General features: G+C 44.4%; 5 protein-coding genes across 13 annotated transcripts in view; 2 read left to right on the top strand and 3 right to left on the bottom strand.

Moving 5' to 3' along the window:
* adisspa (adipose secreted signaling protein a) overlaps positions 1 to 6,839 on the top strand; it is a 12,264-nt gene extending 5,425 nt beyond the window's left edge. For 2 of the 3 annotated variants that reach the window (XM_080879640.1, XM_080879639.1), the window contains exons 5-6: positions 751 to 876; positions 6,346 to 6,839. In XM_080879640.1, the coding sequence (XP_080735766.1) occupies positions 751 to 876; positions 6,346 to 6,446 (227 nt within the window). In that variant the 3' untranslated portion in view covers positions 6,447 to 6,839. The remainder of the gene's footprint in view (positions 1 to 750; positions 877 to 6,345) is intronic. The other variant, XM_080879641.1, reaches the window with a different exon arrangement.
* A 38,957-nt stretch (positions 6,840 to 45,796) lies between these two features.
* Positions 45,797 to 64,720, bottom strand: LOC308395847 (E3 ubiquitin-protein ligase TRIM39-like). 3 transcript variants are annotated; one of them, XM_080880862.1, is made up of 11 exons: positions 64,599 to 64,720; positions 61,233 to 61,749; positions 57,898 to 58,051; positions 51,241 to 51,336; positions 50,806 to 50,895; positions 50,557 to 50,700; positions 49,160 to 49,307; positions 48,871 to 48,915; positions 48,736 to 48,762; positions 48,350 to 48,525; positions 45,803 to 48,036 (listed from the first exon to the last, which is right to left on the bottom strand). In XM_080880862.1, exons 2-11 carry the CDS (start codon positions 61,736 to 61,738, stop codon positions 47,668 to 47,670), a joined length of 1,755 nt encoding a protein of 584 aa, XP_080736988.1. In that variant the 5' UTR covers positions 61,739 to 61,749; positions 64,599 to 64,720; the 3' UTR covers positions 45,803 to 47,667. The 3 variants fall into 3 exon arrangements, with proteins under 3 accessions (XP_080736987.1, XP_080736989.1, XP_080736988.1); XM_080880861.1 differs by having other exon boundaries at positions 45,797 to 48,036; positions 48,350 to 48,762; XM_080880863.1 differs by lacking the exons at positions 48,736 to 48,762; positions 48,871 to 48,915 and having other exon boundaries at positions 45,802 to 48,036.
* A 3,750-nt stretch (positions 64,721 to 68,470) lies between these two features.
* Positions 68,471 to 99,346, bottom strand: LOC308396266 (uncharacterized protein). 3 transcript variants are annotated; one of them, XM_080881450.1, is made up of 25 exons: positions 99,205 to 99,346; positions 88,717 to 90,406; positions 86,608 to 86,669; positions 85,634 to 85,663; positions 84,843 to 85,033; positions 82,346 to 82,453; positions 80,945 to 81,123; positions 79,366 to 79,581; positions 79,094 to 79,192; positions 78,806 to 78,840; positions 78,320 to 78,366; positions 77,257 to 77,294; positions 77,023 to 77,142; positions 76,159 to 76,290; positions 75,985 to 76,026; positions 75,067 to 75,201; positions 74,561 to 74,725; positions 73,921 to 74,313; positions 73,336 to 73,836; positions 73,107 to 73,247; positions 70,113 to 70,287; positions 69,802 to 70,032; positions 69,490 to 69,615; positions 69,207 to 69,328; positions 68,471 to 68,904 (listed from the first exon to the last, which is right to left on the bottom strand). In XM_080881450.1, the coding sequence occupies exons 2-25, from the start codon at positions 90,046 to 90,048 to the stop codon at positions 68,848 to 68,850; spliced, it is 4,677 nt and encodes a 1,558-aa protein (XP_080737576.1). In that variant the 5' UTR covers positions 90,049 to 90,406; positions 99,205 to 99,346; the 3' UTR covers positions 68,471 to 68,847. The 3 variants fall into 3 exon arrangements, with proteins under 3 accessions (XP_080737576.1, XP_080737578.1, XP_080737577.1); XM_080881452.1 differs by having other exon boundaries at positions 69,802 to 69,969; XM_080881451.1 differs by lacking the exon at positions 99,205 to 99,346 and having other exon boundaries at positions 88,717 to 90,424.
* Positions 99,347 to 104,681: 5,335 nt separating this feature from the next.
* On the top strand, positions 104,682 to 106,878 carry LOC308395050 (uncharacterized protein; the record flags this gene model as incomplete). Its single annotated transcript, XM_080879700.1, has 3 exons — positions 104,682 to 106,077; positions 106,132 to 106,485; positions 106,840 to 106,878. Exons 1-3 carry the CDS (start codon positions 105,760 to 105,762, stop codon positions 106,876 to 106,878), a joined length of 711 nt encoding a protein of 236 aa, XP_080735826.1. The 5' UTR covers positions 104,682 to 105,759.
* LOC308395743 (uncharacterized protein) lies at positions 106,847 to 120,841 on the bottom strand. 3 transcript variants are annotated; one of them, XM_080880732.1, is made up of 3 exons: positions 120,192 to 120,841; positions 119,179 to 119,256; positions 106,847 to 108,297 (listed from the first exon to the last, which is right to left on the bottom strand). In XM_080880732.1, exon 3 carries the CDS (start codon positions 108,189 to 108,191, stop codon positions 107,037 to 107,039), a length of 1,155 nt encoding a protein of 384 aa, XP_080736858.1. In that variant the 5' UTR covers positions 108,192 to 108,297; positions 119,179 to 119,256; positions 120,192 to 120,841; the 3' UTR covers positions 106,847 to 107,036. The 3 variants fall into 3 exon arrangements, with proteins under 3 accessions (XP_080736858.1, XP_080736857.1, XP_080736859.1); XM_080880731.1 differs by lacking the exon at positions 119,179 to 119,256; XM_080880733.1 differs by lacking the exon at positions 119,179 to 119,256 and having other exon boundaries at positions 106,847 to 108,218.
* Positions 120,842 to 144,179: the final 23,338 nt, after the last annotated feature.

Genomic DNA, 144,179 nt, shown 5'->3' with positions numbered 1-144,179 from the left:
GTAATTAGAGGGGAAGATACCAACACATGAGTTCACTGGAGTGTGGACGTTCAACCCACTGTCACAGCAAAGTGTGTAATAGACATGCCGGTCCACAGTGTCCAAAATGGCTACCCTGGATGAATAAAGACATTTTCAATCATAAAAGACAAGAGGGAGGGTAAGGAGAAGAGTGTTCAGCTACAATAACAAGAAATGAAAGCACTGATGGCTTTCAGTGAACAGACTGAGTCTCTGAGGACGAGCTTTAAAGATCTGTGGTGCAACGAAAACGTTCTTCAAGCTTTGGATGTCACTGTTTGTTTCTGCACTTACCAACTGTCTGTCCTCTGGCTGTGTCCCAGAATACTTCAGCTTTTGTGCAACCACACCTAAAAAAAACCAGACGGCCGTCGAGCCGAATACCAATCTCAAAGTTTCCTTTTATAGCAAAACGTTTGAAGAAGACTGTCTACAACTTATTTAAGCATTACATTAGAACATCGTCACTCAGGGTTAAGATGGCATCAGAGTTACTGAGTCTGTGCTTGTTAGAGTTAGGAGTGCTGAATGTTTTGTTCTTTGCTGCTTGAGGTAAATGCAGTCTTTGATACATTAGACATAGATATGCCGCAGCACAGGGTTGGTACACCTGGGGCTAAAGTATTCCTTTAACTGCATTGATGATGTTTCTAAAGTTCATTGGACTCAGCGTGGTGCAGACTGCGTATGAATAACTTGTCTCCTTCCTCACTCCCTCGTTCTCTTTAGGAGGTGTAAAGGTAACATGTGAATACAGAACTCACCAGGAGGGGGTGCAACAGGAGGAGATCACCATGGTAACCAGAGGGAGAAAAGACAGCAGTCTAAAGGTCAGACTCCAGGCCAGGGTCATTGGTAGGTGCTTGTGCACCGACAGATACACACACATACGCGCGCACAGACAGAGTAAACAGGTCCTAATCATACAGGACTGCATCTTTATTACCTTGTTGACTGTACACAGATCAAACACAGTTCAACAGGACACAGTGCAGCACAGTGAAACATTATAGTATGAGTATTATGCTTCAGTACATCTGGAACTGAGATTCTTGTTAAGGTGGAAGGAGTCCTGAAGAAAGGATATGTGGAGATTTTAACCCTTTAAAACCGGTCAGAGCAGCACGCTCCGTTTTGCGTAACTATTTTTAAATCCCGGTAGCACTGCAACCACGTGAGCTAGCGCAAAAAATTTTTTTGCATATGAAACCGGAGGAGTTGTACTTACATCTTATGCCATCAGCTTGTCCTCGGTCACAGTTTCCTTCCACATAAAGCTTTGCAAAAACTGCATAAAAAGCACTTGCAGCAACAAAAACATAATATTCCAGAAACACGCTTTGCCGATCCGATCAGCTGTTCATAACACTTCCTCCGTCCATCAGCACGAACTATCGCATGTCCGCCATGTTCTGCCCGAAATTGGAAGTGACGTCATTTTCGCGGAAATGTAGTTTTTTACCACCAGTGACCGCTGCGAATGGGCAGCTGAGAATCAGGGAAAGACCAGATGACAGCCTGGAAAGACTGCTGACAGGAGGGAATAGACCCTAATGGGGCTGGTGTGGGTTAGTGCCTCATACCAGCAGGGCCCAGCGTTTTTTAGCGTACCTGGGTACACCCATTATTGCTATAGAAGTCTCAAAAGAGAAGGGTCTGCGAGAGCAGGGGTGAAAGAAGACCCTTTCCGGACGGATTTAATGGCAACGAACCACGGAACGGTACCACCGATGAATAGATCAACCAGCATTGCAAATAATGGACCATCAATGATGGTAGGAAAGAAGCTGCAGGACTGCATTTGTGGCTGGCCAAAACTAACAACTGACATGGGCCTTGAAATATTAGATTCTAGCTCTAGCTTAATATCAGCCGCTAGCTTGGAGTTTAGCCACCAACAGCTAGCAACACATTTCCAAGCCAGCCACAATCAACACCATCAACCAGCCCAGAGCTCATTCAGAAACAGCTAACAGAGTCTTCCAACACTGAGTCTAGCCAACCACTACCAGCAAGGGAAAGGAAGATGGAAGGTAGGAAAGATCAGATTCTGTGGCCCAGATCCAGTGAGAAAAGAGAGTGGGTCTGGCTCTTATACTAGATCAACAAAAGGGTCCAGTTGAAAGGAAGCTGGAGAACCTGGGAACCATCATCTACAGCTATGGGGCTGAGCGATGTGGGGTAAAGAACAAGACTCAGAGCAGAAAGGCCATTTCAACCAGTTAAATTCCAGGAGACAGCAGGAAATTGATAGAGGCATGAACCAGTTATCATTCCGACTGATATGCCACCTATCCAGGCACCTGAACACCAAATGGACATAAGACCACCAACATGGAGTGAAGTGGAGAAGGTAGTGAAGCAGGCAAGAGCAGCATCGGCCCCAGGACCTAATGGCATCTCATATAGGCTCTACAAAAACACCCCACGAGTCCTCAAATACCTGTGGACGCTGATAAAGGTAGCGTGGCAGAAAGGAGTGATTCCAAAGGCTTGGAGAAGAGAAAGAGGTATTCTGATCCCTAAGGAGAAGAACTCCTCATCCATCAGACAGTTTCGCCAGATCAGCCTGCTGAACGTAGAGGGAAAAATCTCCTTCAGTGTCTTGGCCCAAAGACTATCTGCTTTCCTGCAAAGAAACAACTATATTGACACATCAGTGCAGAAGGCGGGGCTTCTCTGGATGTCTGGAGCATGCCAGCGTCGTCTGGCACCAGATTCAAACTGCTGAGAAAGAACAAAGAGACCATCACGTGGTCTTTTTAGACCTTGCCAACGCCTTTTGGTCAGTTCTGCATTAGATCTTGTGGATGGCCTTCAACTATTTCAGCGTACCAAACCACATCACAGGACTGGTCAAGACCCACTTTAAGGATTTACAGTTTTGTGTGACAGCTGAGAACACCACCACAGCCTGGCAACACCTGGGAATTGGAGTTATGGCAGGCTGCACGATTTCCCCTCTGGCATTTATCACGGCAATGGAGTTGGTCATGAGGGCATTCCAGTGGGTAGTGGGAGGTGAGAGACTCAAGAGTGGCCTTCGTCTTCCTCCCATTAGAGCCTACATGGATGGTCATCTAAATTACACCAGGGCCTGTGCTGCCGGCTTAGGCCATCCGCACCACACCAGTAACCCAAGAAACCCAAAGCAGGCTCGAGCACCAACAGAGAGGTCATTATTGGCTGCTTCTGTTTTTTTTTTAAGTTTATTATTGGTTGTTAATTTAAAAAGTGAGGTTAGAGGAACAGAAGACGCAGCCACACTATGACGAAAGAAGGAAAAACAGAAAGTAAGGCTGTAAACACGACTTCCTCCCGTCACCTAGCATTGGCTGATGGTTCGATTCCCCATCAAGTGTGGTGGCGTGGACCAAGAGAGAACACAGGATCACGAGGAGGTGGGGCTACCCGCATCAATGCTCCCAGTCGCCTGCTGCTACATCACCATCTCCCAGGAAACACAGGTGATCTGACTGTTCGTCACCACACCCAAGACCCCCGCCTTGTGCTGTGCCTCCTCAGTCAGTGGGGTCATCCCAGTGGGGCTGCTTATCAAAGAAGAAGCTGGACTACCAGGTGCTGCAGTCCTGGATGTGAGGGATGACTTCACCACATGAGCTGCTGCTGCACGTAGAGCTGATGCACCTTTGATAGTAGTTGGTGGCCGCCACGAGAGACCCTCCTGCTGGCAGCCCAACAATGGCAGCCATTGTTGGGCTGCTGGTCACTGCACACTGTGCTGATGGAACCCTTGTGTGGACCCAGACGTGCTTAATGTTCGGGAGTACTCACTTCGATCAGTTGGCGAGGCTGGGGGAGCGAACGTTAGGCAACGGGGCCCATTTGAAAAGAAGTTTTGGGTAAATGTGTGTCACAAAACAGCTGTGTGCAAGCAGGAGAAGGACCCAAACGCAAACTCACCAGAGCGGGAACTTAACTAAAAAATGCAGCTTTAATTGCTGAACAGAAATAAAGGTGATACAAAACCTTGCAAACTAAACTGGGAAAAACTAATACACGAGGAGACTCGGGGAGAATCACACACAGCTATGAGGGAGGACATGACACTAACAAAGAGAAACACAAGGCTTAAATACACTGAAGGATAACGAGGGTAATGAGACACAGAAGGAGAGCACAGCTGGGAGTAATTAGACTGAACTAGACAAGGGAAGCAAAACTAGAAACACTGACATGAGACATAGACCTTCAACGTGAAACAGGAAACACACTGACTGAACTCAAGACATGTAAACTTAACAGACTGGGGAGACAGAACATAGAGACCTGAAACATGGGGCAGAAAGGCACAGTAGACACAACACGGAACATAGGGAAGCCATCACACAAAACCTAAGAACTAAACCCAAATTTCCCATGTGTGGGACTAATAAAGCTTATCTTATCTTATCTTATCTTATCTTGACAACCATAACTGAAACCTAGGGAAATGACAATAATCAAAACTGTACAACCAAGGACTTAGAACATAAACCATAATATAAAAATACAAGAACTCAAACTGGACCGTGACAATGTGACCCTCCAACGTTCGAGTGAGTTTCAGTGACGCTGTGGTATCTTTCTTTTTTCAGGCTGCACTCAACTTTATTTTGTTTGCAGTGAAGTGAGAGAGGTTAAGAAAAGCCAGTGGCAGCGCCACCTTCAGGCTTAATGGTGCAAACACGCATTACAAATGTTAAAAACATTGCTTCCTGGCGTTCACCTGATGTCAGCGGAGAATCCAGTGCTATTAGTTACCTGTCTGGTAGTTTCGGAAGGAGGACGTTACCATGAAACTGATCAATTTTTTGATGGGTTTATCTGTGGAAAATACAAACTGTTTATTCTTTCAGGGTCATATATTATGTTCCCAGATAAATCTTTAACAGCACATATAGTTCTTTTTTCTTTCTTTCTTTTTTAACTGGTTAGCTAAGAATTGACCGGATTTGTTACCGTATTCAAAAGTTTGCAAGCCAAGTCTTTGTACTAAGATTTGAGTTTTTTTAATTAATAATTTCATTTAATTCTAGTTTTGTTTTGCGTATTTTGTTAATTATTTCCTGATCTTGCTGGGACACATAATCCTCTTATAAGGATTAGATTTTTTTTCCAAGTTCCTGAATATTTTTGTTTTCTTCTTCTACCCTCTGTGTCTATAACCATGTTGAGTACTATAAAATTAACATTTCTATGCGTTAAAATTGCTGCTCCCCTTTGTCTAGAGTTATAGCAGGCTGAGAACACGTGTGTGCAGCTGTGACCTTAGCGTGCCCATAGTCATGTGTGTATGGCTAATGTCGCTTACATGGGTGTGGAAATAGTTATGGCATCACCTTGAATCGACTAACTGATATTAATAAGTTAAACAGATGTTAACGCAAGAGGATGAGAAAGAAAAAAGGATTCTTATCTGGAGTGATGTTACAGTCCCGATCAAAAGTTTAAGACCACCTGAAAAATGACACAAAATCATATTTTTGCATGTTTGGATCTTAACAAGGTTCCCAGTAGCTTCAACATGGAACAAGGAGAAATGGGAGTGAGACAAAATCATTTTCTGATCATGCAGTTTAATGAAAACAACGTTTAAACTGAAACAGGCTGTTTTACAGCTGATCAAAAGTTTAAGACCACACCTCCAAAATAACCTGTAAACCCCAAAACAGAAATCAAAGTTCCAAACATGAACTCAGTGACGAACACCTCCACTGTTATTCTGCCTCTAAACATCATAATCCGTCCTTCATGCTGCTCAGTAACATTCAGTATTTATTATTTACTGTTACTGATGCTGATGTTGGCTGTTGCCGTGGTTTCCTGCTGTGTTGTTTTCTTTTGCTTGTTTTTTTTCAGCAGGTCTTTTCTCTCCGTCTCTCTTCTCATCTGTTTTTCTTTCCTTCTCCTTCTGTTGAGTCTCTTCACAACTTCTCTTGTCCTTGTCTTTCCCGTCCTGTGGTGCTGTCCGTTCTGATTGTAACAACTTAAAAATATAATAGATAAATAAGTAAAGATTGAATAAACCATCATAATCTATTGGACCCACATACCAAAAGCTCTAATGATCCATTTGGGAAAATAAATCTTTAGCATTGCTACAGCGCTGGACAGGACAGACAAAAACAGAAAAAAGAAAGAGCTCATTAAGTTGTCATAAAGAAAAGAAACCATTTTTCTGCTACTAAGAGCTAAAGTTATTTCAGTAACTACAGCCTGCTTGGCTACGCTGTCTAAGCATTTCATGGAATGTCACATAGTTTTTCCCTGCCGGCATCTCTCCATCTACTCTGACATCTTCCCCTTTTTTCCTCTGTCCAGACCCACATCACGGCACCCCCATGCTGCTGGAGGGGGTGAGGTGTCTCGGTGCCAGGAAAGATGCCCACACAAAGCACAGCAGTGATCGTAAGAAGATATGAAGTGTGTAACTCCTGATCATACTCAGTGACTGGGTCAGGGTGCAGTAGAGAGAGAAACATGGATCCATACATAATAAGTAGAATTCATCTGAAGGACAAACAAACTGCCCTGAAAATCACATCACAGTCACAGTCATGCAATTACATTTACACGAGGCTGCGATAGAGCCATAATGCCTCTGCTGCTGGGGCCAGTCAAACCAGTGTTACAGCACACGCACACAGACACACACACAGATACACACACAGATACACACACAGATACACACACGCGCACACGCAAATACACACACGCGTGCACACGCAAATACACACACACACACACAGATACACAGACACACAGATACACAGACACAGACACACACAGACACACACACAGACACAGACACACACAGACACACACACAGAAACACACAGACACACACACACAGACACACACACACACACACACACAGACACACAGAAACACACAGACACAGACACACACACACACACACAGAAACACACAGACACACACACACACAGACACACACACACACACACAGACACACACACACACACACACACACACACACACACACACACACACACAGACATACACACACACACACACACACACACACACACACACACACACACACACACACACACACACTCACAGACATACACAGAAATACACACACACACACACATACACATACACATACACACACACACACACACACACACACACACACACTCACAGACATACACACACACACAGACATACACACACACACACACATACACACACACACACACACACATACACACACACACACACACACACACACACACAGACATACACACACAGACACACACACACACACACACACACACACACACACACACACACACACACACACAGGGTGTGAGTTTCACACTTGTGTAACAGTAATGACCACAGTAACCTTGCATGAGGTGTTGTGAGCTGTCACAAACACAAAGCCAGCTGGCCTGGTGTCACGTTCCCTGTATCTACTCTGAACCACCTGGAGGTAGAAAACCTGAAATTAGAGTGAAATTCCAAAATAGACGTTAAGTCTCTGAACGTTAATGCCACTAACAGGGTTTATGAAAGATAAGACAGACATTTTACCTGGTGACGCTGAGGTTGGACTCACCTGTTCCACACCGTTTACACTTTTACACCACATGTAGTTGCACAGCAGCTTAATTAACCGACTCACCTGTATACTCTTCTTGTATCATGACCAATGTTCCCTCTAATGTTTCATGTGTCTGAGCGAGCACACAAACTCCCTGAGCGTCCCTTGGACCACTGTGAGCAGCAGCAGACGTGTGCACTGTGGTCACGCCAGCATCCAATCCATCCAAGTTACATGTTTATTAAAATAATCAAATTACAGCATTTATGTTAGACGACTTTTAATTAACTGCTTTAGCCCACTTACAATGAAAATTAAAAAAATCCTGTTCATGACCTGCAGCATGTTAACACTATTGGAAAGAAAAATAACTTCAACTCGTCAAAGGAGCTTGCAAAGAAAAGCGTCTGGACTTCTTTAAGTTGCTTGAAGACGTTTCACCTCTCATCCGAGAAGCTTCTTCAGTTCTAAGGTCAAATGGTGGAGAGTCCCAGATATAAACCTAGTGGGAGTTTCCCCCCACAGAGGGACAAAAGGACCCCCTGATGATCCTCTAATCGCCTGAGCCAAGGTGGGAAACTGGGTGTGAGTCCCAATCAGCCAGGGTTTCGGGTGAGCTCATTGTGAAACCTGGCCCCACCCTATCATGCGAATTCCTGAGGTCAGATGGCCCAGGATGTGAGTGGGTGTTAAGGCGTCTGGGGAGGATCTCCAAACTGGATTATAGATGGCAGAGAGTTGGTGTCGTAAACCCCCGCCTCTGTTCAAAGATGGTCGCTTACAGTGGACATAGATGGCTTCTTTCACTCCTCTTTCAAACCATCTGTCCTCTCTGTCCAAAATGTGAACATTGGCATCCTCGAAAGAGTGTCCTTTATCCTTAAGATGCAGATGGACTGCTGAGTCTTGTCCTGTGGAGGTGGCTCTTCTGTGTTGTGCCATGCGCTTGTGAAGTGGTCCACTGTGAGCGACCATCTTTGAACAGAGGCGGGGTTTACGACACCAACTCTCTGCCATCTATAATCCAGTTTTGAGATCCCTTCCCAGACGCCTTAACGCCCACTCACATCCTGGGCCATCTGACCTCAGGAATTCGCATGATAAGGTGGGGCCAGGTTTCACAATGAACACACCCGAAACTCTGGCTGATTGTGACTCACACCCAGTTTCACACCTTGGCTCAGGCGATTAGAGGATCATCAGGGGGTCCTTTTGTCCCTCTGTGGGGGGAAACTCCCACTAGGTTTATATCTGGGACTCTCCACCATTTGACCTTAGAACTGAAGAAGCTTCTCGGGTGAGAGGTGAAACGTCTTCAAGCAACTTAAAGAAGTCCAGACGCTTTTCTTTGCAAGCTCCTTTGACTACGATGACCTGGATGACTGAGAACCTTCACGGACATAACTTCAACTCCAATTTTGAAAACACAACTTTCTTTTTTTTTTATAAAGCTCTGACTTGTATTATGAGTCTGTGGTCTGGGAGAGAGTCTGTAACTCTGTCTGCAAAATACAGTAAATAATGACCAATGCTGGGCAGTTAATTATATACTTACTTCTTATATAAACAATAAACAATATAAACAACGACAGTATTCAGGAAGAAAACAAACACTGCAGATATTTTATCATAACTCTGGTTTTACGTGGCCGATCAACACAATTTAAAAACTGGTATAAAGTCCACACTTTTCTCGTCAGTTGTTCCGTCTGTCCTGCTCACATCTCCAATGGTTGTACACGTTGTCATTAACGTGGCTTCACTCCACATCAGCCGCTTTGCTAAAACACCGGCACATAAGGACGCTGTCATAGCCTGTCAGCGACGTTGATTAGCTGCGTATATACGAATGTGAATCGCATCATTGGCTGGACTATGGGATAAGGTGGCATCGTTCTGATCCCATACAGGAGCAGCCAGTCACTGACTAACACTGCAAAACAGAATCGTTAAAGTATTAATTTTAATTTCAATTCAGGTTCAATTTTTTTTTGTGCGCAGAGACGTGCCAGCAGTGCGCAATTGCGCACGTGCACAGTTTAGAGGGAACATTGGTCATGACAGACTCTGAAGTTATCATGTAACCATACAGCTGTGTGTACTGTAGACCTTTTAAACCCCCAACATTACTGGCACCAAGCCTGACTCTGACATGTGTAATAGAAGTAGAGCCTCACTGCCTTTTCCTTTGTGCTGACCTCTTTTTCTAATTGCTATAAACGTGTCTTGTGTAACCTTTTCCTGTGGCACTGTTGTGTTTTAATATGTTGAAAAAGTTCACTTGTGTGAAGCGATCCTGACCCCCAGTTTCAGTGTTTTTCTTTGTTGGATCAGTCAGCTTTCCTGCTGCGTTCCTGAAAAAGGGGAGACTGTGACTGCTGAGTGCCACAGACCACGCCCCTGCCACACTGTGAAATGTACTTTTTTCCCCAGTGGGCAGCGTGGGCACCCAAATTCCTGAACGCAGTAACTTGACAACAAGGCACCATAGAATTGTTAAAATGATGTAACGGAGTGGAAAGGCTGATTTTATTTCCAAGATGTTTTGTGTTTTTAAAAGGAAGGAAACCTTCCTAAAAACGGGCAGAGCAGTGGAGCCGCCAAGGGAAGCACACAATTTAAACTGTAAGATTAAAAATATAATTTATTATATTTAAATAGTTAAAAATGTAAAATGAATTAAAATAACCTTGGCCAAGGGATAACACAATAAAAATCAATAAAACACAACATTAAAAGTCCAGTGGGATCCACCACGGCATAAAAGTCACAAAAAAACTAAGAAATCCAGCGTAGTAGTAAAAGAGGGAAACCCAGCGGAGTCCTCACCTTCCTCCCCGCATTCCACGTCCCGGTGCACTGAAGGAAGGGAGGGAGCGGCAGTCACCATTCCTTTCGACAGTTTTACTTTAATAAAAGGGATAAGTCAAAGACTTACCCCGGGTGGGCAGAGCTCTCAACTCCGCCCGCCGCTTCTTTAAAACTGCAATCGGCACCAGCTGTCTCACTGCTTCTGCTCTCCCGCAGTGCACAAGCTGGCTCTTGTCATTATTGCCGTCTGACTGCCCGCTGCGCGTCCCTAGTCGCTGGTGGTGGCGCGTCCCCAGTCGCTGGTCACCTCCTGTCAAACGCCAACTCCAACCCTCTTATGTGTCATTGAGCTCTCTGTAAATTACCTTGCCTTTCCTCTCAGGTGTGTCCAATTAGTAAAAACGGGGGAAAGGGCGGAGTCTCTCCAGGACAATTTGACGGTAACTAAAACATGCAACCTAAATAAAACCCTGCACAAAATATAACCAATACATGCAATATAAAAAATAAATAAGTACACTTCACATTAAAATACAGCACAGCAAAACAACATCCGTCCTTCCCTGGATGACATCCCCCCACACTGAAATATTAGCAGTCCCTGCTAATGCTCTATCTCTCTATAACGCTCTGGTGGAATCCCACGCGTGGTCCTAATGGACCGTCTAAGGGACATACCTGAATCACTCTGGTGAGGTGACACACAGTCAGTAAGGGGTAAAAACCCATAAAACACTGGCGCTGGGAAATCCGAAGGGCCTGTGGTCGGCTCCTCCGTAGGAGGGGTAAAGTCTGTTTGAGGAGCAAGGCACACTTTTAAGGCATTCCTATGTAAAGTTTGTATATTACCCCCCTTTTCTGGTTTGACCTTATACACTAAGCCCGTATCTCCCACCTGTTCCAACACCACATACGGCTCAGGAGACCACCAGGAACACAGTTTTCCTTTGCCCTGTCTGTTTCGATCACGTACCCAGACTCTCTCCCCGGGCAACAATGGAAGGGTACAGCCCCTTTTCTCATACTGGCTTTTGTGTTGGGAGGCTGCACTACACATCTTCTGCCCAGCCAATCGATAAGCTAGGGAGAGCTTCTGATGATGGGAACACACCCACTCACTCAAACCCTGCCTCGCCTGTTGGGGGCCCACACCTAACACCACATCCACAGGCAGACGTAAATGCCGACCAAACATCAAGTAGGCAGGTGCGTAACCGGTGGAGCTATGGATAGTATTGTTATAAGCATGAACAAGTTCCGGCAGATTTCCTACCCACTGGCTCTGCCTAACTGATTCTAGTGAGCGAAGCATGTTCAATAGGGTCTGATTGAAACGTTCTACACTACCATTCCCCGCAGGGTGGTAAGGTGTCGTGCGGCTTTTAGTTATACCATAGGTATCACAGAGTTGTTTCATTAATGCAGATTCGAAATTAGACCCACGGTCGGAGTGGAGTCGGCCTGGGCAACCAAACGGCTGTATCACATACTTCCATAAAGCCTTTACTGTAGTCTCTGCTGTCTGGTTTATTGTAGGGATAGCCCAAGCGAACCGCGTAAACAGATCAGTCACCACAAGTATGTTTTGATAAGTGTCAGTTGGTCGGCCTAAGGACAGAAAATCCATGCCTACAACCTCCAAAGGGTATGAGACTGAAATAGGGTGCAGTGGAGCCCTAGGTTCTACTCTCTCCTTTTGTAGACTACAGGGGACACAACCCAGATGAAACTGACGTACCTGCGCTTCCATGTTAACCCAATAGAACCGCTGCCGTATCCGAGAGAGGGTTCGATCTACCCCCGCATGGGCAGCAGCCTCATGGACCTTCCGCCACACCTCATGGCACCTGGAACTAGGACACACAACTTGATAACGAGTCTCCTGGGTATATTCGTCCAACACCCTACGGCACAGTACTCCGTCTTCAAGAAAAAGTATTTTTTGCTGCTGCAGGAGTCGCCGCACACCATGTGACAATGCCTGACGCTCTGACTTTGTGGGTGCGACCTGGCCTTCCAGAAGTTGTTTTACCACTTGAATATCCGGATCGTGAACTTGTGCTTCTGCCCAGTCCCTCCCCTCTACCTCACAGGTCAATTCAATGGCTGCTGAAGTGACTCCACGCTCCGATCCAGCCCCCTCCAGGTGCTCTGCTGGGACAGTGGGGAATCGAGAAAGGGCATCAGCATTAATATTGCTCTTACCCGAACGATACTTGATCTCGTAGTCAAAAGAGGCCAGCTGGGCAACCCAACGTTGTTCCACTGCGCCCAAGCGAGCAGTCTGTAAATGGGCCACAGGGTTATTATCAGTATACACAACGAATCGTGCACCAGTCAGATAGTCTTTAAACTTTTCGGTAACTGCCCACTTAAGGGCTAACAGGTCCAACTTGAAAGAACTATAGTTTGCGTCATTCCGTTCCGTGTGGTGTAAGCTTCTGCTGGCGTACGCTATTACCCTTTCTTGGCCCTCTTGAACCTGCGCCAGAATGGCTCCCAGCCCGCGGCCACTGGCATCTGTATACACAATAAAAGGAAGAGAGTAATCTGCGTATGCCAAAACAGGTGCCTGCGTTAAAGCTGCTTTGAGGGCCTCAAATGCCGTTTGACATTCTGGGGACCACTGTACTTTACGACGGTCTGTTCTCTTGTTCACAGGGACCCCTGTCAATAATGCATTTAAAGGGCGTGCGATTTTAGCAAAGCCGGACACAAAACGTCTGTAGTAACCAGCCAGGCCCAAAAAGGATCTGACCTGTCTGATGGTATCAGGGACCGGCCAATCCATCACCGCAGAAATCTTATCAGGGTCTGGTCTTACACCATACTTATCCACTACATGCCCCAGAAATTTCACCTCTTGTTGCAGGAACTCGCACTTGTTCGGCTGTAACTTCAACCCATGACGCCACAGCCTCTGAAACACTTCATCTAGATGCTGTAAATGAGACGAAAAGTCAGGTGAATAAATGATAATGTCATCTAAGTACACCAATAAAGACTCGGCAATCTGTCCACTCAAACAGTGCTGCATCAGGCGTTGAAATGTAGCGGGTGCATTGCACAGACCAAACGGCATCCGCTCGAACTCAAACAACCCAACTGGGGTCGTAAAAGCAGTCTTTTCTCTGTCCGTCGGGTCCATTTGGACCTGCCAGTATCCACTGGCTAAGTCCAGGGTGGAAAACCACTTCGCTCGAGTAAGGCTTGTCAATGTCTCTTCTATTCGTGGCAAGGGGAAAGCATCTTTATGAGTCACCGCATTCAATTTTCTGTAGTCCACACAGAACCTCCAGGCGCCATCCTTTTTTCTCACCAAAACAATGGGTGCAGCCCACGGGCTACAGCTTTCCCGGATAACTCCCTTTGCCATCATATCTGCCAAGAGACTCCTCATTTCCTTATACATTGCGGGGGGCAAAGGACGATACCTCTCTCTAATGGGAGCTGCATCACCTGTGGGGATACAATGATGCACCAGGTCAGTCCTCCCGAAATCTTCGTCATCTTTAGAGAACACCTTCTCCCATTTAAGCAATAAAGCACGTAGCTCGCCCTGTTGCAGTTCAGACAGGTCAGGTCTTTCAATCAGTTTATTCATCTCCTCAGGTAATCTCTCCTCCTCCGTGGGGGCGCCACTATCGACCAGAGCCACCTCCACCACACCGTCCGTCCCAAGGGACAGGCTCAGGTCCTGTGAGCCATGTACGTCAGCTTCATCCACGCAGGATAGCTTTCCCAGTTTCTGGTAGCGACCTATAAAAAGAGGATAGGGGTGTGGGTTACAAATCCTCACTGGCACTCTCCCGGCCCTTACCATGACAAGGGTTCTCGCCACCCCCACATCAGGGGTTTCAGGCAGTGCCTCCACCAGGGCACAATAATCTGTTCCTTGCGGACCCGTCTGAGTCCGGCCCCACACCATTATTTCACTCCTCGGGGGAACTTTAATTTTGCGTCGGCCAGCTAGCCGTACATACCCCACCATTCCGTCCTCCACTGTACTTGCTTCTATCCGTCTGCATGTTGCGAAGGCAGTCCTCCAGGCCTGTTGATTCGTTAACTGCTGTGGGGCAGGAGTAGTCTTTTCCGGCCACTTAAATACATTCCAACAGGCAGTCACAACATTCATACCAATAATCAGTGGGTGAGTGCAATGGTCATCTTTTACCACCACAACCCCGCGTCCAGGAACCTTAACACCTTCTATTTCCATGTCCAGGACAGCATAGGTGGTATAGGGAATTTCCAGACCATTGGCGGCTCTCAGCCTAAAGGCGGTTGGAGTTTTCTCAAGCCTAGCCTGGGAAAAATACTCATTAAACAGACTCTCCTGTATCAAAGTCACCCGGTATCCAACAAGCCTTGAAGCTCCACCCCTTCGATCACTATCTTCACTGTTGGACACTGCCCAATAAATGTTTCTGTGGCCCTTAATTCCTTAGGTGAACCAAAAAACCCCGCCCCTCGGACCTCAGCAGCAGGGTCATCTAGTTTAAACTTGGCTGGGAAGACATGGAGGTCTGGCAAAACCTAGCTATATGTCCTGCTTGTTTACACCTCCGACAGATAGGCCGACCTTGTGCATCCCAGCTAGCATTTGATTGTCGCGGTCTTCTCCTAAACTGAGGTGCAGGCGGAAGAGTAGCTACAGCTGGCTGAGTGGAGCCTCTAATTTCCCTTACTAGCTCTTGTGCCAATCCTTTAATTTGTGCCTTAACATCCTCCAGTATCTCCTGTTTTAACACCTGCCTCCAATCTTCTTTCTGTTCAACCTTAAAAGGAGCATGAGACTTATTTACAGACAGGCAGGTTACCTCAGACTGGGGCTGTACATGTTCTGAGTCTAGGAGCAGTGCCTCCTGGCGTATGGCAGCAAAATCTTGGTCTGGATTACGCCGCACATAGACCTTCAGTGCCTGACTTACAGGGCCCTCCCGCAATCCTAGCAACAATTGATCTCGCAGGGCTGCATCAGAGGGGACATTATCTGGATCATGCTTTCGCAACCTACAGTATAATTCTCTTAACCGCAAAATAAATGAAGATACAGTTTCACTTGAGTTCTGAGTGCAACTAAAAAACTGTGACCTAAGAACTGGGGTGGGGACACTATCACCATATAAAGAGTCTAAAAAAGAAAAGATTTTTTGTACTTGGTCTCTTTCACTGGTTTCAAGAACACTGACCTGACGTTTAGCCTCACCTGCTAGCGCTCCCAACACAATAGCAACTTTCCTCACTTCAGGCAAGTCCTGAGATCCCAGCAGCCCCCGCATCTGCTCCTTCCACTCCTGATATTGCACATCCTGATCAGGCCCTTTAAACTTTGGCAGCCACGGGGCTCCGGGATATACAGGCATCATCATATTTGCTATTCCCCTGGCTAACCCAACTGCTCTTGGCTCCGTATCCTATGTCGACAACGCCAATTATGTAACGGAGCGGAAAGGCTGATTTTATTTCCAAGATGTTTTGTGTTTTTAAAAGGAAGGAAACCTTCCTAAAAACGGGCAGAGCAGTGGAGCCGCCAAGGGAAGCACACAATGTAAACTGTAAGATTAAAAATATAATTTATTATATTTAAATAGTTAAAAATGTAAAATGAATTAAAATAACCTTGGCCAAGGGATAACACAATAAAAATCAATAAAACACAACATTAAAAGTCCAGTGGGATCCACCCCGGCATAAAAGTCACAAAAAAACTAAGAAATCCAGCGTAGTAGTAAAAGAGGGAAACCCAGCGGAGTCCTCACCTTCCTCCCCGCATTCCACGTCCCGGTGCACTGAAGGAAGGGAGGGAGCGGCAGTCACTATTCCTTTCGACAGTTTTACTTTAATAAAAGGGATAAGTCAAAGACTTACCCCGGGTGGGCAGAGCTCTCAACTCCGCCCGCCGCTTCTTTAAAACTGCAATCGGCACCAGCTGTCTCACTGCTTCTGCTCTCCCGCAGTGCACAAGCTGGCTCTTGTCATTATTGCCGTCTGACTGCCCGCTGCGCGTCCCTAGTCGCTGGTGGTGGCGCGTCCCCAGTCGCTGGTCACCTCCTGTCAAACGCCAACTCCAACCCTCTTATGTGTCATTGAGCTCTCTGTAAATTACCTTGCCTTTCCTCTCAGGTGTGTCCAATTAGTAAAAACGGGGGAAAGGGCGGAGTCTCTCCAGGACAATTTGACGGTAACTAAAACATGCAACCTAAATAAAACCCTGCACAAAATATAACCAATACATGCAATATAAAAAATAAATAAGTACACTTCACATTAAAATACAGCACAGCAAAACAACATCCGTCCTTCCCTGGATGACAATGACACCACAGCTGCATCTACTAAACATACTGAACAAGTTTGAATCTCAAGTTTGACGTTTTCTTCTCTGAACTCAAACGATCACAGAAAGAAATGAACAGTCTCTTCATTTTCATGGTAGTTTTATTTTAATGAAGAGTATCAACCAAAAATCCTTACATAAATGTTATAAATTGATTTGCATGTCATTGAGTGAAATAGTTTGATCCTTTGTAACCAAAGCACTAAGGTCCTAAATGAATGTTGTGCATACCGGCGGTCAAATGGGTGAATGATGCTTGTAGTGCTCAGCACGTGCTGTATAAAAAAGGCCATTTACCGTTTCATGGATTTCTCTGCTGAAGAAGCCATGTTTTTTAACGTTTCCAGTGAACAGTAATGATTCAGAGGTTTTTAGTTCAGATGAAACCAAACAACCCCACAGACACGGAGGTGGAAAATTTATTCTTTGGGCTGGTTTTCTGCTAAAGCAACTTCACCTGGACATTAAACCATCACATCTTGGGCAGGAGCCTCCTTCCATCAGCCTGAACACAGTTTGTGTTTGTGGGTGGATACTGTGACACAAAACATACCACCAAGGCCACAATCAAGTGGTTACAGAAGAAGCACATTGATGTCTTCAGGCCTCAGTATTCATACAGAACATTTGTGGCGTGAACTGGAGCTTCTAGTTTCCAGGTGGCAGCCAAGAAACCTGAAAGATTAAGAGAGTTTCTTTAAAGAGGAGAGCGATCTGTGCAAACCTGGGGACCAGCTACAGATGTCTAACTGCTGCTGTGTCAACAAGGTTTCTCCAGATATGCACTACGACATAATTTGCTCAAATACTTAATTCACGCAGTGACAAGCACGTCTATTTATAACTTTGATGTGATCTGTTTGTTTTGTTTGGGTGATATTCTGTCTCTCCATTTAATCATACTGTAAACTGAAATGCTGTGTTGAATGCTGGAGCAATGATTTATTAATGTAGGCTAACACTTGCTATTCCAGCTCAGTAATAATATGCTAATAATTGTGTAATAAGGTAGAAACAAGGTAATCATATGGAAGTGTGAGTTATTCCTACTCACAGAGTAACATTTCAATAACAGCCAAGTAATAAGCCTGTATGAACAGTGAATGTAGCTGCGTAACATTACACTGAAATTCATATAACTGAGTTCTAACAGACCAGAGATTGAGTGTAATAATGTGGAAATACATGTGACTGTGACACCAAGTGATGATAATATTATAGCAATATATTGGTTATATATTATAATTCAGTTCAATTCAATTCAGTTTTATTTTTATAGCATCAAATCACAACAACAGTGACGTCAAGGAGCTAATATTGTAAGGTAGACTCTACAAGTGAGAGAGGGCAACGTTCAATGCATCATGGGAATCCCCCGGCAGCCTACACCTACTGCAGCATAACTAAGGGAGGATTCAGGGTCACCTGGTCCAGCCCTAACTATATGCTTTAGCAAAAAGGAAAGTTTGAAGCCTAATCTTGAAAGTAGAGATAGTGTCTGTCTCCTGAATCCAAACTGGAAGCTGGTTCCACAGAAGAGGGGCCTGAAAACTGAAGGCTCTGCCTCCCATTCTACTTTTAAATACTCTAGGAACAACAAGTAGGCCTGCAGAGCGAGAGCAAAGTGCTCTAATAGGGTGATATGGTACTACAAGGTCATTAAGATAAGATGGGGCCTGATTATTTAAGACCTTGTAGTGAGGAGCAGGATTTTGAATCCTGGATTTAACAGGAAGCCAAAACAGGAGAAATCTGCTCTCTCTTTCTAGTCCCTGTCAGGACTCTTGCTGCAGCATTGTGGATTAGCTGAAGGCTTTTCAGGGAGTTTTTGGACATCCTGATAATAATGAATTACAGTCGTCCAGCCTGGAAGTAATAAATGCATGAACTAGTTTTTCAGCGTCACTCTGAGACAGGATATTTCTAACTTTAGAGATGTTGCACAAATGGAAGAAAGCAGTCTTACATATTTGTAACCTGTTAGCAAAAAAAAAATCTGTGCTGTGGACTTTTTTGTTTATTGACTTGTGGTGGTAACCTCATCATTATAAGGTCAATGCATTAACATTACTGTATTACAGTTACTGTATTTCAGTGCTGGAGCCCTGATTTGTGTCCCCAGGATTCTTCTTTGTGTGAAGGTAATAATCTAACTATTATGTTTAATGCTGTGGCTTATTAATTCAATTCAATTTCAATTCAATTCAATTTTATTTATATAGCGCCAAATCACAACAAAAGTCGCCTCAAGGCGCTTCACACGGGGTTCAAGGGAGCAACGGGGAGTTATTGTGTTTACAGCTTTTCACTGTAAATAAAGAGCACTGTTTGCATCGCTCGTCCTGGTCGCGAAACACTGGACCAGTTCTTTATCCTCTCGAGGATACTTGAGGGTGCATGGGAGTTTGCCCAACCAGTCTACATGTGTTTTGTGGACTTGGAGAAGGCATTCGACCGTGTCCCTCGGGGTGTCCTGTGGGAGGTGTTGCGGGAGTATGGGGTGTCTGGCCCATTGCTACTGGCCATTCGATCCCTATACAACCGTTACAAGAGCTTGGTTCGCATTGCCGGCAATAAGTCGGACTCGTTCCCGGTGGGTGATGGGCTTCGCCAGGGCTGCCCTTTGTCTCCGGTTCTGTTCATCATTTTTATGGACAGGATTTCTAGTAGTGGCGGCCAAGTGGCGGAGGGTTTTCACTTTGGTGGCCTTAGAATCTCGTCTCTGATTTTTGCAGATGATGTGGTTCTGTTGGCTTCATCGGGTGAGGGCCTCCAGCTCGCACTGGAACGGTTCGCAGCCGAGTGTGAAGCAGCAGGAATGAGGATCAGCACCTCCAAATCTGAGGCCATGGTTCTCAGCCGGAAAAGGGTGGAGTGCCCACTCCGGGTCGGAGATGAGTTCCTGCCCCAAGTGGAGGAGTTCAAGTATCTCGGGGTCTTGTTCGCGAGTGATGGGAGAAGGGAGCCGGAGATCGACAGACGGATTGGGGCTGCAGCTGCAGTAATGCGGACGCTGCACCAGTCCGTCGTGGTGAAGAGGGAGCTGAGTGTAAAAGCGAAGCTCTCAATTTACCGGTCGATCTACGTCCCTACCCTCACCTATGGCCACGAGCTGTGGGTAGTGATCGAAAGAACGAGATCGCGGATACAAGCGGCAGAAATGAGCTTCCTCCGAAGGGTGGCTGGCCTCTCCCTTAGAGATAGGGTGAGTCAGCTCTTACTGGAACAGTGGCGCGGCTGCCCCTCTGTTGGTCTTCCATGGTCTTTTGTGTTCTGGGGGCCTCTGGATGTCTGGAGTTTTGATCTCCTCCATACCCGCTTCACACCCTGGAGGACGGGGCTGTGGCCCCCCCACACTCCCTAGCAGATCATTACATGGAGAAACCTTTGGAATGCAAGCATGCTGATCCACACAGGTATGCACACATGGGTATTCACAGACGCGGACTACAGCTTTCTTGGCTGCTGCCTCAAAGCACACTGTGCGCTGTCTATCTTGCGTGCTGCACAATATCGTTTATTATTTAGTAAATATTGATATCTATGACTAGCTAGTTTATTGTGATGGTGCTTTGTTTTCTCTATTATTATGTTACTCTTTGTTGTTTGCTGTCTCCTCTGTTTGTTTTTTTTGTTTGTTTTTTTTTTTTTTTCTCCATACAGGTGACCCAGGAGTTCTTTTTTTTTTCTCTCTCTTCCCCCCCCCTTCTCACCGTCTCTTCTCCCCTTTGGTTTTCTTTCTTTCTCTCCCCCTCTTTCTCTCATTCATTCCCCCTGTCCTATTTATTAAAAAAAAAAAAAAAAAAAAAAAAGACAAAGGATGAACTGAAGCTCTGCCATCACGTAATGTCACATACTGCTGTTTCTGATGTCATTTAAGAAAAAAAAGAAAAAAAAAAAAAAGAAAAAGAGATAGGGTGAGAAGTTCGGCCATCCGGGAGGGGCTCAGAGTAGAGCTGCTGCTGCTCCACATCGAAAGGAGCCAGCTGAGGTGGTTCGGGCATCTGACAAGGATGCCCCCTGGGCGCCTCCTGGGTGAGGTGTTCCAGGCATGTCCCACCGGGAGGAGACCCCGGGGCAGACCCAGGACACGGTGGAGAGATTACATCTCTCGGCTTGAGCTCCCCCTAACCCGCCCGTGCCGCCTGGCCCCCCACTCGGGTTACCCTATGTCCTCACATTGCAACAACTGAGAGGAAAAGAGGTCCCCAGTAAGGGGCATCGGCTGAACTGGACCTCTTTTCCTCTCAGTTGTTGCAATGTGAGGACATAGGGTAACCCGAGTGGGGGGCCAGGCGGCACGGGCGGGTTAGGGGGAGCTCAAGTTGGGAGGTTGGCCACCGAAGGTGGCCAAATTCCATGCACAGACCATACCTGTTCCCATCCCGGGCCCCCATGTCACCCACAGATTGCTCTCCAGGAGGGAAGTGTCCTCTCTTATCCCAAATAAAGGGGTTTGAAAGTGGGCTTAGGGAACCCAGAGGTTAGGTTTAGGGCCGGAAGATAGGGGTTGAAGTTAGGGCCCAATGTTCAATCAGGGCTCTAGGCGGTTAGGTTTAGGGCCGGAATGAAATCCCTGCATGGGGTTAAAAAAGGTTAAGGTTAGGGAAGGCTTCAGGGCCAGGAGTTTATAATGGGATGGCCATAAAAGGGCCTATACAAATAAAAAATGAAGAAACAAGGAGAAAAGTAAAGAGGAGGGGAAAATTCCCTTAAATGGAGTTACAGCACCCTCTAGTGGGTTATATTGGGGTTAAACTCTCACAAAATGGCATCTGAAGCCTCCCTCAAGCACAGAAGTACATAAAATCAGTCACTCAAATTGGTTTCATGGAGATGCTCCATTAACATGATCATTCCAATGATCCAACATGTGCTCTGCAGTCTTGTCCGTCCAGCGAAGATTGTCCGATTCTGTGCTGAACTTATCAGCAGGTAGAGCAGGTATGTGCTCCTTTAAACCTGCAATAAAATTGTTTATGTGTAATAATGTGTCTTGTTCTGTTTTGGGAAGGGCAGAAGAAAAGTTAATCACTGGAATATAAATGTCAGCTTGGGGGAATTTTTCTTGTGCCGACCTCAGCGTTCTTCTCAGCTCCCTTATTGGTACATTTTTATCCCTCTGACACCTGTTATTCAGGCTGAAGGAGAGAACCAGCTTCTCCACCGATGTGTCACTGTCTGCTTTATCCACAAGGATCTCTGCATGGCCACATTCTGTCAATTTGGACTCCCTCCGCAACATTAGGAGGAATCAAGCCCACATTGGTGTCTCCAATGATCACCGATGCTTCCTTTGTGTGCAGTCTCCACTCTCTGAGCTTTTTCTTTGAGCTTGGATGTCTCGTCGGGGTGCATACCTGTTGTCCAACTGAAGCTGTGTTGGTCTTCTTGGGGGTGGATTCCCCCTGTATGAGGTCCATCGCCTCCATGTTCTGTTGTAGCTGAATGGCGGGAGAAGATTTCCCCTCAGAAGAAACCCCATGAAGTGCTGTAGGGATTCTCCTCACCCTCTGGTCTCTCGGTGCCACTTGATTGGGCCCTGGTTCCTGTAGATGCACAGGAGGAGTGGCAGGTCTCAGATCGCCGTCTCTTCCCTCCTCCGTCTTACTGGAGAGTGACAGTTCACCTCCAATCGGGTCAGACGTCGTAGCAGTCGTAGTTTTGGGTGCGGTGTTAGCTGTGGGTGGAGCCTGAACTTGTGCTGTGACAGAAACGATCCGGCCAGTAGTGGCCTGCAGTGCTGCGGGTTGTGTGTGCAGAGAAGCTGATTGTGATGCTTCAATCAGGGGTGCAATCATGTCCACCTCTCCATTTACTTGTGGCTGATGATCTGGTTCATTGATGGCGTTGCTCCGCTCCGTCGATCCAATAGTTGCCTACACGTCTGCCAGCTTCGCCACAATTACAGCCTCAGTTTGCTCCAAAGATTCAGGCTGAAGACGGCGGCCCAGATTCCTTTTGGCCCAGGATGCTGCTATCTCAAACGGGCCTCTCCAGTCCTGTTCAGGAAACTCAAAAAGAGTCTTAACTGCCTCCTCCATGCATTCATTATAATGATCCCAAAGGATTATCATGGTTGTATGAGCCCAGTTCTTAGCATTGCCCTCAATTAGAGTCTGCACTTCTCTATTGGGGATAGCTGGCTTAATCACAGTCATTAGATTGTGAGCTATCTTGTTCAGAGAGGGAGGAGGAACGTCCCCCGAAACATTCTTTAAATGGTGCACTGTCTTAATGAGTTTATGAATGATGTGAACCTTTGCTGAGAAGTCAGGATCATCTGACTGTATTTTCTTCTGTTGTCACGGACCCGGCTCTGGAGGACTCGGGGGTCCGTGAGCAGTTTTGACTGTTGTTGTTGTTATTATTATTATTATCATTATTTGGTGATGTGTGTGTTTTTCTGCACAATGCTGTGTTAGTCTGTGTCCCACTCGTATGTATAGGCAGGGTGTGGGTGTGTACCTGTGTATGTCTGCGGGTGTGGCTGGAGGATGGAGTACAGCCACCTGCAGGCCTGATGGGTGTGGCCCTGCGGAAGGACTGGCCACACCTGAAGTTCCTGCCACACCTGTTGGTGATCTGGGCCCTATTTCAGGAAGCCGGTTTAGTGGAAAAACTGAGTAAGTATACCCTGAGTTAACGAAAACTCTGGTTTTTCGGTTACACAAAGCGAGTTCAGCTGAAGCCTGAGTGAGTCACTATGACGACACACTCCGTGAAGCTAACCTGCCCCCTAGCAGGTTTACTACAACTAACCCTGACTGTCCCCGCCTCTTTGTTGGAAACCTGACAGTAGGAAGTTTCAGACATGGCGTGCTCCTTCCTTGAAGAGCCAGTAGATCTTGAAGCCCAAATACTCCGCAGAGCTCTCCGCCGGGAGAGAGTGATCAGAGCGCGTATGGACATTTTATCATTACCTGATGATTTCCTGTGCGAACGTTACCGTTTCTCAGCACAATCAATAAGTTATTTGAATAACATCCTCAGGCCTAATATTGCGCATGTGACACATCGCGGACATGCGCTCAGTCCATTACATATTCTTTGTATTGCACTTCGGTTTTTTGCAAACGGGAGCTTTCTGTATAATATTGGTGACGCTGAGCACGTTTCCAAGGCTACCGTCTGTCGGGCAGTCAGGAATGTTACAGTTGCACTGAAACGTCTCCTGCACTCGTCTGTGGTGTTCCCCAGTCACAGACCCACAAGATTCATCAAAGAGGGATGCCACAAAATTGCAGGTATCAGGATGAAGAAAACTCAATGCATGATGTGGTGATACGTGAACTACCACTCAAATGGTACAAAAATTTCCAGGGTTCCCAGGCATGATTGGCTGTATAGATGGCACCCACATTCCAATCATTGCACCCTCAGCAAATGAAGGAGACTATGTGAACAGGAAGTCCGTCCACAGCATCAATGTACAGGTACATAGTTCCCTGTAGCATTTCACACCAACAAGTGATGGCATCATGGTAATGGATGCCAATATGTGTTCTCTGCACTGTGTAGATCATATATGATGCTGCCAACATCATCATAAATGTGGAAGCCAAGTGGCCAGGCTCTGTACATGACTCACGAATCTTCCGGGAATGTACACTGAGCACCAAATTTGGACATGGTGAGTCGAAGTAACTGTGAAATATACAGAGACCAATTGCCACAGGGACGTTTGCACTGACATGTATTCTTCTGTCCTAGGAGAGTTCACTGGCCACCTGCTTGGTGATAGGGGGTACCCATGTCTACCCTATTTGCTCACCCCTTACCCTGACCCTGAACCGGGCCCACAGCAGCGTTATAATCTGGCCCATTGCAGGACACGGGCCAGAGTTGAAATGACCATCGGAATGCTCAAGGCCCGGTTCCAGTGCCTTCGTAGACTCAGGGTCACCCCAGAAAGGGCATGTGACATCATTGTGGCATGTGTGATCCTACACAACATTGCCACGATTAGAGGTGAACACTGTCCAGCTGAACCAGACATCAGCAGTGATCCACACGATGAACATCCTGACCCACCCACGAACGTACAGGATGGAAGAGCAGTCAGAGAGACCATATGCCACAACCATTTCCTGTGACCCGTCAACCCAACATGTTACAAGACAAATACACAGATTCTGTGGTCAACTGGCTTTATTGGTCACCCTGTATGTCCTGTACACAAAGTATAAATGCGTATATTAGTATGTTGTACAAACACTGACATGATTCGTCCATCTATGATCACTCCACCCACCCTTAACTGTTGTTCCAGCAGTACAATCTCCAGCTTCGACTTTTGGATCTGCAGCTGGAGGTGCACCATTTCCATGTCGCACTTCTGTATCTTCCTGGCCAGATATGTCTTATACAGCTGCTTTACAGGGAGCTATTGCAACAAAGGACATAGCATTGGCATCCATAGTACATGCCTACTTAGGTTGGTTGTAAATCAGTGCTGGACAACCCACTGTGGTAAGGTTTGTTGTAGGAGTGGCTGGACCCTCTTCCTCTTCATTTCCAGCATCACTCTGCCAGGGACATAGTAAGTCCATGGTGTCATCATAGTACCACATTGTAGTCAGTTGTTATATTTTCCACTGTACGCTGTATACCTCATAGTGTGGCTCTGTTGCGGCCTCCTCTGTAGCAGCTGTCACTGTTTCGTCATCATGTACCTGTGGTGGAGACATTTAACAACATTGCTGTTCTACTGTTGACACATGTAGTCTGTGGAGTATTACGAGTACTCACAACTGCATGTCGGTCTGGCTCAACAGGGGGCTGCACCAGATGCAGTACACCATCACCATCAACTGGAAGTATATGGGGTTCATACAGGTCACTCATGACTTATGTGGGCGCAAATGGCAATTACCAGACATACCAATCACCATACACCTCATTGTCAGTATGCTCTCAGAGACAACCGACACTGAGGGAAGGCAAAATCAGTAGGTGTCAGGGTGGAAACGCTTTTATGAGCTTTATGTTGCATTGAGGTATATGTTCATATGTTACACTTATTGGGAAAAGTACGAAATGTACTACTCGCTCTGTCTCTGGGAACAGGGAGCTCACCCTGTGAGAGGTTAACACACACACACACATGTATGCAAAATTAAAGGACACTGCTATGCTCATAATAAAGACGTACCACTGCAGCTCGGTGTGTGTGAGTCTCTCCCTGGGCCCTCACCCGTGCAGCACGTTAACAGTTTCCAAGTGTCTCAGTGTTGTTTATTCACCTAACTGTTTGATGACTGTCATTCTCTGTCAGTAGGACAGTAACTTCACTACGACATAGTTCATTTTGGTCAAGGTGACTGTGCAGAATGGATGTATGCACGCCATGTATTGTTTTGGATTTACCCCTTATGTAGGCACTTGTGTCTTGTGGGGTTATTGCCACAGAGGATGTCCCCGCAGAGATGCCTTCAGCCACAGGGCGCCCACTGTTTTGGCTGAGGGCCAACTGCTCAGCCTCTGTGAGTGGTGGTGGTGGAGGACCCCCACCTGTTTGTCGGGCCTCCGCTTTTTTTCTGTTGGCTGTGACGGCACACATTTGGGCATACAGAGTAGGCAAATGTGTACTTGTGATGTGCTCAGATAATTTCAATATGTGCTTACAGGAGGTATATTACTGTAGCCTCTAACTGCAATTGATTTACATGGGACACACAGACCAAGCACTATGGCTCATAATACAATTACACCTTACCTGTTTGGACTATATTTTTATATTTCATTTTTACTTGCTGCCAGGAACGTTTGGGGCCTGTTGGGTTGCACCTGCGCTCACATCACATCACAACATAAAATGTATGACATAGGCAATGAAATGACATATACTGAGATGACGTGTTAAATGGGTGGTGATCCCTAGATCAATGTTTAAATTAACACTCTCGCATTGACTCTGTCGGTTATGTTTTGCCATGCATGCTCCCTTTCCTTTGCAGCTGCGGCTGTGTTACTTTTTTTCTGCATGATGTGCATGCTGTCGGCATATGCTGCCATCAGAATTTCCGCCTCAAGCGCTGTGAAATATGTCGACCGCGCCTTCTTTCCCTCCGTCTCCATGGTGACTCGCTTAATCTGTGCTCCACTAATCGGGGCTTTATGTATCCTCGTGCGCACGCTTGACTTGGGGTTGTAGCAACTCCGCGTTGATTGAACTAATTGTTATCAGCCTTTCTGAAACCGAATATTCCGAGTTGGACAGTTCGGGGTTACTCAACCCTGAGTATCGTTTTTCACTCGGGGTTTTCTAAACTGGCTTCCTGAAATAGGGCCCAGGGCTCGTTGGGGGAGCTACTTAGGAGAGAGCTGGAGCTCCCACCGGCGCGGGATCATTGAGTTATCGTACCAAGTCAGTGTGTGTCAGCATATGTCTGTGCTGTTCGTATATGCCCGCTGAGGGTATATATGCCCAGTTTCAGCCCGGTCAGCTGGCAACAGACCAACAGCATTCATTACCGCAGTGAGTAAACCCGACTCATTTGTGTCTATTAATCCTGTCATTGAAAATCAAAACACAGATGAACAGCAGAGGACGGTTTCCTTACACCCGGCCCCGCCTTCACGGAGGAGAAGGCGTCCTCGCAAGCAGCGTTCAGCCACATCTACACTCACTCCTGTGCTGGTCGAAGACTCAGGACCAGCGGCTCTGGACGCCACAGTGAGTAAAATGGACTCTGCCGGTGTCGTAAATTCCCTTCCTGTGAACATGGACATAGAGACTATAGCCACTACGGCAATTAACAATGGAGAAACTGTAAGAGGTGTAACTGAACTCCCAGTGGGGATTTTTGGACCACCGACGGACGAATGTGGCCTGAGTGCTAATGCTGGGGCAGAATTTTGCCTAGACAGCCCTGAGGTAGTTAGCTCAGAGTCGGTGGGGTCAGAAACTGTTTGCTTTACCTCCAAAAACTCAGAAGATGTTCACTCTGAGACTGTGAGCTGGGAGCTAGGGAGTTCACAGCATACAGACCCAGATGACTTTTTGGCTCAGTCTGGCCATATGGAGACAGAAGTTCTCCCCAGGGCTTCCCCAGAGGCCGAACTGGAGGCCTCAGTTGCCTCTGGACCCCTGGAATTTGTTGAGCCAGCTGTAACATTCTCATCCTCTCCACCCTCCATCATAGCAATATCACCCTCAACTCAGTCCGCTGCCCAGCTGGTAACTGAGTCTTCAGTCCAGTCAGCCTCTCACCTTCATCCTCAGTTGGAGGTTGATATGCCTGCTGGACCACCTCTGCCATCATTTCACCCGTCTGTCCCTGCATCGCTGTCCAGTCTACCGGGAGTAGCTGCCACACCATCATCACCTCCGCCCTCTGCAGCTACTTCTCCACCAGCGTCCCATCAGACTTCAGCAACCGCAGCACTCTCGGCTTCACCATCCGCATCACCTACTCTACCTTCACCTTCCCCACCTGCAGATACTGCATCACCATCTTCACCTCCGGATCGACCATCAGTAGCTGTAGCGCAGCCGGAGGCGCTGCCGGAGGCGCTGCCGGAGGAGCTCGGCGAGCCGGTGGAGCCAGCGCCGCTGCCGGAGGAGTGGCCACTATCGAGAGAGGGGCTCGGCAGGCCGGAGGGACCCGCTCGGCCAGAGCCGGAGGTCGGCGTGCAGGATGCATCTCCACGCCGTCCACGTCCAGTGCGCCCACCACGCCGTCCACGTCCAGCGCGTCCAGCGCGCCCACCACGCCGTCCGCGTCCAGCGCGCCCACCACGCCGTCCACGTCCAGCACGTCGGGGATCTTGAGCCTTTCAACTCTGCCCCCCGCCAGAGCTGCAACGCTGGCGCCACCCAATCCGTGGCAGGCCACCAGAGATGCAGCACCGCCGCCACTGGATCAGTGGCAGGCCCCCAGAACTGTTTCGTTGCTGCTGCTGGACCCGTGGCCGCCCGCCGGAGATCCTGCTCTTCCACCAATGGACTAGAGGTAGGCCACCTGAACTGTTTTAGGGTCGTCGGGAGCCGACCCTTAGAGGGGGGGTACTGTCATGGACCCGGCTCTGGAGGACTCGGGGGTCCATGAGCAGTTTTGACTGTTGTTGTTGTTGTTATTATTATTATTATTATTATTATTATTATTATTATTATTATTATTATTATTTGGTGATGTGTGTGTTTTTCTGCACAATGCTGTGTTAGTCTGTGTCCCACTCGTATGTATAGGCAGGGTGTGGGTGTGTACCCGTGTATGTCTGCGGGTGTGGCTGGGAGGATGGAGTACAGCCACCTGCAGGCCTGATGGGTGTGGCCCTGCGGAAGGACTGGCCACACCTGAAGTTCCTGCCACACCTGTTGGTGATCAGGGCTCGTCGGGGGAGCTACTTAGGAGAGAGCTGGAGCTCCCACCGGCGCGGGATCATTGAGTTATCGTACCAAGTCAGTGTGTGTCAGCATATGTCTGTGCTGTTCGTATATGCCCGCTGAGGGTTAGTGTTGATGGCTGCGTCTATGGTTTCCCTGCAGGAGGAAGAGTGGTCCAGAAAGGCAGCACGCACGGGGTGTGCGGAAACGCAACAGCGGGGAGCACGAGCACAGACGTCGGAGGGAAGCGCCTGGAATTACCTGGAAATGTTCAGTAACTTCATTATTAAATCTAATTTCAGTTTAATAAGTTATTAAACCAGAGTTCAAGAAGTGTAATGATTACTTGGAAATATGTGTGGTAAAGTATGTGTAATAACTTTGAATCAGGTCTGCAAAATACAAAATTACTATTACTACATTTCATAGTAACATTGGACAATATTGGAAGCAGACGATGAGTAGGAATAGAAAGTGCTGCTGATATTATTTGACTGAACAGGTCGGTCTTCTTAACGTCTTAAATATGATGATACTCGTGGCTCACATACATGTGTGATCTGTATAAACATGTTGGTTGTGAATGTGTGGCCTCTGGTGTGCACACTATGATGCTCTGTGGTGTCACTAACATCATGTCTTTCTTTGCCTTGGTGACTTGATCATGTGTCTGTTTATGTGAATAAAGCACTGCTCACATGTCATTAAAATGACATTTCAATGATTTCTTCATTGTTACAGTCTGTTGTAGTGGGTGTAGTTCTGAAAACAAACATGAAATTCATATAAATGTTGGTAAGAATCACAGCAGGACATTTACATGCAGCAGGGGATTATGAGTGAATCACAGTAAAGGAATTTAAGAAGAAAGAATTGAACCACGGCCCTCATCCACATCGTGTAACGCTGCATATTCTGTCCAAACATTATTACTGATGGAAATGACTCCAGAAAAGGTTCATAATGTCCCAGAACTAAAATCCTCTGTCACGATCGGGCGAATTACACACAGTAGTTCGGCGTGCCCGTGTGGCGTGCTGGCTAGACCCAAACGCGGCGAAGGCTAGCGGTGGGTTGGAACAGACACGCAGTTATTCTAGTAACAATCAGTGCACGAAGCGTGGCTTCGGAACTGCCGTTACAGACAGAGAGCGAGCGAAGCCGGGATGAGAAAAAGGATCGAAGGGAAAAACACTCACGGTTGCTGAATCAGGCAGAGACTGACGTCTGCAAAGTTTCGGAGCTCCTGACATGAAGAGAACGATGTCTGAGCGGCGAACAGGTGGATGGCGTCTCTTTTAAACCCGGCCCCGTGATCAGCTGATCACCCCCCCCCCCCCCCCCGAAGACCGGCACCCGACGGTCCAGGACGGCGGTGGCGGAAATCCGAGATGAGGGAAGGATCCAAGACGAAGCGGGACGGCACCCAGGAGCGCTCCTCAGGACCGTAGCCAGCCCAGTCCACCAAATACTGGACCCCCCGACCCCGGGGACGGGAGTCCAAGATCCGCCGGACAGTGTAGACAGGACCCCCATCGACGAACCTGGGCGGGGGCGGGGCCTGGGAGGGGGGCGCCAGCGAGGAAGTGACGCGCCGTTTAAGCTGCGAGACGAGTAATACCGGATGGACCTTCATGGCGGGTGGAAGCCGGAGACGATAAGTCACGGGGTCGAGCCGGGCAGCGATCTCGTACGGGCCAACGAACCTGGGAGTGAGCTTCTTGGACTCGGTGCGGAGCCGCAGGTGCCTTGTGGAGAGCCAGACGCGATCCCCCGGCTGGAACGGATGACCCAGGCGGTGGCGGCGACGATGCTGCCGGGTGTACAGAGCGTTGGCTCGGGAAATGGCAGCCCGCGCCTTGATCCAGGCCTGACGACAGCGGCGGACCATCTGTTCAGCAGCAGGCACGTCGACCTCTGCCTCCTGATGGCTGAAGATAGGAGGATGAAAACCATGACAGACTTCAAAGGGCGAGAGACCGGTGGCAGAAGAGACGTGAAGGTTATGAGACAGCTCAGCCCACAACAGGTAACGAGGCTAAAGCGACGGTTGGGCGGAGACGAAGCACCTCAAGAAGCGCCCCAACTGTTGATTGGTCCGTTCAACCTGCCCATTGGTCTGAGGGTGATAGCCGGACGAGAGGCTGGGAGACGCTCCAATCAGGCGGCAAAAGGCTTTCCAGAACCTGGAAGCACAGGTGTCGCAGGCGGAAACGAATTCACGGACGTCCCGAGTCATGGAGGGCCACCAGAAGGCACGACGGAGGAGTTGGAGGGTCCTGTCGGGCCCCGGGTGACCAGAGAGCGGGGAGGAATGAGCCCAGAGCAAGGCCTCCTGACGGCACCGGGATGGTACATAGAGCCTCCCAGCAGGGGTGTCAGGCGGAGGTGGTTCGGCGGTCAGGGCATCCCGGATAGAGTCCTCCAAGGGCCACCGAAGGGGGGCAGCGAAGCAATGAGAAGATAGGATAGGTGCAGGGTCTGACGTGAGGCCGTCCTGGGCGAACTGTCTGGAGAGAGCGTCTGCCTTAGCGTTCTTGGAACCAGGGCGGTAGGCGAGGTGGAAATTGTAAGGCTCAAAGAATAAGGCCCTACAGGCCTGCCTTGGGTTGAGCTTCTTGGCAGAACGAATATGGATCAGGTTCTGATGATCAGTCCAGATCAGAAAAGGGTCTTTCGCTCCCAGGAGCCAATGCCGCCACTCTTCTAAGGCCCACTTGATGGCCAGGAGTTCTCGGTCTCCGACACCGTACCGTTGCTGTGTGGGAGAAAATTTCCTCGAGAAATAGCAGCACGGGTGAAGTTTTCCATCTGGGCCGTGTTGAGAAAGGACGGCGCCAGCGCCAACATCGGAGGCATCCACCTCCACCACAAAATCTCTGGCAGGATCAGGGAGGAGCAGGACGGGGGCCGTAGTGAACCGGTGGATAAGGTCTCGGAATGCCTGTTTCGCGCCTGGGAAGAGGCAGAAGGGCTTAGGCAGGTTAGCTGGTTTGGTGAGGGATGTCAGTGGGGCAACAACGGTGCTGAAATTGCAGATAAAGCGCCGATAGAAATTGACAAAGCCCAGGAAGCTCTGTAGCTGCTTAAGGCTGGAGGGCTGAGGCCACTGGGTCACGGCTTGGACCTTTTGCGGGTCCATGGTCAGGCCATTGGAGGAGATGGTGAAGCCTAGGAAGGTGGTGGACCGCTGATGGAAAGCACACTTCTCCAGTTTGCAGAACAGCTGGTACTCGAGCAGCCTGCTCAGCACATGGCGAATATGGGTCCACTTCGGTGTGGGAGTAGATCAAGATGTCATCTAAATAAGCAAACACCCACCAGCCTAGCATATTCCGCAAGACATCGTTGATCAGATGTTGGAAGACAGCAGGGCTGTTGCAGAGGCCGAAGGGCATCACCAGGTACTCCCAGTGCCCGTTAGGGGTGATGAATACTGGGCTCCATATTAAACCCCGGTCATATGCTCAGGCGGTGACCGCTGACAGCAATGAGGAACCTGGAGAGCTTGACATTAGCTCCACGGAACAACAGGTGGCTGCTTTCCTGCGGTCCAAAGGGATTGCCCTGGACTGTAACTCTGTCGAAGCATGCCACCCTCTTCCCAGGAGGAACGGCAACACACCGGCTATTATATTAAGGTTTGTAAATCGAAAGCACAAGATTACGCTGCTGAAACAAGGAAGAAAATTAAAAGGATCTAATGTCTTTATCAATGAACATCTAACCAAACACAACGCTGAAATAGCCTGTTACCCACCTCTGTGGGTTTAAAGTAGCTCGCCGGCTGGTAGCTTGGAGCTCGTCGACTGGAAGCTCCCCACTTCTGTGGGTTAGGTTTGGAGCTCTGGGTAGCTCCCCCAGCTGGGTCTAGGGAATAAGTAGCTCATCTACAGAAAGACTGGCAGCTCCCCTTATGATAAGGGTTCCGATCGCGCGAATAAGTGTGAATGTGAATGTATGTGTGTATTGTTTTAATTAACGGAGCAAGCTGAATTTTCACGGTCCAATAAGAGACTGAGCTGCTCCTCCTGTGTTTTTTCTTTTACTGCTGTTCACTGACGTGCTGGTGAGTTGAGAGAACGGTCGAGTTCCGTCTCGTAAAGTTCACACCGCTTTTGGAAATAGTCCGAAAGTAGAAGGGCGTGTGAGCAACCACTCTCGTCTCTAATACCAGCGAAGGTGATAGCAGCTGTATTGTGTATATATTACTTAAACAAAAATAAGTAAATACATAAATAAGATGGGTAATCAAGCAAGTGAAATTAAAACTCATTCCTGCTGACGAGCAGTGGTGAGAAAAGAAAAGTCCAGACGCCGGACAAAAACAGTGTCTGTAAACTGAGAGATTTAAGAAAACAAAATATAAACAGTCAGAAGAATAGAACTCAACTGCCAGTTTAGTAAAACCAGAAGACGAGACACTGTGCAGTGCCCACAACCCTTTTAGAAAGCCATCACTCATTCCTGCAGCCGCATCTGCAGCACCACCCATATCAGGAAGAACATAATAATCCCTTATTAAGTGAAAACTAGAGATCAAAGTAGTTTGAAGTAGTTTAAAAGGGTTGAAAACAGACCCCACTGAGTAGATATAAATATAAAAAGTACGAAATAAAGATGAACAAAGGGAAAATTACAGTAGAAATTATCTTTAGAGTATTCGAAATTAATAATAGCAAGGATAACAACCTGTAAAGTGATATTAACAATGAAACACAGTTGGCATGATGACCATGCCCAGCATGTATAAAATGAATATAAAGCAAATAATTCACACGAAAATATTTTAATAAAATAAATAAGGTATATTAAGGCTGTGTCACTGTTCAGCCAAGGACAGTGTGTGAAAAGGTAACTGTCTCCACCCTGGGAAAAGGATGATTCTGCAGGTCATCTGAAGCCCTTGATGGATACAAAATAAAATATAAATAATATATTATAATAGAACTGCCTGGTCCGCCATGCAACAGAGAGAACAAATGTGACCACAGATTGGATGAATTCTAAATTATCTGTTTGCTGAATAAGACGATCCTAACTAACAAATTGGCTCAGGAGTAGTATAGTGGTACACACTGATAAAATATTATAATATGCTATTGCTGTTATATAAGACAAAGGATAATATTAACAATGACATAATATTAATATGAAGAGGCACCTTAATCGGTTATGATGTGAGGTGGATAATTGTTAAGCAGTAGTCTGCATCAAGCTTAAGGTTTGCTGAAACTCAGTGTAATGACATGTGAGATGAAGACAATACAGAGAATAACTAAACTAATGAAGTGCATAGAGGCACTTGACCAGCTTGAAACCTATCATTCTAGAATGACACATTGCTGAGATATAGAGCACACCTATAATAACAACCAATAAGCAAAACCCTGTAGACAACAGCTATAACTACAGGATTGAGAAGCTGAATTAAATATGTAGACACTGCTAAGCTGATGAGCATGTTACACATTTTCTTTTCTTTTTATTTATTTGTTTCTTTTAGAGCAGAAGCTGTTATTCTGCCCAAAGAAAGACTCTAGGTCTGACCAACCGTTTCAGTCATGGGCAAAAAGATGTCAGTCAATAAAATTCTAAAAGATAATTTATTGACGAAAAATATATCAAGAGATAAAAGATAAAACAGTCCAGTGTCCCACTTATGAATTGTATAAAAACACACAGTCCCAAGGCCAGAGCCAGCTATGCCACACGGCCAAGTTGCACCCCACATGTTGCCTTTAACAGGGTTAGAAGTTGTCCTTGGAGACCCACCACCCTGCAAGCATATAGTCAGTGGTCACTCAAGCCTCTGGAACTCTGCTGCCTTTAGGCTGTGGCATATAATAGGCCCTGGACTGCACAGAGAGACAAAACAACACAGCAGTGTTTGTAGTGTGGGCTAGATGTAGACCAGTGTATCAGTGCAATCAAGTACACCTGCCTCTAATTAGTCCAACCCCATTCCAGCCATTGGCTCACCAAAAATGTGACAACCACAAAACCACTCCCAACCCAGTGGAACTTCACACAATAATATGGAGCTGAATTAACACAGGCACATTAGTCTACCATGTTACAAGCTGCATGCTATTACAAGCCAACATATGCAGACTTCTGCCTTGTTCGGGTGGCAGCATTTTTTCTTTTTTCTTTTGTGTCCTGACACGTTTATGTTTTTTGTTTTTGTTTGATTATTTTGTTGGTTTTGGAAACGAATTTAAACGAACTTGTGACCATACTTGAGAATCACAGTGACACATAGTGATTAGGCATATGATTGAAAAATGCCTAGGTTTAGAGCTGTGAGCTATGAGCTGTGAGCAATGCAAAGTTAAATATATATATATTTGTATAAATGGGAAACAACCCTAACTTGAAAGTTTGAAATGTGTGAGATCCATGACTTGTTTGAAGAACTAGAAATTATCTAAAAATGCCTTAAGTGAAAATGTAGAGTTGCATCTATTCTCCCAAACCAAAAAAAAAAAAAAAAAAAAAAAAGGAGAAGAAGCATTCTGTAACTTAGAAATAAGGCTGACGTGTTGACAACAGACTAAAACACTAATTCGCAGGTGGCTATCAGGAACAGAGAGGCGAGCAAAGTCACAAACACCAAGGCTGCAGACAGCCACGCAGAAACAGCAGATAACATAGAGACAACGCCTGCTAGAACCGTTTTGAAACCTCAGCAAAACAATTTGTCAGAACGTGCATGACGTGTCAAAAATATAATGCTCAGGGAAACCTGAGACCACACAATCCATATGGACTTTATTGAGCTAAATGAATGCCAAGGGTAAAAATACACCCTAGTGGTTATAGATGTATTCTCAAAGTGGCCAGAAATCTACCCAGTGAAAAAGGCAGATACAATTTCAGTAGCAAAATGTATGTCTAAGTTGTAGGAAAATAAAGAGATGATTGTAAATGACGAAGAATGTAATGATGTCTATCAAGTGTCTTGCAGATCACAGCCCGGTGACTGGGTTCTGATCAAAGTGCTCCAAAGGAAAAACTGGAGCTTGCAAAATAGCGGAACGATCATCAGTGAAGCCATCTAAACACAGCTGACGGCAGGCTTGCCCACTTGTTGTGATCTCGCCCGGTGGAGGGGTCAGCTTTCCTGGCCGGGGGGTCTACTCGCGACAGGAGGGTGTGTCCCGTCGTCATGAGGTGGTGGCTCTTAATAACTGCAGTGGCCCTGACCATGGCCGGGCTCCTCATCTTTGCTTCCGTGAGGGACAATAAGTCACGCTACATGGAGAAAAGGCAGACACTGTATGACAAAGGAAAGTACACCAAGTTTCCCCATGGCTATGCCACTAATTTCTGGTGGCAGTTTATGAACACTACAGCTTACTTGAATAATAAAACTGACTGCTATGCAAATACATATACACTTTCTGCCCACCAAGGAACGAGAGGAAGTGTATGGACTGTTCACTCAACGAAACCTGTGCCAGTAACGCGACACTGATGAGCCTCAACTGTCGCTCCAACTACAGCTACCGAATGATACTACAAACAAAGACTCATTACCAGACAGGATGTGCACGGACGGCACCAAGCAGTAAAGGAACCAGAGTTTCGCATCTGAGGAGGAGTGAAATTCTTACAGAGCTTGATCCCCGGCATTGGAGTTGCCGAGGTGCGGGATCACGTGGAAATCAACCGATATGCTCTGCTACGACACATCAACTTGACTAAGACCCTGGGAACCGCCTTAGCAGGAGAACAGCAGGCCATCAGAACGATGGTGCTGCAGAACAGACTGACTCTAGACCTGCTAACAGCATCACAAGGAGGAGTTTGTAAGCGGAGACATTTATGAAGCTTTGCAGAATTTGACCATTCTGCAGAAATATGTCACTGACCACACATCTGGAGCAGCTACACCGCCATGTCTAAGAGTAATGATTTCAAAGATGATAACAACTACAATGACTGCTTATGTTGCCATGCCTCAAGAAGAACAGCATCCCGTTGCAATTCTGTTAGAGGAGAACTTGTAATAACTGCTAATGAATGACGTGGTGATTAAAAATGACTTGTCAAGTGATCACGCACTGATTAAAACATTAGTAGGTTATGCAGGTTTTCATCCTTTTATTTTTTGAAGTTTTCATCCTTGTATTTTTTGAAGTTTTCATTTTACATATTTGGTTTTCATCATTTTTAAATACAAAGTTTTCATTTTAGTTTTCATCCTTTTATTTTTTGTAGTTTTCGTTTTAAAATATAAGGTTTTTATCCTTTATTTTTTGTAGTTTTAGTTTTATTATTTTTTCTTGTTTATTCCACTTGTTATTTCATTTACTATGATTTTCATTTACTATGTTTTTCTTTTTATTATTTTATTTTGTTTTAATCTTTAGACCAAATGACTTCCATTTCTGCTATGCTGACATTTTGAAAATTAAAAAATTGCTTAAGATACTTAATAAATAACCTTCACAGACAATTGTTGTATACATTTAAAATAAGTTAAAACAGGAGGGAATGTTACAGGAAAAATGATTCTATGTTTCTTTACCTTCTTTTAAATGTTCTATGATGCCTTTTGTCTGCCCTCTGCCTATGGTTAGATTAGTTTAGAATTATCTTTTTAGACTTTCCCAGCAAACACATCTTGTTTCTGGGACATATTGTTTTAGATTGTTTTATCTTCCCTAGCTCTCTGCTGACGAGACTAGCACCATATATGGAGTTGTTTTATTTTATCTGTTTATTATTTGTTATCCTGTTCTCACTGTCTCTGTGCTCTGTGCCTATAAAAATTACCAAGCCACTGTGCATGGTGTGAGTTGTTCTTAGCAGCTCACCCGTGTACACGTTTGATAAAGAAAGTAACTTTGTCTCATTGTGTCTTTATTTCTCCTGGGTTTTTTACAGAGTTTTCCCCCAACATAGCCAAAAAAGCGCGACACCTTAAGAAGCTGGGAAAAATCCAAGGCACTTGGACGACGAACTGCAAAATATTCATTAAACTAAACGGATCACCAGAGGAAGCCAAAGTTCTGACCATTAAAAATATGGCGGATCTCGAAAAATATCAGTGAGCAACACGATCTGGACGGCAAACAAGGTAACAGACAACCACACACTCACTTATGACACACACTGGAAGGAAGAACTCAGATACATCTGGAAGAATCAGCTGCATCAGTCAGACAGTTGCAGAATATGATCAATTGGAACTGAAAACATTTAACTATATGGATCACAATACACATGACTTGGAATATGAAATAGATCCAGACAACAACTTTTTCTCATCTAACAATAACAATTGCTGCTACTATACAAATAAAGACTACAATCAGAGGATTAAAACTGAGAATAAATGATCAATTATCCACTTTAACTGTAGAAGTCTCTATGCTAATTTTAGTCATATCAAAGAATATCTTAACCAGTTTTCACATCCATTTAGTGTCATTGCCTTATCAGAAACTTGGATCAATATGGAAAAAGGAACAGACTTTGAACTGGAGGGTTATGAATTCACATTTATAACTAGGCGAAACAAAGGAGGAGGAGGAGTGGCCTTGTATGTGGACAAATCCTTGAAATTTAATGTGGTGGAAAAGATGACGATGGTGATTGATAATGTACTAGAATGTAATACAGTTGAAATTTGTAAAGAAAAAAGTAAAAATGTGCTCATTAGCTGTATATACAGAGCTCCAGGTAGTAGTATTGAGACATTTAAAGACTGGATAGAAGAAACATTTATTGAAATAGCTCGCAAAAAAGTTTTCATTTGTGGAGACTTCAATATTGATTTGCTAAACCCAAATAAACATAAAACCACTGAGGAATTTATAAACACAATGCACTGTATGAACCTATTCCCTAAAATTACTAGACCTACCAGGATCACATCACATTGTGCAACTCTCATAGACAACATTTTTACAAATGACATTGAAAATAAGACTGTAAGTGGACTCCTGATTAACGACATAAGTGACCGTCTTCCAATTTTTACAATCTATGATAGGAATTACAAGATCAATAAAATGGACAGTAAAAAAGAGTAAGACGAGTAAGAACAGAAGAAAGAATGAATGCATTTAAAAAAGATTTATTGAAAGAGAACTGGGGTGAAGTATATCAGGAACAGGACGTTAATAGTGCTTATATTAAATTCCTTAGAATATTTACATTACTGTACAATACCAACTGTCCAATAAAGCAATATAGTAGGAAACAGAAATATATGGACTGTCCATGGATAACAAAAGGTCTGCAAAATGCATGTATAAAGAAAAATGCTCTATACAGAGAGTTCTTAAGAACGAGAACTAAAGATGCTGAAATCAGATACAAAAGATATAAAAATAGGTTAACTAATATACTTAGATTTAGTAAAAAGGAATACTATAAGAAGCAATTAGATATAAATAGAAATAATATTAAAAGGCTATGGGAAATCCTGAACAGTGTTATAAAATGTGGGACTGGACAAAAGAACTATCCCAAGTATTTCATTTGTAATGACCATGAAGAATACAATATGGATGTTGTGGCAAATAGTCTCAATGAATTCTTTGTAACTGCTGGACCAAATTTAGCAAGAACAATCACTGATCCTGGGAAAGCACAGGAAAAACCCGATACACTGATTGACAGAAATCCATATTCTATGTTTCTCACAGCCGTTGATGAAAATGAAGTTCTTGAAATTGTCAAAAAATGTAAAAATCACAAATCTTTGGATTGTAATGATATTGATATGATAGTGGTTAAAAGAGTCATTGAGGCTATTATAAAACCATTTACATACATCTGTAATTTATCATTTCAAACTGGTCGATTTCCAGACAGAATGAAAATAGCAAAAGTTATACCTCTATACAAATCTGGAAACAAACACCATTTCACAAACTACAGGCCTGTCTCTTTACTACCTCAAAATTTATAGATAAACATAAACTACTCACTGAGAGTCAGTACGGATTCAGATCAAGCAGATCAACATCATCGGCACTATTAGAGTCAATAGAATACATCACAAATTCCATAGACAAAAAGCAATATGTGGCTGGGTTATTCATAGACTTGACAAAGGCATTTGACACTATAGATCATGATATATTAATAAGAAAACTGGAACGTTATGGTGTCAGAGGGGTAGTTTTAGATTGGGTCTGGAGTTATTTAAGTTCTTCAACTTGTACATTAACGACATCTGTAAAGTGTCCAAAGTATTAAAAATGGTTCTCTTTGCTGACGATACAAACATTTTTTGCTCTGGTGATGATCTGCAGAATTTATTGGAGGATATGACTAATGAAATAAGTAAAGTGAAGTTCTGGCTTGATAAAAACAAATTATCATTAAATTTGAATAAATCTAAACTGATGTTATTTGGAAATAGTAGTTTAAATACAAATGCAAAGATTCAAATAAATGGTGTTGATATTGAAAGAGTCAGTGAAAATAAATTTCTGGGGGTAATAATAGATGAAAAACTTAACTGGAGAGCTCACGTAAGATATATTCATTCCAAAGTATCACGAAGCATTGCAGTACTAAACAAGGCAAAACAGGTATTCGACAGAACATCACTTCATATTCTCTACTGTTCACTGGTTTCACCATACTTAAGCTATTGTGCAGAGGTCTGGGGCAATAACTATAAAACCACATTACATTCACTTTTTACTCTTCAAAAAAAAGCAATTCGAATCATCCACAATGCAGGTTATAGGGAACATACAAACTCACTATTTTTGCAGTCTGAAATATTGAAAATTGACAATATAGTGAAATTCCAAACAGCACAAATTCTATTCAAAGCAAAAAATAAAGAACTGCCAGGTAATATTCAGAGTATGTTTTTTTTGAAAGAAGGAAGTTATAATTTAAGGGGTTTTTGTAACTTCAAAACAATGAAGGTACGTACTACAAGAAAAGGCTTTTGTGTTTCTGTTCAAGGAGTGAAACTATGGAACAAACTGAATATGGAATTAAAGCAATGTCCAAACATAAAACTGTTCAAAAAGAGTTATAAAAATATGATGTTCTCGATCTATAAAGAAAAGGAAAATATTTAAATTAAGTGAATGTCTCTATTTAAAAACAAACAAACAAAAAATTCATGATGTGATATTATAGTATATAGTATATCAGAAATCTGTTCACTATTTTTATTACAAATTATATCAGTAAGGAAGCTGACTAAATATTCACTGATAATTTATGGCAAAGGGGTGGGATTAAATAAGTGTATACTTCTTCCCACTCCCTTTCAACATGTAAATTAATCAGAATGTTTTTTTTTGTATGTAATTTGTATAGTATTTTTTTCTCTCTTATTTCTTTTCTAAATGTACTTGTATATTGTTCACATGTTGAAATAAAAATTACCAATCAATCAATCAATCAATGAAGGCCGTCTTCCATTCGTCCCCTTCCCTAATTCGCACCAAATTGTAGGCGCTGCGTAGGTCTAGTTTTTGTGAAGATGCAGGCCTGGGAGAGGGAATCGAGTGCGGTGGATAGCAGAGGAAGAGGATGGCGGTTCTTGACGGTGACTTTATTCAAGCCCCGATAATCTATACAGGGGCGGAGCCCGCCATCTTTCTTCTTGACAAAGAAGAATCCCGCAGCTGCAGGGGAGGTAGAAGGGCGAATAAAGCCCTGTTGGAGAGCCTCAGCAACGTACTCCTCCATGGCTTTGTTCTCTGCGGGTGACAGCGAGAACAGGCGACCACGAGGAGGGACCGCTCCCGGGAGGAGCTCGATGGCCATGTCGTAGGAGTGATGAGGAGGTAGAGTAGAGGCTCGCCTCTTACTGAAGACCTCAGATAGGTCGTGGTAAGACGGAGGGATCTTATCCAGATCAATGGGCTCCGGGGGTGAAGCCTCTTCTGACTTTGGTCTGAGAGAGAAGGCAGCGGCGAGGACACTGGGGACCCCAATCCAGGATCTGGCAGGAAGACCAGGAGATGTGGGGGTCACGTTGACGGAACCAGGGGTATCCAAGGATGAGAGGAGAGGACGTGGCCGAGACTACTAGAAACCGGACCTCCTCCTGATGATCCCCAATAGACATGCGAACCGGCTGGGTCTGGAACTGGATCGGGTAGGGTTGGAGGGGTCGCTCATCTACTGAGGTCACCGGGAGAAATCGATCGACGGAAGTTAACGGAATGCGAAGTCGAGAGGCTAGTTTTTGGTCTATGAAGTTCTCAGCGGCTCCGGTGTCCAGGAGGGCTTCAGATGAGAACTGTTGGTGTTTCAGGTGAAATATTACTGGTAACAGAAAACGAGAGGGGTCAGAGGAGTGGGAAGGGCCAGGTGGGACTCCCCCGCAGTCTACCTGGCGTCGTCGTTTCCCGGACGTAGCGGGCACGGGGGACAACGGTGTCGAGCTGATCCACAGTAGGCGCAGAGACCCTCACACCAGCGTCTCTCTCTCTCCTCTTTGGAGAGTCTACCCAGCTGCATGGGCTCCTCGCTGGATGTACTGCTTGGGCTAGCAGTGGCTCCGTCAGAGGGGGGAGGAGGCTGCGAAGACGTGGCCCTCTGAGGCTGGAAGGGTTTGAAGGCCCGAGGGGTGTGGTGAGGCCGCGACATCACTCGTTGGTCGATCTTCAGGGCGAGGTCCACGGCCTCATCCAGAGTTTTTGGGGCCTCACGGCCGGTCATCTCATCTCGGATGTAATCAGCCAGTCCCTCCAGAAAAATAGAGCGCAGAGAAGCATCTCCCCACTTTAGCTTAGCGGCCAGGGTGCGGAATTGGGAGGCAAAGTGATAGACGGGTCGACTGCCCTGGCGTAAATGAAGCAGCTGTGACTCCACTTCCACTTCACTGCTAGGGGGAACAAACGTCTTTTTTAATTCCTCCACAAACAGGGCATAGTCATTGTAAGCTGCAGATTTATTGTTGTAGAGAGCCACGCCCCATTCCTGAGCCTGGCCAGACAATAGAGAGATGTTAACATTGCAACTTTTGCATGGGTGGTGGCGTATTTAGTGGGCTGACATTTAAACAGCATGTCTAAAGTGGCGAGCAAACCATCAGGCCGGCCATCAACTCCGTTCCACTTATCTGGTAGTCCGATCTGGGGCTCCGCGCTCACCGGCGCTGGCTGACATTGCAGCGAGGTAACGGAAGTGGAAAGTTGGAGGACAGTTTCGGTGAGGGACTCCATTTTTGTGCTCATCCGATCTACCACACCGCGAAGATATAGAACTTCGGCTTTCAGCCGTTCGAATTCCGCTGGGTCTATATGCGGCTCAGACATCCTGTCACGATCGGGCGAATTACACACAGTAGTTCGGCGTGCCCGTGTGGCGTGCTGGCTAGACCCAAACACGGCGAAGGCTCGTGGTGGGTTGGAACAGACACGCAGTTATTCTAGTAACGATCAGTGTACGAAGCGTGGCTTCCGAACTGCCGTTACAGACGGAGAGCGAGCGGAGCCGGGATGAGAAAAAGGATCGAAGGGAAAAACACTCACGGTTGCTGAATCAGGTGGAGACTGACGTCGGCAAAGTTTCGGAGCTCCTGACATGAAGAGAACAATGTCTGAGCGGCGAACAGGTGGGTGGCATCTCTTTTAAACCCGGCCCCGTGATCAGCTGATCACCGGCTGACATCCTCTGCCTATAAACTCAAATAACAAATCAGGAGTGGCCTTTTACAAAACCACAGCCTTGATCTTCCAGATGTATCAGTATCACATCACAAATGTTGCCATTTCTTATCATTACAGCATTTTCTCAGAAGCTTATTGTTCATCCATCTAAACACTCATTAGTTAATCATGTACATCATTGTTCTTTGTATGCTGCTGCTAAATGTCCATCTTTGCATATTCGCAGACTCTCCCATTGGTTGATCTTTATCTATAAATCTCTCCTTGGGCTGGTTCCATCTTATTTATGTGTTTATATGTGTGAAAACCACAACCAATACAACCTTCGTTCGAACAAAATCATACAATTGATTGTCCCAAAAATCAGAACAGAATTGGGGAAAAGGGCTTTTAAATACGCTGCCCCTGCTTCCTGGAATAATCTGCAGAAGGAACTGAAATTATCAGAATTGGTTACCTTGGGAGAGTTTAAGTCTGTCTTAAAGGAACGAGAGAACAGCTCTTTTACTCAGTGTGATTGTTTTTAATGTACTCTTAATTTGATCTGTTATTGTATATTTTACACATGTTTGTATGGGATATTGTATTTGTTTTAAATGTTATATACCTATGTGGTATGTGACTTTTGTTGCTATGATGCCAGGTCTCTCTTGGAAATGAGATTTTTAATCTCAATGAGATTTTTACCTGGATAAATAAAGGATTAATAATTAGTACATTTTAAAGCTACACGTTACCTGTACTGTTATTATAAAATGATTTCTCTAATGCACCTTCTTGAGTTATTGATCATATTGCTCCTGTCAGAACAGAACATGGTCCACCTAAATCATCCTGGAGAAACTTTGAAAATATGGGAAGAAGAATCTGCTGAATACAAGAAGGAGCAATGAATTCATTTTGAAATCTATGAAACTAAGCTAAAGGCTTTTTTATTTCCATTCATCAATAAACGATTTAATCATTGTAATTATTCTATCAACTGTTTCAGTGATGAGTGTTTCTAAACAAAGTTTATAATATTAGAGGGAATATTTAGTCATTTCTCTGCCATACATACACATGACTGCCATAAGCATCACATCCACACGTTCACCTGTAAAATCTAAAAATCAGGAAGAATTTCACCAGCAGCTCCCTGCAGGCTGCTATCGCCCTCTACACTCTGCTCTAATCACATCACAACTCACATCCAGTGGTAATACATCACAGACCTACTGTACATCTGTGCTGAGATTCAAAAACTCACATCCTTCTTCTCAGTATCTGTGTGTGTGTGTGTGTGTGTGTGTGTGTGTGTGTGTGTGTGTGTGTGTGTGTGTGTGTGTGTGTGTGTACGTGTGTAGCACCAAATTTAAGCACCTTAAAATCTTTAACCTGAAACAACCTCTCTCTGTCTCAGATAGCATCAACATTTTGCTCTGTGACCGTCTAAAAGTCATCCATGGAAATAATTCCAAACATTCAAACCATGCTTGTCACATGTCACAGAAAGGAACAAGGAAATGACAAAGACATGTTTGAAGTCACTAAGATAACTACGACAGAGAGACCCACAGAGAGGGTGCATTCCCACAGTACATCGACCTCTGACCAGCGCCCCTGTACAGGAAGTCTGGACTGGATCTCTGTTCCCAGAGTCCTAATGCCTGATCCTACGAGTATTACCCAGCAGCCAGTGCAGAGTTCAGATGGAGCAGATGTGGGTGAGGGGACTCGCTCGGCTCTCACTGCCCCACTGTCCGAGTGCTTTTGTCTGATAAAAGAAAGCCGAGCCTCCGTCAGCCACATTCATTATGGCAGCTTTGTAATTGTAATTAACCGGGTTCATTTTTGGGTTCTGGACAGTAGGTCACATGGGCCTGTAACCAGTAAGAGCTATTCACACTAAAACTGGTTAATGCTCAAATTCTTACCTTCACAAAGGGTTAAAAAGGGAATGTCCACAATTTAGTCTTTTAGTTGCTGGAGTTTTTTTTAAGTATTTTAAAGAAGAAAAGCAAAAGTAGAATCAAATTATATTCATAATCACATAATAATGATCAAATCACATCAAGTATACTTATTTAATTAATCTAAGAATTTATAAAGACAAAATAATAATCACGAACAGTGACAGAGGTGGCATCAGTGCTGCCGTGCTCCGAATCACATATGTGTAAAACCCTCATTCAAAAACTCCACTGATTCTACCTCTAGATGATTCATCAGTAGAACACAGAATAGGACATTAACACAGAGAACATACTGTCACGCCCCGCTCTGGGGGTACAGGAGCGCAACAAGGGTTAAAAAAAGGTGCCTTGGTCCCCAAAGTCAGAAACAGCCAAGTCACAGATGAAGGTGAGGTTTATTGCTACATCAGTCATACCAAAACTGAAAGCAGAAACTCCAGGGTGAACCAAAATCAGCTAAAGTAACAAAAGAAACAAGCTTTTCCAAAGAAGTGCTACTTAAACTAGACGAGGACAAGCGCTACCCCAAACTCCCAAATTTAATAAACAAGAGAAAACATACAAGAGGAAGTGGGCTTCAGTGCTGTTTATAAGTGGACAAAGCTATTTACAGTACTATACACTGTCCTAGCTGTTGTCAGGACACACAGAGGGATTAAATACTAGGGCTGTATCCCAATTCAGGGTCTGCAGCCTTAAAGGCCACATTTTAAGGCCGATTACGTCACAGCGACGCAACGAAAGCTGTCCCAATTCAAAGGCTGCTCGAAATGCGGTCCTCAAATGCGTCCTTCATGTCCCTGAATTTTAAGGCTGTGGCAGTGTAGACTTCGTGGCCCAACATATCCCAGAATGCATAGCGCGGCGGTGGGTGTGGATAAATTTGCAGAAAAAAACAGCGGATGAGGGGCGCCCGAAGAGTAAACTTTTAAAAGTAAGTACTGAATATTATGTCACTTATTTATGTGCGAATGTTTAATAACAAAGAACATTAAAACATTCCTGTTGGCCACATGTCGGCAAAGTCATGTGACATTAGTGACGTTTGTACTAACTTTACTTAGTAAAGCCTTTACTTTAAAATATACGCCGTTCAATAGCTGAGCTTAATCTTACAGAGAATGATCAAAGCTCATGTAGAAACAAACACATGAACAAAAGATTTTCTCCTTCATTTCTGTCAAACAAAGCTGTATGACACGTTTCCAGCTGTTAGTATCATGGTTGCTAGGCAACCTGGGCAGCGCGACGGAGGCTAGACTGTCCGATTTCACAAGCCTCGCACTTCCGGCCTTAGCGGTCTTTGAGTGCGCGGCCCTTGTGGATCGTTAAGGCTGCGTACTTTAAGGCTGCAGACCCTGAATTGGGATACAGCCTATGACTTGGGCAGCTGAGGACAGGTCTGCCGGAGACAGCGGCAGCCAATCAGAAAAAGGAGAGACTGCAGAGACTCTTAAAGGCACAGAGCACACATAAAAAATGTAGTCCAGACATACCAACACACACTGATTCATGATCAAAATATGGCCACTGTAAATGTTTTAAGGAAAATATTTTCTCATTTTTAATGTGATGACAGCAACACAATGAAGTGTTTCTTTTTGAGGACGCAGCTTTCAGGATTCTCTGCAGCAGTCTCAAACGTCTGACGGCCAAGGAGAGCACTTTCTGAACAGTCCTGGCTCTTCTTTGGTGTCATTTTTGTTTCATGATGTAGTAAGTGTGCCTTTCCAGAAGTGTAAACTGCCAAATCCACATGCGACTCCATGCCATCGGTAATGCAGGCCGTTGAGCTGAGGCTCATCGCTCATCTTTAGTTTGACGGATGCAGAGTCCGTATTTTCCTGAAAGAATTTCACATTTTCTGCCAATATTAATCACAATGGCAGCTTTAGCATATGCTAACCAAAGGCCATATTCTTCTTTATTGTGCTGCAAAGAATAAAATGATCAGTTATTAGTTGCAGATGTTTCTGTATCCAAGTCTTGAAGCAGTACTTTAAAGCACTTGATATAGTTGATCATTCTGTCATTGCAACAGGACAGATGATTAGTGGAGCCTCATTCCGTCCCGATTTATTTGTACAGGGGCTGAAGAATGGATGGATGGTATCAGAAAAACTATCTGTGAATGTAAACATTAGCACTTTGGCATCTACGTTGTAGAAGGACAACAGTCCCTTGTCATAGTCAACATAGATTCCCACCCGAGATGGTCTGATGTGAACCGTCAAGTTGGTCGATGGTTCTGTTCTGAAGGCGAACTCGGACTGATCCCGAAGGCTGAGAAACCAGTATCCATGGGCGGGGCTCACGGTGATTTTACCCTTACGGTTGATGGACCGATTGGCCACGCCGAGGTCCCAATCAGTCTTCCCCCCTACCTCCACCTGTAAGAGGACATTATGGTAATGATTAATTTAGACATTCGACACCGAATTTGCAGTGCGCTTTGATCTTTAATGTGGATGCCATAGTTTTTCCAGTTATGATGGGAGATCCCCCATATGTTAAAAAAAGAAATAAAAAACACTAATTAATCAGTAATTTAGCAAAAAGAAACACATAAAATCTTCTCACTAAACTCAAGATGTCATAAAGCTCCCCTCGCTCATGTCTCCACGTACCCATCAGATGGACTGCTTTGTTTGTACACAGAGACTGAGAGTTTAAACTAAAAGAGCTTGTTTCCATATTGCTTACCTCCCAGTAATGGCGCCCTGAGTTGAAGCCCTGGTTGGCCAGCAGACACACTACCCGGTCAAAGCGTTTCGGGTTGTCTGGTACCACCTGATGGCGATCTCCGCAGTAAACCCTCTTCCCATCTGCTGAGACGGTGAGACGTGGGTGGGCTGTGGTGGGATCCAAAGTGATGTCAACTGACAGATACAGTGATAGAGCAATGGTTAGTTCCTCCACCCTGTAACACTGCTGACTTGAGTTCGGGTTAAAGATGAATGATGTCCGGTACACAAGTTGGACAGAAAACTGTAAATGCCAAAACGTCTTTGAAATGGAGTTTCTAAAAACCCGCCAGTTTAGCTCGGGGCTCAAACAAAAGTAAACGCTAAAAGGATTTAAGTCCATACCTGCATATTCTTGAACCCTCTTAACCTCTGCAAAGAAAATGTGATAAATTGACTTCTTGACATTTTCTTCAAGTCATTTATTTGAAGAAGAATATTAACATGTAAAGAATTGTGTGCTGTCATTAAAACACTTACTCGGGTTGGGTCTAGATAAAGACTGGTTTGATGACGATTGCTGACCTACCAGTATGGAGAGACACATTTTTGTAATGTTGAGTTAATATTTGATGTTTGTTAATGAAAACACGATCATGCAGAGTTTGAACTTAGAATTACATAATGCTAGGATGGTCTGTTTTTGGCTACGTTGCTATTGTACAGACGTTCCATTGAGTTGCAAAGGTTTAGAGACACTATTTGCTCTTTTGAATTTTCAACGTGACTTTACTGCCCAGTTTAACTTGAGGTGGGAATGAAGACTTACAGATTTCTGGCAGTATTCGCAGCTCTTTGTGAAACTGCTCCATCATCTGATTGACAGACCTGAGAATCACACCTGACGTCAGCTGAGATGACACAGAGACTCCGGACCAGTTCTTAGCCTGCCAAGGTGCAGACAGGGAAGGGAACGTCTGCAGGGAGATAGGAATGTCATAAAGACATACAGTCTATGTTACATATCATGTTAATCATACTATATGCTCAAAGTAGCCAAATTCCAGTTACTTAGGGCCAAATAACAAATTCCAATAATCACCGATTTCATTTTCATCGGCGGTTTAGGAAAAGGTCTGGCTGCACTCTCTTCTGCACCTCTCTCATGCACTGTCCTTCAAACTCATCCATGTACTCCTTACATGTTCACCTGTCTCCCTCTCATTGAACTCTGTCCAGGTTCTACTAACCTTCATTCTCTCTTCTCTCCAGAACATATCTGCTTGTTTTCAGACTCTCGTCCATGCACTCCCTCCCCTCACTGCAGATTACATCTGGAAACATCAGTAGTTTCTGCTGGAAAGGTAGTTGGCAGTGGTTCCTGGAGTTTGCACCAAAAACCTCCCAGTAAATGCTTTGGTTGCTAGCAGATTGCTACTGACTACCTACTGGCTGAGCAGGAGTATAAGGTGTGGCACAAACCAGAAATGCCTACAAAGTAGAAGTCGTGCCTCAGCCACAGCCGATGTGTTTCAAAAGACACAGCATTTCATTTAAGCCTAATCTTCTCTTTTTCTTGTTTCGCTTCAGCTCAGAGAATCTGTCGATTCCAGTAAACCACAGTGCTACAATATGCTGCTGACCAAATGAATCACAAACTTTTTGCCAGCTGGTTGGGGAAGGCTTCTTTTCTAATGACTGGTCCAAGGCTTGAGGAAGAAATTTCCCACTGACTAACAGCAACCTCTAGCAACTGAATGGGCGACACTCATCAGCTTCATTCACTCGTTCCTGTTGCCACCACGAGCACCTCTACAACCCTCTCCTCCCTGGTCACGTGTCTGCACCCTAACAAACGCTGCTTGTACCGAACTGTTCTGTGAGCGTGACTGGGGCGCCCCAGCTTTTAGTACTATAACCGTGGCTCTCACAATTCTCTGACAATCATTTGGTAGTTTTATGCAAACAATAACATAAAAGCATCAGGAGTAAAAAAAAAAGTGAGTGGAGAAGACATTTTCATGTCTCCCAGCAGCTAGTGCCTCTAGCAAGATGAGTAATCCTGATCCAGGGTTTCACATCTCTGCATCTCAATTCTCAGTATATTCCTTAACTGGACTTATAGCTACTTTCTGGATCTGTTACTGGGAGTAACTAGTGGAGCACTGCAAATGTATTACGTCTGTATTATTTTATCTGGTGCCTCATTTCATTATTTATTCATACCTTGAGAAAGAATATGTAGTCCTCAGACAGAGCCAGCTGACTCAGTGCTGAGCTCCTCCGTTTAAGCTCAGCTATTTCTTCTTCCAGCTCTCTCAGCACGCTCTGAGCTCTGCGCTCTGCCGCTCGAAGAGTCACCTCTATCACCTGGGTGCCACAGAAAGGGTGTGTTCATGAATATGCCGACAAATGTGTCGTCTACTTTGAGACAAAAATAGTGTGTGCAGTATGATTGTCTCTGTAGTTGGTCACCTCCAAGACTTCAGCTTGGCAGTGCTCCACGCTGGAGATCAGCTTGGAAAAAGCACAGACGGCTTCATCCGTCTCTCTCTCTGCACTATCCTGATTAAAGCACGAACAGCAACCAGCGGAAAAGTAGAAAAGAAGAATTCAGAGACAACCATAAATGCAAAATGTGACAAACTAAAGTGTGCTCACTTTTGGTATCTATTCTGTCATTTTCTTTTCTGAGATATTTCATTAGACATGAACAGCTCGGCCACATGAACAGTTTTTAAGGACAAGTGTCAGCTAAAGATCTCTGCTCTCTGATTGGCTCCTGGAACAATGTAGCATGCTATCTTAACAAAACAAACAAACAAACAAAGTGCACGTGTGAGAGAATAAATACATACGATCCATAAGCGAAGCTTCTTCCTGCAGTCGTGTTGACACCACATCACTCACCTTTATCTCTCGCAGGGAGCTGTGTACCTCCTCCACTTTTCTCTCTCTCTCACTGATGAGCTCCTTTAGCTCCGCCTCAGTAACACCTAACTTAGCCTGAATGAGACAGAAAACACAGTGTGTCTAACAACCAACGCATTAAACATGCTCTGCTGCAGTTGCATGTTTATATACAATTAGATGCACAGTTTGTTTGTCAATGACAGTTGACTTTGATTTAAAATCAACTGTGTCAACTGACAAACACTGAAAATATGATTGAAGTGCAGATCTTCAGCTTTAATTCAGGTGTTTCACAAAAACGGTGGAGCCAGGTGTTACTGCTGATAGAAGTAGTATGAATTCTGATGAGTGAGAGCAAACATGATTGGATAATGGGCCAAAGCAAAAGCAACCCAAGAGCAGTGTTGGTCAAGTTACTTGGAAAAAAGTAATCAGTAACTAATTACCAATTACTTCCCCAAAAAATTAATCCTGTTACTTTACTGATTCCTTTTTTCAAAAGTAATTAATTACTTAGTTACTTAGTTACTTTTTAAAAACACGATTTACAACCTGAAGAGGTGATAAAGTGATCGATCTTTCAGCCCAATTCTACTTTTTCTGCATAATCCATCATACAAAATTTAATCAAATGGAAAAGTCTCTTTTTAAAACTTGTTTTATCAGTTTTAATCTTTTAACTTTATGCATCAAGCAAAAATGTAATTATATGCAACATTCTCTGACTTGAAGAAATTTGTTTAACATTTAAACCTATTTTCTGCACATTCCAGCACATAAATTTTTTTTTTTGTGTTTACACTCAGTCTTTCAAATAGATGCAAGTAAAACACAGCAGAAAATAAATAAAGTCAAAGACTCAGCGGTCCTGTTGCTCTATTTTCACCTGTTGTCACAGCGGGGCGAGCTACACACAGTAGGACAGTGTGCCCGTGTGGCGTGCTGGCTAGACCCAAACGCGGCTAGGCTAGCGGTGGGTTGGAACAGACACGCAGTTATTCTAGTAACGATCAGTGCACGAAGCGTGGCTTCGGAACTGTCGTTACAGACAGAGAGCAAGCGGAGCCGGGATGAAAAAGAGGATCGAAGGGAAAAACACTCACGGTTGCTGAATCAGGCGGAGACTGACGTCAGCAGAGTTTTGGAGCTTCTGACATGAAGAGAATGATGTCTGAGCGGCGAACAGGTGGGTGGTGTCTCTCTTTTAAACCCGACCCCGTGATCAGCTGATCACCGGCTGACAGGACCCCCCCCCCCCGAGGACCGGCACCCGACGGGCCAGGACGGCGGCGACGGAAATCCGAGATCAGGGAAGGGTCCAAGATGAAGCGGGACGGCACCCAGGAGCGCTCATCAGGACCGTAGCCAGCCCAGTCCACCAAATACTGGACCCCCCGACCCCGGGGACGGGAGTCCAAAATCTGCCGGACAGTGTAGACAGGACCCCCATCGACGAACCTGGGCGGGGGCGGGGCCCGGGAGGTGGGCGCCAGCGAGGAAGTGACGCGCCGTTTAAGCTGCGAGACGTGGAAAACCGGATGGACCTTCATGGCGGGCTGAAGCCGGAGACGGGCTGGGAGAAGCTCCAATCAGGCGGCAAAAGGCTTTCCAGAACCTGGCGGTGAACTGGGGCCCCCGATCGGAGACTATGTCCTTGGGGAATCCGTGAAGCCGGACGACATGGTCCAGGAGGAGCTCGGCCGTCCATTTGGCGGAAGGGAGGCTGGCCAGAGCGACCAGGTGCACCGCCTTAGAAAACCGGTCCACAAAGGTGAGGATGGTGTCAAGACCGTCCACGGATGGGAGGCCGGTAACAAAGTCAAGGCCGACATGGGACCAGGGACGTCTCAGCACAGGGAGAGGGCGAAGGTCGCCAGCGGGCGGCTGAGTGGAGGACTTGGCCCGAGCACAGGTGTCGCAGGCGGAAACGAAGTCACGGACATCCCGGGTCATGGAGGGCCACCAGAAGGCACGACGGAGGAGTTGGAGGGTCCTGTCGGGCCCCGGGTGACCAGAGAGCGGGGAGGAGTGAGCCCAGAGCAAGGCCTCCTGACGGCACCGGGATGGTACAGAGAGCCTCCCAGCCGGGGTGTCAGGCGGAGGTGGTTCGGCGGTCAGGGCATCCCGGATAGAGTCCTCCAAGGGCCACCGAAGGGGGGCAGCGAAACAATGAGCTAGTAGGATAGGTGCAGGGTCCGACGTGAGGCCGCCCTGGGCGAACTGCCTGGAGAGAGCGTCTGCCTTGGTGTTCTTGGAACCAGGGCGGTAGGTTAAGCTGCTTGGCAGAACAAATATGGATCAGATTCTGATGATCAGTCCAGATCAGAAACGGTTCTTTCGCTCCCAGGAGCCACTGCCGCCACTCTTCTAAGGCCCACATGATGGCCAGGAGCTCTCGGTCTCCGACACCGTACCGTCGCTGCGTGTCAGAGAATTTCCTCGAGAAATAGCAGCACGGGTGAAGTTTTCCATCCGGGCCGTGTTGAGAAAGGACGGCGCCCGCGCCAACATTGGAGGCATCCACCTCCACCACAAAATCTCTGGCAGGATCAGGGTGGAGCAGGACGGGAGCCGTAGTGAACTGGCGGATAAGGTCTCTGAATGCCTGTTTCGCACCTGGGGAGAGGCAGAAGGGCTTGGGCAGGTTAGCTGGTTTGGTGAGGGATGTCAGTGGGGCGACAATGGTGCTGAAATTGCGGATAAAGCGCCGATAGAAATTGGCAAAGCCCAGGAAGCTCTGTAGCTGCTTAAGGCTGGAGGGCTGAGGCCACTGGGTCACGGCTTGGACCTTTTGCGGGTCCATGGTCAGGCCATTGGAGGAGATGGTGAAGCCCAGGAAGGTGGTGGACCGCTGATGGAAAGCACACTTCTCCAGTTTGCAGAACAGCTGGTACTCGAGCAGCCTGCTCAGCACGGTCCGCACGTGGCGAATATGGTCCACTTCGGTGCGGGAGTAGATCAAGATGTCATCCAGATAAGCAAACACCCACCAGCCTAGCATATTCCGCAAGACATCGTTGATCAGATGTTGGAAGACAGCAGGGCTGTTGCAGAGGCCGAAGGGCATCACCAGGTACTCCCAGTGCCCGTTGGGGATGATGAAGGCTGTCTTCCATTCGTCCCCTTCCCTAATCTGCACCAAATTGTAGGCGCTGCGTAGGTCTAGTTTGGTGAAGATGCAGGCCTGGGAGAGGGAATCGAGTGCGGTGGATAGCAGAGGGAGAGGATGGCGGTTCTTGACGGTGACTTTATTCAAGCCCCGGTAGTCTATACAGGGGCGGAGCCCGCCGTCTTTCTTTTTGACAAAGAAGAATCCCGCAGCTGCAGGGGAGGTAGAAGGGCGAATGAAGCCCTGTTGGAGAGCCTCAGCAACGTACTCCTCCATGGCTTTGTTCTTTGCGGGTGACAGCGAGAACAGGCGACCACGAGGAGGGACCGCTCCCGGGAGGAGCTCGATGGCCATGTCGTAGGAACGATGTGGAGGGAGAGTAGAGGCTCGCCTCTTACTGAAGACCTCAGCTAGGTCATGGTAAGCCGGAGGGATCTTATCCAGATCAATGGGCTCCGGGGGTGACGCCTCTTCTGACTTAGAGTCCTTTTCAGTCCGGAAGAGAAGGCAGCGGCGTGGACACCGGGGACCCCAGTCCAGGATCTGGCAGGAAGACCAGGAGACGTGGGGGTCATGTTGACGGAACCAGGGGTATCCGAGGATGAGAGGAGAGGAAGGGGCCGAGACTACTAGAAACCGGATCTCCTCCTGATGATCCCCAATAGACATGCGAACCGGCTGGGTCTGGAACTGGATCGGGTAGGGTTGGAGTGGTCACCCATCCACTGAGGTCACCGGGAGAAATCGATCGACGGAAGTTAACGGAATGCGAAGTCGAGTGGCTAGTTTTTGATCTGCGGCTCCGGTGTCCAGGAGGGCTTCAGATGAGAACTGTTGGTGTGTCAGGAGAAATATTACTGGTAACAGGAAACGAGAGGGGTCAGAGGAGTGGGAAGGGCCAGGTGGGACTCCCCCGCAGTCTACCTGGCGTCGTCGTTTCCCGGACGTAGCGGGCACTGGGGACGACGGTGTCGAGCTGATCCACAGTAGGCGCAGAGACCCTCACACCAGCGTCTCTCTCTCTCCTCTTTGGGGAGTCCACCCAGCTGCATGCGCTCCTCGCTGGATGTGCTGCTTGGGCTAGCAGTGGCTCCATCAGAGGGGGGAGGTGACCGCAAAGACGTGGTCCTCTGAGGCTGGAAGGGTTTGAAGGCCCGAGGGGTGTGGTGAGGCCGCGACATCACTCGTTGGTCGATCTTCAGGGCGAGGTCCACGGCCTCGTCCAGGGTTTTAGGAGCCTCACGGCCGGTCATCTTCTCCCGGATGTAATCAGCCAGTCCCTCCAGAAAAATAGAGCACAGAGAAGCATCCCCCCACTGTAGCTTAGCGGCCAGGGTACGGAATTGAGAAGCAAAGTGGCAGACGGGTCGACTGCCCTGGCGTAGATGAAGCAGCTGTGACTCCACTTCCACTTCGCTGCTAGGGGGAACAAACGTCTTTTTTAATTCCTCCACAAACAGGGCATAGTCATTGCAAGCTGCCGATTTATTGTTGTAGAGAGCCACGCCCCATTCCTGAGCCTGGCCAGACAAGAGAGAGGTTAGTAGTGCGACCTTTGCACGGGCGGTGGTGTATTTAGTGGGCTGACACTCGAACAGCATGTCTAAAGTGGTGAGCAAACTATCAGGCCGGCCATCAACTCCGTTCCACTTGTCTGGCAGTCCGATCCGGGGCTCCGCGCTCACCGGCGCTGGCTGACGTTGCAGTGAAGTGACGGAAGTGGAAAGTTGGAGGACGGTTTCGGTGAGGGACTCCATTTTTGTGCACATCCGATCTACCACACCACGAAGATATAGAACTTCGGCTTTCAGCCGTTCGAATTCCGCTGGGTCTATAGGAGGCTCAGACATCCTGTCACAGCGGGGCGAGCTACACACAGTAGGACGGTGTGCCCGTGTGGTGTGCTGGCTAGACCCAAACGCGGCGAAGGCTAGCGGTGGGTTGGAACAGACACGCAGTTATTCTAGTAACGATCAGTGCACGAAGCGTGGCTTCGGAACTGTCGTTACAGACAGAGAGCGAGCGGAGCCGGGATGAAAAAGAGGATCGAAGGGAAAAACACTCACGGTTGCTGAATCAGGCGGAGACTGACGTCGGCAGAGTTTCGGAGCTCCTGACATGAAGAGAATGATGTCTGAGCGGCGAACAGGTGGGTGGTGTCTCTCTTTTAAACCCGACCCCGTGATCAGCTGATCCCCGGCTGACACCTGTAGGCAGGAGTGGGGTAGGCGGAGGTTTACCCTGGTGCAGGTGTGCCGCGGTCAGTGGAAGAATCCGCGAGTTTCTCTGTGAGTTTCCCATTACGTCGTAGCTACTCGGTGCTTGTTGGAAGTTTAGGGGTTTTTTCGCTGTAAAGAGAAGTTTTCTTCCCACGCACAGCGGACACTAATGTTTTTGTCACTTTTTATGGAATCAAACTCAAAGTAAGGTCAGTACTTCCACGCTTTAAACGCTGCACGCTCATACTCTCTCCCACAATCGATATATGATCCACTGTTGATCTGCACACAGCTGTTGTCACTAACGACACACTCGCTTACGTCACTGTCGTGAGACATTCTCCCAAAAAAATCACGGTTTTAGTAACGCAGTAACGCAGCGTTCCTACGGGAAAGTAACGTAATCTAATTACCGTTTTTGCAATAGTAATCCCTTACTTTACTCGTTACTTGAAAAAAGTAATCAGATTACAGTAACGCGTTACTTGTAACGCGTTACTGCCCATCTCTGCCGAAGAGTTTATCAAGATAAAGAAATGGGATATTATAACAAAGTCAGTCACCCTAACTGAACTCTATAGAGCAGCTTATTGAATACAAAACTGAAGGCACAGAGACGCACGAACAAGCAGCAGCTGGAGATGGTTACAGTTTAGGGTTCGAAACATCAGGGAGCCGTTTTTCATTAAAATATTAAATACAAGTGTTATATTTAAATGTGTGTGTATTAATACATAATTCAACTTTTAAAAATTAAAATGTTGAAAATACTCTCGTTCACCTTGAGCCTCTGAAAAAGGGAGACTGTGTAGAAAAGCTTCTAATTCCTGAACAGTGAGTGCAGGAGTTTTGCTAAAGCTGCTGAATCAAAGCTGAAAGCCTGCAGTCACATCTGGATTCATCTCAATCCACTGTGGTTCTGCACAGACACAAACCTAGAGACATAGTTCTAACAGACTGTGCATGATAGCACAGCTGTGTGGTCCAGCCCAGAGTTTAGCAGTGAGGATGTTCACAGCTCCACCTGATACTCTGACCTTTGGACATGCCAGCCCAAACTGGAATCCATCGTTCCAGTTATTCTGTTGTGAAAATTAGAATCATGCCATGACAGCATATCAGGAGCCTGTGAGGAAAAAAACCTTCAACATTCTGAAAATTAAAGAAATACATATCAACATCACAATAACTGTAAGAATTCCCAACCCTACAACAAAGTTGCAACAAATCCCCGCAGCATGATGGTTTAATCTTCTCAAAGAGAACTTTTACTAAACCAGTCAGTGAGGCCCAGTTAGCTGTGAGCCAACCACCACATGCACAAACCTTCTTCAAGTGCCACTCTCGTTTGGCGGGGGTGATGTTGTGTCCTAGGTGATCTGACGTCCCCACACACGTGCTGCACACGCACACGTTATCAGTGCGACAGAAGAATTCCAGACCTCTCAGGTGGATGGGGCACGGCGGCAAATCCGAGTCACTGGACATGTCAACATTTGAATAAAGCCGTAACATGTAAGTGACTGATTAACCTGTCGTCTGGTTTCCAGGACATATTATTCAGTTGTTTACAGTTTGACACGTGTATGGTTACATTTAGCTGTTAACACAAAAGGTTTCCTTACTCTGCTTTTCTTATTTCCTGTCATATGTACACTGATACTACATGCAAACACTCCTCTAAACAATCTGTTTCACACAGTTTTTTTCCCGTCCGTTCATGATGTCATACTGACGAGATATCTTTGTGAACACAGCACAACCACTCACCTCCTGTTCAAACCTCCTGTTTGCAATGGCCAACCAGTCAAGAAACACTTGTTTTAGGCAGTGGGTGACCTGAGCAACACCCAGTATAAAACAAAAGATGCTTTTGAGCTGTGAGTAATGCAAAAATACTCCAGTGGTCTAAAAATGAGAATGGGAGGCCAGAAACGTGCACCATACAAATGTTTCTGTTGTGAACATCAGTGCTAAAACCTTGTCTCACTTGAGGACTAATACCATTAGTAATGGTTAAGAAGTCTCAGTACTCCTTCCAAGAGGACAACCATTACTAGAGTCTGCGTCTGTTGTTTTAAAAGTGAAGAAGCCTCGTGGATGCCAGGCCGGATGTCTTCACAAACCTAAAGAAGCCCACTCGCCTTCTCTTCAATCGTTTGAAACTGCTGAGTTGGTTTAATAACATGTATATTTCAATAAGTGATGAAACATTTGAACCTTTTTCTTTTTTTCCAAAGAAGAGGAGTGGAGGGGCTCAGGTCGTTCCAACGCAAATGACGGCTCGTGCTATTCATCGTAACAAAGGGAATCTCTGTGGCTTTGGACTGTTTATCAAACAGGCATAAACATAAAATGTGCTTAATACTGGAAAGTAGTTTTGTTGTAAAGTGTTGTAAACAGTCGGCGTGGTAAGGACTCCCTGAGAGCAGGGGTCGGAGACTATCTGAAGCATTTAAACTACCAAACAGCCACGAGGTGCTGATCTCTCCATACAGCAGAGCACAGAGCAGCCAAACGTCATATAACACTGTTATTAGTTTACAAACCCACGAGGAATGAAAAGTATTAGCAGGTTGTCTAGGCCTATATGTTTTTAAGACGTGTCTGTAGTTTAACTAATTGATTTGTGTGAGATGGATGTTTATTCACGTAAAATCTCTGAGCATGTATTTGATTGTTTTTTTCATTTTCCGATTTCTCGCTCCCTCATCGGGTCTGCTTGTCCACTGCTGCTGCTGAATCCTCCCATCAAAGCGTTTCTGCTGTTGTGGCATCAAGCTAATGTGTCCACTTAGTAAATCTGGTCCTCTCTGTGGGAGCCTTGTAGCATTTACAGTGGTATGCAAAAGTTTGGGCACCCTTGATCATTTTCATGATTTTCCTTCATAAATCACTGGTTGTTTGGATCAGCAGTTTCATTTCCCAGTACCTGCACTGGCCACACAGCCCCACAGCATGACGGAAGTGCCACCACATTTTACTGTGGGCAGCAAGTGTTCCTCTTGGAGTGCTGTGTTCTGTTTCCATACCACCTCTTGTTATGTCTAAATAACTCAGTTTTAGCTTCATCAGTCCACAGCACCTTATTCCAGAATGAAGCCGGCTTGTCCAAATGTGCTTTAGCAAACCTCAAGCGACTCTGTTTGTGGCAGGTGCACAGAAAGGCTTCCTCTGCATCACTCTCTCATACAGCATCTCTTTGTGTAAAGTGTGCAGAATAGTTGAACAATGGTAAATGGCCTGTATTTGTATAGCGCTTTACTCGTCCCTAAGGACCCCAAAGCGCTTTACACATCCAGTCATCCACCCATTCACACACTGGTGACGGTAAGCTACTGTGTAGCCACAGCCACCCTGGGGCGCACTGACAGAGGCGAGGCTGCCAGACACTGGCGCCGGTGGTGCTGGTGTGTGGGTCGACTCTACCTGTTCTCACCATCCTTCGTCTCTGCTTATCTAAGATTTTCCTCGACCTGTCACTTCCGGCCTTAACCAGGACTGTGTCTGTGGTTTTCCATTTCCTCACTATTTTCCTCACAGTGGAAACTGACAGCTGAAATCTCTGCGACAGCTTTTTGTATCCTTCCCTTAAACCATGATGTGAACAATCTTTGTTTTCAGGTCATTTGAGAGCTGTTTTGAGGCTCCCTTGTAGCCACTCTCGAGAGAAGATGCAAAGAGGAGAAAAACTTGCAATTGGCCACCTTAAATACCCGTTCTCATGATTGGATTCACCTGTGTATGTAGGTCAAGGGTCAATGAGCTTACCAAACACATTTTATGTTTCAATAATTAGTGCTAAAGGTATTCAAGTCAATAAAACAACAAGGGTGCCCGAATTTATGCACCTGCCTAATTTAGTTGAAGTAACTATTGCACACTTTCTGTAAATCCTATAAACTTCATTTCACTTCTCAAATATCATTGCGGGTGTCTCCTATATGACACATTGAAATGAAATTGCTGATCCAAACAAATAATGATTTATGAAGGAAAAATATGAGGATTATCAGGGGTGCCCAAACATTCACATGACTCTGTGTAGAGGATATGAAAATGTCCCCCCACATACCTCACCACTACAGGCATAGACCTGAAAAGTTATAAAGTCAAATTTGGAACAAATAAAAAAAAAAATTAAATAATTTATGCTTTGTTGTGGCACTACTCTCACAAACATCCCGCTGACACACTAATGACAAACAATCATCCAGAGAAATCTGGATGATTGTTTGGTACTATTTGGTAACTTCGTGAACGTCTCTTTACAAATGTGAAGTCATTTACTGAGTCCAACTTTACAGACTTTTTGTGGCCCTCAGGTGACTGCTGCTGTGATTTGGAGATATATGAATAAAACTGAACAGTAGAGCAGGTCATCTACTAGCTACAGTGTTAGTGGTTTAATCCCTGGCTGCACCAGTCTGCGTGCCAAATGTCCTCAGTGAAGACAGTAACTCCAAGCTGCTGACGCATCCATCAGAGTGTGAATGTGTGACTGCTACATGGGAAGCACTGAAGTGTAGAAAAAGGTGGCTGCATGAACGGGTGAATGAGGCATGTATAAAGCACTTGGAAAACATAAGATCCAGTCCATTTACTATTAATGTGGTTCAGTCAAATATATTGTAATGCAATATTTCAGTATATTTCGGTACCTGGGGTAAGGTGGTGGGGGGTCGTGATGCTCCGTCCTGACAAAGGGAGCACCATCTCGACTCTGGCTTTGGGGGAGTGCAGCGTGAGGCAGCCCGGGGTCTGGCAGGCGCTGAAAACGTGACATCATTTCTGCAAAGATGTTCTCGGGCATCTCCCCCTGCCTCTGGAATCTGGGTGGCAGTGGTTGATTATGATGGGAAGGGGACCTGGAAGGCTCCGTTCCTCCAAGTCTGTCAACCACAGGAGAGCCGGCCATCTGCTTGAATTGTTCAGTTATTTCCTTCAGGGTCAGGTTGATATGGAGAGCTGGTCTCTTGAGGAAGGACTCTTTGCAGAGAGGGCACTGGTACATTTTTGTACTGTTTCCGTCCCAGTAGGAGGAAATGCAGGTTTGGCAGAAACTGTGTCCACATGGTAGTGTGACCGGTTTGGTAAATACTTCCAGACATATAGGGCAGGTGAACTGTTCTTCAGACAGGAAGGCAGCAGGTAGTGACATAGCCATTTAGTTTTAAGCTGCATATAGAGACAGACAGAAGATTAGAAAAATATTAAACCGTGTGCATCAGCAGACATGACTTTCAAAAGCTTTACTGTTCAGATCTCATCTAATTCTCGTTGCCACAGGAAAAGACTGAGTTTATACAGAACTGGTCTGGAGCTTGTTCATGGGAACTCCAAACTACGCTGAATCAGAACCAGAACTCTTTAATTATCCCTGAAAATATGTGTTCCCAGTTACTCGAGGCAGTGAGAACAGTAACCGACTAATTAATACAATATGTTACAAAGTTACAAAATAGAAACAAAATAGCTCTAAGAGATACTAATAGCAGAGAATATTAAATATATATACATGGATATGTATGGTTAAGATCCCGTACTTTGTTATTTTCTCTGTAGAGGATGCAGTAGTAATGCTGGAACTACTGCACTGTGTGCTGTGAATGAAATGGAGGAGTTGTACAGAGATATCCAGAGACAGGAATGATATCCTGTCATTTAGTGGTGCATTATGGGTAATCTCATTCTGCTCCTGTGATTGGCCAGTGAGTGATGGAGTGGATGGAGGTATTATCTTGGGCAACATCCACCTCTCCAATACAAGCTGAAGTGATAAACTTTGAATTATTAGATGTTTTTATCTATCCATCCACCTGTTCTTCAAGTGTCTGACACACCCAAGCCACGCCCTCTGACCAGCTTCCTTCATTTCCTGTCGAAGCACCTGTTGGTCACTGCTATGAAAGATGGGAGCCATATTCCATTCAGCAAGTCCTGGCCCAGCTAACGTACTCAAAATTCATGACCGCAGACGAGGAACAGTCACTGTTACACAATAATATACAGAACAGTGACAGTAGTGCTGCAAACACTCGCTTCATCCTGAAACCTGGACGAGCTGGACTGATAGGCTGGTTTCACTCGTCCAGCCTGGATATCTGCACTCTGATACAGCCTAACAGCCCCAGTCTTAGCTCATATATTACTATCATTAAAATGATCTCATTATCACCGGTCTAAAGCTCGACTTCAGCAATATCCATCAAGAACCAAAAGTGAAGGACAAACAGGTACCGAGAGGATTCATGCCCCTTTTTGCTGGGTAACATGTAACCTAAGTGTACTCTAAAACATTCATTGTTCGCCTAATCCATCAACTGATTCAGAAGCTCTTTGGAGCTGCTGGCAGCATGAGACTCTCAGTGTGAGTGTGCACTTCCTTAACTTAAACACACTAAAGCTAAAACACACAGTGAAAATATACAAAGGAGTAGTTGCGCAAGATCAAGAAATTCAGGCTCGGCTGGAATATTCTCGGCCAGGACGTCATCATTACCGAGTTAAACGAGGCAATGAGGAAAAAATACTGCAAGTCATTCGTGTTTCTTTAGTGTGTGCTGTACTGAGATCAGCTGACTCTGACTGGCAGGATAATATGTATTTATGTCGTATAAGCACCTCGCTCCAGCATTCAACAATAAACTGTTATTTCATGAATAAGAGAAGTGAAAGGAAGCCTGCTTCTGTCACAGTGACCTCATGAGAGCGATCTTTCTGTTAGTTTCTTCATACCAGGCAGAAATGTGCTGTCGTGTGAAATTAGCAGAGTGGAAGCTTCACTAATCCAAACATCAGCTGCTTTTTGTACAGCACTGGAAAAAATGATGGAACACAATATATGAGTGCTTTAGGAAAGTAAAGAAGCAAAATAAAATAAATAACAGACAGATTTACTGGCTCATGAAAACGTGCGAGCAGCCACCGTACAGGAAGCACCACCAGCATTGTTGAGCCATTACTCAGTCATGTGGTAAACAATCCGAAGACAGTGGTCATTACTGAAATATGCAAGACATCACAGAGCTGTCGTGTATCCGAAAGCTTCCTCAGAGAAGATGATAACATTTATGAAAAGTAATGTGTAAAATCTGTGTGTAACACTTTATACCAGTGCTTTATATTAACACTGGTGAACCTATGATGGAGGTGAGGTTTTGTGTTGTTCTCACAACCTCAGTGCTAAGAAAAAGTATAGGTCACAATTAAACGTGTGAGATTAATGATCACTTTTTTTATCAGACAAAGATGAACTGAATACAAAACGTGGTTTTTAAATAGTGATTTAGCCACGCCTACCCAGTCCTATGTGAAAAAGTGCCAAAATGGCCATCATGACAGAGAATCACTGTTGACCAATAAGAACACAAAGACCATGTGAAATTTGACCATTTTGACGAGACTTTGGGGGAAACACTGGTATAAAACCAAAAGGCTGAATTTGAACCTGATCAACAGTCAGTGTGACCGACAATGACCCATCACTGTCGTTGTGATTCTGTTAATGTTTTTGGTTTATAAATCCAGCTTTGGTAAAAGTATCGTGACGGCGCACACATGTCAACAACAGACTGTATAACTGTTGAGCACACTGGTGTCAAAGGCTTATATAAAGTTTCATGTGGCGTAGCGACCCACACCCACGGCTGCCTTTCTCTGCTGATTTCTTTCACGTCGTCATGAAACAGATTTGGAGTATCAGACCGTACAGGCACACAGCTCGATAACACCTGCCTGCACAACCATTTCCTGAAGTTACATCATTTAGCTTTGATATTAAAGCTGTAAAGCTGCAGTATAAACAGGTAGCGTGTGTTGTTGCATGTTTTTACACACTTTCACACACTGCATGATAACATTAAATATCAGTACTTGTGTTACATATAGGCATATACAGAGCTTCCTTTGACATAGTGCACAGACAGATGACGCTCTACAGGCTGCTGGGTGAACTGATCCTATTCAGACACCAACTAACAACAGGAACAGAGTCCACAGTTCACATGTTAGTGAACATGTCTTACCTGCAGTTTCAGCAGAGAGGTTGTATTTGAGTGTTTGTACGAGATGTTCCCTGTAGCTCGTTCCTCTCCTTCTCTTGCTCCTGTCAGTCTGGATTTCACTTTTCTCATTCGTGTCATTTTTCCTTCATTGTTTTGTTGATCCCTCCTCTTAACCCCCCCACCCCACCCACGACATTTATCCAAACAGACCTGCTCGACAGGTGCAGCTGCAGAGGTATGCTGTTTTAGATCAACTCTGTCTCACAGCTCTTTAGCAAACACAGCTCTAATTAGATAATGCACATGCTTTTTATTTCAAGAAACTGTCGCGAAATCAATCAATGTAGAGCAGTGTCACAAACCACGGAGGCCCCAGAAAAGTGCAATCAAACGATGAGTTTGTAACAGCCCGGAGAAAACATCAACATATGTCTTCTGACCAACATACATGTTGTGGATACTTATAAAGCAGTGGGGTACACGCCCCCCCATGGCGTCAATGACAGATTAAAATAGGTTCCAGACATTAGTCACAGTCAATCGTACATCTTTAATAGCTATAAGCAGACATAGAACTTCTCTTTTCTATAACACCTTCCATACAAGGTAATAAACTTCAAGCCCTCAGGGTCTCTGAGGCTAATTATTGACTCTGATCATCTGTTACCAAGTAGAATAAAATATAGTGAGACACCAAATGAGTTAAGGCCTCAGGTCTGACACATTCCTAGATTATATGTATTGTAAGCATGCATTGCAGTTATCCTTCTATGTTCTAGTTTCCCTCAGCATGGATCACCTGGACAGTCACGCCAGTGAAGCTTAAGACCCTTAATGAACCGAACATCAACTCAAAATAAGCACAGATATGCAATGTGTATAAAATACTTCTGACCGTACCTGTAATAAAAGTTAACATAATGGAAGGATCCTCAAATGGACATCTTCAATAAACAGCTGTAATGCAGTATCAATACTGTGAGAAATATTATTAGATGGAATAATGCTGTAAAGAATGTTATCAATGCAGTTATAATGATGCAGATTATATGGCAGCAATATAAGAATTTCTGTATCTCCACATTGTCTGTTAAATCATACAGGACACTTGATGCCCACATCAGAGTTTTGCACACTGTCATGATGCGTGTTTGTTCTGGGAGTTGAAGCAATAAAGAGATAAAGTCTGTTTGAGATGCTTCATTACATGCACCTGGGTGTAGCTAAGACTGATTAACTGAACTGTGTGATGAATTAGGATCTCTACTGCCGTTCCACAAGTCCTGGTATGATTTCTTTCTCCAAGCCACCTTTTTTTTAGCTTGCAGAGACTATAAGGAATGCCCATTTAGGCCTGCACGGTTCACTATGTTCTCCACCTCACACTGAAGTGCTTCAAGTTTTCTCCTTTCCATTTCTGATGCCTTCTTCCACTGTTTCTTAAACCTCCTAACTTTCACCAACCTGTCAATGTCTTGCTGCGCCCTGATGTAGCGCTTCCCATTTTTAAAAATGATTAGGGACGGACTTTATCGACACTCACTCACAGGAAGAGCACAACCAGTTATTGGTGCCAAAAAAGCCGTTAGTAAATCATTTCCCAGGTGGCTGATGGCAAATGTTCATCTACAACGCTTTTCTACTCTTCCTGAGCACTCAAAGTACTTGATACAATTGCCTTACTCACCCATTCATACAAGCAAGAAGGGGATGAGCACACTGTACTTTCTAATGAAGCTCATATCCTTTGATGATGGAGATCTTCTTCTGTGGTAGTGAGTACCATCTAGTTTGCTGCTGTCTGCTGGGGGGCAGCGTCAGTGCCAGAAATGCCAGCAGGATGAACAAACTACTCTGCGAGGCCGGAAGCATCATTGGTCAGAATTTGGGCCAGGAGGTCACTGAACCTACCCTCTCCATCACAGACAGCCCATCACACCCACTCCACACCTCTGAGGCAGCAGAGTGATTCAGCCTCGCTGCCATAAAGAACACTTTAGAAAACCTCTCTCTATAAAGCTGTACAATAACTTCATTCTGGGACAGGTTTACACGCCTGTCAGGCAAAAGACTTTAAAGCAATTTGCACTTCTCTCCTACACATCAGTCTTAATTTTACTGTTTTTAACCAACTTCATTTGAACTTTTATCACTTTTTTATATATTTACATTTCTGTATTATCTCAGAGTATAAGGCACTTTTATTTAACTGTGTTTATTGTAGACTGTACTGGTTTCACTCTTGCTGCTAGGGATGGGTATTGATAAGATTTTCACGATTCCGATTCCATTTTCGATTCTGTTTAACGATTCGATTCTTTATCGATTCTTTTTAAAAAAGGAGAACACTAAGGTCGATTAGCTTAGAACTTTGTTTTATATCTTCTCTTTGAACAGGATAGACATTTAGGAGTAACATGGCCTTACAAACCCAACAGCGAGATCTTAAGAGATCCAGCCTACGGCTCTTCAATGGGGTGTCACAGGATCCCCAGGAAAAACATTGTAAATGTAAAATAATAAAATGAATATTCTTCTGTAGCAATTACACAAGAATATCCAGTAATGTCCCTGCCTACAATTAAACACATTCACTTACTGAAAATCACCTGCTGTGGCAAATGGGTGCAAGCCTTTGACCACAAACTGAGTCACTGCTCGGTGACATTCGTCTATCCTGGCCTGAAAGGAGACGCTACCGGCAGCCTGCAGCGAGAACTGCCAGCATCTGAGCCAGACTCTGTCTCATCATGGTCACTAAACGCACAGTAATGGCAGGTTTGTAATAAGGCAGATTGCGCTAACATAATATGCACTGTTGTTGATTATTTACCTGCCGCATTAACGGGAGAGGACGTGCAAACGTTACTGAATTAAAAACACGACATTCATTTAAGGTCATCGCGTGTTTTGTGAGCAAATGCTTTTGCATATTCGTAGTGTTTCCTCCCTTAAATGAAATATCTACTTTTCAAATATTGCAAGTTGCCCTGTTGTCATCCGTTCTCGTGAAGTATAACCAAACTTTTGAGCGTTTGAGCCGCCATGTTTCCTGCCAGGTAAATGACGCTCCGCAACGTGGTGACGTCGTTCTGGAATCGATAATCGACTGGAATCGATAAGGGAATCGTTTGCAAACATGGCAAACAATTCCAAGGAGTTGAAACAGTGGGAACCGGTTCTCAACAAGAACCGGTTTTCGATACCCAGCCCTACTTGCTGCTGTAAATCAATTTCTCTTGTGGGATCAATAAAGTCTATCAGGGAGCCCACACCCCTGACGCTTGAGGCTGTTTCATTTCAGCTGGAAGATGTTCAAACAGGAACACTGGTACAGTCTGGAAAAAAAAAAGTGTTTGGCAACCTGGTGGGCATTCGCCTCCCATTGGGTAATAATTGCTGGGAGGCCCGTTCAGCCTCTGTTGCCCTGCTGTAATGGCTCCACCGATGCCATCAAGCTGGAGACTCGTTGGATGGAAACATGTCGAGAGCCAAGTGCACGATAACAGTAATCGTTTTCTTACTGCAAACAAAACATCACTACCCTGCAAACACAGACTGTGTGTGATGCTAGGCTGTGTTATGGAAATCTCTGATCAGTAACAGCTGTACAGCCTGACCAACAAGTTTGTTTTGGTAACTGAGCTTCTAGTATTCCATGACTCTGTTACTCAGCACTGATCAGCAGCTGTACTGTGCATTTCCCCTTATTCTATAATGCGAGTTCTCCTTCTCTCTTCAGATGTACGTAGATGCTCCAAACGCTCGCCAGTCAGTGTGCAGAACATTTTTACACTTTTTACCCTGACTGTGAAACCTAAACGCTGCATGCTTATTGGATAACAGCTTGTGATGGACACATCTGGCCAATCAAATATTACAGATGTGGGTGCTCAGAATATTGATATCTTTATTTCACAACTGAAATGAGACTCAGGAGGAAAACAACAGTTCACTAAAAACATTTCGATTGTGTACGATTCCTGATGGAGTTCATCTTCAGCCGCAGTTTCCATCATTAATGTTATCTATCAGATGCAATCAAAATTCAGCATCCCCCACCCATCAAGAACCAAAATAAACATCAGATTTGGATGTGGCGACCGCCGTGAAGCAAACAGCCACTGTCTTTAGAATTAGCTCGAGTAGTTAAAGTGATCAATGAAACCTCAAACATTACAAAAAAAACTTAACAGTTCAAGTTTAAAACGTGACACAAACTAAATCTACATCGACATGAGAATCTGGACCCAAAGTATCAGGAGCACATTCAGCTGGAGTCGGGCTTGGCAGTCTCGCTCGTTGTTTTGGACGTCTTCAAGTATTTCTAGGAGAACGTGGACAGAATCCATAAGAAACTGATTAGAGCAGAACAAGTTCTTTGTGATCAAACAAATGTGTGGACATGTAAAATGGTCTGTTACAATCAGAGCCTAAAGTATAAGATGAATCTAACCTACGCCAGGTGTGTTTTACCTGTAAGGCTTTTATTTTGGTCACGTTAGCAAACTTCTTGCCTACTTAAGTCCTACTTATTTAAAGGTGCACTCAGACTGGTAATAAGTAGGAAACAAAAACCAGACTGAACTCCATCGTCATACATCCAGACTAATAACTGCGTGTTGCTACCTGCAGGGTCTCGTAGTGTTTGCGGGTTTTGCAGTGGCTGATTTCAGCCTCCTTGGAGCCGCTGAAGAACCGAGCGCACACCTTACAGAAAAAACCCGTCTTTGGGACCAGGAACTCCATACCTGTGGATGGACACACAGAATGACTCTTGGTCTAACTGTGGGGTGCATTTTAGCAGTAATGCATAAATCCTGCTGGCTCAGAGTTTAAATTCAGATGTCAGGACATCCAAACAGCTGTGAATGAGCCATGCTAAACAAATACAGACAATACAGTTTCTTACCAACTGGGTTGCTGGGGTCAAAAGGAGGGAGGGAATGTTCTGTTTTTCTGGGAATTTCCATTTCTAATTTGGGCTTCTCGCTCTCCTCTTCAGCATTGGGGTTTCTTTCAGATTGCTCCTGTTTCCCTGCAACAGACCGGACAAAAACAGGGCTTAACTCAACCCCTCGATCTTATCCCAGGTGACCAGTGCTGTTTGTTCAAACAGAGTCCAGTGATTTCTTCGGGGGGCAAATCTGTGTATGGCACCATCAGCCAACCACTTCTTCTTCTTAAGGTGCTAAATGTAAGAGGCTAAATGAATCCACCTCACCAGTTTCTGCAGCTGTCTCTCTCCTGTCCTTGTTCTCCTGATCCTGCACCTTCAAGTGTTCCTCCTGCTTGACCAATCCCATCTTCTCTTCTTCAACAGACTCACGAGGTTTCAGAGGATTCTCCTCATCGCCATCTTGGCTTCTTTCTGCTGCTAAGGAGGAAGCTGCTGCAGGGACAGGGATGGGAACACTTTGGTCCTCTGGGGTGAACTCAGCAGTTAATGAGGTATCTGAAGGGCAATGACAGACTTCAGGTTCAAGTATGCCACATACAAAAGGGCTGAAAAAAAACATGGTTTATTCAGAGTACCTGGCTGAGTTGTGATGTCAGCCTCGGATGGTTTATGCACTGGGCTGTGTGCAGGCTTGGCTTGTGAAGCTGGCGGTGGGGACACAGCAGCACTGGGAAGCAGATCAGCTGTTACATCCCCCTCAGGTGTGAGCTCACACTTCGCTGGAGCTGCTGTGACATCAATGGCTGCGTCCTAGAAGTAGAAAACAAGAGGCGGCACATGCTGCTGTAAAGTTTCTCACTCACACTCAGGTCCACCTCATGTACCAATGACACAAGGATCAATAATGCACACACCAAACCCACATTAAAATCACTTTCTCAGTATCTCTAAAGTTAGAAATATCCTGTCTCAGAGTGACGCTGAAAAACTAGTTCCTGCATTTATTACTTCCAGGCTGGACGACTGTAATTCATTATTATCAGGACGTCCTAAAAACTCTCTTCAGCTGATCCAAAATACTGCAGCAGGAACTATTTCTCCCACAGTGGCAGTAAATCCAGAACTGAATTTAAAATCCTTCTCCTCACATACAAGTGAATCTTCAGGCTCCATTTCATCTTCTAGACGGTGCTGCATCAGCCCCACAGAGCTCTCACACTGCTGTTTACCTGCTGTTAGTAGACTGGGAGGCGGAGCCAGTTTCAGAGGCTTTTCCTGTTATAAAGGAGTTTTTGCTTCCCACTGTGGGGTTTCTCTGTATTATTGTCCCAGCCTATAATACAAAAATGCAGTGAGGCGACTGTCTCTGTAATTTAGTTCTGTAAAAATAAAACTCTTTCAGTGTTGAGAGCCTCTGAGTGGATTAGACATGCTGGCTCTCTGTGACTCTCTATAACACAACACTTGTGCTGCTACACAACAGGCTGCAGTCCAGAGACTAGCAGCTGTTGTTCTAAGACTCCCCAACAGATCTTTTTGATTTCTTCTTATCAAATATGTATGAATAATTAAAAAGTCATTAAGATCGCAATTACTGACCGAAAGAATGGCCTGCTTAATAATTCCCAGATTTGTAGCAGCCCTTACTCCAGCTTCATATCAGGCTTTTAAAGTCTTCTTTGAGCTCTGGTGTAGATTTAGTTTCAGTTTGACTAAAGAACTGAAACACAGGATCTTTGTTTTTACCACAAGCCTGCAGCATCCATTCTGGGGCGACCGTGGCTCAGGGGACGCACATCTGTAACCGGAAGGTCGCCGGTTCGATCCCCGGGCTCTCTGTCCTGGTCGTTGTGTCCTTGGACAAGACACTTTACCCTACTTGCCTACTGGTGTTGGCCAGAGGGGCCGATGGTGCGATATGGCAGCCTCGCTTCTGTCAGTCTGCCCCAGGGCAGCTGTGGCTACGACTGTAGCTGCCTCCACCAGTGTGTGAGAGTGAATGAATAGTGGGATTGTAAAGCGCCTTGGGTGCCTTGAAAAGCACTATATAAATCCAATCCATTATTATTATTGGATGTCTGTGGGTGCAGATGAAGCAGTGGAGTCATGAAGATTAGGAGACTTAAAGTGTAAACATGGATAGAGTGATGGAGACAGGCAACCAGCCTGTGGACAGCTAAAACCAGGAGGGTCTGTGGTGACAAGAAACCAAACAGACCCATAAATAAATAATGGCGGTGTTACCGGTCACCCTCCTAGTAGAAACACCCGTGGTATCTATTGGAAGCTCCTAAAGCTCGTTCTCTGGTTACTGCATTCACACTAGGGCTGCCACAAACGATTATTTTGATAGTCGACTAGTCACCGATTATTTTTGCGATTAGTCGACTAATCACATCATCATCCATTGGACATACAGCGTACAGCTTATTGCACCAGCAGCATCTGCTCTTATATAACTATCATTAGCTTACAGCTTTAAGTGTTTAAGTTAAGTGCTAATTAAAAATAAAGACAAGATGATAGTTTATTAAAGTTTAATGAAGTTTGCAGATTGTTTCGGTGAAGTTTAATAAACTCCTTGCTATCTAAAATATAACGGGACACCGGAGTAAATTCTGGAGCATCTCACACTTCTGATAATCAGCTGTCTGCTTGACGTTTATTCAGCTGTGTAAAAACTATAACTTTAATCTCAGCCAAACCGATTTACTCAGGAACAAATAAAATACTAAAAAAAAAAAGCCAAACAATAACATTTTAAGCTAAGTGACGGCGGTGGGTTTGAAAACGATTTGCCGGGAGTCCGGTGTTCTCACGGCTCTAGTTAGCCTAGCCCCCGGCTAGCTATCGAGCTAGTGGGTAACAGACGTCTCCGAAAACGTCGGAGCGCTTTTGAAAATATGCGGTGTCCTGATAAACTGAGCAGATATTTGAGGTTTACACAGCTACATTCTTACCTGAAAATATGTTAAACGTTTATTTTGTGACCCGGAAAGAATAATAAGAGTAATATAAAAACTAACTAGCTGCCGCCATTGTTGGAAACTAAGCTGGGCCGCGCTATGAATTCTGGGACACAGCTTCTTCTTCTTCTTCGGGGTTTAACGGCAGCTGGCATCCTCGTACATGCAGTGCTGCCATCTTCTGTTTCAGTCCGTTATTACACTCTTAAATCCTGCTATTATTCCTGCGTCTTTTGGGATCTTACAAAGCTTCAAACGACGCGTCGACTATTAAATCAGTCGTCGATGATTTTGATAGTCGACGTAATCGTGACTAGTCGACTAATCGTGGCAGCCCTAATTCACACAGGTGTCCGTGCCACCCGCCTGGCAGGGTGATGGAAGCACCCCATCAGCCTTTACAGCTGAGGGGTAAAAACATATTCTGGGTATTTCTTCTTTATAATCCCCGAGAGCCTCCATGTCATTTCAAGGTTAAATGAACTGCCACACCTAGTGACAGGTTGGACTTCAGAATTCACCGAGTATAAAAACACCAGTGGCTAATAGGAGAACAGAGCATCGGCTGAAACGTCCTTAATCACAAGTGATAACCGCAGGAGAATAAAAAGTCCCTACCTGTCGATTTCAAGCTCTATGTGCACACAGCCACGGTGAAGCTACCTGTGGAGTGTCCTGTGGGACACATGTGGGCGGGGTCTCCCCTTCTTCTGATCTTTCGAGTGGAAGCTCGGCCACATCTCCGACTTCGTCCACTGTGACAAAGTCACTCATGTCGAACGGGAACTCATCCAGCTCCTCCTCCTACGTTCAGGGAAGGACAAAGAAACAGAATTGCGAATAAAACGATGCCCTCCACACGCTTTAAACTTCAGCCTTTGCGTCTCCTCACCACTTTGGTTTCAGCCTCCATACTGTGGCGCTCATCCCTCCCGTAGCTTTGCCTGGATCCCTCCGACCTGGAGGACAACCTCGACCCCGATAAACCGTTGCCGTGGGCCCTCTTCCTCTCCCTTCTTTCCCTTTCCTTCCTCTCCCACTCCCTTCGTTCCTCCTCCCTCCTCTCCCTCCTGGATTTTTCAGTCCACTCCCTCTTAGCTCTCTCCTCCTTCTCCCAGCCCCTTCTGTCCCTCTCCCGCTGCCTCTTCATTCTCTCCCTCACCTCCTTCTCCTTTCTTGCGTCCTTTTTCTCCTTCTCCTGCCTTTTCACCTCACCTTCCACACCCATCTGTTTTTTGGTCATCTCTTTAGTCTCTGTTGTTTTTTGGCCCAGCTTAGTCTCTGTCTGGTTTTCCCCCTTTTCTCCACTGGGGGGTGCTGCTCTGCTGCTGGAGTGGCCGGTGGGTCCTGTTCTGCACTCCACAAGCAGCGCATTAACCATGGCTTGAGTTACCTGGTGACGTTACAGCAGAAACACTGTTTTAATTGTCAAAGATCATTTTGTATGCATGTAATCACACGTTTTGTGCGTACACACCTTGGGCAGCTCGGCTGCTTCCTCAGAATCTGCTTTGCCATCCAGGCGAGGTGGCTGTGACTCTTCTGCAGGAGTTTGTTCACGTTCTGCTTCAGATGCACTGACTTTACTCTCCTCTGTCGTCTTGATGTCAATGCCTGACGTTCCCGTTGTGTCTGCTTCTAATTGATTCTCCGGTGCAGAGTCACAAACCGTGAGCTCGTCTTTTTCCACGTTACCGTCTTTGCACGCTTCTAAAACCTCTTCAACTGTTTCCTCCCTGCCCGTCATCTTATTAGCATCTCCATCACAGTGTTTTTCAATCCTCTCCTCGGGAGACTCTGAACTGTCTTGGTGTGCTGCTTCCTCTCTGTCTGCAGACGTCTGCTTTGCTTGGCCATTCGCAGGTGTATCCTGCAGATGCGCGCACGCACACACACACACACGCGCGCACACACACACACACACACGCACGCACGCACACACACACACACACACACACACACACACACACACACACACACACACACACACACACACACACACACACACACACACACACACACACACACACACACGCATTTAAGAAAAGCTGAATCTCCAGAAATGAGTAAATGTACATGGACCCTCTTAACTATAACCAAATATCAGTGGTAGTGACCTCAGGTGAATCGTGAGGGGCAGTGATGGCTTTGGTCTGCGTGCTGGCTTTGGGGTCAGGCTTGCGGGAGAAGAACAGCGGGTTGTTCTGGATTATACACGGAAACGCCTGAAAGCGCTTGTACACGGACAGGGCCATGGCTGCAGTGGCCATCTCACAAATCACCTGAGCAGGAAAAGAAAACGTGACGTTAAGCACATGAGATTTCTTTGTTTTGCAAAATATTTGTCGGGACTGTGAGGGGTTCATGTGGACGTCACCCACTGCATTTTAAATGCTTACTCTCAACCACAAAGACAAACAAGCTTGTTAGCAAACTGCATCCATAAAGTGTATGTCTGCAACACACGGGCAAACACCTGTTTAATGCTATAAAGTTGAGTCCTATGTCAGTCTTTACAACATTCCTCGAGGTGAATGGACTCGCAGGTTTTTAAAGCCGAGCAGCTGAGTGCGAGTCCTGGAGAACAAAGTGGTGCACAGCTGCACAGACGCATAGCTCTCACCATGCTGCTGAGCACGAGGGTCTTGATGACTGTTCCAAAGCGTCGCACCAATTTCTCGACTTCAGAGGACCCGCTTGGTGTGTCGGGAACATTCCCAATAACCAGCAGGCTGTTCCAGGCGACTGGAGCTCGACTCTGTAACACACAGCAACATTTAATGACTTGCAAACTAGCACCGGATATGGTTGTTGCTTCATTTCCTTCAACTGTATTTTTGTCATTAGATTTTATTTAGGTCGAGTAAATAATGAATAAATATATGGAACATGGAAAAAAATGTGTTCAAAATTTCAAAATCCACCTTCGCCTTTTTCTCAACTTCCTGCATTCACACAATGTTCAGAAACATGACCTGTCACTCAGCGGGGATCTACAGGGGTGCCCCCCCTACAGCTACTCCAGTGCAGACAGTGCAGTTTATTAAAGCAAGCTGACAGTAACACTTTTAGCATGGCTACAACAAACCTTAAATATACCACATAGGCACCAAAGATATGGGCTACAGAAAATGAAGCTATAGACTATATGTATATGAACGTGTGTACTTACTGCATTTGAACCACACTGAATGCACATTACAGAGCTAACACCTGCATATGAGTGTAAAATAAATGGCTCTGATTTGGTCTCTAGATGCGCCCCTGCTCTGACCTTGAAGTCAAGGTCACTGAGATTCAAAATGGTCCTTTTTACAGTACACAGAGCTCTGGTGTTAACAGGTGACTTTCGGGAAGCCTGACCTTTGCTCTGGAGGTCACTGTGATTTTTGTAGACACACTTCTGGTATTAATTTAAACTCCTACGTCACTTCGCTCTCGAGCTATCTGATTTACAAACCACCACCAGCCTTTCATGACTCAGGGGGAAAACTCAAAAGACCTCATAATGTTGGAATGAAGGACATGAAGATGTACTCACTAATGGATCCACTGGTCCCATCAGAAGATTGTAGAGCGCCACCTGCGTGAAGAGTGTTGTGTTTAAATCAATCGTTGTTTAAGGAAACCAGATCACTTCTTTCAAACTTAAGATGCATGACACAGAAAACTAGAAGTAACAGAGGAGTAAAGACAATCCACAGCACAGTCGTACCGGTGTGTTGAAGCTGATGTGTTGTTTCAGTGGGGTCAATTTAACCTCACAGTCTTTCACCTTGGCAGGCACAAACGTGTGGACCTTTACCATCTCCTGAACAACGTCCATGTCTGGCACTGACACAAGTGCCTAACACACCAAAGGAAAGTCATTTGTTACACAAACAGCATCATCATTTTCCACTTTCAACATTTCTGAACAAGGACACTGAACAATATAAAAGGAATCTATACAGGAAACAGTCTGCAGACATATTGCTTATGGACACTATTAAAAGTGAAAACACACTCTTACGAAATGTGTTTACTAATGCAAAAAGACGAAGGGGGAAATCCCACTGATCCAGTTCCAGGTACTGGCTTTAACCATCCTAGTGCGAGCTGATCCGCAGCCAGGCAGAAATATCATTTTGTATTTATGACATTTATTGAGAAACTAACCACAGAGACAGTTGAGGCTAGTCTAAGAGTTAACCTACAGAAGCCAAACCCATGTATGTGTAACATTAGCCTGGAAGAGTTGGTTTAGTCAACAAAGGTAAAAAAAGAACCTGAAACTGTCAGCTCTGCTTTCAGTTGGTTGAAATCTGTGCATGCATGGTCACTAATAAGAGCAGGTCACATGACTCACTGCTGCTAGCTGCATAAAACAAACTTGTGAGTTGCTGCTTGGTGATGAAACGTGACATCCTCGACGTCATCAGTCATATGCACAGATGTAATATCTAAAGCAAACTGATGGGAGAGACGACACTTCTCTTAACCTGAGACTTTTCAGGTGAGGATGTCTGTCTCACGTCGCTGTGCAGCTGTGTCAAAGCACTTCCTCATCTATTAGAAACAACAAAGTTTAATTACTAACCTTTCCCATTTGTGTTGCCAGGATGATGTCAGAGGGAGTCCCAAAGGGCTGGATCAAGTTAATGATGTCACATTCTGACCAGCCGCTCTCAGGAAGTCCTGTGATCAGCAGCCTGCCTTTCTGTATGAGACAGGCTTGTTTGTATTAACCGATGTCTTTCTCGTTACTACTTTTCCCAGACAGACATAGTGGAATATGTTACACTAACTAAGCTTCAGTATACAGATTATGTACCTCACTAGATGTCTTCTGGTCAGTGTTGCCTTCTGCAGCTGAGGTGAGAGGGCGACAACATGAGTTAAACAGAGCTTCCAGATACAAAGGCAGCAGCCATGAAATACACATCTGCACATCAGCTGGGTGTTTAATTCATCTAAGACAGACAGTGGAAGTCATGATGTTTGGATTTTGTTGAAGTGAGGTATTTGGATCATGTAGTGATGACTGAGTCTTATCTTCTGTTACTATGACTACATTAAAAGTTTGCCAAAACAATGTGGATGGAGCAGCTCTCATTTCTAGAAATATGGACGAATTTATTAAACCCCCCAAAATATGACCAGAGTTGGGACCAGGAAGCAGAGTTGCAGTCTTACACGCCTCTCTGCAGCTTCTCTCCTAAGAAAGAACAACACAGTATCCACATCTGAACCAAAGATTAAAACAGTGAAATGTGGATTATTAAATATTAGGTCTCTCTCCTCCAGTTTGGATTCAGGAGACAGACACTATCTCTACTTTTAAGATTAGGCTTAAAACTTTCCTTTTTGCTAAAGCATATAGTTAGGGCTGGACCAGGTGACCCTGAATCCTCCCTTAGTTATGCTGCAATAGACGTAGGCTGCCGGGGATTCCCATGATGCATTGAGTTTTTCCTTTCCAGTCACCTTTCTCACTCACTATGTATTAACAGACCTCTCTGCATTGAATCATATCTGTTATTAACCTCTGTCTCTCTTCCACAGCATGTCTTTTATCCTGTCTTCCTTCTCTCACCCCAACCAATCACAGCAGATGGCCCCGCCCCTCCCTGAGCCTGGTTCAGCTGGAGGTTTCTTCCTGTTAAAAGGGAGTTTTTCCTTCCCACTGTCGCCAAAGTGCTTGTTCATAGGGGGTCACATGATTTGTAGGGCCTACCTTACAATATAAAGTGCCTGCTGTGATTTGGGTCTGTATAAATAAAAATGTAAATAAACTGAATTGAATTTTTAAAAACACAAACTAACATTTATGGCAGTAGCTGGTAGTTAAGTAAACCATGACTCATGTCTTTGGCGGTACTGCAGATGTTTCCTACCTGTGTCCGTTCCAGCTGCATCTTTGTTCTGTTCTACGGACGGTTTGCTGTGAATGAAAGCAGCGACCAATGATATGAAGATTAAAGAAAAACAGGATTTCAAAAGAACCATCAGGAGGGGTCATTCTGACCCTGTCCAGTCACGTTTTTCATTTTTTAATCATATTCTTCTTTACATTTTAATTAAGACAAAACAAGTATTTAGGTACATGTTTGGAGGGTTTTTTTTTTTTACCTCTCATAAAGTTAAAATAGAGATTAGAAGAAACTAATAAAGGGTTCAATAAATAAGAGATTTAAATAATGTCATTATTACAGAGGAAGAACACTGAAGTTTTGGACAACGTGTGGCATTCGTTATAAAGATGAGACAGACTGAACAGCTGACTGGCTACATTCTAACACCGGGCCTACAGCTGACTGCAAACAGAAACACATTACATGAAGTTTGGTAGTTCTAGTGTTGAGCCAATAACTGTGACAAACCTGTTAGCATCAGCAGACTGTTCTCCTTCAGGTTTCTGTAAGAAAGAGGGCGGAGCAGTGAAAAACAGGTGTGTATTAACACTTCTTCATCTTTGCATCAGCAGGCTACAGGAGGGAGGCACAGAACACCTTCTGTAGCTGTCACAACACTTGTTTTCCAGCTTTAAGCCTCACTGAGGAAAGTTCTAGATTATCATCTTGCTCTGGAACCATCTCAAGGCCAGAAAGCCGGCATTGTCTGGATTATTACACGGACATGATTCAAAACAGGAAAAACATTTCTCACACCTTAGCTACTGAAGCTGTGATGTGCTGCTCTCTGATGGAGAGGTTTGTGGAGGTGGCCAGAGCCTGGGCGTCTTCAGCCTTCACCATACATACAGAGGCCTGAAACACCAGCAAAGAGATTAGACGAGCCAGAAAGAAGGAACACATGCAGCAAACTAACAGATTACCACATTTACAGAAAGGATAGATGACACAAAAACCAACCGCACTTTTTATTTTTACTTATCAGAAACACCCCGCCCACTGACCCACATCTGACACTTCAACCGCACCTTCTGTCCTTGGCCCTTCTCGCTCTCCTCTGAACACGGCATGAGGATGACATTATTGATCTTTCCAAAGGCCCCGACCAAATCGGTGACCTCCTGTTCAGAGGCGTCCTCTGGGATGCCCGTCAGATACACCAGACGATTGGCAACAGACTGAGAGTCCTGTGAGGCTGGAGTCACAGTTTTCTTCTTCTTCTTGGCCGGTGGAGGCTTGGCAGACTTGCCAAAGAGAAAGCAACAGCACATGTTTAACCTCAGTTTGTGATAAACATGAGCATGACAGTCAATATGGGTTAAAGAACACAGGTTTAAGTTGGAAATATAGTTGCCAGTTGAACAAGATCTGGATGAAATTACACAGGTGAGGAGGGAAACCTGTAGCACACCTTTACTGCCTTAGTTACCTTTTTTGCCAAGGTAACTTTTTTTATTGTGTTGTCTCAAATTAAATAATCTAGTCCTTGCTCTTCCAGCGGCTGCCACTGTCCGGTTGTTCAGTGATGACGTGACGAATCCTACTTCCGGGTCTAAAGTAGTCTGCGTTTAATATGGCTTTTGTGTTGTTAACATGTTTAATGTTATGTATTTTCTTCTATTTGATCTCAAAAAGCTCCTAAAACAGTCAGTGATCACTGTTGACCTCCCTCGGCTTTTATTACCGCTAATCATTTATTTAAGCTCAGTTTTTAAAACCTTAGGATGTAACTACAGCCCAGCCCATGCAGCAGTATATGAATGACTAACCTCGTATTGTGGATGGATTATCTCAGTTGTTCTCCTGGCTGAAGTTTGGTACTTTTACAGCATCCTGCCATGCGATTACATTTGTTCCTGACCACCGAGAACACTCACATTAACTTTTATCGAGTGGAAAAAAAGTTAGCTTGTTTATATTATGCTAACATAGCTGTGTCGCTAGCGGTCACGTAGCACATCATTATATACCAGCTAGCCCAACTTCAGTAACCCTACAAACATCACTGCTGTTTAGTTTTCTGTCTTCATTTATGCTGGAAGTGATAACAGAGCTGTACGTTTGAATTTGTTTCCAAAACCCCGCAGTCAGGACATGCTATATTGTATTTAGATAGAAGCTAGCGAGCTAACTCCCTGCTAACTTCTAACTCCGTTAAATGTCATAAATTCCGTTTTCATGGATGCCTGGATGTTAAACTCAATTGTTACACCTGGTAGAGCAGAACGCTGATCATTTTATTAAGGATGAAAGACTTTAGACAGTTTTTCAACTCTCAGTAATGCCATAGTGATCGTTTGATATATGGACCTGCAGCGGAGTTTAGACCCAGACACGGCTAGTGACGTCAGACTGAACAACCGGGTAGGCAGCACCGCATGCCTGACACTACATTACGCTACAGAGATGCAGTGTAAGCGTAAGGATTACATGATCTAAATGTTTTCTAGAACATCTCCATCTGTTCTGCTTTTTATCAGTTAAACATTTACCCAACAAGTGTTACCAAGTTAAAACTGAAAATGTGGACTGAGGTGTGTCTGAACTGTGGCTTTTGTCAAGACTAAAATAAACTATATTAAAGGTGATGTTAGTTTTGTCACTTACTATCTTAGCCGTCTTAGGTCCATGCTTGCTCAGAGCCTTAAGGCCTTTGGTGGAGGGCTGTGATGACCCATGCTTGGAGCCGTGACCCCCCAAGCGTGAGGCTCGATCTCGGCTAGTGTCAGTGTAGTGCTTGGTTGAGTCACCGCGTGGACGCTTCACAGCAACGCGAGAGAAACTCGCTGAAACGGATATGCCGGGAAAACAAAAGGACAGCATGTTGTACCGTGTATTTGTTTCATTACTACAAGCTAGTGCATGTATAATAATATCAAACTGTTCTGTCAGGATCTGTAAATGTAGAAAACGTGGGACGGACACCAGAACCAAACCAGGATGTTTCTCATGTGCAAACACACACAGTTACACCAGTGTATATATTAGAGATGCACATTTCGGTGCTTTATTTTCCTGAGATGTCACACACTTTGGATTCCAGCCAATCATTTTACCTTTGCAAGCGTAGTAGGCGGGTCCAGGTACGTACGTTCTTTTAGAGCAGAGCTACAGATTAAAAATGACCAAGGCGAAGCGGTCAAAGTCTGGCTGTACTTCACAGCAAAAGATGCAAACTCAGCAGCAACAAGTGCTTTAAGCTGATACTGTGATACTGTCAAAGGAGGCAACACCTCGAATCTGATGAAACACCTGGTGATGCATAGCGTTTTTTTAAAAGCCGAGAAATGCGCCGTATTTGATAGCTTGCTGCGAGACCTCACACCGTGCACATCTACTGCGGGTGTGGTGCCTGTTATGGGACCCGGAGTTAGCAACATCCCCCAAAAACCCGAAGAGGAGAGTCCTGGCCCCTAGCCCTGCCAGTGTAGCAGAAATGATGAGGATGATGATGCAGCAGCAGCCGTTCTTCTCTGCGTGAGTAGCTTAATGTTGCACGTGTATAATTTACGTTGAGTAGGCTAACCACGTTATTACATTAATGCATGTAAGGTGAACTAGCAAACATCATCATAGCTACATGCGGCTGTCCTCTTGTTTGATGGCAGATGCTCCCTTCACCCTGGACAAAAAGGCTAAAATGACCAAAGAAAAAGAGGGAAACGGCTAAACATGAGAGGTTTTTGGACAAAGTTTGTGTTTTTTCCATTGATTAAGCACTGCTGCCAGCCAAGAGTGATGCCATATATGACCCATAGCTGCAGAAAAGGCTAACATTGTTACCTTTTTAAAAAAAAACAGCTGAACATGAGAGGTTTTTGGACCAATTTTATGTTCTCCATTCTTTAAGCACCGGTTCAAGCACCGGTTCGAGCACCAGCACCATTTCAAGAGTACCAGTTTGGTACTGGTATTGGATAAAACCTAAACGATACCCATCCCTATATATCATATGTTGGGTGTTTTCTGACCAAAACAAACAAAAACCCACCACACAGGGGTACTAACCTGTTGAAACCCTGTCCCTCCTGGCGCTCCAGTACTGTCTGAATGTTCGGTTCATATTAGAAGGACTGCGTGAGCCAGTGTGGCGGTACTTCAACCGATCCCTGTGTTCTAAATGCAAAAAATGAAGATGAGTGAAGTCAGTGGTTTTCCAGCACAGCACCTCATACATAACAAAAGCATAGTGCACACCTTATTTAAAAGCCACAGGTTGTATCATATCTGATCTATGTAAATGGATTTCATTAGGCTACTGGTCCTGTTAACTGTTACCAGAAAGTTAAAAAGTGATTAAAGATTTGACTTGTTTAACTATGCGGCTAACAAGTCCAAATATATCCACTAATTAAGACAGACTACACCTCTCTTCATTTGGCCGTGCTTCAGTGGTCTCATGATAAATAAAAAGCTGCCTGTTAGTGGGAAATAAACACCCCAAGCCTCCATACAATATAATTAGAGCCTATGCATTTAAACTACGGCTCAATGCAACAAAAGTCATCTTTAAAACCAAACCTAAAAACTGATTAGTGAACAGCTGAACTCAGTTTGGGAGCTGTTAAAAGGTGACTGCTGTTGTGATTTTGGGCTATATAACCAGTGTTGGGTAAGTTACTTTAAAATAGTAACTTAGTTACATTACTAGTTACTTCTCTCAAAAGTAACTCAGTTACTTCAAGTTACTCGTTACTTTCAAAGTAACTAGTTACTAGGGAAAGTAACTGGTTTTACTCAGAATTCTCTTGTTAATGTGTTGCTTCCATAACGTTGCCAGTCTTCTAGCTTGTTTACTTGCCACAGTGCACTGTGCCACCGACCAATAGAAAGAAAAAGATAATGTGCACATTTCCACGAGAGAAATCCCACGCCTGGACCGTCATTGACTGCTGCCATGATTCTAGCCTACGTCACAGAGTCATGTGCACCTTTTACATCCAACACAAAAACTGCAGTCGTGGTGCTTTCGATTGTACTCAGAACTCAGAAATTCTGCCTTCTGAATAGGAAGATGTAGGTAACACCAGACTGCAGATGAGCTGCATACAGGGCTGGACTGGGACAAAGAATCAGCCTGAGCATTCTGACTAGAGACCGGCCCACCAATATAGGAAAAATCATAAAGCCTTTGAATGAAAATAAACACTGTTGTGACAGTGATGTTCACTGTTCTGATGGTATATATGCATCGATCTATCAATCGTTTGTTGTAAGATTCAGATAATTATTTAATAAAAGCGAGACATTTTAAATGAGAATAAGAAAGAAAAGTATTTCTTTGTGCCCCCCTCTCCCTGTTAATGCCCTACCTGCCCCCTGGCAACACTTTGCTAGACCCGCCCCTGCACAGTTACCAGCTGTCAGCTGCTTAGAAAAGGATCCTGGTGTTATTTGTCTCTCAGAAACAGCTCATAACTTCCCTTCAACTCATTCATGTCACCTAAAAGGTAAACCTGTTTCTCCATCACAGCTCTGATGATTCAGTAAGGACGTCTCCTGGTTTCATCTTCATGTTTCCCTCTCACCACATATCCAAACCGACATCATGACCAGCAGCTTTACAGCTGTGGCTCCAGCAAACATCAGCTGATACTAGAAATTAATATTAAATAAATTCTAACAACAGCTGATCAAGCTTAAACGTGCTGCTGTTGTTTAGCGCGACATCCGCTGGTTTCCTCTTTCTGGCACAAAGTGGGCGATAAACAAACAAGAGAGACGATCAGCTGATCATTGATCAGTTTCATGATTGTAGAAGTAGAAACGGGAGAGGGAGGGGAGAGAATGAAAGAAGAGGCAGCTGTGCAGCGTAAACACAGAATAACTCCAGCTTTGTGTCTTTTTCATTGCAGCTGAATTACGGGACAAACTGTTCCTTTTCACCTCAATACGAAACGCGTAATATTTTCTCTGAATACCAGACGGGACGGTTGGCAACTCTAATAACTTATGAACAAAATAAAGTTCAACATCATTAACTTCATAGCACCACCCAGCTGTATAGAAACTCCGTCATGCTAGCTAGCACGCAGTACGGAAAAAGTCAGAATAACGAAAATAAACTCCACCTAAACTTGGTTCATATCTGACCCAGAGAGACTGCAGGTCATAACTTCTTACCTGAGGTTCAGTTCACACTTGGACCGGCGGCCGCCTCGGGTCCCCTTTCCTTCATCCACCTGCTGGCCTCCACCACTTGCTAATGTTACTGAATCTGTGGAAGCTCCGTGATAGCCACCACTCGAAGTAACGAGTAACGACCCTATCTAAATCCCAGTAACGAGTAACGCGTTCCTGATTTTGGCATAATAACTAGTTACCGTGCTCGTTACCACAATAATAACGTAGTTACTGTAACGCGTTACTTAATAACGCGTTAGTCCCAACACTGTATATAACAAAAACTGAATTGAAATGGCACAAAATTATATTTCAGAGGAGTGCAGCGTGGTTACACATTGTGAACTGTGTACATCATGTTCCCTTCTGGCATGAGATGTACCTGTGTCATGCGTCTGCTGTGGGTAACGCTGAGGGGAATTACGCCTCCTCTGTGGCCTGAATGGGTGGCTGTCCACCCGACGTTTTTTTGAAGGAGGACTTGGAGAACGAGACAGGGAGTGAGACATGGAACGGGATGGAGAGCCATCCTTGGGATCCCACAGAGCACGGCTGCCATATCGTCCACTCCGACTAGAAACAGAAAGAAAAAAAAGACATTAAGTTGTAATGACCCTTCGTTTTAGCCAGGTCTCACACTATGGAGAGACCCAATCAAAGGTCAGGCTCCTGTTTCTAACTGCAGGGGGCTTTGGCTCTATGATGGGACACATATCTGGATCAGGAGAGCGATGCAGGAGGAGCTTCATGAAATTCTGTTTGCTGTTTCTTTCTATTTGTCCTCAATTTCTTAACAGCAGCCAATACTGCACAGACATGTGATTTTTTATAACTGGTTCCACTGTTGTGTATAGTTAACCCTACAGAGTGTTCAAGTGCCCATACTGAACAATAACAATTTGATAAAGCTGTTAATACCAATAAAGCACATTCTATGCAAGGAAGCAAACTGTAGTGAAGATTACTTTTACTCATCCATCACATATGGACTCATTTATGGAACAAGACAATTCAGAACCACCTTCAAATGTATAAGCAACACGATTTCTAAGTAATTTCTCCTTTTTTAAACACTAGCAAGTTATGTGAAACCTTTTCAAGCCATCTGATTAAAGTGACTTCCACCGGTTGTGCAGCTAAAAACAGAACCATTAGAGGACAGGTCTGACTGACCTTGGCAGATTTGGTTTCCAGCCAGGGTACCTTTAGAGAAAAACAAGAAGATGAGATTATCAAGAGAGTCAGGAACCTATCAAATACAAGACTCTAGGTCTTTTTCCTTGGTATATGATGAGACGATCATATCCTGAGGAAAAATACCTTCAATAGCCTGGAAGGTATTTGTTTAAAAGGTCATTGTCCTGATCGTGGCTCAGGGGGTTGGGAATCGCATCTGTAACCGGAAGGTCGCCGGTTCGATCCCTGGCCTCTCTGTCCTGGTCATTGTGTCCTTGGGCAAGACAATTTACCCTACTTGCCTACTGGTGTTGGCCAGAGGGGCCGATGGTGTGATATGGCAGCCTGGCTTCTGTCAGTCTGCCCCAGGGCAGCTGTGGCTACAACTGTAGCTGCCTCCACCAGTGTGTGAATGTGAGAGCGAATGAATAGTGGCATTGTGAAGCGCTTTGGGTGCCTTGAAAAGTGCTATATAAATCCAATCCATTATTATCATTATTATTATTTTGACAGCTGAATCATTGTTGGCCTCATCCCTTCCCCTCTCTAACTGTATTCTCCCCTGAAAGGTCACTACTGGTTCTCACCCCAACTGATCGCTGCACATGGCCCCGCCCCTCCCGGAGCCTAGTTCCGTCAGAGGTTACTTCCTGTTAAAAGGGAGTTTTCCTTCCCGCTGTTGCCACATGCTCTGTCATAGGGGAGCGTCTGATTGTTGGCCTTTCCTTTCTAATAGTATCAGCTCTTTTTGTCCTGACCACCAGCACCAATAGAGCTTACATGACAGAGCATTTAACTTATTGGCCCGGTATTCATCTGTCACAAAGTAATTCACAAACAATATGTGTGTAACTTTGCATGCATTTCTTACTTTCTGACACCTAAAAAAGCACAACAGAGAGCCAGTCATCACTGTTTATCCTGCTACACTGCAGGTAGAAGGTTTCAGGAACACATTAAAGATTCCTCACTTGTTGCGCAGATCTCTGCAGGCAGCTGTGTGGTTGACAGTGTTAACATGTTTAACCCAGTCCTGGAAAAGAAAAAAAAAAATCATCAAATCTTCATCAAAGACAGAAAGTCAAAGAAATTTAATGTAAATTCTGCGTAATGGATCTTTGTGTCAGCTGGCAGCATGGTGTGCAAAGGCCCGTGTCTGTGATTTGGTCTTTCTGCTCACATCATGTTACAGATGCTGGCAGAAGTGACATCATTTGTTTATCTGGTTGCACTCTTCTATTTCCATCATCTGAAGTGTAGTTACTCATCTTCAAACTAACAGAAGTTTCCTCGCTGCCAGAGAAAAAGGCAAATGCTGTTCAGACCAATCCAATGTCTTTTTCGGACACTGGATTGGTCTGAACAGCATTATTTATGTACCAATCACTTTCCTATGCTGTGGAATCCCTGTTAGATCCTGGGATGTATGAAAATGAATATATTCAACCATTTAAAAAGGTCATTATGCCAAGTGATTAGATGGTCTCCACCTTACTTATTCTGTCTTTTTGTGTGTTTTTTTTAAGAAAAGCTAAACCAACTGTCAAATATGGGAAATGTTTTTGTGTCTCGCAACTATACAGGTTCTTAAAGTTATATTAATTATAAGCCTAAACATAGGTGATTACAGACAATTCAACTTTATTTATATAGCGCCAAATCATGTCAACAGTTGCCTCGAGGTGCTTGAAAGACAGAGTACAAACAATTTTCAAACTTTGATGTCTCAATGAAAACACAATCTACAGGGATACCCACCACAAAACCAAAAACTAAAGCACTGAGTAAAAGAGTTTATTTAACAGTAGTAATTTTAAGAATTATTTCATTATCCTTGATTTTCCTGAGTTTTAACAACTTTTTAAAAGGATTTATTCAGTACACACGCTTATTACTACAGCTATTAAAAAACCAAGAAGTAGTATCCTGTTTAAGCAATAACTCGATGGAGTTTTATATAAAACAGCTAATCGGGAGAGTACTTTTTGAAAAAGCAGTTCCAGGTTTAACCTTTTGATAAGTTTGCGGAGTAACATGTTTCACAGTTAAGAAACAGCCGATTTCTCCTGCCATAGTGGCAACGCTTTCAAATCATTTAACTTCACCAGACAGTTGCCTCTTCTCTTGAAGAAAACCTGGTAGTGACAAGACCCTGAGGTTTCTGAAGAGGAAAAACCAAACGTCTGACTCTTCTGTTTGTGGAAGCACCTCCTAATTTGGGCGAGGATACGCAGATGCTGTCGGATGACTACACATCAACCCCCACCTCTAATGGTTGTTCTAAAGTATCAATGAAATCATTACGAGACAAAAGGAAGTAAAGAAAAATAGGTCTTTAAGTTGTTGCCATCTTAGCAAGTTGATTTCCCAAACAGTCAAAGAACCAAACAAGCAAAAAACAAAAAAAACAAACAAACCTCGATTTAATTACTATTGTGATTTAGCATCATGGATTCTCCATGAGGCTTTGCCATCACCAATGTTTTTTTTTTACCTGTCCCCAAATAGTTGACTAAAAGTTGGTCAGTGAGAGGCATCTTAGTCAAAGTTCACAGGATGTGGCAACATTTAGAATACTTTAATCATCCCTAAGGAAGGAAATTATGTTTTCAAATAACCATTTACTGCACTCCATTGATATTTAAGAGTAATTAAATATAACGGAGTAATTTGAAAGTGTGGGATTGCTTTCTTTAAAGTGGGGAAATACATGAAGTCCCAATGAATTTTATTTAAAGCTTGTTAAGTCCTACCTACTGATGCTTGTACCTCCACAGTTCTCTTTTTATCCCTGTGGTAGGGTATGTTAGCAACACTTAAGGGAACTTCAGCTGTGACAACAGCTTATATCCAAGACAGTGACGGCCACGTGTAGCTGTCAGAAGTACAAATATCTGGCTTAATTATTGATGATTTCTGCCTTTTTTGTGTATAGGAAACATCATCCATGCAAAAATATATAAAAGACAACATCTCGACAATTGTCTGGTGAAGATTGCGGACTACAATTTATTACTCAGAGGTACTCTTTTAGGAAAACTGTTGGACATTGTTAAATGGGCATTCACGAGGGCACTCACCTTTTCCTGGTCACACACTATGTGGCATAGGGAGCAGGTATGGGGATACACCTTTGGAGACACAGCTGAGAAATCACTTATCATGGTGGGTGTAGGTAACTTCTTGCCGCTGCTGTGTGGTTTTGACCCACACGAAGAGGACAGGGACCTTTTCGAAGAAACGTCACTCCTCGTTTCGGATGGCAGTCTTTGTTTGGTTCCATCACGCCTGTAGTCTCTGTCTAGATCACGGGATCTAGGAGATAGAGAAAGTTCTTTCCCTGGTGAATGACTGCTCTCGCGCTGGAGGCTGCTCGTCCTGCGATAGTCACTGTCTCCATGCTTGCTTGGTTCAGTGTGTTCCAAATGAACCTGCCGTCTTTCACTTTTATCTACTTTTGTAGCTGATGAAGAGGACAAGGCTGGGAACATTTTAACTGTCCGTTCACTAGACAGTAGTTCTCTTTTGAAGTTCCCCATGTTAGTGCTTTCGTCCTTGGTGCGACTGGCATGCCCATAGTCAATGACTTTACCAGCTGTCTGTGTAACAGTAAGGAGGCTGGGCACTTCTGGAGAATGAGAACATGCCAATGCAGACGAGTGGGAAGGAGGCAATGGCATGTCATGGGTGCTGTGTGAAAATGAGGATGAGCTAGTGGAAGCCGAAGTCTTCTGTTTCCCTGACTTGTTGATTTGGATATCACGGAGTATGAACGGCAAGGTGTCTGGGGTTAACTGATCATCAGGGTAGTGACTCAGGACTTCCAAGTCCTCATTTGAAAGTCCAAAGCTAGCCAAGATACTTCCTGCGCTCTCTGGTGTGTATAAACTCGGACCCTCCCCACTGGCACCATGGACATGCCGAACTTGGTTCGAAAGAGATTCACATACAGATGGAGTCCAAATTGAGAGTCTTGGTCCTGCTTGGGTGTTCTGAGGCTGTTGGGCCCCTTGTTGTGACTGATGACTTGAAGAAGGTGGAGGAGCAGCAAACAGTTTAGCTGGAGGTTGGTAGCTTGACCAATCTACTCTCTGGTGGTGTTCAGACTGACTGTCAGTGGGGAGGGATACTGGGTTAGAGCCAAAGTTTCCATGCTGACTGGTCCCAGAACCTTGGTTCTGGTGTGGATCTGGTTGGGTCATGTGATCAATCTGGCGGTGGTCCATGTCCCTGGCACCCCGGATTGCCAGTGCAGACTCAAGCTCATCAGGTAGTTGGGTCGGACGAGGAAACTGGAAACCCATCACCTGCATATTAGAGCGAGTCTGATGTTGATTCGGAGGTGGCTGACGAGGTGGTGGTCTGCCCCCATTAGAAAATGGCTGTGAGCCCTGTGGGTGTTGGTGATACATGGCAGCAGACAGACAAGGCCGTGTGGTTCTGTAGGTTTTATAGCTTGTGTACCCCACAGCCTGAGGTCGATTGAAAAGAGTCAGGAGGGCCAGGTGAGGAGGTAGCGCTGCTGTAAACCAGTTGCTGTGACACTGGCTGCCGAAAGTGATGGTGGCTAAAGCAGCAAGCTGCCGAAGAGCAATCTGTGCCTCGGTCTCAACCTGCGCCAATCGGAGAGCTATCACTCCAGCAAGACCAGCCGTAGGCCCAAATATGAAATGGGTCCCTCTGGTAGTGTCGGCGATGTTGAATGTTGCACTGGGCTCCAAATTAAGGACAGGAGTAAGATGTGAATTACTGTCTGTACGGACAGCGAGGCTGAGGTGAAAAGCAGAAATATACTATTACAAATAAACGAGAGTTCATTTTTCATTTCAACAGCAGCTTTTAAATAAAGTCTCTGTTTTATCTTCCAGGCACTTGAAAAAGTTTACCAGTCCTCGCTGTGTTTGCGGTGCCTTCTTGAAAACTTTAAGAAATTTGGTCAGCTTTAAGTCTAGTAGTGGAGCGTGTCGCCCATCCTGCTTTTCCTTTGTCATGGAAAAGCAAAGCAACATTATGCACAAACAACTAACAGTGAGAATGATGACCCCAAACAGCAAATACTAACGAAACAACCAAATTAAACACTACACATGTTAATCTAACCTGACAGGTAAAAACCTGAACATTTCATCCAAAGCACCAATCATTACCCTCCTATATATATATATATTAAACACAATGCAATGTGGCTATAATGACAGTCATCTCCTGGGTAAAATGTACAGAACAAAATCACCCTACAAGTGCATAATGCAGTTTTACCTCCCACCATTCTAATATTTAGAAATTAGGATTAACACTTACCATTTGCTGAAAGAGTCAACATGATCAAGCAGAAACAACAACGTACTTGTATAGCATTTTGATTAGTCTGTATGATTAGAAAAAGCACTATAGAAATCCAAACACGATATATTAAAGCTAATAAACTAAATATGCTTCCTTTAACAAGATGGACTAGTCGGGTTGAATGGATTTTTAAACAGCATGAGTAAGCATTGCGTTCTTTAATGATCCTTATAGTAAATAGCATGACCAAATTTTCTGCGTCTGAGGTCAATGTTTTTGAATGAATCTTAAGAACCTTTAACCAAATTGTGTGTGTGAGAGAGGGACAGAGAGAGCATTTGTTATTTAAAAGCAATGCAGTTTTTAAACTAAAAGGTAATCTAGGCTAGGGCTGTGCGATATGACCAAAATCTCTTATCCCGATATAAGACATCTATCGTCCCGATAACGATATAAATCACAAACATTTAACATTTTCCGTAAATCCTGTGAATCTTGGGTAGCTGAAGTGTTTCCAGCTGGGCGTCGTGTAGCTGGAGTCGAGTGTTTTAACCGATGCATGAAACGATACATTTTTAGACGTACAATGTAACGGCCGCCGTTTTCTTTGTGAGTATTTATTACACGACGTGCTGCAGGGAAAAGCCTGATCTAACGTTTGAGTCTAAGGTTTATTTTTTAGCACCTGACGGCTCTTTTTTGCTTCTCATCCATAAACTCTCTGCATACTTTTTCACTTGATTCAGTTTATTTTGAAAAGTCTCAACAGGATCTTGAGCTTTATTGTGAAAGGTTTATGTGGAACATAAACAAGCGGACACACGATGGTTTTACCATCGTTGTTGCTAACGACAACGCATAAAAACAGGTGCTTGTCCGTCTGTAGTGTGGTTATATTAAATATAAGAGAAAGAGAGAACTTGAAGAAATTAATATAGACAGTTTATTTTGCGACACCACGAAACAAACAACAGCGTAAAATGGAACGATAGACATTTTTATATCGTCATCCGATATATATCGTTATATCGAACAGCCCTAATCTAGGCTCTTCAAACGCAACATTTTTCCATCTCTAACAGAGACTTGAGTTGTCAAAACAAACAAACAAAACAAAATGGATACACCGATATCAAGTGACAGTAAAGCTTACTGCTGGATTGGACACATTTGCAACATCACTGACACCCTGACACAAAACATCACACAGCATGGATGCAGACTTATTTTGAAAAGTCTCAACAGGATCTTGAGTTTTATTGTGAAAGTTTATGTGGAACATAAACAAGCGGACACGCGATGGTGTTACCGCCGTTGTTGCTAACTAGGGCTGCTCAATTAATCGAATTTTAATCACGATTACGATCTGGGCTTTCAACAATCATTAAAAATGACTGAGCCGATTATTAGCCCCTCCTTCATTTATCCGCGACACCTTAAAGGCCGGTCCGTGAAAATATTGTCGGGCATAAACCGGTCCGTGGCGCAAAAAAGGTTGGAGACCGCTGATTAAGAGGACCCGAGGGAAGCTCGGAAAGCTAAGCAGAAGTTATTTGGAGAGTGACTGCCGTTGGTTGAAAAGAGTTTAAAAAAAAAAAACTTCAGTGGTGTTGCACACTATTTTATATTATTTTTTTAAAGTCATTGTTAACCCTTTAAAGCCGGTCAGAGCAGCACGCTCCGTTTTGCGTAACTATTTTTAAATCCCTGTAGAACCTGAACTGTGTAAGCTAGCGCAATAATTTGTTTTGCATATGAAACCGGAGGAGTTGTACTTACATCTTATGCCATCAGCTTGTCCTCGGTCACGGTTTCCTTCCACATAAAGCTTTGCAAAAACTGCATAAAAAGCGCTTGCAGGAACAAAAACATAATATTCCAGAAACACGCTTTGCCGATCCTATCAGCTGTTCGTAACACTTCCCACAGTGAAATGATGCACATGCTGTTTTCTTTGCAAATTTGCATCATAGGATTGTTTTTTGTTTTTCCTGCAGTATATAAAAATTGCTGTATCTCCAAAATAAAACTATGAAGACACTCAAAATAAATTTCCTGTGGTGGGAAACTATTTTTTGCAACTTTATTGTATTTAAAGTTTTGAGGGATAAACCTCTTAAATTTCTCCAAGTAGAAATATATGTAAACAAAACAAACGCGATTTTCAATTTTTTTTGTAGTTTATTGCACTTTTTTGCAATTTATGTAATTACTATGGACTTAATGCATACATATTATTAAAATATGGGCTATAACAGTTGTATTGATGTATAGCAACTTGAAATGCTCCCACAAATGGCACTACAGCATGTAAAAAAAATAAATAAAAATAATATAAGCTCTGGTGGACTTGGTTCTATAGTAGGTCTTAAAGGGTTAAATAAATATCGTCAAATAATCGTGATCTCAATTTCAGTGAAAATAATCGTGATTATCATTTTTGCCATAATCGAGCAGCCCTATTGCTAACGACAACGCATAAAAACAGGCGCTTGTCCGTCCGTAGTGTGGTTATATTAAATATAAGAGAAAGAGAGAACTTTAAGAAATTAATGTAGCCACTGCAGTGACCATCAAAACCATGAAAAAATATTGCTGTAAACAGTTTATTTTGCGACACCACGAAGCAAACGATAGCATAAAATGAAACGATAGATGTTTTTATATCGTCATCCGATATATATCGTTATATCGAACAGCCCTACTGACTACCTTGACGTCGGTCTTTCAAAGTCCTTCTTTGGACACTGGCTGCTTTTTCATTTATTTTCAGTCCAATTCTTGTACCTGACTATTTTCAGAGAAATGTTATCTTCTTTGTTAATCCACGTGATGCTGACATGAATCACACAAATATAAAAAAAGGCTCTTAACTAGTGGAACAAACCAGTGTTGTGCCTACATATAAACAACAAAGAACCTAATTTTAATTTACTGCACTTTTTTACTAGAACGCTGCCACAAAACCCATAACTTGGTTCCATTTTCTCAAATTGAATCTATAAAAATGCTAAATGTAACATAGTTTAATAGGCATAAAATAAGTTTTACACAACAAGGTGTATCTCGGCTGATGTGCAGCATATTTTGAAATAGTCAAAAAAAGTAAATAACAAAAGAAAAATTGGGAGCCTACAACCCTTTAGCCAGTGGTATTGGGGATCTCATCAAAACTGATGGAATTATGAAAGAAGAAAAGTGCCATTAGATCTATCTGGAACAAGACTCCATTTTTCAGTATGACATTAGACCAAATACAGACCCTTTCCAAAAAGATAGAGTATCATGGAAAAGTTGATTTATTTCTCTAATTCCATTCAATATGTTAAACTTTCATAGATTATAGATTCAGGGCCCACAACTTAAACAATTTCAAGTACTTGTTGTTTATTTGTACATGATTTGGGCTTCCAGCTTATAAAACCCACGAAAACAGGAATTCAAAAAATTAGAACACTGTGAAGACATCAACGCAAATTTTACAGGGCATGAATGTTTTAATTCAAACAGAGAAGATTCATGAATCTGGCAGAGATCCAGAGAGAGGGGAACGAGGCTGGAGTCACAGCTTCGAAAACCACCACATTCAGACGCATGCAGGAGATGGGCTACAACTGTTGGGTTCCTCGGGTAAAGTGTGCTTTTCATTCGGGAATCAAGGTCCAAGGGTTTGGAGGAAGACGGGTGAGGATTACAACCCAAGCTGCTTGAGGTCCAGTGTGAAATATCCACAGTCAGTCTTGATTTGGGGTGTAATGTCCGGTACAGGTGTTGGTAAAGTCTGCTTTCTTAAATCCAAGGTCACCACAACAGTCTACCAGAGTGTTTTAGATGACTTCATGATTCCGTCTGCTGAGGATCTGTATGGAGATGCAGATTTTATCTTCCAGCAGGACCCGGCCCCTGCCCATAACACCAGAAGCACCAAAACCTGGTTTGATGGCCATGCCATCACAGTGCTTGACTGGCCAGCAAACTCAACGGAATTTTTTTTTAATTCTGTTTTCATGGGTTTTATGACCTGGAAGCCCAAATTATGTACCAATAAACAACCAAGTACTTAAAATCATTTAAGTTGTGGGCCCTAAATCTATAATCTATGAAAGTTTAACATTTTGAATGGAATTACAGAGATAAATGAATGTTTCCATGATACTCTAATTTTTGTAACGGGTCTGTATTTTCTCATATTTGCATGGAAATATTCTTACCCTGCACAAAAAAATTAGTTTGCACACAAAGTTACCGTTAGATTTATGAAACATGCCCTAAAGCTAGAAGAGGTGCAGTAATCCAAGGCGTTTCCATGGAATTGATGACTGCTTAAAATAAAATGTAAAAAGCATCAGACCGACCCTGAGATACTCAAGTTAAAAAATAAAATTATGGAATCAAAGTTGATATGTACCATATGTATCAAGCCTGCACCAGTGCAAGACAAATCATGTGACCGATACAGCTGCTGTGTCATGTAGTCACTGTTAAGCAGCACACCAACACAGTGTCTGTCTAACAGTGCCGACACAATAAAGTGCTACACACTCCATGAAGCACACTATTAGCTGCTGTTATCCAGCATTAGTGGCATCATGGACTTGGGCACTTAGGAAATAAACTCAACGTGAGAATGTAATCAAACTGTTTATCAGAGCAAAATGTGGGTTTTAGGACCCTCAAGCCTAACATTAGCTGACATAATATCGGCTGTTGTTGTTTAGCCAGCTTGTTGTCCACTGTCTGGAGACGGGAGGGTCTGTATTATCTGCTGACAGTAACTACAACAATACTGTAAATAAATCAGCCTTTTAAGCCCATTTTGTGTGTTAGAGCCCTGACTTAAGGAGGAAAAGGATGACATCCAGATACAGGTAGCACTGTCTCTTTCCTTTGTGTTTTCACGCCTTTGGTGAAGGGGACCCCTTCTCACATGAAAAACACAGATATGATGTGTTGTACCTTACTGAAGCCAATGAGTGAAACACAAACTGTGTATCACATTCTCCAGGAAATATCTGTGCATTAACTTGTGTAGCAATTGATAAAGTATTGTTCTACTTGACTCCAGTCTGCCGATGAGTGTTTTTCACACAGGATGAAATACACCTGTTCAATCCATCAAATAGGGCTGGGCCATATTATACCATTCACGGTAATACCGGTATAATGTTAGGCAACGATAGGAAAATGAAATATCGCGATAGAATGGGAGTAAAACGCGCATGCGCAGTGCCTTTGTTTTCATACGCACATGGCCGATTGTTGAGTGAAACAGATGAACCAGAATTGGTTTGTAAAAATGGTGCAACTTCAGTGATGTGGAACTGGTTTGGTGTTTGTCCGTCAGATACACAACAAAGCACATTTTTTTGCAGAACATGCAAGCGGCCGTCGTTATTGTCGTATTTGTCAGACTAAGATGCTCTTAAATCTGGGAGTAATCTGGGTCCTAAACTCCGTAAACCTTCAGGTCAAACAACACTGCAGCATCACTGAGAGTTAAAAACTGTCTAAATTCTTTCATCTTTAATAAAACGATCAGCATTGCTGCTTTACCAGGTGTAACTATAAAGTTTAACTTCCAGGCATCCATGAAAACAAAAGTTATTACATTTAACGGAGTTAGAAGTTAGCAGGAAGCTAGCGGAAGTTAGCTCGCTAGTTTCGCTAGTTACCTAAGCATGATATAGCATGTTCTGACTGAGAGATTTCTGAAAAAATTCAAACGTACAGCTCTGCTATCACTTCCAACATAAATGAAGACAGGAAACTAAACAGCAGTGATGTTTGTAGGGTTACTGAAGTTGGGCTAGCTGGTATATAATGATGTGCTACGTGATCGCTAGCGACACAGCTATGTTAGCATAACATAAACAGTGAAGCTGGAGGACGAACGCTAACACTTTTCCACTTATAAAAGTTAACGTGAAGGTTCTTCATGGTTAGAGACAAATGCAATCGCATGGCAGGATGCTGTAAACGGACCAAACTTCAGTCAGGAGAACAACTGAGATAATCCATCCACAATACGAGGTTAGTCATTAATATACTGCAACAACATGGGAATAGCTCAGCTGCCAGAGAATTCAACATTAATGAATCAATGGTACAGAATTGGAGGAAGCAAGAAGAATGAGTTTAATAAAGTTTGATTTATCTGACTGCTTTGTTTCCTTTAATGTGCCTTATAATCCCGTGCACCTTATGGTCCGAAAAATGCGTACTGCACACTGCAGTTTAATGTTGCAAAGCACCTCTTTTTAACTTCAGTGGATATTATACATGGTTATGCTCAGGATATGTCAGCCCATTTCTACTGGAAATGCCTTTTGGTTAAACTTTCAGCAAGGAATTTGCATTTGCACTGTTACATTTTTATGAAGCTTTAATGTACATAAAAACCAGCTTCTTGTTTAAGTGAAAATAAATGGAAGGTTGTCTTTTTGCACTAGTAATGTTGTGGAGTTGTATTTTGTCTCGCATCAATTATATCGTCGGTTATATCGTTATCGCAAATTTTCAAATATATATCGTGATAAATATTTTTGGCCATATCGCCCTGCTCTACCATCAAATCTTTTCACTTTGCTGGGAGCCAACCGGCTGCAGCAGAGTCTGCCTGAGCCTGGTTCTGCCAGAGGCTTGTTCCTGTATAAAGAGTTTTTCCTTCCCACTATTGCCAACGCACTTGCTCATAGGGGGATATCTGACTGTTGGGGTTGTCTCTGTTTTCTCTCAGTTACTGTATGGTCTTACTTTACACATATAACTACAAGTTGTGATTCGGCACAATATGAATAAAACTCAATTGAAGTCTTTACAGACTTCTCATCAACCTTTGATATTGTCTCTGAAGTAGATATGACCAATCTTCTGTGAAGAAGAGTCATGTGATCTATGAAACACCCAGATTGGTTAGATGTGCCTGGAGCACTTCATTCATGTGATCAACATTGTCAGTGTAAATGAATCCAGATAATGAAAAGGTACCCTCTGTGCTACAGGGTGCTGTCCGTGGAGAGAACGAGCCACACATTTCATCCTGAGCCTGGTTCTGCTGGAGGCTTCTTCCTGTTAAAATCATTTTTTCCTTCCCACTATTGCTAAAGCGCTTGCTCACAGGGGGTCATATGATTATTATATTCTACTGTTTTTACATCCATCCATCCATTTGCTTCCGCTTATCCTTTTCAGGGTCGCGGGGGGCGCTGGAGCCTATCCCAGCTGTCATAGGGCGAGAGGCGGGGTACTGCTTTTACATATTTTAGTGTTTTTACTGTGTTTATTATTTTATCGTATTTATTATTCTTATTGCATCTCTGATACTTCTATTGTTCAGCACTTTGGTCTTGTGTGTTTTTAAAGTGCTATATAAATAAACTATGATGATTGTTGGGATTTCTATACTTTCTTTGCATTATTGTAGGGTGTTCATCCTTTATAACAGCAGGGTGCAAGATGCTAGCATGCAGGACATACATGGAAAGCCATAACCAAGTGGTTGTCATAGTATACAGAAACACCTGTGCCGAGTACGGACACACCACCACCGAGCTAAGATCCTGTGGGACCCACAGCAGATATGTTATAAGGATTTTTACAGCTGCTGCTGATTCCACAAATGTAGATTTTGGGAGAAATCGACATCTCAGCTTGATATTTCGGACAGGAGCCACGCCTCGTCATTTCACGCAGCACTCTTTTCTGACCATCTAAAAGTGAAACTATCCGCAATTTCAGGTGCAGATGGACTGAAAGCGCACAATCCTCCGGACACGTCCAGTCAGAGCTTCAAGTGCGACAATGTGGCCTTTGCACTGCGCACATGCAGAATGCACAGGGCGAGCATGTTTTCTTATGTCTGTCTTGTAGTCTAATGTTTCTGGTTTTCACAACCCCACAGAGACTTCGTGAATTTTCTGCACGGTGCGCAGAAATCCGCTCGCGCTGCAGGGCCTACACAGGGAGGTGCTGGTGTTCTGAACCGGGAACAGCTACCTTATTTACCCTTAGCGTTACCGCTTACACACCGGTGCAGACGTACAATCAATCGAGTCCCTAAATGGAATACAACAGGCTGCGCTGGAGTAAACGGAATACTATATTTGTGCTAACGAAAATCGGGAAAACACTGAGTCTCGCTACATACCAGCCATTTTGGCTTTAACTGGTTTTTAGCTAGCAGACCTGCTAACGTCTGCTACTGGAAAGCATGCTAGCAGTTCCGTCACACGAACAACCACCGATACAATTTCCAGAACACGCCCCTGCATCTGAATAAATACCTTTCACTGTGAGTTGACGTTAGTCTTTGTTTTTGTCGAAAACCGTGAATCCTCTTCAGCCAGTTGGTGTTTGCCCGTGTTCCGCCATCGGCTGCAACGGGAAACGCTTCCGCCGTAGTTTTTCAAAATAAAAGCAACCTGACCCTTACCTCTAACCATATTTCAAAAAATATTCATAATAGTAATTTGGGTGCATTGTGTTAAATCTGTATCTCACCAAAAGCAACAAAACCGAGTGTGTTTCTCAAAAATATTGTTGCTGATAAACTGCAATGCCGCATTCAGACCAGTAGGGACAGTAAAGTCCCCCCACACACACATCTGTTAAAGCACTCTTTGCTTTCAGCTGGTGTGATGAAAGAGGTGTGAGAAATATTTGTCAGTCATAAACTGGACTCCATTTACTTTTCTTCTTCATAAACACAAACCGGACAGCCTCTTTCATACTACAGTTTGAATTACGTGTTTTTTAATTAATTGAGGCAAAGACGGAGCACCTGTCACAGGTACTTGCCTGCTGGCCTTACACAAGAAAACAGAAACCTACAGAATGGCTGGATGGAAATAACAACTAGCACAGTCTAGGTATGTGAAAAGTGTGAGACGACAGTTCCTGGGTTGTTGCCACTGGAGAACGTGAATCTAAATACGTTATCATGCAAAATGCACGAGGCTGTGGAAATGCACTAAGCTCAGATAGGACATACATTCTGTTATCATTTTCTTCTACGTGCCCTGAACAAGCAGCTATATTTTCATCATTTATAGAGGAAAACAATCCCAGGTTACTTTTCAGTCCTGTAAACACTGTACAGCGTAGTGTCGAGCCTCGTATTCATTTAATTCTCAGCACTAATGACTTCATGAACCTCTGTACAAATCAGCTTTGCAATTTATGTTTGGACTGTTGTAAACCCAATGATCTCTTTCGTGTGGGACAGTTAAGTAACTGCAGAAGATAACCTGCTCAGCAGTGTCTTCATTTACACTTCTTTTTAAAGTCTGATTAGTTTGCCTTAATAGCACAGCCTTTTTGTTTAATAGCTTTAACTCATGACAGAAAGGGTTACTGTGAGGAATATGGCCGTACACTTTCTACGTAGTATGTCTATTAACTTTAAATGTTCTTGTCACATGATGCTCGTGAAATATGAAAGTCCTCATAGTATAATATCCCAGTGAAGCACTTCACTCTCACAGTGCACATTTGGTTCCTATAGTTTCTAAGAGTAGGGCGGCAGACCCTCCGTGTTTGGGTTCAGACTCCTTGTCTGGTTTCGAGATGACCTTTCTGTAGCTACACCCTTCTTATTATTTGTTGTTGTTCCTCAGGACTCACTAATGTGTGTTTTTACTGTTGTAACTATAATCATTAGTATTATATTGTCAAACTGATATTAGTATGTGCACTTAGTACCATCCTTTATTTAACTTAAGCACAACAGTCAAAAACAGTAAATGAAAGAACCAGTCCTGGTAACTGTTGGAGCGAGACGGTCAGCACAGTTTTAAATGTCTGAATCATAGATGTTGACAGCAACACAAGTCATGCTCGTCCCGTAATGTGACAGATGCAGTGATATAGCTCGGGATTTCTTACTTTACACAGCGGAGTTTATGTTGAAAAGATTTTTTTTTAACTTTCTAATGTAGTAAATGTATACTTCTCATGATCAGGGAAACACAGTTAATGTACAATAATTTACTGTGTTTGAATTTACACTGTTACCACTGTTTGAGCATTGAAGGAAAAAGGCTTTCAGTCGTCACATCAAAGTTCAGCATCAGTTTGATGAATGCAGCAACTGCATCTACGTTTTCCTTCTTAAAAACGACCGACAGAGTGGGCCTGTCCCCCTGGATACTCTGTGACATTTCAATTTAGCACGAATAGAAAATAATAATTGAAGTTTCATTTACATAGGCTGCTCCTTGGGACTCCAGAACAGTTGTATTTTTTAAAAATTACTAGAAAATGTTCAGACATCATTAAACACACTGAAAGACGCCGATCCAATTTACTAAGTTAACCTTAATTTAGTAAATCTGCTTCACCAAGTTAATCCTTATAGATAATAATCTCTACCTCACAACTGATCCTAATACATTTATACTGCTGCCACAATTTTGTGGGAGGATTTCAACTTGACATGGTAGAAAAATATTAAACTACATCTATTTACATTGTTATCTGGCTACTCATTACAATATGTTGGTAGCTACACTGTTCCAAAAAATAGTAATGTCACAGTATCTTACTGTATATTTTACAGTTTGGTCTTTCTAGAATATCATTACATTTACATAAGTAGACTGTGACTTTACATGTCAAAGGTAAAATAACATCACTGTAAATATAGTAAAACACAATTTACTTGTTTTTTAAATATATTTTTTGTACATGTGCATATTTAGATTGTAAAGATACATTCAGAAATGTATCATAATCTCACAAATATTTGTCTGTTATGTGAGAGAATGATCTGTTAAATTCAAATGTAATACTATGGAAAAATATATAAAATGATCGAAAATTAATGAGAATAATCAATAATTAAAGGAGCATTTGAATTGTAAGTTTGCTGAAAAGTTCATGTCATCCAGGTCTGATTCAATAATTCAGAGGTAACAAGTGAAAATATAATTAATAGGAATAAAAACATAAAACATTGCACGGCCACGCTGTGCTAATTATATATTTTAAAAAATAAATGTAGAGGTAGGAATTGCAATTAATATAAATCTCAAAGTATTCCCAACATTCCTGAACAGAAATAGGCCTCTGCACCTGGGGTGAGGGTGTGGCCATGAAAACAATGTGACATGCCATTGGATGTTGGGACACATAATAACATGACACTAAGCATCGGCCAATGAATGTGAACTAACAACCACAAGGTCGCGGGTATGGCTGCGCTGTAGGAAAATCCTAATGTGAAAGTATTTTACTGCATTTTACAGTTTTGTAAATAAATAAACCACAATAAAGAGGCCTCGCCTCTGTCGGTCTGTCCCAGGGCATGCAATCCATTATTATTTACGTTAACTGTATATTTCTGTACATTTACGTATTATGGTTCATATTGCCACATTCAGTGACCTTGTTTACAGGTAATTTCATTGTTTGATCATGTTAAAATGTTCCTAATTTAATGTCTAAAAGCACTTGGAAAAGGCAGAATCCCATGTAAAATTAGCGCAACAAACCCTATTTACATTACTGAAAATAACCGCATTTTCATGAGGAAGTTATTTTCTGTTAGTTTACGGTAGTATTTTGGCGCCCTGCTGGAATATGACCGTTTTTCAAAGATTTTTTTTAACAGCACGCCGGTGCAGCCCCCTCTAGCCTCTGCTCGGTGGCTACTGGGTGATCCCTCGTCTGGGGATCCTCAGCCCTTCCCATGAGGGTGGCACGGATGCCCCTCCGGTGGTCCTCCTTGAGCTCTCGCACTCTGGGGCCTCTGGATGTCTGGGTCCTGGATCTCCTCCATGCCTGCTTCGTGCCCTGGGGGATGGGGCTATGGCTCTCTAGACCCTCTAGCAGACCATTACACGGGGAAACCTTTTGAATACAAGCGCGCTGACCCACACAGGTGTGCACACGCGTGTTCACTGTTCATAGACTTAAATTACACCTTTCTTGGCTGCTACTTCAAAGCACATTGTGCGCTGTCTGTCCTGCGTGCTGCACAACAACATTCAATATTTAGTATTTACTGCTCTTTACACTTAGCTAGATTAATGCGATGGTGTTGTGTTTAGTATGTTGCTCTGTTTTTTTTGCTTGTTTTCTATTCTTTTTCTCTCAACAGGTGATCCAGGAGATTTTTTTCCCCTTTCTCACTGTCCCTCTCCCCTTCTGTTTTTCTTTTCCTTCCTCTTTCTCTCTCCCTTTCCTATCCCTCACTCATATCTGTCCCGTCTGTAACAACTGAAAATAAAATAAAATAAATAATAAAAACAAAGGTTGATCAAATGGACCAATACGGCAATGCCACGATGATCCATTTGGCAAAATATCAAGTAAATCTATTGGGTATTCTGATGGCTAAAGAACCAAATGGGACAGGCAGAAAAAAACTGCTGAGAGGCAAAGTGTGCACTTTAATAATAATAATGGATTGGATTTATATAGTGCTTTTCAAGGCACCCAAAGTGCTTTACAATCCCACTATTCATTCACTCTCACATTCATACACTGGTGGAGGCAAGATACGGTTGTAGCCACAGCTGCCCTGGGGCAGACTGACAGAGGCGAGGCTGCCATATCGCGCCATCAGCCCCTCTGGCCAACACCAGTAGGCGGTAGGGTAAAGTGTCTTGCCCAAGGACACAACGAGCCCGGGATCGAACCGGCCACCTTCTGGTTACAGATGTGCTTCCCAACCCCCTGAGCCACGGTCGCCCCCAAGCTTTAGTGGAACTTTAATGAACAAAGCTTCATCAAAAAAAGTCTAAGGAGCTTGGAAATAAAGCGATTTAAATTCTTTAAGTTTCTTAAAGACGTTTCAGCTCTAATCCGAGAGGTTTCCTTAGTTTTAAAACCAAGTGGTAGAGATTTCCAGGTATTTAAACCCTAGTGGGAGTTGTCCCAGTCTCAGTCATCTCCCTCGTGCACGAGATCACACGAAGAGCTCTGGTGACTTGTGTCTTGCTTTTGCCATTGTAGTAGAATTGTCTCGGCTGTTCCAGCAATAGGTTTGTGCCAACATAAACCTAACACCATAGTTCACATTTTGGACAGACATGACGGTTTGAGAGAGGTCCTTTATGTACGCCGTAAACGACCATCTTTGAATATAGGGTGTGGCTTGCGACAACTGTCTGCAACTTATGATGCAGTTTTGAGATGACTTCCCAGGTGCCACAGCCTCCCACGCACATCTTGGGTCAGGTGACCTCACTAGGTCACATGACTGGGTTAGGCAAGCTCTCACAGGAGGTGTCACACGAAACCTCTGCTGATTTTCACACCTTGGCTCATGTGGTGCGGTTGATGATCAATAGCGGGTCAATGAACCTAGTCGATCCGAGTAGATACTAATGGAACTCCCACTAGGGTTTAAATACCTGGGAATCTCCAGCATTCGGTTTTAGACCTGAAGAAGCCTCTCGGATTAGAGGTGAAACGTCTTCAAGCAACTTAAAAAAGTCCAGTCGCTTTCTTTCCAAGCTCCTTAGACTACCATGACCTGGATGACTGCGGACCGACACACACACTTCTTCAGAAAAGAAAACACTATCCCATTTCCTGTGGTGGAACTCGCTACTCAGTTGAGGAGGGCCACCGTGTAGATAATGGTTAATTGAGCTTTTGAGAGGGATCGAACAGCGAGGGAGAAAACAAGCAACAGGTCGGAGAGCACCTGAAACAGGAGGCATGATAACAGATCAAGAGCAAATGAAAATCTAGATTACAAAGAATGAAAAAGTCCAAACTCAAAGACCTAGTGTCAAGGCTCTGTGTGCGGGCAGGCAGAGATGAGGATCCAAATGCAGGACTCGGAAAATGGAATGTAACTCAAAAAACCTCAGCTTTATTGCTGGCAGGAAAACAAACATAAAGTGAGGACGGAACACTGAGACCAAGAACACACAGGCATAAACTGATGGTACGACGCGACACTGAGAATGGGAAAACACAGGGCTTATATACACAGGGTAGTAACGGGGAAATCGGCAACAGGAGGGAGACACAGCTGGGAGAGATCAGGGCTAACGAGACAGGGGGAACAAAGCTGCACATACTAACATCAGACAGGAACAAGAACCTTCAAAGTAAAACAGGAAACAAAACACACTTTACTAAGACACAGACTAGACAGAGACAGACTTGACACTGACCAAAGGCTACTAAATGATAATCATAATCACAACAGTATCAGATCATAAATCATAATATAGAAAAACACCAAGATAACTGAAACACCAAGTACCAGAGAAACATAAAGGAAAATCCATGATGCAAAAGTACCAAAACATAATGAACTCAAAATACTGGGTCCAACGGACCCAGAACCGTGACAGTACCCCCCCTCTAAGGGCTGACTCCCGACAGCCCCAAACAAAAAAAGCACAACAAAGCACCAGGCCAGGGCGGGCGGAGGGGGTCCAGGATGGAGGGACAGGCCCAAGCAAAAAAAAAAAAAAAACAAGGAGCACCAGAGTCCAAAAAACGCAGGAAAGCATATCAAAAACAAAACGAAACCAGAGCTCACCAAGAGTCTACAAAAAGTCCAGGGGGCCGACCGTGCACACGGCAACGGTGGCGACGTGCGAACAGTTCTGGAGGCCGACCGTGCACATGGCGACGGCGGGCAAACAGTTCTGGAGGCCGACCGTGCGGACGGCAACGGCGGCGAGGAAGCAGTTCTGGGGGCCGACCGTGCGGACGGCAACGGCGGCGAGGAAGCAGTTCTGGGGGCCGACCGTGCGGACGGCAACGGCGGCGGGAATGCAAGCCTGGAGGCCGGCCACGCGGAAGGCAGTGGCGGCAACAGAAGTCCGGAGGGCGGCCACGGTGGTGATGATGCCCAACAAGCGGCCTGGCAGATGACCGACAATGTGGAGGTGGTAGGAGGGGACCCGAAGGCTGCGTGGCCCCTGCAGCCCCAGGCGAAGCGGAGGTTGGATCAGATGAGGCAGAGGCTGAAGCCGAAGCTGGGCCAGGCGACGCTGAAGCGAATGCGGAGGCTGAACCAGGTGAGGCTGATGCAGAGGCGGGGCCAAACGAAGCTGGTGATGCGGGAGCTGGACCAGACGAGGATGAGGACGTGGAGGCTGGACCAGACAACGCTGAAGCGGATGCGGAGGCTGGACCCGGCGAAGCGAATGAAGCTGAAGCCGAAGCTGAAGGCGAAGCCGGACCAGGCGAAGCTGAAGCCGGAGCCGGACCAGGCGAAGCTGAAGCCGGAGCCGGACCAGGCGACGGCATGGGTGGAGACACGGAGGCTGCAGCTGGCGTGGGTGGAGACACGGAGGCTGCAGCTGGCGTGGGTGGAGACACGGAGGCTGCAGCTGGCGTGGATGGAGACACGGAGGCTGCAGCTGGCGTGGATGGAGACACGGAGGCTGCAGCTGGCGTGGAAGCTGGAGACGGAGGCGCTGCAGCAGGCGGCGGCATGGATGAAACTGCTGCTGCAAGCGTGGACGAGGCTGCTGGTGGAGCAGCAGGCGGCGGCATGGATGAAACTGCTGCTGCAAGTGTGGATGAGGCTGCTGGTGGAGCAGCTGGTGGCTGGACGGGCTCCTCGGGCCCCCCAGCTGACGAGGAAGGAGGCTGGACGGGCTCCTCGGGCCCCCCAGCTGACGAGGAAGGAGGCTGGACGGGCTCCTCGGGCCCCCCAGCTGACGAGGAAGGAGGCTGGACGGGCTCCTCGGGCCCTCCAGCGAGAACAGTCTCAGGACCAGTGGGCACAGGGGCCCCTGGAACACACAGGACAAAACCAGCAGGCGCACGGGCCTCTGGCAGGGACAGAACAGGACCAGCAGGCGCACGGGCCTCTGGCAGGGACAGAACAGGACCAGCAGGCGCACGGGCCTCTGGCAGGGACAGAACAGGACCAGCAGGCGCACGGGCCTCTGGCAAACACATAGCAGACTTCAGCCGCCCAGAGCATTGACTCTGCTCAGGCAGTGACAGCCGGGTGCAGTCCTCAGCTGGGTTCCTAGCCTCCAGGGGTCCAGAGTAGGCTGAGGGCTGAAACTCAGCCTCTGGGGAGGCCCTGGAGCGCGTCACAGTCTCTGAACTGGCCAGCTTTTTAGGAATGATTACATTATCATGAGGTTTGTTGCTCTGCTTAGAACAAACTGATGAAACACAGTTCCTTTTAGATTGATTTGACTGAGCTTGTTGTACCAGGGTAGCAAGTGACACAGGGTGCAGGGCTAGTGGCTGCTGAACAGGAGGCTGAACTGAGGGTGACTGAAACAATGGTTGGGATGACGACGGTGGTGGAATTGGAGACTGAGCTTGAGGCCGGGCGGCTAACTGAGCTTGAGGCCGGGCGGCTAACTGAGCTTGAGGCCGGGCGGCTAACTGAGCTTGAGGCCGGGCGGCTAACTGAGCTTGAGGCCGGGCGGCTAACTGAGCTTGAGGCCGGGCGGCTAACTGAGCTTGAGGCCGGGCGGCTAACTGAGCTTGAGGCGAAAGTGGTGGTGGTGGAGTTGGTGTCTGGGCTACAGGCGGCTTCTGAGCAGGAAACACAGGACACTGAGCTACAGGTGGCTGCCGAGCAGGGGACACTGGAGACTGAGCTACAGATGGCTGCTGAGCAGGGGACTGAGCTGAAAGCGGACGGGCAGCTGACTGAATAAACATAGCTCCAGAATAAACAGATTCCAGACGGAACAGTCTTAACTCCTGGATCTGAAAAAACATCAGGCGCACAGTCTTCTGAACCAATGGGAAAATAGTCATTCTTAAAACGAAAACTCTTATTTTCCCGAACCGGAGAAACACGAGCTGTAGTGTTCATGTAGCTGGCGTTCGCAGCTTTGGGGGAAACAGTCTGTCTATCCCTTGACAAAAAAGGCGAATGAAGGGAGACTCTGTCACTCACCCTAGGCGGTTGTTTGAGCTGAATCCCAGGCTCCTGCTGGAGCTGTGAGTGCTGGCTGCGTGTTCGCTGCCTCCCTGTTGAAGAGGGAGCGGCGCTGGCGGAATGTGACGAGGGAGGACTCTGCTGTGGCTGCTCCTGCTGTGATGTGGAAATGCTGGGTGAGTCAGGTGGCACGATAATAATCCCTAACATCTTGTAAAAGGCTTGTGCAGGCGTGAGCTGATTGCTTGCAGGCTCGTAGTAATCCTCCCGGGACCGGCTGGAGCGTTTTCTGCGAGACCTGGGCGTCCGCGGGGAGGAAGCAGACGAGTGGGCCGAAGGGTAGGCTGCCAGCGAGGAACGGCAGCACGGAGGCCCTCCAAGCGCTAGCCGAGTCCCGTCAAAACGGGAGCTGCGCTTCCACGGTGAGTCCGCTGGATCCATTACTGGTCGCGTCGTTCTGTCAAGGCTCTGTGTGCGGGCAGGCAGAGATGAGGATCCAAATGCAGGACTCGGAAAATGGAATGTAACTCAAACCTCAGCTTTATTGCTGGCAGGAAAACAAACATAAAGTGAGGCCGGAACACTGAGACCAAGAACACACAGGCATAAACTGATGGTATGACGCGACACTGAGAATGGGAACACACAGGGCTTAAATACACAGGGTAGTAACGGGGAAATCGGCAACAGGAGGGAGACACAGCTGGGAGAGATCAGGGCTAACGAGACAGGGGGAACAAAGCTGCACATACTAACATCAGACAGGAACAAGAACCTTCAAAGTAAAACAGGAAACAAAACACACTTTACTAAGACACAGACTAGACAGAGACAGACTTGACACTGACCAAAGGCTACTAAATGATAATCATAATCACAACAGTATCAGATCATAAATCATAATATAGAAAAACACCAAGATAACTGAAACACCAAGTACCAGAGAAACATAAAGGAAAATCCATGATGCAAAAGTACCAAAACATAATGAACTCAAAATACTGGGTCCAACGGACCCAGAACCGTGACACCTAGTGTTAAGAAGTTCTATTTCTTTCTTACTTCAAATTCTGAGGCGCAGTTTGAAGTTGTAAACTAGAGTGTCCAGCACACCTCTGGATAATATTTGACTCAAATGTCAGAGTAGCAAACTCCCCTCTAGCTACATTTCATAGATGACTTGTTGGTTAGTGCCACTATGATTAATAGGCCTTCTTGCTGATTTAGAATCTTACCACTATAGAGTATATAGACTGCAGTCTTTGTCGAGCAGTCAGACATTAAAAATAAAGCAAAACAACTCTCTCAAGTTCAATTATGCAATGTATGTGTTATGTGAGAGACTCAAGTCTAATGGCTGCAATGTGGTCATCTGTTTCTGCAATGAGTTTGCACTGCTGGCTCATTTTAAACTGAATGTCAGGGGTTGAACTTTATCAGCAACTGTTCACTGAGTGTGTGTGTGTTTTAGCCTTGTGGCGATGCGTTATGGCTTCTTGTCTGCTGTGGCTGAGGTTTCTGTCTGTCATGTCTCTCACACTTTGTTTTGAGGTTGAATCGAGCTCGTCAGGGCTCTGTCTATTTTACTATAGCTTTCAACATAACTCCCATTAGTTTGATGAATTTGAGTTGCTGACTTAAATCACACTACCACTGAGAATACTTGGACACATGGAGTCTTGTTCAGGATGAGCCACATGCTGTGGAGTTAGACCTCATGTTCCCACTCAACTCGATACCTGTATCTACACCCAGATACGATTCCTGCCTTGAGTCATCCAGATGACTTAATTAGCGCATCCATATCGAGTGTTTGCGTAGAGAGTAGATTAATAGGCTGCCAGGAATAACAACCACTGTTTAGGTCACCTGAATGGAGCAGAACAGGCTGGAAGCGTGGTGCAGTTTCTCTGAGTTGGTGGTACCACAGAGTCTTTTCCCCACAGTCACAACATGCATGTAAGCGTGTTTATCTAAGCTGATTGTAGCAGTGAATGTGAGCAAGAAGGGTTGTCACTCTGTCTCTGCAATATTCAGGATATTCCCAGCTTTTCCTCTAGTCACAGTATTTACACACATCCACTATCTCACAGCAGTAGCTGCTTAACTTTGGGAAAGCAACATGGCTCAGTTGTGGTCTGACATAGTGACTGATTCTAGCTGCAGTCAGTTGGTTCTGACGATACTCTGCAGCTTCCATGTCCACAGAACATTCAGTCCATTTTAAATGGGCTTTGGTGCAGAGACGCAGACGGCAATGTTCACATGTGGCTTCTTCTTTTCACACTGCAGCTTTAACCTTTAGCTTTGAGGGCTCTTCCTCAACTTCCTCCGACCACAGGTACAACATGCCCAGGACCCACTACAGTTTGCATACAAGGCGGGTGTCGGAGTGGAGGATGCCATCCTGTACCTCCTACACAGAGCCCACTCACACCTGGATGGGGGAAAAGGCACGGTCAGGATACTGTTTCTTGACTTTTCCAGTGCCTTTGATACCATCCGGCCCTGTATGCTTCAGGAAAAACTGAACAGGATGGAGGTGGACCCCTGCCTGGTGGCTTGGATCTCCGACTACCTCACCAACAGACCACAGTACGTCAGGCTGAAGGACATCACGTCTGACACTGTGGTCAGCAGCACAGGAGCACCACAGGGAACTGTGCTGTCCCCTCTTCTCTTCACCCTGTACACCTCTGACTTCTGCTACAACTCTGAATTATGCCATATTCAGAAGTTTGCAGATGACACAGCCATCATGGGGTGTATCTGGGATGATCAGGAAGAGGAGTACAGAAGTCTGGTGAGAAACTTTGTCGCATGGAGTCACACAAACCACCTGCAACTCAACACCTCAAAGACTAAGGAACTGGTTGTGGACTTCGGGAGGTCCAGAGAAGGTCCACTGCCGGTTCAGATAGAGGGGGAGGAGGTGGAGGTGGTCAACAAGTACAAGTACCTCGGGCTGTGGGTGGACAATAAACTGGACTGGTCATGCAACACAGAGCACCTGTATAAAAAAGCCCAAAGCCGACTGTACTTCCTCAGGAGGCTGAGGTCTTTTAACATCTGCAGGAAGCTCCTGAGGATGTTTTACCAGTCGGTGGTTGCTGGAGTACTTTTCTATGCTGTGGTGTGCTGGGGGAGCAGCACAGCAAAGAGGGACTCATCCAGGCTGGAGAAACTGATCAGGAAGGCTAGCTCTGTGGTCGGCATGAAGCTGGACACTCTGGTGACAGTGGCAGAGAAAAGGACATTAAAGAAACTGATGGACATTATGAACAATGCTGGGCATCCTCTGCACACGGCCATTAACAACCAGAAGAGTCTGTTCAGTGACAGGTTGCTTCTCCCCAAGACAAGAACTAACAGACTTAAAAACTCCTTTGTCCCACACGCCATCAGACTGTTTAACTCCTCTCTGGAGGGGAGAGGGAGGGGAAACAGGAGGACAAAGGAGGGGGGAACAACTAAGCTGTAGTGCCTCTGCACCTCACTGTACAATACCTTGTGCAATACTTTTTGTAAATAGTCAACAGTGCAATAGACTCAATACTTGAAATGTGCAATTCACTTGTATTTTTATTTTTTATTCCTATTTATTCTATTTATCCCCTTTGTATATTTTATTTATATTTGTCTCTGTATTTATATGTGTGTGTGTGTGTATATATATATATATATATATATATATATATATATATATAACAATTCTGTAACTGTAACTTCGGTCGTTGCTGTGCTTTTTGGAAGTCGAATTTCCCAGAGGAACCCACCCGAGGGATTAATAAAGTTCTATCTTATCTTATCTTATCTTAACCTGCAGGAAGGCACAGTACTGTATTCACAGGCAATGATTTGTGGAGCTGTTCCTGAGCCCATGCAGTGGTTCCCACGACAGAATCATGCTTGTTTCAGCCTTGAGATTCCTCCAGATTCTTGGAATCTTTTTTAAAGTGATCTTCAAAGTCTTTGTAATTTTATATTATAGTTTTTTACATTATAGTGAAGGGTTAGGGTTTCCCTTTTTGGACTGCAGTTAACGGTGGGTTTATCTGAATTTAACTGAATCATTGGTGTTGTGTTTGCTCTCATTTGTTCATATAAAGTATTTATAAAAAGTGTGTGTGTTTAAAAGAGCCTAATTAGAAAGTCTATACACCACAACAAACAGTGGTCACTAAATTTTTTAAATGAGTGAGTCTTTAATAAGACAAGCTGGTTGTAGTTAAACCTCTACTCAAAAAGCATCTCTAGACCCAGCAGTCTTAGCTAATTATAGGCCAATCTCCAACCTTCCTTTCATGTCAAACATCCTTGAAAGAGTAGTTGTCAAACAGCTAACAGATCATCTGCAGAGGCTTATTTGAAGAGTTTCAGTCAGGTTTCAGAGCTCATCACAGCACAGAAACAGCTTTAGTGAAGGTTACAAATGATCTTCTTATGGCCTCTGACAGTGGACTCATCTCTGTGCTTGTCCTGCTAGACCTCAGTGCAGCGTTCGATACTGTCGACCATAATATCCTATTAGAGCAATTAGAACATGCTGTAGGTATTACAGGTACTGTGCTGCAGTGGGGCCTGTTTTATCTCAATGACCTTGTAGTACCATATCACCCTATTAGAGCACTTCGCTCTCGCACTGCAGGCCTACTTGTTGTTCCTAGAGTATTTAAAAGTAGAATGGGAGGCAGAGCCTTCAGTTTTCAGGCCCCTCTTCTGTGGAACCAGCTTCCAGTTTGGATTCAGGAGACAGACACTATCTCTACTTTCAAGATTAGGCTTCAAACTTTCCTTTTTGCTAAAGCATATAGTTAGGGCTGGACCAGGTGACCCTGAATCCTCCCTTAGTTATGCTGCAGTAGGTGTAGGCTGCTGGGGATTCCCATGATGCACTGGGTGTTATTTTTTCTATCACCTTTTTCTATGTGTTTATACACCCATCTGCATTTAATTAATAGTTATTATTAACCTCTAGCTCCCTTCCCCAGCATGTCTTTCTGTCTTCCTCCCATCATCCCCAACCAGTTGGCCCCGCCCCTCCCTTTTTTGTTGTGATTTGGTGCTATATAGATAAAATTGAATTGAATTGAACTGAATTCATGAATTTACTGCAAGTTTGACTTTGGCTGGTATGTTCCACTCTGTATTGACTTTACAGTGACAGCTGTGAGTCTAGTACAACTATTTTAAGAGTCTGTCTAAACAAGAACAAAGTTGTGGACCACATGAGCTGGACAGCAGAACCATGACTCTCTACTTTAAATGGTTGTCAGTTTCCTTGATGTCTGAAGGTCAAATAGTGTCTGTCTGTGTGTCTTTAACTTTTATGACTTATGTAGTCACGGTGAGGATTAGGGATAATTCAACTCGACCATCTATCCAGACCTGTGTGGGCCTCAGGTGCCGTTTCACTGTAGAGACTCACAGGAATGGATCATTTTGATAAGCCCATTCAGCTGTTATGGTTCCACTGATTGTTAAATTGATTAGACATGACTTCAAAGCATGCTTAAATGGCACAAGTTATGTAACAATGGGCCCAAAGCAATGACAGCAGTCACTTTCTGATGGTCTTTAGACAGAATGCAGGTGTGGATTGTCTTTTGGCTGCTTCTAGTTTGGTATTAGTTATGTTTCTCTTAGATCTTCTGTGTTAGTCTGTCATGTTTCTTATCTTCTTGTCCATGTCGTGAAGTTGTGTTGTCATGTCTCCTGATTTATTTTGAAGGTCTTTGTCCTATGTCAGTGTAGTCAGCTTTGCTTCCTTTGTCTCGTTATGTCAGATTAGTGTCAGCTGTTTCCCCATTTGTTTCCATTTCCCCTAACCACCCTTGTGTGAATTTAGTCTGTTCATTCATTGTCAGGTCGTCAGCTTTTCTTCGTCATGTTTCCATGTTTCCAGGATTTTCCATGTTTATGGTTTTGCTCTTTGTATTTTTTGATCAGCATTCAGTTTTCCAAGTTTAGTTCGAGTTAGTTTCCCCCCGGTGTCCGTGTGCCTTTTGGTTTGCAATGTTTTTATTTTTTATTTTTTCAGCCTTATTAAACGGCTCGCTTTTTGTTAACATTCAAGTTTTGTTCCACGTTCCTTGGTGTGTGCGTTTAGAGTCCTCTTTGTCACCCCATTCAGTCTGCCTCTGCCAGACTGTGACAGCAGGTTTATGATGCTTTTGCGCTGGCTTCACATTTCAGAACTGGAAGCTGTGCATGTCCACTGTTTAGATACGGTTGATGATCACGGACAAATCATTTTTGATATGGGTGGTGTGAGTCTGTCTGTCTGTAAAAATTAGATTAAGCAGTTAGTCAGAGATGGCGAAGCTTCAAACGCCATCACTAAAATAACTGTAATTCAAAAAAGGCTGAGACTGGATGTGATTGTCTCCATGTACGTGACCGTCCAAGAAACCGTGAAAGGATGTGCTCAAGTGCTCCCTCCCTCCCTGTCTGTGTGTCCAGGGAAATGGCTCCCATATTGTCTGTCTTGTGACCGGCGTCCGAGAGCTGTCTGGACAGGACGGACCAAAGCGGCTGCTCGTCGTAAATCTGTCTGTGATGCAGCAGCAGGGGGATCACAAGGTGCCCGCTCCTCTCTTGTGGACTCTAAATGCCAAACTGCGTCTGCTGTAGCCTTTGACTTTTAGGAAACTTTACCGATGCCTGATTATTTGATAGTGCCAAGAACATTTGTTTTTAAAGTTAAATAAAAGTGCTACACACACGTGTCTGATCTCACACGATGCATGTCTCAGGTGGTGTTGACAGCAGCATTACTGTCTTAAGACCTGCGAGAAGTAACAACATTGGCTTCATCAGACAGTGAAAGTGATGGCACTTTGAACAACGTCCACTGTGTTTGTGTAATATATAGGACGAGTCAGATTTATTATTGTTATCGGGGGCGACCGTGGCTCAGGGGGTTGGGAATCGCATCTGTAACCGGAAGGTCGCCAGTTCGATCCCTGGCCTCTCTGTCCTGGTCGTTGTGTCCCTGGGCAAGACACTTTACCCTACTTGCCTACTGGTGTTGGCCAGAGGGGCCGATGGCGCGATATGGCAGCCTGGCTTCTGTCAGTCTGCCCCAGGGCAGCTGTGGCTACAACTGTAGCTGCCTCCACCAGTGTATGAATGTGAGAGTGAATGAATAGTGGTATTGTAAAGCGCTTTGGGTGCCTTGAAAAGCGCTATATAAATCCAATCCATTATTATTATTATTATTATGGGCCATAGGCTTTTTGGACATCTACACCCATGAATGCAGCCATACGCGTTTACTATTGTGTTACTTTAAAAAAGTGTTTAACCCTCTGGGGTCCAGGGTATAATCGGCCATTTTTAACTACTTCTGATGTTTCCTCTACATTTCACCTTCACTAGTTACTTTGCCTTGTTTGGTGTCATTCTTTTCAGCACAACCTCACGTGTCTGAATTTACAGTTATGTTTTCATTTTGACTACTGTGTTAACACAATTGATCTAAAATCAGACAAAATTCAATAAGATGCCACACAAATTATTTGTGTCACTTCAAAAACATAATTTCTGTCCACTATAAAGGAGAACATCACAGCCTGATACCTGCAGGTCTGACAGCAGCAGGTGTGTCACTCCTGTTTCTACTAGAGATGACACGATACCACTTTTTTATGTCCGATACCGATACCGATATCATAAATTTGGATATCTGCCGATACCGATATGAATCCGATATAGTGTGTTTTAATCAATAAAACTGTTTTTTTTTTTAATATCTTGCTGCATTTTGTATAAGTTCATACTCAAGTTTAAAACAACAACTACACTAAAGCTATTCTGTTATACCTGTATGCAAAAAAAAAATATTTATAGTTCAGCAATACTGATCAATCTAATAAACTTAGACCTACACCATCCTCCCTATTCTGGTATTTTAAAGAGTACTTAGCGTAAATATTAAGCAACCTAACTAATAGGGTTCCAACTCCCAGCAACAACAAAAATAAATAAATAAAAAATAGGGAACCACCCCTCACGCTCCACCTCATGATGCTTAATCAACGTAATCAACCTTAATTTGATGCAGTGTGAAAAAAAAATGCACAGAAATCAATTATTTTTCAAGAAATATTAAATAGATTCAACATCTTTCTTCAACAAAATTGCAGACTGCACAGATGGTACCTTCCCAGAGGAAAAAGTACTATAGCTTACTAGGGTATATATATTAGACTTAATAGTTACTATATACAGTAATGGACTTCTATTCATTTTACATCAAATTAAAACTTTCGGTGTAAGATTCGGATAATTATTTATTAAAAGCTCGACATTTTAAATGAGAATAAGAAAGAAAAGTATGTCTTTGTGCCCCCTTTTCCCTGTTAATGCCCTATCAGCCCCCCTGGCTAAACTTTGCTAGATCCGCCCCTGCACAGTTACCAGCGTCAGCTACGTAGAAAAAGATCCTCGAGTAGAAAGTAATATTAAATAAATTCTAACAACAGCTGATCAAGCTTAAACGTGCTGCTGTTGTTCAGCCGCTGGTTTCCTCTTTCTGGTGCAAAGTGGGCCAAAAACAAACAAGAGAGACGGACTCGCGACAGAAAAGCCGATCAGCTGATCATTTAAGCAGTTTCATGATTGAAGTAGCAGCAAGAAGAGGCAGTCGCTTGTTAAGCTTAACGCAGGAATGCTTTACAAACATTCAGAGATGGACTTACACACTTGCTTTACTTCTCTCGGGGATAACTTTGTCGGAGATGAAATGCCGGGTTGCTAGCGAAGCTCCACATGCTATCCAGACCACCGACAGGTCCCGCATGCCACAGCCGCTCTATCACGTGATGCATACTGCTCCGACGTGCTAACGTTCTGAGGTGAGTTACGGCGTGTTGCAAGTTTTGTGAGGTGCTTTCGTGATATTTAATGGATCGGATTACATTTTTTATTTTTCTCCGATATCCGATCCAGTAATTTAGGTCAGTATCGGACCGATACCGATACGTAATATCGGATCGGTCCATCTCTAGTTTCTACCTGGAGACAGCAGTCGCCTCATTGTTCTGACACACAACACAACACTATCCACAACACTACACACTAACTACACAAGACAACACATTAACTACACACTCCAAACATCTCTCACATCTCAAAACTCGCTCTCTCTCTCTCTCTCTCTCTCTCGCCGTCACTCCTAAATCTTCCTAAACAACCAAATGTCATGTTGCCATATCAACATGGTGCATTTTTGCACCAACATGAACGGGCTGATTTTGGTTTGATTTTTCTTTTTTGCTCATTAGCAGAGAGGTCTCGCTGCGCTGTCCTCAGACAGTAAACACACGTATATATTGTTTATCATGACTCTGGTTTTACGTGGCCTATCAGCACAATTTAAAAACTGGCACCTTGTTGCTTTGTCATCTTGAAGTGGTCATGTGATCGGCTTACCACGACTACTTTATTCTTCCTCAGTCAAACAGCAGCACTCATGCCATTGTTTTGCCCCCTGAGCTCCAGGTGTTGTGCCAAAAAGTGATCGTCGGGCAGAAAGTGATCGCTGTCCGCGGGAGCGCAGCTGCTTAAAGCTGCAGCGCCCAGATTACTTACAGCTACTTCTGTGCAGCTGATATAAGATGCTGTAAACTACAGACAGCTTCAACCGTCTGTTTGCTGTAAAATAGTAACGCGACCGCGCCGCAGTTTCTTGTTAGTAACGGTAACGGCGTTGTAACGATAGGAATAGTAATTAGATTACTCGTTACTGAAAAACGTAACGCTGTTAGTAACGCCGTTACTTGTAACGCCGTTATTCCCATCACTGCACATAAATTGCCAGATTCTGTATGTTTTGCAAGTAGAACATATCAACCTATATATCAGAATATGTGTGCTATTATAAATATATTACTTTATGTATTATTATTTATTTATTGTCCCTAGTCTTAACAATTTCACAAGCAGTTAAAAACTTGTCATTAAGGCTCTTCAGGGTATCTAAACTGGACTGGGCTGCACTGAGGCTTGACCTGAGCAGAAGCTGCCGTAGCTACCATATGGGCATTACTCTGATAATAAAAGTGTTCAGCAGCGTTGCAAAAGACAGGGAAGTTACATGTTACATGCACAAACTATCACATAAAGTGTCTCTGGAAAAAAGAGTGTAGAAAGGCTGCATTCACCATATCGTAGCCAGTGTATCCCAGTACAAATGCACATGCCCGACCCAAAAATAGAAATGATGGCAGCGATGAAGTAAAAGATATGTAACACTAGACCGTGTCATCACTGCGAGCCAGTGAAGGGGTTGGATCGCACATCGTGTTTCACACATGTCTGAAATATAATTACAGAAGTCGTGGGATGACAGCTAACAGAAAACCATTAGAGACGTGTACCTTTTATCGCTTGGATTATCGTGCTTTAGTAGTTGTGAAATATACATACCGATCAGTCGTAGTTTTTTTAGGCATGCTATTCAAAAGTGGACACCAACACAAAGCCTATGTCTTTACGAAACAGGAGTAATGCAGCTTATTTAAGATTACAGAACCACGAAACAATCTAGTATAAGATTAGTAAGTATGTATAATAAACCTTTCTCCATATTTCATAATAATGTGAAGCAAATTCAAAAGATGGATTCTGTTCATCTGGACGTTTTCAGTGGGAGAACTGAAAAGACCACGAGTGGCTGCGATCACTGCGATAGCTTCAGTCATTGTGCAGATGTACTGTTTAGAAGTCAGCTGAGACTAAGGAAGTCACCTGGATGAGTGATGAAACATTTCTCCCACTGAAAACGTCCAGATGAACAGGATCAGCTTTTGGGATTTCCTTACCCGGATGACTGAACATGCATCATGACATGAAGCAAAGTCTTGTGCTGAAATCTGGTGTTCCTTCAAGAGGATCAAGTCCAAATACAAACCCAACATATCCACAAGTTCGCCAGCAGTTAGTTACACCCTCACACCTGAAACATATTCCTTTAGTTATCATCCATTTCATGTGCAGATGTTGTTCAAATCTCGGCCACTAATCGAAGCAAACATAAAGTGAGCCAGTCTTGTCTGAATACAGCATTTTTATCACAGTTTAAGAAATCTCACCAACAATGGCAGAAAGAGCAGAGACTCTGTTTTCTAACAACATTTCAAAGTTTCGACATCTTTTCTTGTTGGCTCATGTTATTCATCCATTTACATTTTAAACAGCATCACTAGGAGAGCGTGCTGTCAACTTCCTTCCTCACCTTAACGTGAGCGTACCAGTTTATTTATCTCCAGCTAACAATGAGCTTTATCTTTATATGAAGTTAAAATTGATGCATATGTCTAACTGATGCTGGTATCAAAACACATCCAGAGACAGGGGTGAATTCTTACAGCAAAAATAAACTCATGAAGGCGCTGCTCTGACACTTCGGTCTTTATATACCAACATCTTTGTCTTCTTTTCTTTATAAGATGTTGTTAGTGGACAGAACAGCTTATGATCCAATAATTACGCGTGGTTCTTCCTATGGTCAAAGCAAAACAGAGAAAAATCCTAATGCGTTAGTAGTGCCTCTTACTTAATGTTTAAATCAACAGTTTTCTTGTGGTAAGGTAATATTGCTGTACAACAAAAACAAAGTAGCGTAAGTCAACTACTGCAGTAATCCATATGACAAAACGTCCCCAGCTAAATAAAGAGAAATCTCACTTTCTCATGTACACAGGATGATGTCAGAGCCTCACAATCTGAAATGAGGTCTGAAACAACTACTGATGGAAAGTAAGAAAAACGAGGAACAGACATTAGGACAGTGAAGCTCTGACTTTGGTCTGATGCCAAATGTAATTTTTTTGTTTTAAGCCCCAAAAAAGGCCCCAAAATGTTTTTTGTTCACACCATGACACATGTAGACAAGCATTCATTCAGAAGACACATTTTAACCACAACATTGTTCTCTGACGTAACATCCTGTTTGATTTGAACATAGCAGGACAAAAAGACAGAACAGGCCCTATAAACTGACCAACAAGCAGAGGGAGGAAGTGCTCTGATGCTGAACTAAACCCGACTGAGATGCATATGAGACATATGTGTGTATATGATCAGGCAGAATCACTAGTACACTACCATCTTGGAAGGTATGAGTTTCCTATTATCACATTATCACTTACAAAAATATAACAATAATATAAATATAATAGGCATACATGCTTACATGCATGTAGTATTGGGTAAAAAAGGGAAATAACCTTCTACACAGTCTACACAACGCTAGGTATTTCACCAGATGGAAACATTTTGTAAATAAAGAATAAATCACCCAACGCTGTTAAACCAGATTCCCCTCTTAAGTTTAAGTTACACCCTATTAAATTTTCTTTTTCCTTCTGTATAATTGTTATATTTTACTAATAAGAATATCCCTGAGTATCCATGATACTCTTGTCTGTTACTCACTGAGGAGCTGATTTTGTGAGGTTGCTGCTGGTCCTTGGAACTCGCTTCTTCCCGCCGGTCTTCTGCATCTCCTGAGCACTCTGTCTGAGTCACAGTCTGGTAAAGAGTCTTAGAGGTGTTTAAAGTAAGGGAAGACAGACCAAAGCTAAAGTGTAGAAGAGCTAATAAGTCCAAAACATTTAACCTTGAAACATTTCACAGCAAGGGAGTTAAACTGTGAATAGTGAACACTCTTCCCTTCGCAGGCAGCACAGTTTGAAGTGTTATGACCCTGCTCTGTCTCCTTTTCACTCCCTCCCACCTAAGCATTACACACACACACACACACACACACACACACACACACACACACACACACACACACACACACACACACACACACACACACACACACACACACAACATTAACTTTTATTACCTCACTCAGACATCCATACCCAGAGGACCAAATATATTCCTCCCTCGTTTCTCCCACTAAGGTAAAAAGGGTTAAAAAAAAACCATGACACAGAACTAACAGGATAAAACTGAGACATATGCCTCAGCTTTCCAATGACGGTAAATAAAACATCTGGCATTCCCAGTTTTCATGTCTGCATAATTTAACTGGTATTTAACTATCTGGAAAATTTCTTTGTAGACAGTCAGTGTGGCAGGAAGTACTGGGTCACAAGTCAAAGCTTGAGTCTCCAGTTACACCGAAGCACTGATTCAGAGGAGGAAAATGCAGGAGGACGGTGAGAAGACAGACGACCTGGAACGATGAAAACAGAGCGACACGTGAGAAGAAAGCAAAAGTAGTGTGTATACTGGGAGTGAGCAGGAGGGAACACCCTGAGAATATGAGCATTAGCAATAAATAAATATAGTCAGTCGGCTGACTGCCAGGGTGGAAATGGACCCAGGAAGAAACCTCCTGCAGAGCCAGGCTCAGGGAGGGGCAGCCAGCTGCTGTGGCCGGGTGGGGGTGAGGGGAAAGACAGCAGAGGGAGACAGGACACACTCTGATAGAGAGGGCCAAAGATTAATCATTACACACTTATTAGTGATTAATGAATTATTATTTGTCTAATTATTTAATAATTAATTACATAATTAAACACCAGTGTCAAAATAGTGGTGTCCAAGTCCCCAGCAGCTGGTTCCACAGGAGAGCAGCAGGAAATTATTCAACTCTTCATCTCTTTAATACATATATTTATTTTAACTAGTTTGTGTCATCTGACTTCTTGAATGAATACAGCTGGGTTTAAAGCTGGGCTTTGTCTTTAAAATGTTTAAATTTAAAATCATTCTCCCCCCATTCTTATTCCTGTCTCTCTGTAAATAGTTATATTTGATATATTTATGTTTAATGTTTGAGAAGTTTAATATTATTTCAAATACATTTTTGTAATGACTAATGTCTCAGTTCTACTACACCGCAAATACTGGCACACAACTTGACATGTAGAATTGATTTCATATTATACTAATGAAAAAATATACTAGGAACACAGTGAAGGCCAGTTATTTAAGAGAATAAAGAGAGGTTAGGTTATTTTGGAGGCAAGCTCCATTTATTAAGAATTTTTTTAAAAAGGCAGGAAAGCTCTTCAGAGGTTTGTGGGTGGCTCAGAGCCGTTGTGGGGAAGTCGCTGGGACTTCAAATGGGCTGCTCTTTTGGCTGCCAAGACGCTGCTCCCTCCGCTGAGAAGTGGGCCATCGCCCTCACCAGGACAGCCTCTGTGGAGTTGTTGGCTGCTACACGACCCAGGCCTGTTTTGAAAACGAACCTGTGATAAGACAGCATATCAAGATAGAATTGTTATTATCATATAACTAAAGATGAACCAGACTGTTCACAGATCTAGCTCTCAGTTTTAAAAAGCCTGGTGACTGTTATAGAGTCAGCTGCAGGGATTATATACAAATATTCAACTGGTTCTATACCAGAATTAAACCAGGTCTAAATAAAACAAAAGAAGGACTTTATAAGATAAACCTTCTGAGTATCACTACAAAGATTACCTACAGTGGTCCTCATACCACCGTTTGATATCAGCAAACATCGAGAGCATACACTGATATGACACCACAGCCATGCTATCATTCAAACACTGATAACAGCATACATCGAATATGGACTTGATGAGACCTTTTGAGTATGACTATAAATTTTATAAACAGTTGTCTCTAGAGCAGGGCGATATGACCAAAAATATTTATCACGATGTACATTTGAAAATTTGCGATAAAGATATAACTGACACGAGACAAAATACTTTACAACTCCACAACTGTTAGTGCAAAAACCCATCAATGTATTTTCACTTAAACAAGCAGCTGTTGTTTATGTGCATTAAAGTTATATAAAAACGTAACAGTGCAAACTCCTCGCAGACAGTTTAACCAAAAGGTATTTCCAGTGGAAACTGGCCGACACATCCTCAGCATAACCATGTATAATAGCCACAAAACTTAAAAAGAGGTTATACACACACAATACGGTAACATTATGTTGAAGCACAGCACGTATCACTCCGCGAGGCTCCGCCTACGATAGCCGTAACGCTCCCACAATCCATCAAGCGGTGCAGCTTCGTAGCTCAGCAAAGTCGTACTGAAACATTTGACAGATTTTCGAGCGCCGTGCACATAAAATCGTTGCAAATTGTCCCTAATCATCACAAAGTATGGCAATGTGAACACTGCATCCATGTGACCAACGATTTTGATCAGTGTTGTCACAAGTTGTTCTAGTGTAAAATCTTCTGTGGATTGAATTGCTGGAGTCTCCCATGAAAGCCGTTTCCTCCTCCACAGAGTCGACGACCTTGCGTTACTGCTGAGCTCAGCTCAGCTAACTGCAGGCAGTCAGTCAATTTTTCTCCTCGCACCAAGGAGGCTTATGCCAGCCCACATCAGGTGCCTGATTAGCAGCACAGTGAGCATGGACCCAGCTATAGTGCATTACCATGTCCAGACTGAAGGCCAAGTTTACAAATGCTGCACCATTTAAGGGAAAATAAACAGGCTTTGCAGTGATATAAGATTTATTTTCAAGGATCATTGTTACGTATTCCATAAAGTATTTTCTCATCTGCCTCCACAAGCACATGAACTTTAGTGCAATCCCATTAATAATTGATAGGGTTTAATATGATGTCGACATTCCCTATAACAGCTTCAACTCTTTTGGGAAGGTTTGAGTTGAGGAGTATGTTTATGGGATTTTTTTTTTTACCATTCTTCCAGATCAGCGTTTGTGAGATCACATACTGGTATTGGATGAGGTCTGCTCACAGAAGTTCATCCCAAAGCTGTTCTACCGGGTTAGGATCAGGAATATGCACAGTTAGGGGCCATCCCCACAAACATCTTCATCTTCTACAAGCTTAGTTGGCTATAGTCATTTCACCACAGATGAAACATCTGCAGATAATTGGGCTACACAAAGACCCTGGCACAGAGTCGTCACATGTCACTGTGAGGGTGGTGACCAAAATCTTGCCACAAAGTCGGAAGCATGTCTTTGCATGTTAAATCATGAAATGTTCTTTTCATGGAACCAAGGGACAGAGCCCAACTCTTGAAACAACCTCACACCATAATTCACCAGACGTTATACTTGGCACAATAAGTGCCATTCTCTTGGCAACCATCATACCCAGACAGACACATGTGAGCCAGCACTCCAGAGAGCACGTCTCCACGGTTATCAAATCCATTGGCAATGCTTTGCATTGTGCTTGGTGATGTGAGAATTGGATGCAGCTGCTCGGCCTTAGAAACTCATTCCATGAATGTCTCTACGCACTATTCTTGAGTTAATGTGAAGGCCACATGAAGTTTGGGGTCTGTACCGTTTGACTCTGCAGAAAGAAAGACCTCTGCACACTATGCATCTTAGCACCTGCTGACCGAACTCTTTGATTTTACATGGCTGAAAACGTCATCGTTGAGTTGCTCTTCCCATTTGTTTCTACGTTGTTTTAATACCACTAACATTTGACTGTGGAATATTTAGTAGTGGGAAAATGTTATGACTGGACTTGTTTCAAAAGTGTCCTCCTATCACAGTGCCATGCTGGAATTCACTTCTACACAATGTTTGTGCAGAAGCAGTCTAATGCTTGATTTTAAACAACATGGAAGTGACTGGAACACCTGAAATAAATGATTTGGATGGTGAGTGAATACTTTTGGGAATATAGTGTCTGCATTTGCTATTACAGTGATGTTTATTCCCTGTTCATTTGGAAAAATTCCACATTTATTTTATGGCATAACATTTTACCACTGTGTTGTTTTCACTTATGTGATGATGGTGTTAACTAGTAGTAATATTAGTGTTCGTAGAAGATCATTTAAAGCACACACAGAAAGTGCATCAGAGCCATTCTCTATGAGCTTAATGAAGCATGTGAATTTTAATTGAAAATGGTTTTGATGACACTTTTATCTGAGCGCTAGTGCTGACTTATTACAAACTACCCAGTAACCAGTGTTGAAGGCTGTGGACACAGGACTCATCATACAAGTAAGTGCAGCCTATTTGCTGTCAAAATTTGAAAGAGTTTTGATATAAACCCTTAAATATAAACGTTGTATATTAGAAAAATATACTTTCAAAACATTTACTTTCTAAGTTAAATCTAAACCTTCCTTTTCAAAGTAATAATAGTAAATGTAACTATAACAATTATAATTAATTCAATTATTATAATTATCAATATATAACTATAATAATTGGTCCATTATTGCCATAAAGGTAACCAGTTGCTTGCTTGAGACAAAACAACCACAAAAGAAAACAAAAGAAAACAAAAGGTAAACTTGACTTTTTCCTGCAAAAGCACGAATGTTATAACAAACTCTGCTGTATTGTGTATTTCTTGTGTGACAGTGACTGGGTTGCTTAATGGGACTGCATTCATTGACTCTCCATGGTCAAATCCAGAAAAGTGGGTTCTGGTGACTGTGTTGGGCTTGGAGATGACCATGGGTGTTATGGGAAACAGTTTAGCTCTGCTTGTCAAAGTTCTGGTAAGGAGGTTTGATTGTTCCTCACACTGATGTTTCATCTTAGATATCTTTGTGTGTAGAAAACCAAACCACTAGAGGAAGTTTTATCAATGTTATTCTTATAGAAATCAATATTTACCATTAACTGACAATTACCAGTGGTTTAATTGTTATTCAATTGTGTTATTATATCAAAAGCAATGCCTCATTATGAAAACACCCTTCTGCTAGTAAAACCTTGTCTATTATTAGCAGATTTTAATTTAAATATTTTAAATTAAGTTCTTAATCAACAAGAAATGTTTTCCTGTTCCAGAAATCTTGAGGTTTGTAAGATGAAACTTTGCAAAGCTAATACCTGCTGCCATGCTCTTTTAAAGAGGAGAGGCTTTCTTCTGACAAACAAGTCATACTAGTTCTGTCTTTTTCTAATAGAACTGTCTGTCAGGGTTTCTGGGTCTTTGACCCAGTATTCTTAGTTCATGTTCACTGTTTATATTCTGTCTGCTTCACCTCCTGTTTTATTGTGTTAGCCTTGGTCCATGTGCATTATGTTCCGTCCTCTTCCCGTTTATCATTAGGTCATTATGTTCAGCTGTGTACTCACCAGGTTCTAATCTCTCATCACTCAGCCTGTGTATTTATGTCCCTCAGTTCAACCAGTCCAATGTCGTGTCATTGATGTTATTGTGATGTTGTTCTCGCCGCTGTTAGGTTGTCCTCTGTTCAGTTCCGTCAGGTCAGCCGGTCAGTTGTCAGTCAGTCTTTCATTCATCCATTCAGTCAGTCGTCCAGCCGGCCAGCCGTTTCCTACTTCTGTTCTATTTGTTCACTCCGTTGACAATAAAACACCAATCTTCACCTACCTGTGAGTCCAGCGTTTGGGTCCTCCTTCTTTCGTCCACGACCTCATCCTGACAGAATGACACGACCCGTGCCACGAAGACACGATGTGGACCCAGCGGACTCGGACCTCTTCGAGCGGCAGGACGCAGCGCTCTCCATTTGGGTGGAGAAGCTCAGGTGGAAACAGCGGCTCTTCTCAGAGAGGGAGCACGTCTTCGAGGGGACTCGTCTGGCTCTGGGCGGGCCTCGGAGACGCCGCGGTCCTCCACCTGCTGCCTCACCTGCAGCGGAGCATTCGCCGCGGAGAGTGGGCGTCACAGGCCAAGCTTCGGCCGCTCGCTCTCCCGCTGCTCCGCTCCTCGCTCGCCCGCCAGCCGTTCTACTCACCGGACCTTCAACCTCGCCATGGCACAGCGGCTCCGCCTACCACCTCGGCTCAATGGAGGCTCCCGTGCCAGAGGCTCATCTGTTTACCCCGCCCGCTTCCTCTACCCGGAGAAAGCGGCACACACGCCACTGTAACATGGACTATTTCCAGCCACTCCCGGCGGTGAGTCCCAGTGACTGTTTGCCACCTTCCTCAGTTGACTCTTCACATAAGATAAATAATAGACGCCTCTCCGATTCATGGGGAACGTCCCTCTTGGACGACAATGTGGACTGGGTAGACTTTTTCTGCTCTGTTTCCCCAAAGACAGCTCAGTTAAAGACTGTAAATAGCGGTGGCAGGAAGACCAGAACACTCCCCAATAAACCCGTCAGTATCACTCACCCAGTCGTTATTTCCACACCCATTATTCAGCCATTTCCCACCAGCATGGGGGCCCAGCCTACGCCCACACCAGTGCCAGCCCCCAGGAGGAGGGCAGCTGTGACCCGGTCTGCCTCCACACCTGCTTCTGTTTCTCAGGTGGGGGTGACTGGTGTCCAGCCACCTTCCGTGCCCGTCCCAGCGCCCAGGTTGAGGGCAACCAGAACCCAGCTTGACCCCCCTGGAGGCTTGGAAGAGCTAACCGGTCCACCTGCCACTTCACCTCTTCATCCACCTCCTGATCCAGCTTTTCATGCCCTCGCACTATCACTGGTTAGGCTAGCTGAGGTGTCCCCTGCTCAGGCCCCAGCTTTATTAGCCCAGGCTGCACTGTTGTCCCCTTCACTAGCTCACTCTTTAGCTCAGCCATTAGCCTCACCGGCCTCTGTTTATCCATCAGTCTCCTTAGTCCAATCAGTTCACTCACCTGCTGTCCAGTCTCCTGCTGCCCTCCAGTCAGTTCAGTCACCTGTAGCTCAGTCTCCACCTGTCCTCCAGTCACCTGTAGCTCGGTCTCCACCTGTCCTCCAGTCACCTGTAGCTCGGTCTCCACCTGTCCTCCAGTCACCTGTAGCTCAGTCTCCACCTGTCCTCCAGTCACCTGTAGCTCAGTCTCCACCTGTCCTCCACTCTTCTGTAGTCCAGTCTGCCGCCCAGTGCCCTGTAGTCCAGTTGCCTCCTGTTTCCCAGTCGCCTGTCCACCATCCCGTCCAGTTCCCGGACCTGCAGCCACAGCACCCAGAGCCAGCTGTGAGCTCTCCTGCTCCTCAGCCAGGGGTTTCCGCACCTGCTGGCCCGGCCACTCCTCAGCCAGGGGTTTCCGCGCCTGCTGGCCCGGCCGCTCCTCAGCCAGAGGCGTCCGCGCCTACTGGCCCTGCCTGTCTCCAGCCAGAGGCCTCAGCTGCACCCACGCCCGGCCCGGCCTCTGCCTCAGCTGCACCCACGCCCGGCCCGGCCTCTGCCTCAGCTGCACCCACGCCCGGTCTGGCGTCGGCCTCTGCTTCTGCTCCGCCTGGTCCGGCTCCAGCCTCAGTGCCTTCAGCCTCGCCTGGCCCAGCCTCCGTGCCTTCAGCCTCGCCTGGCCCAGCCTCGTTTGGGTCTGGAGCTAAACGGCCATTTTCTAGACCGCTGGCTAGGCCACTGGCCGGGCGCCATCGCCGTCGTGGGCGGCCCACAGACCCTCTTCGCCTGAGTGGCCGCCGTCGCCTTCCGCACGGCCGGCCCCCGGACCGCCTTCGCCTGGGTGGCCGCCGTCGCCTTCCGCACGGCCGGCCCCCGGACCGCCTTCGCCTGGGTGGCCGCCGTCGCCTTCCGCACGGCCGGCCCCCGGACCCTCTTCGCCTGAGTGGCCGCCGTCGCCTTCCGCACGGCCGGCCCCCCGAACTGCGTCCAAGCAACAGAGTTGTGCAAAATACAATAATGTAAACAAGCAAAATACAAGAATGGCTACATCTGAAACTAATAAATATATGTACAATATATAATAGTATATGCATTTCTGGATGTGTATACTAAATATTTTTCTACGTGTGTGTGTGTGTGTGTGTGTGTGTGTGTGTGTGTGTGTGTGTGTGTGTGTGTGTGTACATATTTTACAAATTAAATAGAGTAAACAATAAATAAAATATATAAAAATATACAGAGTGAGACATGTGCAAAACAGTGGCATTACTGTACAGTATGGAGTGCATAATGTTAAAGTTCCAGTAGTGAAGCTGAGGTGTCTATGACGTGTTCAGCAGTCTGATGGCCTGGTGGAAGAAGTTGTCTCTCAGTCTGCTGGTACGGGACCGGATGCTGCAGAACCTCCTTCCTGATGGAAGCAGTCTGAACAGTTTATGGCTGGGGTGACTGGAGTCCTTGATGATCCTCCCCGCTTTCCTCAGGCAGCGCTTCCTGTAGATGTCTTGGAGGGAGGGAAGCTCACCTCCAATTATCCGTTCAGAGCACCGCACTACTCGCTGGAGAGCTTTGCAGTTGTAGGCGGTGCTGTTGCATAATCAGGGTGTTTGTCAGCTGAATAAATGTCCATGTCCACAGCTTGTTTAAAAATATTGATATAAAATCAAGGTGGTTTATGCATCAAAACAACTGGTTTAACTTACATGTCAACCAGTGTGTTTTTCTTTAATAAGCTTCTAATTTGGTAAGCACTTTTTTAAAGATGACTGTATGTTCACTCCTCCTCTTGTGTCATTGATTCTAAGTGCCGAGGAAAGTTCTGCTGTCGTTGCTGGTTTCCTTTTATGAGTCTAACCCTCTCAGACTTGGGTAAAAATGCACCAACACCAATGGCTATCCATTATTTCATTTGTTCATTTATTGTATGCTGGCTTTGGCCGTTTTTAAAGGGTGTTCTAAATAAATATAAATAATACTACTGATTAATTAATAATAATAATAATAATAATAATATTTATAATCATTTTTATACTTTTCTTTGTTTGTTGGTTTCTCAGTGTCATGATAACTAACTCATTTCTGATAATGAACTGTGTTGTCAAGGCTCCTGCCTCCTCCTCATCTCGTCCTCCATGCTGACCATACTCACAGGAGGTCAAAAGTCCCCGTGGTGTGAGGTGGTCACCCTGCTAAAGTTTGTGCTTGTCAGCTCATCTATAGGGAGTACAGGTACTACACAGCTTCATACACATAGGACAACAGGGCTCTGTTCTGTGTTTAAACCCTTGAAAATGGAGCTTGGCTAAACATAATGGGCACTGAGTTTAATGTAAGGTAGATGTTCCATTCAAATGTTATGAGGTAAATAACTGAACCAGACAACTACTTAACTGAAAACTTTTACTGAGTTTTATTTCATGCTTTATTTCATTCAGTGCTGTGTACAAATGTCTACCCTTTTAAGACTAAACCAGTAAAAAAAAAAAATTTTAATTTAATAAAAAATAACGTTTGTCCTTTGAAATCAATACACAGTACCTATTTGTAGGTAGTAATAATAATAAATAAATCTAAATGAGGTTTTTTAAAGAGAAACAAGAAGAAAAGGTAAAAAATAAAATGACAGAGCAGAAGTAAAATAAAACAGGTTAGCAACCTGTAACCACACACACATGAAAAGCAAACAAACAAAAAAACAAAACAAAACATACACAAACGAACATGCAAGCTTGCTGTATTGTGTGTGAACGTCTTGTGAAAACCAAACTTTTCCATAACTTTATAAAGAAATTCCCATCCAACTGAATCAAATGCTGCTTTTCTACAGCCAGACTCAAACATAGCCCCCACTTCTTCTCTGTTTACACATTCAGTGGGATGAAAAGCTCTTCCTATATTATCATGAGTCTTCCTATACTGGGTGATTCCAGACTGGTCATTGATTAAAAAATACATCACTTCCAGTCTTTTTGCCAAATGGTAGTATACATTTTATAGTCCCGGTCCAATACAGTGATTGGTCTATGTGCCCCCCATTCTATTATGTCCTTACCAGTAGTTGACTTACACTACTCATTGGACCCTTGTGATTTTGAAGAGAAAGGAACAGCATCACTAACAGCGTCAGCTGTGTTTGTGCTACACGTATGCCGATCTCACAGTGTATATTGACTTGACACAACACAGGGATCCAACAGGCTGTGGTGCATTGCTCCAGCTTTTAGCTCAAGCTCCAGACTTTACCAGCCCACACTCAAGTCTCACTGACTCTGCTCCCAGACCTTCCTCTCCAGCGCCCTCCTGCCCTTTCAATCTCTGACACACCCTGCACGTTTCGTACAGGCCTTGCTAGTTGAAGCTCCTGCCACACACCACATCACACCATGACGGCCAGTTGGCCCTATACAGCCTTTTGTCAGGATACTTAATTAGGTCAATTAGTCAATCTTTTGGTTTGGGAAACATAATCTGGCAGAATATTCTGAAACTCGTGAAGCTAAAACAGTTCTGAATTTACACAAGCTTTAATACAAATAAACCAGAGCTAGCAAAACATTTAAAACACAATAAGAATGACTTTGTATTGTTTTATTTCATGAATCTAGGTTGTTTTTCATGTTTGGGCCATTGTAACAACATTTTAAGGTAAATTAAGATATACTTTATTTATCTTACAGCAGTCCTATGTGTGCAGAGATCAATTGGCATCAATTCGATAGATGGCGCCATCTTTGTTGTCATGGTGACAGCATGTTTGGCTTCTTGGGTTACAGGGGTAGTTTTTGGGAGCATCCCTGTTGTCTATGCTTGGATCAGGTATGTAGCTAACTGAAAGCCTTCACATGTGCTTTGCAGTTCTCTGTTCTTATATCCATGTCAGTCTTACCGTCTTTGATTTCCAGGTACGATCCTGCTGAGACTCTCTGTACTGTGTTCTGGGAGAGCAGCTCCTCAGACATGCTGGTCTACAATCTCTGTGCTTTCTCCATTTGCATCTTCTTCCCCTTACTGCTCATCTTTGGCTGCTCTGTAATAATGGCTACTGGCTGCCACTTCAGTGACAGGTAAACCAGCTGAAAGAAGTGCAAAAACAGTTTGAGGCAATGTTGAATAGTAGCAACTGCTTATCAGACGTTGATGACTGTCAGTTATACTGTTATACTATTCTATCAAAGCCTAGTTTATTAATTGTCTGACAGAAATCAAGCAAGGGTTAAATGACATCCTCCTCCAGTTAGATACAAATAAAACAGAACGTTTGATTATTGCTCCTGGCCATATAATCTCAGGAATTAATCAGCTTCTTAGACTCTTCTGTTCAATAAAGTCTCAGAAATTTGGGCGTCATATTTGACAGGTAAGGTCGTTTTGCGAACCACCACAAACAACTTGTTCTGAATAGTTTTGATGACCTAAGAAATTTCTAAACTCAGACTACTGGTGTCACAGGTGGAACTTCAGATGATTATTCGTGCTTTTACTGCTTCTTTTGTGGTTTACTGTAACAGTCTTTGGTAACACTTTCTATTACAACTTGGTAATAAAAAGGTAACAGTAGGGTAAAAAGGCAGAAAATAGAAACATGATATGTGGTAATTTCTAAGATATTACCTCAGATATAACCTCATGCTTCTTCTACAGCTCTTGGGTCTTCAGGTCAGGGATTGCTGTTGGCCCCATGTACTAGGATCCAAACATGTGGGGATTCTCTTCCATTGTCTTTACGCTGTACATTCTCCACTGACTCTTTTGAAAAGCAGCTGAAGATATTTCTACACAGACAAGTTTTTAATCCATTTGTTGTTTTATGTTTTCAATTTATTGTTTTATATTATTATTCTAGGCAGCACGGTGGCACGGTGGTTAGCACTGTTGCCGCACAGCAAGAAGGTCCTGAGTTCAATTCCACCATCAGGCCGGGGTCTTTCTGTGTGGAGTTTGCATGTTCTCCCCGTGTTTGCGTGGGTTCCCTCCGGGTACTCCGGCTTCCTCCCACCGTCCAAAGACATGCAGCTTGAGGGGATAGGTTAATTGGATAATACAAATTGTCACTAGGTGTGAATGGTTGTCTGTCCCTGTGTGTTGGCCCTGCGACAGACTGGCGACCTGTCCAGGGTGTACCCTGCCTCTCGCCCTATGAGAGCTGGGATAGGCTCCAGCGCCCCCCGCGACCCTGAAAAGGATAAGCGGAAGCGAATGGATGGATGGATATTATTATTTTATTTTTATTTCTGGTTTTATTGTGAAGCACTTTGTCATTTTTATCTGTGAAAAGTGCTAAATAAATAAATAAATAAATAAATAAATAAATAAATAAATAAATAAGCTTGCTTACAGTCAACAGCCACATTCATTAATTCCTTAATGATCTATAGCACTTGGAAATTTGCTAGGATTTACTTTAGTGGCCTGGAAAGTAGGAATCTGTTTATTTTAAAGGTTAATGTAACCTATAAGAACTTCAAAAGAGGGGATGTTAATACCCATACAAACAGCTCAGTCAGTAATAAATAATCACAGAATCAAATTCTTAAAAAATTTAGGAAAAAACTAAAAGCTTAAGATAATCAAATCTAAACTGTTGCTATTTATCTACTACCAGTTTTGCTTGCTTATTTTTGTGGACGTGGAGAACACCCTGGTCATAGCTTAATTCTTCTCCCATGCAGGATATAATCCATTTTGAGGAGGCAAACCTCCTTACAAAGTTCCCAAAAATCCATCTAAGTTCCGATCCAATGGCAGTGAGCATAGGAAATTTTATTTGTGATCTACAGTGAGTTGGGAACAATAAATCCTCTGGGTTTCATGCTGTGAAATCCTCAAATAGCCACAAGTTATTTTATTTTTTCATTATGTTGCACATTTAACTTATTTGTTCATTCTTACCATTGTTTCTTTGTTCTGAGTCTCCATGTAGCTCAGGTGTTGGAAAGGGCCTGCCCAGCATTTCCTGACTTTTAAAGTGCTGATGATGTCATATCTGACATCACCAGGCTAAACTAAGAGAAGGGTTTTTTCAATAGGAATGTTTTCTTTTGTTTGTTTCAGGACTATGTAATGATTTGTTGAGAATATCTTTCTTATGTAGAGACATTTAGCTGTGTAAATGAGTTAATCAGGAGGGTTCTGAGGTTTATGTGATTCTTAGCTATCTGTGTTGAGTTTAAGATTTCATCTTAAGCTAGTGGTACTGGCTAGACCAGGGGTCAGCAACCTTTAACACCCAAAGAGCCACTTGGACCCGGTTTCCATGCAAGAGAAAACACTGGGAGCCGCAAATACTTTTTGAAATCTAAAATGAAGATAACACTGTACATATTGTTTTTTACCTTTATACTTTGTGTGAACAACTAAAGTAAGTAAAGTTTATTTATTAAGTGCTTTTCACAGACAGGCAGTCACAAAGCGCTGTACACAAATATTAAAATAAACAATACAATCAATAGACATTATACAGAATGTAAAAGATCAAATGTAAAGAATGTAAAGAATATAAAATACGTGGATCAACAAAAGGCTTGTTTGAACAGAAAAGTTTTTAACTGCTTTTTAAAAGAATCCACAGAGCAACTAAGGTGTGTTGCTTAAATCCATGAAGTTGCAGAGAAAATTACATTTTATTTATGTAATTAACACATTTTGAACTCTTAAAGAAATATAACAAAAGGAAAGACACCCAGCTGAACTAAAATGATCCAGCAAACAAAAACTGTTGTGAGCCATCCTCATATCGCCTTTGGGCTTTTGGAGCCTTGACCTGACTTTTAAAAAATAATTGGAAAAAAAGCACTATGCTGCTGAAAAAAAAATAGATATTTGCAAAATTCTGCCTAAATATGTATTTTGCCTGGTTAATGTGTGTGGCGGGGCGTGGTCTGCAGCGCCGCTGAAGGGGAGGCGGACGCACCTTGGTTGTGTTGGTGTGTGTCGGGCTGTGAGCTGCAAAGCTACAGCCGGCTGTGTGCGTACAGCAACCGTGTGTGAAAAGTGGTCAATAAAGAGATGCTGAAAAGCGTGTTCGTGGAAACATCGTCGGGTCTGCCGTGATATGTTTACAATGAGACTTATGGTCCCGAACCTCTGCGCACAGCGTCTGCAAATTGGGGCTTTCATCTTTACGCAGGACTGTAAGCTGTCATCTGTGAGGCGTGAGCGGTGTTTATTTTTAACATAGTTCACGGTGGAGAACAGCTGCCGACATAATGTGGATCCGAAGATCCACGATTGGCCTACCTGGGGTCGAAAGTCTCGATAAATGCATGGCGTTTCGACGGGTACACCGGCTTCTGCGAGTGTGACGCTTATTTTGACGATGAAAAAATAATAAGATATAATTTTATTTTTATATTTCAAAATCACAATAATCTTCCAATTTAGAACTACAAGTTAAAAAACAGAACTAAACACAAATAAAATACACTTCAGCTAAATACTTCTAATTTATTTTCCCAAACCACCCAGAGCCGCAGTATAAGGACAAAAGAGCCGCATGCGGCTCCAGAGCCACAGGTTGCCGACCCCTGGGCTAGACTAAGTTAAGGTGAACTGACAGTCAGCTGAGACTGACTATATACAGTGGCTTACAAAAGTATTGGGCCCCCTTGAACTTTTCCACATTTTGTCACATTACAGCCACGAACATGAATAAATTTTATTGGACTTCCACATGAAAGACCAACACAAAGTGGTGCACACGTGAGAAGTGAAACGAAAATCAGACATGATTCCAAACATTTTTTACAAATAAATAACTGTAAAGTGGGGTGTGCGTAATTATTCAGCCCCCTGAGTCAATACTTTGTAGAACCAGCTTTTGCTGCAGTTCCGGCTGCCAGTCTTTTAGGGTCTGTCTCTACCAGCTTTGCACATCTACAGACTGAAATCTTTGCCCATTCTTCTTTGCAAAACAGCTCCAGCTCAGTCAGATCAGATGGGCGGCGTTTGTGAACAGCAGTTTCAGATCTTGCCACAGATTCTCGATTGGATTTAGATCTGGACTTTGACTGGGCCGTTCTAACACATGGATATGTACAAACTGGAGCAGTTATCACCGGACTCTCCCAAGTTCATCCTGGGTGATTTCAACCACTGTTCCCCTGACAAGTCGCTTAAAGGATACCAACAGTATGTTACATGCAGCACACATCAGGGGAAGACTCTGGATAAATGCTACGGCTCTGTACCAGATGCATTTAAAGCCCCACTCCTCCGCCCTCTCGGCTCAGCAGACCACCACACCGTGCTGCTGGCCCCTGCTTACACCCCAGTCATCAAGAGGATTAAAAAGGTCACCAAAAACATCAAGCAGTGGACAGCGGAAAGTATCCTCATCCTACAAGGATGTTTCGAAGCCACTGACTGGGACAGCCTTCTTTCTCCCTCTGATGACATCAACGAACAAGTCATGGAGTACAAAAACACTGTTGAAAAACAAATTCCCCACATGGGACCTCTGCTCAGCCTGGCAGGGCCTCAAAACCATGGCCTCTGTGGATACTGTGGTCACCACCCCCAGAACCGTCCAGGTGGAGGGCAGCAACCCCTCCTCCCTCCCTGATGACCTCAACGCTTTCTACACCAGGTTTGAGATGGACAATATCACCCAGCTTGAGGAGTCCAGATCCTCAGTCAAACCTGGCAGCTCTGCACTCACCTTCAGCACTGAGGACGTGGTGAGAGCCCTCAGAAGGACCAGGGAGAGGAGCTCACCCGGCCCTGACAACATCAGCAGTCGAGCTCTGAGCCACTGTGCAGGGCAACTAGGAAGTGTGTTCTGGACTCTATTTCAACCCTCAGTCGACAGTCACACCGTCCCCCAGCTGTGGAAACACTCCACAGTCATCCTCATCCCCAAAAGAAACAACACAAAGTCTCTGAATGATCTTCGTCCCGTGGCCCTCACCTCCCTGGTGATGAAGGCCATGGAGAAGATCATAAAACAGCACATCGTAAGAGCAACTGACCCCCTGATGGACCCACTCCAGTTTGCTTACCGTGTACGCAGAGGTGTCGATGATGCAAAAATCTTCATCTTGGACTCCATCCACAAACATCTGGAGCTCCCTGACTCTGCCAGACTTCTGTTTGCTGATTTCTCATCAGCGTGCATCACTCTGCAGCCTTATATCCTGCCCACTAAACTTTCCTCCCGATTTTTCCTGGATGATCAGCTAATCCTGTGGATATTGGACTTTTTGACCAACAGGACTGCGGGTCAACAGCTCTCTTTCCGGTCTCCGATCCACCTCCACTGGCTCCCCCCAGGGCTGTATGCTCTCCCCCCTGCTCTTCATCCTCTACACCGATGACTGCAGATCCACACAGCCCGACTGTCACCTGGTGAAATATGCTGACGACACAGTTCTCCTGTCACTGCTGTCAGGCCCCTCACAACACCACGGGCCCGCTCTGCAGGAGTTTGTAGAGTGGTGTGACAGCTCCAAACTTGAACTGAACATGAGGAAAACCAAAGAGATGGTGGTGACCTTCTCCAGTAGGCAGAGGGATCTGGCTGCTTCAGTCACCACCACCATCCACGGGAAGCCAGTGGAGGTAGCTGAGGAGTACAAATACCTGGGAACCATCTTTGACAACCTGAAATTCTCTGCCAACACAGAGGAGATTCTCAGGAGGTGCCACCAACGGCTACACCTCCTTATAACTCAACTGCTTTGGAGTCAGCACACCCATCATGATGACTTTTTACTATGCCTTCCTGGAAAGCATCATGACCTCCATCACCTGCTGGTTCCACTCCCTCAGCCTTCATACAGGAACAGACTGCAGCACACTGCATCAGTGTGCTCTAAAATCATTGGTCAATGCTCAGTCCTGCAGGAAATGCAGGACCGAGAGGAGAAGAGCCACCTTTATCGCCAAAGCCACTCTGCTTTTTAACTCCAGACCATTTCCCACATCCATAAACATAAACTACTCTATACTCTTTTTTTAAACTGCTGACGCTTTATTCACTTTATTCACTTACAGTTACTTATTCACTTATTCAGTCACTTTAATTTTAAAACTGTATATACTGGATTATCTGTGTATTTATTATCTCACTCTTATTGCCTGTTCTTGTTGTCCTTATCTTTAACATCATGCGGCTGTGTGTTATCTTAATTGCCCCTTGGAGATAAATAAAGTCTCTCTGATTCTGATTCTGAGAACTAAAGAGTGGTGTATCTATAAGCACATAAATAGTGAAATCAAGACCTTTTATGTGAATGGAAGGATTTACCCATTTGATTCTAGATTTACCAATGTGGAAAAATGCTGTCTTTTTCTAGTCCCTGTCAGTACTCTCACGGCTGCGTTTTGGATTAACTGAAGGCTTTTCAGGGAGTTCTTTGGACAGCCAGATAATAATGAATTACAGTAGCCCAGCCTAGATTAATAAATTCATTCAACCAGTCCAACTCTGCTGCTGGCCCTTTGCAAACCACAGTAAACACTCAGTGAGTATTAACACATAGCAAAAGCCAACAACAACAACAAAAAACACATTACATAAAAGTATTCATGTGATGAAGGCACCTTTACAACTTTCCTTGGGTTCAGGTAAATTAACATAGCGGGACAACTAGCAAATAGTAGCTGTGCTCCTTCTTGCATTACTTTGCAGGTGCACTGCTAACAAGCAGAAATGTAGCCCAAAATTGTGGCAGATATTTCCAAACGAAACATAAACACAAACTCCTCACACTCTAATCGGAAAGTGCATGAACCTCTTAATAAACACATTATATGCTTAGTTTAATTAAAAAATGCTATGTCATACAGTAGAACACTACAAAACCAATGTGGTATGCCACTGGCAGTGCTTACCTTTGCAAACCACAGTGAACACTGAACCAAGATGGCACCGGCGGAAATGAGAAACCTGAACTACGGTGTCCTGCAGAGGATGCAGCTCAACAGCGACACCCTGTGACTTATTCCAGTCACTGCCTTACATATGTCTTCAAGTGATATTGAAGGCATACAATATAGGCATACATCTCTATGATATATAGAGACGAAACAGTTCTGGATGGCGGCAGCATGCCCAGCAGTCATGCAGGAGCTGAGGTGGAGAGAAAGGTTCTGGCATGTTCACAGGAAGAGAGAAGTGATTGAAGATGTAAATGTCCTTGGTGATACACTCAGAGGGCAAAACAGTTCTTTAGGTTGTTCATAAACAGTCGTTAGCTATTTAGCAGCGCGAACAGGAGCCGTTGACCTATGGTGATAGAGAGGAAAAAAGTCTGTCTCACTCACCACCGGGTACTGCTCCGCACGAGAAGAGCAGCAGTGACAGCAGGAGCCTCGTGGAGAGAGAAGAGATGCTGAGTTATGGAGCATCCGTTATGCCAAGACAGGAGGCAGAGTTGCTGAGCCATGTCAAGGTGAAAGACCTTGTTGATGAGGAGGCAGTGGGGCAGCCAAAGATTGGCGAGCGACACCCACTTTCCACTACTGAGGCTCAGGTGCAGGTGGGGCGGCAGGGGTGGAGTGCAGCTTTTGAGGGACCCCAGAGCCAGACAAGTCCTGTTGAAAATGTGCTTCTACTCGGGTTTGAGCAACGGTTTCTACCTCAGCTTCCCCTCCAGAAGGGAAACCGCTGCTTGCTCCTGCTTGTATAGTTTGAGGTCCACTGGGTCCATTATAGCGGCACAGGTCCGGTCTTTCTGTCACATCAGGTCTGTGGAAAAATGGAGAGAGGACCCAAATGGACTTACGCATTTATTATAGACAATAAAATAGGAATGGGATGGGAAATTAAGATGGACTGACAGCTGGGTCAGGGGATGACTTTTTAAGTAATAGTCTAATTACTGCCACCTTAAAAGCCTGAGTTATATAGCTAATTAATAGAGACAGATTGATCTTTAAGATAGATAGATATTTAATATTGAAGCATTAACTAATTGTAGGACTTCTTTGAACAGTCTTCTATGAATGCAGTGACCTTGAACCTGCAGGTAAACCCCTTAACTCACCACAGTCGGCACACGATCTGTGATGGAGGACACAACTGTCCTGGTTCTTCTTCTATTTGCTCTTCTTAAAACGTTTTCTTCACACCTTAAGATAAAAATCAAGCTGCATTATTACATCATTACCAAAAAATATTGTACGGATATAAATAATAATACAATTGTCCATCCACCCATCCATTGTCTTCCACTTATTCACGGCTGGGTTGCGGGGGCAGCAGCCTAAGCCGAGAAACCCAGACCCCCCTTTTCCCTAGCCACATCCTCCAGCTTACTCTTTGAGTCACAACCCATAGCTTAAGACCATAGATGAAGGTAGGGACATGGATTGAATGGTAAATTGAGAGCTTCACTTTTACACTTAGCTCTCTCGTCACCCCAATGGACTGGTACACTATCCGCATAACTGCAGCTGTGGCCACCATTTCATCTATCAAGGTTTTATTTAATCTCTCCCCTAACTCGTGAACAAGAATCTGAGATACCTCCACTTCTCCACTTGTGGTAACAACTCTTCTCTGACCGAGGGTGGCACTCCACCCTTTGCTGGTTGACAATCATAGCCACAGATTTGGAGGTGCTGATTTTCATTCCTGCCACTTCACACTCTGCTGTTAACTGCTCTAATGCGAGCTGGAGGCCACCACGTGATGAAGCCAAGAAAATCACATCATCTGCAAAAAAGCACAGATAAAATTCTGAGGCCAGCAAAGTAGGAGCTTGCTGCCACCTGGCTAATCCCAGTAATTCTGTCCACAAAAATGATGAACATAATCAGTGAGAAAGGGCAGTCCTGGTGAAATCCAAAACCCAACGAAAATGGGACACCAGACACTCTACACTTCTGAAGCACCCCTCCATAGGGCACTCCGAGGGATGCTGTTTAATGCAAAACAGATGTAGATTGGTCGGTCAAACTCCCACACTCCCTCAAATATATTTGAGAGGATAAAGATCAGATCCAGTGTTCCACGACCAGGACAGAAACCCCATTGCTCCTCTGTGTCCGAAGTTTAACAACCAGTACTGTGGAATAGTCTACCTACCCAGGTAGACTGAGGAGTGTGATCCTCTTGTGTACATCCACCTCTCTCCCTTCTTAAAGATGGGAACCACCACCTCAGTCTGCCGGTCCAGAGGCACTGCCCCAGATCTCCATGCAATGTTGCAGAGATGTGTCATTCAAGATAGCCCTACAACATCTAAAGCCTTTAGGAACTCAGGGAAAACTTCGCTTACCCCAGGGCTCCAGCCAACAAGAAGCTGTTTAGCTACCTCAGTGGCATTACCCTAGTGATGGGCCAGTTATTCCTCGTCCCCCAGACTGCTTCTTGTGCAGAAGGCATCTCAGCGGGATGCAGCTGTTACGGTTTGGAGGAGGACTCAAGCACAGGACTCCGGTTCTGATGCTCACAAGAAGGATTTATTTACAATTCACCAGGTGTATATACAAGAAGGTGCGGGGGGGGGGGGGGGGGGGGGGGGGGGTGCTATATACAGCTGAGTGAGGGAAGAAGGGGTCTCCAGGGAAGTCCATGGGGACACTGCCACACGGGAATCACACGGGGGAAAATCCAGGAAGCTCTGTAGACAGGGTTAAGTACGACGCACAAAGGAAAATACTCTTAACTAGACTTGCTGTAGCTTGACTTCACTAACGCGCGGTAGACAACGATCCAGTGATGAACAGCAGTCGCCTCCTGGTTTAAATGCTGATCGTCTTAATGAGACCCAGGTGTCTCATCTGTCGAGGGCGTGAACCCACAATGAGTTCCACCCCGGCGAGAGAAAGAGCTGATCAGCGTGCAGCTGATCCGCCTGGCCGTGACAGCAGCTTTCCCCTGTAGAGGACAAATGGTCAAAATAGCTTAAATCTACAATGTATATGCAGCTCAACAGCGACACCCTGTGATTTATTCCAGTCAATGCCTTACATATGTCTTCAAATGATATTGAAGGCATGCAATATAGCCATACATCTCTATGATATATAGAGCTGCATGATGGTTTGCCAGTCATGGTCACACCAAAGTCCTCCCACACTTGAGGCTTTGTTTCAGCTACTGCATGAGTCATGTTCTGCTTGCCAGTGTGCATCAGCTGCCTCTGGAGTCCTACATGCTAACGAAGCCCTACAGTGCTAAGCCTTTGTTTGGCTTGTTTGTTTGGCTCAGCGCTCTGTGGAGGGCGATGGTGATCCTTCATGGACAAATTTGCTCTGGGAGGGGGGTAGACAGTCTCTGATATGCTGAGGCACTCAAAACACTTGATGACTACAGACCTCAGTGTAGCAAGTATAAGATTTACAGCCATGCCAAAAATAAACCACGTAAGCTGAAGTGTTCTCCAGCTGCTCCAAGGTTTGCTTACACATTCCAGAAAGACCCATACGTGCCATGGACAGTACATGTGGATTGAGCTGTGTGAGAGAGGAGGGAAGCAGTGGCATGGCTTTTTCAAATAACTGTTACGGCTTATGACCCAGAAACAAGAAGTGGACCCAGGAGCAGATTCAAGCGGAGGCTCAAAGTGAAGTGAACAGAACTTTATTTACATGCACAAGGTAAATACAGAGGAGGCAAAAGCTAAAACTAAGAACAAGGCTGGAATGCATGGATATGAACTATGAGTCCTCTGACTAGGAGCTTAAAGCTATGAACATAAACTACGGTAGCAAAATGCTATGAACATGGACTATGGTATTTCACACTAGAGGGGATGGAACATGAACCGTGGCTGGCAGAGCTTGGCAGTGGTGCAAGACTGGATGATGGTGAGTAATGACAGAGGAAATCCACAGTGGCAGTCTGAACAGTCTCACTTGTTTGAGAGCTGTAGCGCTGGCCAAGCAGGGTCGCTGGATGAATTGGGAGAGTGTGGAAAAGAGGAAACCTCAGAAACCTCATGGAGAGAAATCTGGGGAATGGAGTCTAATAGACTAAGTTTCATAATCCGAGTGACATACAATGTGCTACCTACCCCAATAAATCTGCAGCTGTGGTTTTGAAAGGACCCATCCTGCCCCCTGTGTACAGTCCCAGCCACACTCAAACACATCTTGGTTGGTTGTAGGACTAGCCTTACTCAGGGCAGATACACATGGAGACACAGCCAGGTCCTCAGGTGTCTAGCTGAGAAAGTTGAGTGCAAAAGAAAATCCACACAACAATGTGTGCTGCTGGTAAAGTTTCTGGGCTGCCTTTTCACATAACAACCATCCCCCAAGATTATCTCCTTTTAAAGCAATGCACTATCAGGGACTGTAACATATGGTCCTTTTACTGAGTGCAGGTGGAGTAATGCAGGAAGGGGGAAGCGAGGAAACAAGGCCTGGGTGAGTCTAGTGGAGTAATGATCCTTGATTTCAGACCGTGAAGGCAGGGAGGCAGGCAGGTGAGACTGGAGAAAACAGACTGAGGCTACGTCCACACTAATGTGTTTTCATCATTGACCGTGGCTCAAGAGTTGGGAGTTCGCCTTGTAATCGGAAGGTTGCCGGTTCGAGCCCCGGCTCGGGCAGTCTCGGTCGTTGTGTCCTTGGGCAAGACACTTCACCTACCGCCTACTGGTGTTGGCCAGAAGGGCCGATGGCGCGATATGGCAGCCTCGCTTCTGTCAGTCTGCCCCAGCTGTGGCTACAACTGTAGCTGCCTCCACCAGTGTGTGAATAGGTGGATGACTGGGTGCGTAAAGTGCGTTGGGGTCCCTAGGCGGGACTAGTAAAAGTGCTATACAAATACAGGCCATTTACCATTCATTTGAAAACGCATCGTTTTCTCTCCGTTTCGGCCTCCCGTCCACACTGAGACGGCGTTTTCCCCAAGGAAAAATGCAGCGTTTTGAAAACGCTCTCGAAAACACAGACATTTCAAAACGGAGCTGTCCCGTCGCAGTGTGGACACTTGAAAACGATGACGCATTTTAGTCATGTGACCAATTAAACAGAGATAGCGGAGGGCATTATGCAGCAGTTGTTTTGTTTGCTCTCAATTCTGACAGCCCTATTAAAGGTTAATATCAGTCTGTACATGCTCCAGATAGCTTTTCTTCAAATTATTTAATTCTCACTTGCTTTGGCAACTTTGTACTTTTGTGTTACTCGCAGCAACAACCCCACCTCATTGTTAGTCCATTTAAAAAATGCTTTTCTTCAACATTTTGCCGCAACATTTCAACGACCCGGAAAGTAAATAAATGGCTGACAGAAATGAGGCAGGGCGAATCTTCTTGCGCTTCACGCATGCGCAGTACTGAAACGTAAGCGTTTTCGGCCGTTTCAATCTGGACGCACAACTCTGTGAAAACGACTGAAAACGCTAGTGTGGACGGGGGTGTATCCCGGCTACCATAGGGCAATATACCCTGGACAGGTCTGTCGCATGGCTAACACAGACAGACATACAATCATTCACTCTCACATTCAGACCTAGGCCCACTAACTGCATGTCTTTGGACTGTAGAGGGAAGCCCGGATATCCAGAGAGAACACACCCAGACATGGGAAGAACAAGAAAACTCCACACAGGCACACAGAAAGGCCTGGCCCAAATGGTGGCTTTGAACCCAAGACCGTCCTGCTGTGAGGCCACAGTATTGCCCACTCATTACTGCCATTGCTGCATCAAAAGACAAGGAAAACTTCACAGTGCTGATATGCTGACTATTTCTCACTGCAGCCACTGCATGGTCCTTTAAAGGCTTACAGACACACATGCTCACTCAGTCAGAAACACACCTGTCAGATACACATGAACAAACATCAAATCTATCTCATACAGGAAGTACAGTACTGACAGAACCCATTTTTGGCCTCTGACTAATATAAAAATGCTTTTATTTAATTTTATACTTTATACTTTAAATTGTAAATATAGCTTATTTTATTTGATATTCATGTACTTGTCATAATCTATTCCGTTTTGCATTTAAGCATGAAACTTG

This window comes from Rhamphochromis sp. 'chilingali', assembly GCF_963969265.1.
Source record: "Rhamphochromis sp. 'chilingali' genome assembly, chromosome: 4".
Taxonomy (NCBI): domain Eukaryota; kingdom Metazoa; phylum Chordata; class Actinopteri; order Cichliformes; family Cichlidae; genus Rhamphochromis; species Rhamphochromis sp. 'chilingali'.
This window is presented reverse-complemented; position numbering and strand designations above follow the sequence as displayed.

What these genes read in the sequence shown, in the direction of transcription:
- LOC308395847 (XM_080880861.1), bottom strand. Translation starts at nt 61,738, where the DNA reads ATGGCTATGTCACTACCTGCTGCCTTCCTGTCTGAAGAACAGTTCACC. An exon ending in CCCCCACCACCTTACCCCAG is followed by an intron (nt 58,052 to 61,232) that starts GTACCGAAATAT and finishes TGACATGTCCAG; the next exon opens with TGACTCGGATTTGCCGCCGT. An exon ending in GCCAAGCTGAAGTCTTGGAG is followed by an intron (nt 50,701 to 50,805) that starts GTGACCAACTAC and finishes TGTGGCACCCAG; the next exon opens with GTGATAGAGGTGACTCTTCG.
- LOC308395743 (XM_080880732.1), bottom strand. Translation starts at nt 108,191, where the DNA reads ATGGATCCAGCGGACTCACCGTGGAAGCGCAGCTCCCGTTTTGACGGG.
- LOC308396266 (XM_080881450.1), bottom strand. Translation starts at nt 90,048, where the DNA reads ATGTATCACCAACACCCACAGGGCTCACAGCCATTTTCTAATGGGGGC. An exon ending in TAGTGTGTGACCAGGAAAAG is followed by an intron (nt 86,670 to 88,716) that starts GTGAGTGCCCTC and finishes TTTCTTTTCCAG; the next exon opens with GACTGGGTTAAACATGTTAA. An exon ending in ACCAGAAGACATCTAGTGAG is followed by an intron (nt 77,143 to 77,256) that starts GTACATAATCTG and finishes TGTCTCATACAG; the next exon opens with AAAGGCAGGCTGCTGATCAC.